The following is a 144,179-nucleotide window of genomic DNA, read 5'->3' as shown; positions in this document are numbered from 1 at the left end:
TAAATAGTCAATAGTGAAAAGGTTGACCAACCCCCAAGTAGAACTAACCTCACGCACAAACATACGTGGGGTCCATGACTACTGTGCCAAAACATACTTCATGTAGGGATCAGAATCACTTAGAATCATGGTTTTGAAAATCGGACTGGACCAGATGGTTGGACCGGTTGACCTAGGTCCGGTTTGGCAATCGGTTCTGTTTCACCCTAAAATCATTCCTGGGTAAAAAATTGTTGATTTGGTCAGTGAACTGTTGATCTAGGTGGTCAAACCGTCGACCAATCGACCTGAACAGTGGTTTTTGGTCATTTTTATTTTAATTATTTATATTTTAAAAATCAGAACGGGCCATCCATTCGAACCCAACGGTCGGACTGTTTGACCTAGGAATAGTCCCCAAAATGGTTCAATGTTTGGTCTGGTTTTTAAAACCCCGATTAGAATGTTTTAACCCGGATTCACATAGACGATTGGGCTAATTAATGCAGGTTAGTTTGGTAATTGATCCTGCATGGGATGGGATCCCGAATCTCTTATTATCGAAACATTAAATTTAGACCTGTTCATGGGTTGGGCCGGGTCACATAAAATGTTGGGCCTGGATTGTTTAAGAAAGCTCAAGCAACCAAGCCCGGTCTAGAAAATGGTTGGATCCAGTGCTTAGAGCCTGAGCCCTAGTCCGTGGGCCTAAAATTTTATCCAAGCCCAATTAAAAACCGGCCATGACGGCCCAACCCATCGAGATGCCCGGCCAATGGACAGGTCTAATCAAGTCTGAAATATTGAATATTGAACTTGAATCTGCTTTATTGTCATTAAATAAAGAAAATCCATGTTTCAAAAAATCAACCTAAAAACAAAGCAGTTTTTACATCCAGGTTACATGTCATGGTCCAACCATCCATTTGGCTAACAGTCGATCTCAAGCTTATGAATTTTTTACTCGATCCAAATTAAAGTTCAAATTTTTACTTCAAATCAAACTCGAGCTCGAGCCTCATACTTTATTGGCGAGCTGATCTCAAATAGCAAGATATCTCGAAACTACCCCTATATCAACCCACAAATCGTTGTTTGGTCGCACACTTCGTTGATTAACTCATTTGGGTCAGTGGTCCAAGTCAACGTTTTTTATTAGGCTCTGGTGGTAAATGGACCAGAAAAAGGTAGCCACTTCCTAGGTTTAATGGTTCAAATCGCCTGCATCAACAATGTTTTCTAAAACATCAATTAGAAAAATAACGATTTTTTTTTAACTCATCCCATTACGCGATTGTTAAATGAAATTGAAGTAAAATGAGCCATATAACATTAAAACTGGACTAAGCTAGTCTCAATCCAATTCAACCTTGATTTTTGCATCTTTGTTCAGTTCAACAGGCACCTAAATTGCATCCCTAGGGAGAGAGTGGCCAATTTCCTATCCACCACATTTAATATTAAGTAAATGGATGCAAATCTGAAATAACCGGACGGAATGTTTAGAACTTGAACCGGATTTCTGACTTTGGGAGCCCTTCAAAAAGCCTAAGCCCCTACTAGAGAAGCTTTATTTGCGCCTGTTGGGTCAATTGTCGAAGCAAACTGACTCAACGTCAACCATAAGTGGTGTCTTTATTTGTTAGCTCCATCTACATAAGTCGGGTTTGGAAAGAGTGGACCATTGACCAGAGGGAGATGACGTTAATGGAGGGTGGTTTTGGTAATTACACCCTTCCGTGTATTGACCACTACCCCGTTTGTTGGTTTGGCCGCTTAAGGGCCCAGAGACCAGAGTCCAGACACACTCACACACACAAATTGGGTGGGTGGGCCCAGAAATCCGTTACGTTGCATCAAAACGCATCACGCATGTGGAATGGAAGCCTCCACTCTCTCAGTTATCAAGTATCAACCATGTGGAATTGTGGGCTGTGGCTTAAAATAGATACCCATCTGACGTCATGGAAGTGCTCTCCCATGTAACTTGATGAGCCGTGCAGTATATTGATGGAGAAGCTAGTAGCTCCATGGTTTTACGTGTGGGGTGAGGCGTTACAAATTCAAGTCGGCAGGTCGTTATTGGAAGATAGAAAGGAGGTGGGGGAAAAGAAACAAACAATAGAAAGGTGTCGAGAGGTGACTAGTGAGTTTGTGAGTTGGGAGTTATGAGTGCTTCCCCCTCGTTGTCATTAAGTGGGAACTAAGTAAGGAGGGAGAAGAGAAGTGACTACTGAGGGATGGGGTCTTCAGTCTCCATGTAAAAAAGAAGAAAAATAAAAAGAGAGAGAAGCAAACAAAACAAATAAACCCATTCCTTCCCAATGCCGACTTATGACTCCAAATCCTAAAGGGACTCAATATTTTCTTCTCTCTTGAAAGCTCTAATAAATTCTACGTCATTGTCTCTCATTGATTCATTCTCTCTCCATTCATTCTCTAAGTGAGAGACTTGATTAACGATGGGTCATTCTGATTCCAGCTGTTTGATTGAGTGTAATCAGAATTTCATTCACGTTTCTGGTGCAATGGCCATTTCCCATTTGAGGGAATGGTCATTTCCTCTCTTTTTTTTGGAATAAAATCTCATTCCAGCTTATTTTAATCTCGATTTTGATTTCTATCTAAACCAAACAAATTATGAGAATAGACCATTTTGATTTTAATTCCAAAGAATTTTAATTTTTTTTATGACTATGAACCAAATGGACCCATGTTCTCGTTCTCCGTTGTTGTACTATTAAGTAGACCTGTTCATGGGTTGGACTTTCACTCTGTATTAACAGGTTTTTCTAAGGCTCAAGCCCGAGCCCGACCCAATCATCGGTGCATACAACTTGGGCCCAAGCCCAGCCGTCATAAAAAGTTCGAAGCCCGGGCCTGGGCCCGAGCCCAAAATTTAGCCCATACTGTTACTACTACTGAAACAGCTGAATAGAGAGAGAGAGATGTTACGAGGGGGTGGTCAATCCAGACTAGGGTCTGAATGCTGCCCCATTCAAGTCTACACCATTGGGACTAGCCAACCCAGCCTGAGCTAGCAAAAGTGATGTTACGAGGGGGCTCGGATCTGTTACCCACAAGAAGTTACAGCTGCGCATTGGAAATATCTGAAGATATTCCCAATACACGGTGGTGGTGCTCTATGGGTAAGGGATATGAGAATAACTTATGGGTAGCAAATACCGAGTGGTTCTAAGGGGTCCATATGATTTGACTCATAATTTGGGCCCATTTGGGTGGGTTGAAACTAATGTATTAAAAAATGACCCAGAAATGGAACCGTTCTGATGACCGGTTTCTGGATTGATGGTTTGATCGTCTGGTTCGAACGGATGGTTCATTCTGACAAACAAATTAAAAAAATAAAAAATGATTAAAAATATTGAAGGGGTCAATGGGTCGATGGTTTGATTGCCCAGATCAATGAATTGTCGATTTTTCAACGATTTTTGGCCAAAACCAGATTTAGAGTAAAACGGAACCAGTTGCCTGAACGATTTCCGGACTGAACGATTCAATCATCCGGATCAATGATGGTTTGAAAACCTTGGCTGAAACACACAAGCTTCGCCTTTCGGGGTAAGGGTTCCAATATGAACAGCCTATAAACTATATTTGAGACGAATCTAGAAATCCAAAACGACTGCCGGTCACTTCAAAGCAGCTGAAGCAGCTTAATTGAATCTTTAGTTGATTGCAACCGATAAAGTGCTAATAAGATCAAAATACCCTCTAAAATAACTAATAACCAGGGCTTCACTCTGCAACTTGAAACAAAGAGTGGAAGCCTTGGTTGCCAAGTCAAGCTGCTAGTAATTAATTACTACCTAACACAAGGATAGCTTAACAACCTTGATGACTTTTGTGGGGGCAATATATACATATATAAAGACCAGAAAGCTTTGCGTTTGAGATGATTCAAAGTATATTGCCAAGCTTGTCACTTAACCATACATGGACTCTCTTGTCTCCCTCTTTCTCCCCCTTTTTACCATGGAAGACACGCAGCAGCCCTATCTCCCCCCAACCCCACTTGTCTTTGTTTGCTTCTCCATAACCTTCATCCTTTCTTGCTTTCTCGCTTTTCGGCCTTTTTCTGTGTTTTTATTATTCTTTTGTGCAAAGCCTAGACCCCCCCCTTAACCTTTGATTCACGCCACAAACACCATGATTCTTCTCTATCTCACCCTCACTCACACTCAAACACTAGTAACTAGTGCCTCACATGTGACATGCGACTCGTGCACGGCAACCCATTTGAGATGTCTCTATACCTAGACCTTCCTTTTCTTTAAACATGGCGTTTGAGACCTAATGTCCAGATTGACGGTTTGATAATTCGACCGCCCTGGTTACGGGGTAAAACAGAAATGGTTACGGGTTTTTTTCAGTTCCAAAACGGCCCATCTCAGTGTGAAATCACCCCATTTCACATGAACCCAATTAGAGAAGATGAGAGGAAAGAACTGAGAGAACCTTCCCCTAGTATCCATGATTGTGACAGGTTTTGGTGGTGCTCCAGGTTTAGATGAGCAGAATCACGAAGTGGGTATAGTAATTGAAGGATGGGTGGTGTCCTATTTGCATGTGAACTGAACTTGTAGATCTTGTACCGGTTAGATGGTGACGAGGGTGTGGACATTAGAAACAATGAAACATCGCTCTTGTGCAAATCAATGTACACAGCCATCCAAAACAACTTACTCCCAGCTTTTATGTTCAAAGTGCATTTACTTGAGCTTTCGTCAGTCTCCTCGAACCCTAGATCCAGTTAGCCATGTGAGAATTCCATTTGACCCCTCACTTTCAGATCCCTTTATTTATTATTTATTTACTAATATTGATCATGGGTCCGTGGATTCCCACACTCAACTCCTTTGTGAGTTGTGACCCTCAAAAAATGATGTCATGATGACAAATTCAACGGTCAGGATCACTCCCAAGGGTCAACAATCTCTTTTCTTCAATAGAAGATTCTTTCTATATATATTCTCTAGGGCCACTGGTAGAATAGTCCCTCATTTCTTAACTTTAGTTGACTATTCATAGGCCATGGTTATCATCAGAACAACAAGGTAATTTCTTTTGGGAGGCTTTCTGGTCTTTCTGCTTGATATAGTCTTTAAATACGTTTTTAAAGATAAGACTTCAAAAACTCAATATTTCTTTTGATCATCTGAGCTGCTGAAAGATCTTTCTAAATAAATTTGGCAAACAACACCATAATTTGAATTCTTTCCATCCAGGAAAAGAATAGTTAAAGCTTAAAAAGCATGCCCACATGCCCAAGTTGCTGTGAGCTTCATCTCAATTGTTTAGGTTAATTAATCTAACAATGTTTGTTTTCACTGCATATCTTATGAAAGGTCAACACTAACGCCGTTATCACTTACAATAAGAAAATATGAGAGAAAAACAAATTGGGTGAAGTTTTTTTTAAGGAATTTGTGTTTAAGGCTTAGGCGTTTAGCCTTGCAGATTAAATGAAGTTAAGAGGGATTAACTTAATATGTCTGACTGGAGAGACCAATCAATTCACTAGAGAGAGACCTTTCCTCCTGGGTTCTGTGGTCTAATCACGCGGCTATCAGTGTTGTTTTGTGGGGACGACAGACATGGCGAATCCACTGAGAAAGGAACTACAGGTATCTGCCAAACTGGGTGATTTGGTATATTCATTCATGTGATGAACTCACATGGCTCCCCAGCTATCTTAAAGGTAGAGCAGGTTGGGTCTTGAGCTCTCTTCCAAGTAGACAGATCAGTAGAACAAATCAATTAGAGGCTTACAGAGTTTGTTGAAGGGTTTTTGATTGTCTTTGAAGCAAAGTAAAAGAGGGATTGTAGCCTGAAATTGAATATAAGGATTTTACGCCTGTACTGCCACGTGGACCCATGACCTCTACACGATTACATTTGACAAATGGGACCCTTTGGTCTAGCCACGTGTATGGCATCCTCGTACACATCAGCACCATAGACTAGGATAAAATAAAAAACATAAGATCATCTTGCCATGTAGCAAAACGCAATGGGGCTGAAGTAGAAGAATTCCCAAGTGATATTACCACCAAATTCTGACATTAACTAATCCTAAGTCTCAGATCCTAACACAAATAACACCTCACCTCAATCTATGGGAGGTAAAATTGCAATCCAATCACTGAGCAAATGTGAATGGGCCTTGAGCCCATATAGTCAATCATTCCGGACCCGCTTGGTTAGTGGGAATATGGGTTTGGAATCATTTTGATTTTAACTGTTTGGTTAGGCAAAATCCAAATCTCATTTCCATTTTATATAAAATGGTATTCTCTTATTTGAGGAAATGGTCATTCCTTCTTCCTCTTTTAAAAATGAAATCTCATTCCAACTGATTCCAATTTCCACAACTTTCAATTCTGATTCCAACTGTGAATGAAAAGGACCCTCCGATCTGAAAGCCCTAAACGAATGAACACATCAATTTACTGAGAACGACCCGTCATTTGGAATTGTGTCTGTTGTCCGTCTCAGTGGCACCAAATTAGTAGCATTGTTCATTCAAGGACAGGAGGACTGAGAAGGCTACAATGTAACTGAATTCCGGTCCATGTGGCAGACAAGGAGGCAAAGCCGGTCGAATGATTATTCGATCCTGTCGATTTTGAGCATTCCATAACTTACAGTCCGGAAGCTCATAAACAGCTTAGATCAGTTTTAATTTTGCATTTTGAAAGAAACAACTGAATCTGCACCAACATCGATCAGTGCTAAAGTTAAACGAATTGGAGCGAGAAATATGAGAACAACAATTCAGTAGTAATGCTGTGTTTTTGGTTACTTGCAAAATTAAGGCCCTATTTGATTCGTAGGAATAGAGGTCTGGAATCGAAATTAGATGAAGTATTCTGATTTCAATCGTTTGGTTGGGTGAAATCAAAATCTCATTTCCATTCTTATTGAAATGGCATTCCCCATTTGAGGGAATGGCCATTTTCTGCCTCTCTTGAGAACGAAATCTCATTTCTGTTGATTTTAATTCTCATTTCCATTCCTGTTGAACCAAACAGACTATAGAAATACGCTGTCTAATTCCGGTTGCGAACCAAACAGACCTTAAGTCTAAGTGAGAAAGGAAAAATTGTAAGAATTAATCGTGAAGACATTTAGTGAAATTCCATGCCAATTCATTTTCCTATTACTACCTTTTCTGCAGAAGAAACCAAACGCAATGACAACGACTGTTTAATATATAACAGCTGAAGTGGCTGAATTAAATGACTTATTGTTTTATCTTTTCCATAACAGTAATGACAATGACTGAAAGCCTGAAACTGAAACTGGGTTGAATGCTATGCCCGTTCAGCCACTTCAGCCGTTACCAGACATTCCCTATAAGTGTAAAATAATCGTGAAATATATTTTCCAATACAGAGCTCTTCAGCTCTTCCAATAGTGCTTGACTAAACTAATAATTATCAGATTGTTGGGGTGATCATGGCTAAGTAGCAAATTCATGTATTATAGTTTTTAAGGTAAGAGCACATTAATTATTAATTGATCTTGTTGAGATTAATGGTCTTACAGCCGTGTCTCTTATTTTATTTTCTCCGATGAGAATCCTGGTTACCATAATCTGTGTGTGGATTTTAGCAGTTTCTTGCTTGTTAGTTTAAATTCTCCACCGTACTCTTTCATTGATCTGGCTACGAATAAAGCTGATAACTCCTTTTCTTTTTCATTCTAAGAAACTGGACTGGACCAGATGGTCACACCAATTGATCCAAGAACCATTCAGACAATCGGTTCTACTTCACCTTTAAATTGTTTTTAGGCCAAAAACTGTTGACTTGATCAGTGACCTATTGATCTGGATGGTCGATTCACATGATGGTTTTGATTGTTTTTTATTTTAATTATTTTTAATTTTTTTAAAATCAAAATGGGCTTTGCATTCAAATTAGACGGTCAGACCATTTGACCCGGGAACTAATGGCCAAAATGGTTCCGTGTGCAGTCTGGTTTTTAAAACCTTGGATTTTTTAGTGGCTGAACCAAAAGGAGATGTTAATTTTACCAATGTTTTAAAACCGACCCAAGGTTGAACCATTTTTGGATAAGACTGTACCATGTACTATATTAACAAAATAATATGTAATTATATTCTACATATAATTTATTTATTTTAAATCATATTTTTTTATTTATATAAAAATGTTAAAATTGGGATTTGAGGCCTAAAAAGAGTTTTTTTTAGTATAAATAGTGGGGCAAAGCACCTTTTAGGATGCATACATTTGAAAGCGTTTTTACCAAAAGAAATTAAATAAATAAAAAGATTACCCAATTAGATATTTAAGTGCAAAGTTATGCCTTTGGACGTTTGCATATACATTTAGCGTGCAACTTGTACAAACCTCGTCGAATGGGTCAATGGTTCAACTGCCTAGGTGGGATGATTTTTAACCAGGTGAATGTTCTTTTACCAAACTCCAGGTTTTGGAGAAATGGGACCTAAAATCATGACTAGATGATAGTTCAAATGATTTAAACATTCGGGTCAATGGTAGATTGAAAAAAACACTGAAATTAACTATACATGAGGATTGATTTTGCTTGGTTGGTTCCACTGTAATGTGGGAGTAAATTCCCGTTTAATTACTTTTTATTTGAGCCTTTATTTTATCTTTATTGATTTGCACTACAGATGATATAGATGAATTAAAGAAAAACCCGAGGCTGCATTTGTTTTTGGTGTAAATAGAAATCGATGTAAAACTCCATAGGTTCGCATTTGTACGTGATGTAACCGTTTTTGGTCACGTACCATTTTTTGTGATGTATAAATTTTTTGGCTAAGTACCACGTTATTTGACCCGGTAGTGACGTGCCTTGGTGATGAGCTACTTGGTGGCGAACTCCCTGGGGGAGAACTGCTTGGTGACGAACTGCTTGGTGGCGAACTGCCCGGTGGTGAGCTCCTTGGTGGAGAGCTACTTGGTGACGAACTCCCTGGTGGCGAACTCCCTGGTGGCGAACTGCCTGGGGGCGAACTGCCTAGTGGCGAACTCCCTGGTGGCGAACTGCCTGGTGGTGAGCTGCCTGGTGGCAAACTACCTGGTGGCAAACTGCCTGGTGACGAACTGCTTTGTGACGAACTCCCTGGTGGCGAACTGCCTGGTGGCGAACTGCCTGATGGCGAGCTGCCTGGTGGCGAGCTGCCTGGTGGCGAGCAGCCTGGTGGCGAGCTGCCTGGTGGTAAACTGCCTAGTGGCGAACTGCCTGGTGGCGAGCTGCCTGGTGGCAAACTGCCTGGTGGCGAACTGCCTGGTGGCGAGCTGCCTGGTGGCGAACTGCCTGGTGGTGAACTCCCTGGTGGCGAACTGCCTGGTGGACTCGTCACTTGACTTGCTCCTAGGCGGCCTGCAACTCAAAGGATGGTGGAGCTCCCTGGTGCAGTGCAACCCGACTACCCTCTGCGTGAGGTGACTTTCTCTCCGTTGTAGGCAGTGGGAGTTGAGGGACCTATGAGAACTGAATCAGAGGACCCGGGGGTATTTTCCCGGTGGGGACGATGCCTAAGTTAGCATTCTGATTACAGAGGGCTTGGAGAGAAATGAGAGAGCTAGAGAGCGGGGGTTACCATCCTTTTTCCTCCCCTTTGGCTTTGGGGGTCGGAGTCCTTATATAGTGGTGCCCTCGCGGGTTAGGTGGGAGAAAAGCCTTCAAACAGTAAGACGTCATATCCCGTCAGAACCGGGGTACGGTGATGAACTCCTCGGGGTTGTCAGGCTAGCGCTTGTGTCAGGCGGCCAGGTTGTCAGGTCGGCGCCTATGTCAGTCGGCGGGTCGGTGTCCGGGCCAGGTTGCCAGGCCGGCGCCTGTGTCTGTCGGCGGGTCGGTGTCCGAGCCAGGTTGCCAGGTCAGCGCCTGTGTCCGGGCCAGGTTGTCAGGTCGGCGCCTGTGTCAGTCAGCGGGTCGGTGTCCGGGCCAGGTTGCCAAGCCGGCGCCTGTGTCCAGGTCAAGTCGGCGCCTGTGTCAGTCAGCGGGTCGGTGTCCGGGCCAGGTTGCCAGGTCGGCGCCTGTGGCAGGCTGATCTGGCCAGGTCGCGCAGGCCGCGCGGGCCGTGCTAGGCTGCGTGCAGGCCGCCCGTAGGCCGCGTGTAGGTCGCGCCAGGCCAGCCAGACTGGTGCCCGGGGGGGATACCAACTTAGTAAGTTTTTGCCTGGGTGTTTACCTAGTTGTTACGAAGTGCCACGTGTCACAATTTCACTGGAGGGCCAAATCTGCAGTGTAAATACAGAATGGTGTAAAACCCTATTCCCAAACCGTATTTTCACGCATTCGTTTTTAAGTGTGCGGTTTAAATGGATGTAAACCTTCCCATCGATTATTTCGTAACAGTCCACTAAAATTTTAAACCCATCAATTAAGTTTTCTATCAATGAATTTTCCACCGAAAACAAATGATGCCTGAAGCAAACTAAAATCCAAAGCGAAAATGAATTAGAACTTGCATTAATCTTGGAGTGTAAGGGGTGAATTGGAGGTGAAAGAGATGATGCAGAATTCATATCAGATTCGTCACGGGCAGTGATCTTTTCAAGTCTTTTAAGTTCTCACCCACTGTGTTTGCTTATTTAATACCTTCACGGTTCATGGATCACGGGTAAGTGGGGCAAGTGGCCCAACGGAGACCACATTGGCACCCTAAAGCAAGTTTAAAATATCGATACACCGGTAGGGACGTATCGGGCGATATCAATAGTCTTTTTAACCCTTTTTTTCTTTTTTTTTTTCAAAACCAGTTCAAGGGGCCGGTTTAAGGCTCCTCCACCCCTTGTAGGGGTGTATCGGGAAGCCACTAGAATAATACGTATCGGTCAATACGATCTGATATGTATCGATACTTTAAACCTTGCCCCACAGCATGTCCAAATTGTGTATTGGGTGCATCTTTCAATGACATGTATGGGAGATGTTTCCAATGCACGTTGAGATGCGCATCTGCTCAAAGAATTAATGTCACTCTAAGTATGACTTAATAATTCGGATGAGATAGAAATAAAATCATGCATACCGGGTTGGGCTACCTATCACAAGTGAACATACCAGTGTTCAATACAAATGGGATCCACAGTGAAACTAGCGTGTTCACTTGTGATAGGTAGCTCAGCCCGGTATGCATGATTTTGTCTCCAACTAATCTGGGCTCATGATTTCAAGAGGCATAATAATGATAATATCAAATGAATGATGGAGTCCCCTGCTCGACATGTGGACTTCACCTCTTTTTGTTTTTCAACTTTCTCCATTTATGTAAAAACACTCTTAATTGAGGTTGTGTTTGGTATCATTGCTACTTCTACCGGAAACGTTCTAGGTTGATCAATACAAATGTTTGAGAAATTGTCTTGTGACATCATATCAGATGACCACTTTCATTAAAAAAATATATAAACATTCTATTAAGTGTTGGAATTTATAGTAAAAACATCAAATTTGACGTTTCCACATCAACGATACAAAATGGTGATCAGATCAGCTGCCCATAGAATGCGCCTCATAGGCACAAATGGGATGGGTTGTGGGGTGCCTATGGGGTGCGTTCTGTGGGCAGCTGATCCCTTCCCTACCAAATGTTATATTAATAACCAAAATTGCAAATAGAAATGGCAATAGTACCAAACACAACTTCAATTTATTGGATTCCCTGTTTTTTGCAAAAACGCAAATACAATCACAACACTACATCATCATTTTAGTGCAAGGGGTGATCATATAAACACAAAGCACCCCTTGTATGGCCAGTTTGGTTCGTGGGATTAGGACCTGGATTCAAAATCAGAATTTGATTACCATTCCACTCTCATAAATCCATTTAAGAGAATAGCCCATTCCCTAGCTACTCTATTGAGAACGAAAATCTCATTCCAATTTATTCTAATTTCCATCTAAACCAAATAGGCAGCATAATAGGCCATTCTAATTCTGATTCTGACGGCAAAGTAAAATGAACCCTTCTTGATTGGTAGTATGGATGTGATACCCATTCTTCATGGCTAGCCGGTTAAGGTGGAATTTTTAAGGCCTCGTTCACTTTTCGGTAAGCTATTTATCCGGGTAAATGTACTTATTCAGGTAAGTCTTTTTTTATTTCCTAAGTAAATAAGGAAATGACCATTTTAGCCATAAAAATTCATTATTAAAAGGGACATTTTTGTCTCATTCAAGTGCTAGTGACTTCCTCCCAGGTGGGAAAGTTATTTATCCACCTAAGAGATGGGTACTTAGGAAAATAAACTTTCTTTGGTCCTCGCATAAATCTGAAAAAAAAACATGAGTTTTTCAATGAGCGAGAATAAAAATCCAATCGACCAACTTTCCCCCTCTCAAAATCCAAAAAAAGAACACCCCTCAATGTGAAACAAGCATAAATTCTAAAGAAAATTTTACACCATCCACATGAGCTAATGCATTGACTCGCGTTGCCTCTAATTTTGAAAATGATTTCTAATTGCTATCTTTTAAGACAGGACGATTTTTAGGTTTGGTGGTTCAGTCGAACTGATTGCCCAACTGTTAAAAACTGCCGACATGTTATCTTTAACTCTAGTGATAGTTAGAAGTTAGAACGTTTCAATCAGGTGGTTGAACCAGTTCCAAGAATGCCAAAGGAATCTTATTATTCATGAACATCATTTTTTCAAGAAATACACCATTTTAGTCTTAAGCCAGTAAGAAGTGAGGGCCCGTTTGGGACTTGGGAGAGCTGAGCTGAAGCTTTATCTCAGCTGGTTCGGCTGTTTTGAAGTGCTCTAGATAAGCTGTTCAAAGAGGCTGAAGTGAACAACCCCTTCAAAAGATGGAACGGATGATTTCGACTCTCTGGGTTTCTCACCAAACATAACTTATAGACTGTTTATGTAAGGCCCACCTCAGAAATCTAAAAACTGTTATGCTTCAACCCTCTCAAATGGGCAATGTATTTGGCAAAGTGACTGAATTGACTGAATTCAAAGAATTATTACTTTTTCTTTGGATAAATAGTTTTTTTTTTTTTTTTGTATTTGTATTTGGTGATACTCACCACTTAATAACCCCATCCCTAAAATCGGTGGTTTGAGAATTGAATCCACGTCAATATTGGAGCAAACCAGCTACTATACCAACAGAGTCACTCCTCTATTGGTGTCTTTAGGTAAATAGTTAAGTTAATAAGGTTGTCAGCTGGAGATAAATTAAATGATTATAATTTTTCTGAATATTTTATTTATTGAATTATTTTATTCATTAAAAGACAAGACGAAAGTCTTTCATTTGAGCTACTTCAACCACAATCAAATGGACCCTTAAGATACCGAAAATGCCATGTAATGCAGGCATGGTTCATTAACTGTAACATAGCTACTTATAAATAATTTATTAGTAAAAATCAAGATTTTACGGATATTATAATACAGCAATCGGTGTGTAAATTACGCAATGGATTGGTTCATAACCCACATTCAATCCAGGTGAGCCGGATATGGATGTGAAATAGCAGATCCATTTACAATCAAAGCATATCCTATCCTGGATCTACCTCATCCCAATCTGAAAACTTCCTAGCTAATATATCTGAATAAATAGGGAAAATGTTTTTGAAAATTTATGCAGTTAATTCACAGTTATGGCTATAAATGGTGTACAAAGCATCAGTTTTGATAAATTTGTTATGAGAATCAATGTTCATACTAATAATTAAGGTGGTATTTAATGTAAACTTTAGAGGAGAATCAGCAGCATTACTACTAAATTGACTGGGAGAAGTAATTCTTGCGAAATTCAAATGCTTCTGATACATACTCTCTGCTTTGTGTGTGTATAAGTGGCCACCGTATTAAGTGTCATAAAGTCATTATTTATTTTATTAATGACACAATATCTTAATTTGATTGGAGACCGATCTGAATTTGATGGGTATGATTTGATTGTATGGAGCAGAGTAATGGGAAGTTATGTTGTAAGCAAAGTTAAAAGTTTCGATATGTATCGGGCTGTATCGGTTGATATATATCGTATTGGGGTTTTTTGATATGTTTCTATTGTGAATATTTTGGGTCAGACCATGGTTTAATGGGTAGGTGGGCCATACATCGATCCCTCTAAATCAGATTGAAAAATTATTAAAAAAATGGAGAACAAGCCTCGATACAGGCCAATATGCCCCTATACCGACGTACCGGTTTGTATCAATATTTTGAACTTTGGTCGTAAGACTACTTATGATACAGTGTAAATCCAGTTATCTTGCATGGAACAGGAGTGTTGGGCAGTCAAGAAATAATATGTCCAGAAAAGAAATGTAGCAGGAATGTAAATGTTAAGATGGATCATCGGAAAACCCAAAAAGAATAGGATTAGAAATGAAGTTATCTATATGAGCCTAAGATTAATTCCGATAGGCGATAAAATGAGAGAGTAAACTAAAATGGTTTGGGCATGTGCATAGAAGACCACCAACTGCATGTCTGCATCAGTTAGATGAAGTGATTTGTTACACATCGAAAGGGCTAAAAGAGCTCGAGATAGATAAAGGACATGGGTAAAAACAATAAAAAATGATTTAAGTACAAATAATTTAATAGTGAATATGCCTTTCAATGGAACGAAATGACAAAACAGGATTCATGTAACTGACCCCATATAGATGGGATAAGGCATGAATGATAATAATTTGATTGTAGTCTTAAAAACAAATAAAAACTATGTAAATCAGATCCGACTCCAATCTCTTGACAACTAGTCACAAGGGATGCTGTTAGGATTTATCTCTCTTTCTTTCTTCTTTCTCTTCCTTCGTTTTTCGTGGGGGTGTGGGTCAGTTGGTGGGATGTACTAATGTGATAAGAAAGAAAATAAAAAAAAAAACATTGCAAAAACACAATTTTCTGGGTCACTCATGCCTCTTTAGATATGATAGCCAATTTCAGCCACATATTCAAAGAATGCGACCAATGAACACCAGTTAGCGGATATGTGACCCTCCAGACTTTGACATGCATTCACTTTCCATTATGGTTTTCAAAATCAGATTGGATTGGACCGGAAAAATTGGGAATTGGTCAGGTGACCAGTTCCGTTTTACCCTAGAACTGTTATTTCCCCAAAAATCATTGATTTGGTTAGCAAATTGTTGATTCGAGCGGTTGAACCATTCAATGGTTTGGCTGATTTTTATTTTTTATCGTTCAACTCAAGAACCAGACCCCTGACCGGTTTGTTGTTCGATTCGGTTTTAAAAACCTTGCTTCTCAGTGCAATTCAGCTCTATATTCATGTATCAGTCTTACCTTTCCTAGGTGATTCCCACATGTATAGTCTGTGTGGGAGGGAAAGGGCGGGCCCTGATTTCCAATCCAGCCCAGCCCAACTCTATTTTGGGTTGAGCCACTTGGGTTCAGGTTCATACTATGTTGACTTGATGAGGAATGATGAGACCAATTTCGCCATCCGTGATCCGTTATAGGGATGAAATCTTCCCACATGTATAGACTGTGAGACGGAGAGGGCAACGGACCCTGATTTCCAATCCAGCCCAGCCCAACTCTATTTCTGGGTTGGGCCACTAGAGTTCAGGTTCGTGTTATGTTGATGAATGATGAAACCAATCTATGCCATCCTTTAGACAGGTCCATATTAGCCATTTATTTGTTTTCCCACAGCCTTATTAGCCACGTGTCATCATATTTCATCCTGAAGGTGCCTCTACTGAAAATTTGAAATTTCATGGAATTGTAAAGAAAAAGCCGTATAATTTGAGAGGTGTTGCGTTAACAAACAACCTTCAGCCCTTTCAAACTACACTCTAAATATACTAAAAAAAAGTTTACCCTTTTAAAAAAAGCTTACACCAATCAACTGTTATAATGAAATAGGTGACCACTGACCACCAATCAGGTGGCATTAATCAAAATGCACAGGGGTGTTTTGATTGGTCAAAGCTTTTTTGGTACATGTTTTTCTTGTATTATAGATTTTTCCTTAATTTCTTTAAAAATAAATAAATAGAAAAAATCTATGATACCGGAAAGACATGGTATCAGAAGAGCTTTGACCAATTAAAGCACCCCATAAATTTTGATGAATACCACTTGATTGGTCACCCCCTTTAAAATACCAGTTGATTGGCTGTAAGTTTTTCCGATATCATATCTTTCTGGTATCAAAGTTGAACCCAAATAAATAGAAAGGAAAATCTATGATAACAGAGAGACACGGTACTATAACAGTTTTGATCAATCAAAGCACCCCATAAATCTTGATTAATATCACCTGATTGGTCACTCCCTTTAAGATACCAGTTGATTGACTGCAAGTTTTTTCGATATCATATCTTTCTGGTATCAAAGTTGAACCCACAAGTTAAATTCAGTTTGGGTCAAACTCTCCGAGGTAAAAACAGGCCCAAGTTGCACCCCTTGGGCCTCTTTATCTGGACTGGACCATAATTGTGGACTGTATTCAGGCTAATCTTCTTGGTTTTAATCTTCATCCCCAAGTCCTCAGCTGGCCCAACTACGTATGCAAGGGTCTTGAATTCTTACAGTTGCAAACCAACTGATAGTGGTTCAGTTGGTAAGGTCTCTCAGTGTCTGGCTGTTTATGGCGGAGACTTAGAGATCAAATCCTGCTTTACCAGGGTTGGATTCAGACTTGTTCACGGGCCGGGCTTTGGGCCTGACTTTACATTATATTGGGCTCGGGATTCAGGCTGAGCCCATTCAAAATTTGGCAAAAGAGCTATGGGTTAAAGGGTTAAAGGGCTATGGATAGGGATGAATCTGGGCTTTTGTCAAAATTTGAATGGACCTGATTTAAAGGCCTGAATCCAAATCAGTGTACAATTCTAACTCTGGCCAACACCAATTGCACCCATAGTTATGAGTATTGGGAGATCGGCTCCAGCCTATGAAAAAAAGAACCCTTACACTCGGGCCCCTCAAATTCTCAAACATAAGAGTAGATAAATAAAATACGGGAGAATAACTTCAACCAATCAGACCCTCTGGATGAATTTTGGTGAAATTCCATCTGTTAGTGTACACCCTAGAGGCCATTGGGTAACAGCTAAAGATGCTGAACTGACTGAAACTGAAGATGGTGGTACCAGTTAAAGAAGATGCTGAACTGACTGAAACTGAAGATGATGGTACCAGTTAAAGAAGATGCTGAACTGAAAAGCTTAATACTTTATCGTTTAGTGAATAAGTTTTTGAGAAGGCTGTGGGCTCCTTGACGACTGAAACTGAAGATGGTGGTGTAACAGTTAAAGATGCTGAACTGAAAATCTTAATTAATACTCTATCGTTTAGTGAATAAGTTTTGAAGTTGGCTGTGGCTCCTTGATGACTGAAACTGAAGATGAATAGATACATCACCTTAATCATCTTATCAACTAAAAAAAAGTAATAAGCGTTTCAGTTCAGCAACTTCAGCCTTACTCCTTAGTATATGTCATTAAGTGTTGGAGATCCGGACTGAACCACAACATGCACCTTCAAAATTAAAACAGGGTGAGGCAATAAGTAGAAAAACAAACTCAGATGGTGTGGCAACAGTACGAAGGATGGACCCACAACTCATTCTATGGCCTTGCAATAGATACAGAGCAATCTCATCCAAGAGAAAGAAATGGTAATAATCTTAACCGTCCGATCTTTATCTATTGGATGTTGTGGAGAAGAAGTCAACATCTCATAATTGCAGATGGTCAATTTAGGCATAGGCTTAGGGATGCATCATGGTCACACTATGAATGGAAGATGAGGGTCAACAGTTGTTTTAATTTGTATTCTTCTATTTATTTTATATTACTGGAAGCATGTGACAATGCAACTGTGCGAGAAGTCAAAAAGCAATTAAGCCGAGTGGTGTGGGATGACAGCCATATTTGCAGTAAGAACAAAAAGAAATTTCACAAGTCAATCGCTTCGAATAGCAAGATAGAATTAGTGAATTATTACTTTTGGACCAACCACCAGTCCACCACTGATGAAATGGATAAGCGACGAAAACCTGTAATGCATTTAGAGAGAGACAGATATGTTGATGAATTGTCAAATGAAAAAAAGGTAACGTTTCTTTTTCTTTTTTATGGCCCCAGTTTGGAAGGAGTACAAATACAAATATGTACAGTATAAATCTACATATTTTTTAAAATTGGATTAGATTGGACGGTCGGATCGGAAAAATTGAGAACCACTCAAGTGACAGGTGTTGTTTTTTCAAAAAATTGATTTTTTCTCAAAAACCGTTGATTTTGGTTAGCAAACCATTGACCCGGGTGATTAACCGTTCAAATAGTTTTGACCATTTTTTATTTTCTTTTAATTTTTTTTTTATTTCGAATGATTGGACCGTTTAACCCAGAAACCGGACCCCTGACTGATTTGTTCTCCGAGTCAGTCTTAAAAACCATGCAAATCTATAGAAAATATAAGGTTTTGTATTTGTACTCCTTCCAGATGGAACCTTATGAAAAAAAATGTAATGTTTCTATATGCTAACCTGGTCTCAAAGGGACCAACCTTGCTCGTGGGAGATAAAAAGAAAATTTTCAATTTTCCCATTTCAATTGTTAAGGGAGGAGGGAGTATGGTAGAAGAGTGAAATATCACCAACTGTGGTTCATCGGACGGGATTTAAGGACAAATATGAATAAAAATATGACTCAAAATAATGGCGAGCTTAGAGAAACCTCGTGGTTTTTGGTCATCTAAAGCTGCGTTTGTTTTTGGTGTAAATGTGAATTGACGTAAAATTCTGGTGGTTCGCATTTATCCATGTTATTTTCGGTGTAAATACGGATCAGTGTAAAATTTCACTCCCAGCCTATATTTTTATGCATTTGTTTTCAGTATACTTATTGACTGACTTTTTCATTGATTTTATTAATGTTTTTTTACATCGATTGTCATATTTAAAAATGTTCCAATGGTTCATAAAATTTTAAACCCATCCATGTTGAACTCCATCGATTGAATTTTATAATTTACATCGATGGATTTTACGTCGAAAACAAATAGCAGCCTAAAGGAGTTTTAGATGAGCTTGGTGGGAGCTATATCATAGTAAGAGAGGATTTCACCTATTATGTTATGAGTAGGGAACCCAAGCCCTGCTTGGATGTTCTTATAAATGCAAATCTCACCCTCCCTACGAGAGCATGCCCTCCCCTCAGAAATATGATTCACATCTTTGAGCCAATCGGTGAAGTACTCGATGGCTATGGCTAAGAACTTCTTTTATCCAACTACCGATGGAAAGGGTCCTAGTATGTATATTTTCTATTGTGCAAATTAGGGGTGTTAATGGACCGGTTTTGGATTGGACACCATCCAAACCAAAATTAATTTGGACGGATTAGACAGACCAACAAGACATTGAATTAGACCAGTCCAGACTTAATGGTCCAAAGTATTTATTAGATTGGATTGGACCTGGTCCATCCATAATGTATTTATATTGGATTGGGTTGGGTTGAACCAATATCTAAATTAATCGATGGCTATGGCTAAGAACTTCTTTTATCCAACTACCAATGGAAAGGGTCCTAGTATGTATATTTCTTATTGGGCAAATTAGGGGTGTCAATGGACCGATTTTGGATTGGACACCATCCAAACCAAAATCAATTTGGATGGATTAGACAGACCAACAAGACATTGAACTAGACCAGTCCAGACCTAATGGTCCAAAGTATTTATTAGATTGGATTGGACCTGGTCCATCTATAATGTATTTATATTGGATCGGGTTGGGTTGAACCAATATCTAAATTAATCTAAATTAAAACAAATTTGAACATATTGGACGGTCTAGACATTGAATTGGATCGGATTAGAGCAAATCCAGTCCAATTGACACCCCTCGGGAAAATGACAAAGGACTACTAATTAGGATATGTGAGTTCACCAGTTAGTAAGGTATATGTGCTTGATTGTCATTGACATCAATTATACATTCAGACGAGTTATGATACATCTTCCTTCATGTGGGCCAAAAATAACCTTACATTAGGGATTTGTGAGCTAGGGCTACCCCCGAAATGGTTGTTGCAGATCCCTTCATGGATTTCCCAAGGACATACTCGGCTTCCTCCAATCCAAGGCATTTGAGATAGGGAAAGGTCTACAACCTTTATGGAAGTTTTCTCGTTGATAGCATAGCGAGTAGCTTTGCAAACGATCTTCTTGCTTTCAATTTTGTCACCTACAATCTTATCATCACACAAAAAATCTAGGATTAGGTCCATCCAGCTTGGCTTGGTAGTGACTTAGAAAACTTTGTCCATCGGAACTTCTATGCTTAGATAAGCCAGTACCTCCACACAAATTGATCTCCCATGGTCCAGACTCACCCAAGCTCGCCAACCAAGCCCAAGCATTTATTAGTTGTGTACCCTAAAACCAATTATGTAACATTGTAAAGGGCAATCTTGCACTATTCATATTATGTTTAATAATATATTTGAGCATTTTTCATTCATGTTTACATGAATAGTCCATAGCTTATTTGTCAAGTAAACTTATTCCTAAGTGCGTTAAATATTTGATATTTGCTAGTCTGGATAGATTCACACATATTATGCTTGATTATAGGGTGATGAGTCTTAGTTCACTTGTGTAAAGATATTAAAGCAAATATGTGGGTGTCTTTCACTGAACACGAGGTGTCATGGATAGTCCTTAGACCTGAGGTGTCATGGATATCTTGTATATAAGGCAATACAGTTTGATAGTGCATATCCTTATGCCCTAACCAAGGAATTTAACTATGTACTTTGTCAGCTATAGTGTCTTATGCGTGGAGGCAAGTGAATTCACAACCACAAATCTATCACTCTACATGAGAAAAGAGAATGCCCTATGCGGCTGAAATTGGTGAGACTCAAAAAGTCCTTGGCGAAGGCAGTATGGTATATATGGAAATAGTTTTAGGTCTCACCATATGAGTTATCATCAGTTCAGTAGGACATATGACTGCTGGTAGGGTTTGAATTATTCTCCATGACCTTTTGCTCTTATGGGACATTGTTTGATAGAAGGATTTAATTGTCTGATAACTAGAGATGGAAAGGATCAAACTGCTAAATTCAAGTTTTTAGGATAATCACGGTATACTGGAGCCACTTGCAACCCTCTTTCTTTCTTTCTTTTTCTCTTAGATTTTGGTCTTCTTAGGAAACACTTACCTAAATAAGTAAACTCACTTGTGTTTGTTTAATTCTCAGCTAAATTATACAATGACGCTTTTATACATAAACACTTCTTGTTAAAATGGGAAAAATCATCTCCACATGTCTTGTCAACGTTTTCCCCATGTTAGAGAGTTATTTTCCCACACAATAAATGAGTATACCTATTTTTCTATGGGTCCCAAATGAACTTGAAAAACATAAATGGGAAAATGTCAATGGGAACCACAGTCCTATTGGCCAAGTCCCCCTCCCCTTCATAATTCGAAAAACGAAGAGGGACTTAGTTAGTTAGTCTGACGCATCTCAAGTAACAAAGAACCACCATGGTAGTGGTGAGCCAGGATTTTTTACAGTGGGGCCATACATTAACTTAAAGCTTCATAAATGTCAAAAAGTTTTTTTTTTTTTTTTACATTTTTAATCATCCAAGTTGTAGCTCATGGAAACCTTTGTGCCTAAGGGTGTCAATGGACCAGATTTGAACTGGACCCTGTACAGTCCAAAATCAATTTGGACGGATTGGATAGACCAATAAGACATATTAGATTGGACCAATCTAGTCCAAAATATTTTATTACATTGGATTGGACCTACTTCATCCATAATAAATTTATATTGGATTGGGTTGGATTAAGCCAATATCTAATCCATTGATATAAGATAAGAATATGTGTCGATGGACTAGGTTTGGGTTGCAACCAATCTATATTAAAACAAGTTTGAACAGTCCAAATATTGAATTGGACCGGTCCAAAATAGTCATTGGATTGGATTGGACCTGGTCCATTTGTAATGAACTCACATTGGATTGGATCAGATTGGACCAAGTCTAATCCAATTGATACCACTATTTGTGCCTATTTGGGGGGGTTTTTACAGCTTTTACACAATGACTTCTAGTATCTATGAGCTAAGAAACCCAAAAGTTGTGAAGCCCTATTTGGTAAAAATTGAAAAAGCCGAAAATAGGCTTACATTGGGCCAAAATTTGACTTTTTATTGAAAAGCTATCGTAAGTAGCTTCTCAAAAGCGGTTTTATCAACACAGCTCAATTACCGCAGAAGTTCTCTCAAACAGACTCTAAAATTCAATTAGTCTAAAATCCAAATAAGATGTCTAAATTGACTCCACACTCTCATATTTTCATTTAACTTTATCGGGGTCAATGAGGGAAAGTGGGCTGAAATGTCTTAAATAATACATGAAATTCATGTTTTTATGAATTTCAGAATTGACCCCACTAAAATATATGTAGTGTTGTCACTATACCATGGACCGGGGAAATAACATTAATCTGAGAACACCTTGATGTCACCCATTTTAGTTTTCTTAATATTTTAAATCTTACTATTGTATTTATGATATCACGGGTTGATTAGAATGATACAATTGAGCCATACCCATTAGCTAGAGGAAAAAGTGGTTTCATTTCTACATGGGTTTTTAAAATATGGCAGCGAATAAATACTAATTTATTGAAAGGGTAAATTGCTGAAATTTTTCCTGAAGTTTATGTTTGTTGTTGAAACTTCCTTTGAAGTTTAGTAATTGCAATTACTCCCTTTGAACTTTCTAGCATAGTTGCAAGTAGATCCCCTTTGTTGAAATCTTCTAAAAAAAGGCATGAAAATGTTTAAAATAACCATATAGTTACTTTTGACCAAAATGCTTACTTCTCCAAATTTTCTCTTCATATGAATGGCTAGCCCAAACTCTTCCAATCTCTTTTCTGAAATTGATTTATTTTCCAAATTTGCCTTTTATATCAATCACTCAAATATAAAGACGCAACTTTAAATTCTATAATTTTTGTTGTTTATAAAGTTTGTATTGTTAATTTTTTCTGTAGAAACCAACTTTAATACTAATTGTGTAAATATTTTGAACATTTTTGTGTCTTTTTTTAGAAGATTGTAATAGAGGGGGTCTACTTGCAACTGAGTCAAAAAGTTTATGGGAAGCAATTGCAATTACCAAGCTTCAGCAGGGAAGATTTCAGCAAGAAACTTTAGGAGAAATTTCAGCAATTTACACTTATTAAAAAAATACATTCAGTTAGCCATTAAGCAATCAATTACCATCTTGTAATGACAGTAGTTCTTTTTTACATTTTTTTGGGGTAAGATCTTGTAATCACAGTAGTCAAATTAACATGTGCTCCACTAGCTTCAGCTCCTATTTTAGGCTATGTTTGGTTTGAAGAAAAATGTGAGGAAAAGAAAGGAAAGGTACTTTCCTACTTTTTCCTTCCAACCAAACACAGCATTAAGGAAAAACAACCGCAAAAATGGGAGCTTCTGTATTGAACAAAAACACGAGATATTGTTGATACCTTTAAGCACTTATGTGTTGTAAACAACGTTTTAAAAAATGATCCAGAAATGGAATCATTCTGGCCACCAGTTTCTGGGTTAACGGTCTAATTGTCCGGTTTGAACAAACAGCTCATTATGACAAACAAATTAAAAAAATAATAATAATAATTAAAAATAAAAAATGGTCAACACCATTGAATGGGTCAACTGACCGACGGTTTGCTCGCCTGGGTCAATGGGTTATTAAAATTGTGTATATTGGTAAGGGGAAAAGTACTTATTAAAAATGCATATTATTGTTAAAAAAGAAGATACACCATTTCTTAAAATTGTGTATATTGGTGGATAATGTTTTCAAGTATAAATCTATATATGATGACAGAAAGGTATGACACTGTAGAAGTTATTACCAATCAAAATCACCCATGAGTTTTGACTAATACCACCTGATTGGTTTCCACTTCTATGATACCAGTTGATTTGCCATAATGTAAAGCTACCAAAAAAGCAGCTAATATAAGGCTTCTATGTAAGGATTATGTTAATCTTCCCATTTTGAGAATTGGTTAATCTTTGATGTATTTTTTTGTTTTTCTTTGAGAGGGTGATGTTGAGTGCTCTGTGTCCTGTGTTTGGGGCAAGGTGGGCTAAGTTCTCCCCTGTTAATTCTAATTTTTCTTTTGATATTGATTTCTCTACCTGGAGTAAAATTTGAAATTCCCAAAAAAAAAAGCCAATCAGCAAAATTGTGTTGTTTCTGCTGGTTTGGCAATTGTTAAACATATGGGTGCATCACCTTAGTCATACATGTCTGTTTATAAAAGATGATTTCATAAATGTTTTCTTGTTAACATTAGTCTCCATGATCATGGAGAATGGATCTGAATTTGTCATTTCTAACAACAAACAAAAGGAAAGGTAGTTGGGGCTTTGGGGAGAGGGAGAGGGCTGCCACACTGTCATTTCTAGTTCTTGCTTTTGACAATCCTAAGTATCCAGTCTAGTCCCAGTTTGACAACATTAATTGGGCTTGCAGTTGGATGTGAATGCAGATTTATTTGGGGCTTGAAGGGTATAGAGGATTAGAAAGCTTGTTGAGGTGAGATGTGCCGAGATGGGAGAGAGTGCAGGAGTGTATGAGAGTCGTACCTTTTCTCACTTTACCTATTTATAGGCTAGGTGGTCATTAAAGTTGCATTTGGAAACGATGCAATTGGAGTATAAATCCCGGTTTAAGATAAATTTGCACTCTGATTCATCTTTACTTGTGTTTAATAATATTACATTTTTTACATTGACAAATGACAGACCAATGTATATTTATACTGCTATTTCAACCTTAGATCAACACATACCCCTATCACCAAAAATTCTGATATGGAAACAGCAGAATAAAGATAATTCCCTAAAGACATACGATGCATCTTAATAATTAAAATGCAGAGTCATAATATAACAAGGATAAAACTATAAGAAAAACAAGGAGTGTTTAGGATTTTTTTGTTCTTGGTAAAAAATAGTTATAGGATTGGACGCCCATAAAAATTAATGAACATCAGTCAAACCTCATTAAATTTATGCTAGAACTATGTAACTCAGTTCTCACTATATATCTAATTATCTTAACTAAAAGCAGCAAGAAGCAGATAGTTACATATGGTAAGAATTTAAATACAAATATGTTCAGTGCAAATGCAAAGATATTGGGTTCACAAAAATGTAAACTTGGTTTGGTTTTGCATTGATAATTTGTATATTTTCACCGAACAAAAACATATTTGATTGTGATGGTACAAACAGCAACTTCAAGAATGGAATCTAGCTTTTGTACATCTACCAAGTGTGGATGTAAAAGTTTACTTCCAATGCACCCATTTTGAATCCAAGAATGTTAGAAAAAAATAAATTAACTTTTATTTTCAATACAAAAACAAAATATATTCTTATCAAATGCCTATAAAATTGAAGGAGTGCAAATTCACTTTAGTTCAACATTTGCATTTTTACCAAAGGGTTCCTTTGGTTCGTTGGAATAGGGCTCTGAAATCAGAATTCCAATTCTAGCCATTTAGTTGGGTGGAATGAGATTTTGATTCTCATTAATGGTGGAACGGCCTCCCTCTTGGGAATGAGATTCTCATTCCAACAGGCCAAAAAGGTTTAGTGGCTTAAACCCCCCAAACCCTATTTCTCTTTACCTGACGCCAATTCTCCTTAGGAGTCATGACTATCTTATGGAATCCAATTTTGACTCCTATTTAAACCAAACAAGCGGAAAGAATAGACAATTCCAATTCTGATTCTAGAAGATTTTGATTCCAATTGCAACTATGAATCAAATGGATCCTGCCTCAAAGACAATCTTGTCCATCCAATTCGGTGTAGTAGTTGGAAAAGGAATTAGCTGAACACATGATAGCTGTGTTTCAGGCTGTGGGACCAATCATAATGCCACATGCCAGCCATAAAGTGCATATGACCCACAACTTATGGCTGAGCTATCAAGTTCAGCTAATCCACTCTCTAAGTAATTGATCCTCCTTATAAATTTGCCCAATTATATTCAAAGTAATGATCACATTTTAGTTCAAATCAGCCCCCCACCAGATTGCCCCCACAATGTCCCACATCACATCCCTGCCGTGTATTGGGAACATATCTCGATGATGATATTAGAAATGTTCACAATGATGATGTCATCATTGGGAGATGTTCACAATGCACGGCGAGGATGTGCTGTGGGGGGCTGATTTGATCTCATCACATTTCATGCTATAACTTGACATACTTTCCCATTTTTTTGGACAGTAGGGTGGTGCCCAAGGGTAATGTTAGGCTTTCAAAGCATACAACCCCCTATTTTTAAGAGCTTGAATCTCCTACCCACATCCATGTCCACAGCACACTACAGCCACACATCAAGAATATCTCAATTGTTATTTATGAGAAGATGTTTCCCATACTAAAATCTCCTATCCATAAACTCTTCCCATATTTCTGCCCACAGCATGTCATCATCATCTGACCATGCAAACTGATGCAATCAAAGTAGCTTTGCCGTTGTCCCCACTTAACGGAGATCACATCAGCACCCCCACAGAGGGCTCTCCACATGCACATCTCAGTGTGTATTGCAAATATCTCCCGAAGTTATCGGTGAGAGATGTTTCCAATACACTGTTGAGATACAGATGTGAATTCATCTTAAGCTCGGTTTGGAAGGAGTAGAAATACAAATAATCAGAATGCAAATACATACAAAATAGTACAAAATACAAAATTAGCCTTAATGACTGCCATTGCTCCCTATCTTCTTATTGTTTTCATGCCCCATAGCGCAGGCATCTGTGAGGTTGGCAGCTTTTCTTTAATTAGCTGCTTTTCAGAATCATGTCTATATATAGCTTCATTGGTGTAGGTCGTCTTGTTCGCCTGATGTTGGGATTACCACAAGGAGGCCCTAAAGCTATGGAGATCAGATCTGCGCCCCACAATGTCCTACAGTACATCCCTAGTTCCCTATTGTGTATAGGAAATATTTCCCGGAGTACCATCATCAGAAAATGTTTTTAATACATGAAGGAGATGTGCTGTGAGACATTGTGGGGCGCAGATGTGAACTCAAAGCCATGTCTCCCCTTTGTCCAATTTAAGAATAAAGAAATCCCAGCTTTAATATATTTTTATGTTTAAGTATTGCCTTCCAGGCTAGAAAGTAGAAACCCCAGCTACCTTTCTAAGTTAACATTTTGTGTATTCAATATTGAGATATACATTTTATTAATTTAAATCACTTATTAATATAATTAATTAAGTAATAATCTAGTACTCATAAAAGCTGGATTATTGTCTAAAGAAAGTATATATATGCCACGTTATTAATTTCTTTGTAAATTCTAAAAGCCCGTTTATTTATTTATTAGATTCCTTTTTCTTTGATAAAGATGTGATCAAATTCAAATGAGGTTCGATTTAATCCAGTCCAGTCCCAATCTTAGGACCCTTGTAAATAATCTCTATTCCAATGAGAGATGATTTCCTTGGGCTCCCCTAAGCTTCTGAGGAGTTCTAATTGTTTATACTTCTACTCATTATACTTGTTCAATCATGATGTTCCATGTCAATAATTCCATTGACATAGGTAGGACTGTCAATGGACCGGATACTCATCCAATATGAGCTCCTTACAGACGAACCAGGTCCAATCCTCTAAATACTTTTTGGACCATTCTGGACTGGTCCAATTTAATGTTTGGACTGTCCAATTTGTTCAAATTGGTTTCTAATTTAAATTGGGTCCAATCCAAATTCGGTCTATTGACACCATACCCTTGTCTTCTGTTAGTGGGTTGAATATTGGTTTAATCCAACTCAGTCCAATATGAATCCATTACAGATGGACCAGGACCAGGTCCAATTTAATCTAATAAATACTTTGGACTATTAAGTTAAGACTGGTCCAGTTTCATATGTCCTATTGGTCCATCCAATCCATCCAAAACGAATATGATTCAAGCAGGGTCTAACCCAAACACTGTCCATTGACACTCCTAAACATAGGTTTCACATGACTTGTAAGAGGCTTGGAATGGAACAACATCTTGGTAAGGTCCTGAGCTGGTAATAGCAAAGACTCCGAGTCAAATTCCACCTTCACCAAGGTTTGGGAGGGGTAATGGTCTCATGGATTTAGGGGAAGTGCTATTATAATGGATGATTTGTAGGGTCAACCTACCCCACCAAAGATATGTACCGTCAAAAAAGAGGAGGGGGGCATCTGATTGTTCCCTTGTCATCAAAAGGTGTTTTTTTAACCCTTGTTTCATCACATTTTTTAATTGTGTACAATATTGGAATGAAAATTTTATGTCAATGTGATTTAGTGGATAAAATAGTCATGCAATAAAAGAGTTCCCGATTTTACCCATGTCATTCTTCCTTAATGTATCTTTCAGGCTACAAATCTCTTCCATGAAGAGCCCGGGTCTGCAGATCTGCTGCCAACAGAAACCGTCTTAACATGCTGACAGCAAGGCATTCACTCGTACATCAGAAACATTTCCTTAATAGTCTGTTTGGTTGTTGAGAAGGGATGGGATGGGAAAGGATGGGATGAGAAGGGAAAACTTATTTTCTCATTTTTGACATTCTGGTGTTTGACTACTGAGAAGAGAAAATTATTGTTCATCGTCTTCCTTCAAACTCAAACCAGTGGCATGGACAAGGTGAGTTCCAATCTCCCCCTCATTAGTAAAAGAAGAATGCCCAAAAAACAATTAACAAATAATAATATATTTATAAATTAATACTTCAGCAGCATGTAGGAAGGGTTTGTCACCTTCAAAGTTGCAAAGGATACAAGGGCGAAGCAAGATCTGGAGTTGTTCTCACTGCCTCCAATCTTCACCCCAACGAGAAAACATATAAAAATAAATTATGAAAAAAGTAAAAAGATAATTGGGACCTGGTTTAAAAATCTGAGGGAAGAGAAACATATCTCATGGGAAAAACTGATCCGAGGGAAGAAAACTCTTACCTTGAAGCGGGTTTGAACCCAGAAAAAGGCATAAACACTTTGGCATGTTTTAACGGGAAAACAATGTTTTTTAGCCGATGAACAACCATGTTCGTTCAAGGTTCTACAAGCACAAGTGTAGATCTGTAAAACATCTACCTCTATACCACCGAAAACAATGGATTTTAGCCGACGAACAACCATTTTTTTGGTGTGTCTGAAAGCGCCTCGTTAAACATTTCAGAACACCGGTTTAAACATTTATAATTTTTTCGATTCTCAAACAACTACTAACGCAGAAAGGCATGAGAACGGGTCGTATCCACAGGGAAGCGAGGGAAAAATTAATATACACTCAAATCCAAACAAGAAAACACAAGAGGGAAGTGCAGAAATATAAAAAATAATTAATTAAACTGAAAAAAATATAGAATTCGAATATTACTGAAAGTTAACATTGTAGAAACAAAAGTAAATTAACAAAAAGAAACGAAATAAAAATCTATAATCCAATCAGAGGTAGCAATCTCTGAATCTCTCATTTGACCCTCGAACTTCTCGAGCTAGGCCTTCCGTCTTACCTGGCCGAATTGCAGATCTTTAGAAAATAAAACGAAGATCAAATGGAATGAAAATAAATTGCGGAAAGTAAATAACGAAACTGAAAGTGAAAGAACAAAAGTTAAATCTAAGACTAATGGTTGAGATCCGAATCCAGAGGTGGCAGTAGTGGCTTTGGTGAACTACAAGTAGGAACCCCTCCTCTTGCCTGAGCGTCCTCCTCTTCCTCTACCCTTGAACTTCTCAAGATCAGCCTTCCTTCTTACTTGGGTGAATTGACCAACCCTTTCTCCAGGGCCCCCGGGGTCCTTTTTATAGAGAATGGTAGATATAATTGGGAATAAAGAGAAAGAGGGGGCCGGCAACTGGGTTTTAGCAAAGTTTGGGGCACCCCTAGGGTTTCTAATGAAGGGTTATGATGGTTTTGGGCTGATCCTAAGGCTGAAAAGAAAACAAGAGGGCGCCCAATATTATGTATGGCTGAGATTTGGGCGCCCGGAAGTGAATGGATGAGATGGAGGCTCCTAACGTGGGAAGATGAAGTGGAGGGCTAAGATCTAGTGGTTAGGGGCTGAATGGTGAGAATTAGCAGTTAGGTAGTGCTCTAGGGTTTAAAAACTACAAAAAAGAGTGCCCTAAAATGGATGGTGGAGATTAGAAGGAGTGGAGGGTGGAGATTAATCAGTTAGGGGCGGCTAGGGTTTGCTAAGAGTGAAAAGAATGGGTTAAAAGGCGCCCTAGGGTTTGCTAAAATGTGGGGAGCATGCTAATACAGTAGAAGGGGCGTCAAACTAGGTTTAGCAACTAGGAGGCGCTCTCATGCTTTTAATTTTTCACAAAAACACCCCCTCTCTCAATTGGACTTCACACCAGCTTCCCAAAATCTGCATTTTCGCCATGAAAATTTCCCAATTTTCCCCATAATTTGCACAAAGACCCTTAGAGGCCACAACATTGCATTTAACTGGAAAATGGCACATCTTGACTATTCTAAGGGCGAAAATAGCCCTGAATTGATGCCCTTAAGGCGACAAAATGCAGATTTATCACACCCCCAACTTAACCATTGCTAGTCCCTTAGCAATGTAGCCTTAAAATTACACTGAGCATAGAGATCCTTCCCACCTCAAGATCATTCTTGGCAGAATTTGTCAAGCATCCTGGTTCCAGCATTCTCAAACTCTGTATAGATTGGTATTGAACTTTAGGGATAAAATTATCTTACTTTGTATATTACAAAAACTTGGCTTAAAAATCTTATTTACCCTTCCATTTGCATACTGTTTTGATAAGTTGAGATTGATTATTGAAATCAGGTGGGTATTCTTCTTATCATTTTTTACAGTGGATTTCTACCCCTGAACTTGATTTGCACACTTATTTATTGTTGCCTTCCACCATTTTACGCGAATCTCGACACTTGCCTTAGGTGAAGAGACTCGGTTACTAAGTGTTAGGTAAGTGTCATTGGCATTCCTTTTTCCGTTTGATGTAAATCTCAATACTTGCCTTAGGTGAAGAGACCCGGTTACTAAGTCTATAGTGTTCATTGACCTTTTATTCTTTTTTTTTTGCAACATTGTTCAGGGCAGTCCACTATTTCTAACAATTTGAAGATTTTGTCTAATTTCTCCATCTTTCTTTTCTTATCTTGACAGGGGCAAACTTGGGAGTATTTTCAATTTCTAAACGATTTCAACAATATTCAAATAAGACCAATTTTTACTTCTATCACTTGCTACCAATTTCTATAAAATTCAATATTTTTTTATCAGTTTCCTCAACTTTTTCTGTTTGGGACTCTCTTTTAATGGAAAGAAATTTTAATTTTTCTAGTGAAATTTTAATTCTACATATTTAAAGGCTTAGCTTCTCATTTTTTTTTCAAAATTTCATTTTTCTCTCTCTCTTTCCTCACCCCCCAACTTAAATGCCATTGTCCCTAGTGGCACGACTAGAATGATGCAAAACAAGGATTTGGGCCAAAGGAAACAATGAATAAGGTTTTCCTGAGGGGTTCAAGATCTGCCACCTGGTCTTGAATCAAGAAAAGAAACAACAATTCTAACACTACAGAAAAAAATCAACTGAAAACTACATTGGGTTGCCTCCCAACCAGCGCTAAGTTTAACGTCTTCAGCCGAACACATTCACGTCATCTATACTCCCCAACTCACTTTTATCTTCCGACAGACAGGGTTCAGATTGGGCTAATCACGGGGTAGACAGAGCATCTAAAAGATCATCAACTATATCCACCTTGCACTCATCTTCCCCTAGGTTTAGATACTTAGCGGCACTAAAAATGTTTAATCGGACTTTCTGCTCCCCTAATGAAATGTCCATTTCTCCCGATTTACAGTTGATATTTGTATCGGCCGTTGCTAGAAACGGGCATCTAAAGATTATTGGGATGTGGTTCAGTTCCCCGATTAGGGTCATGTGTGGGATGATGAAATCCATTGGAAAGTGACAACCCTCTAGCCTGAAATGACGTCCTCAATAACACTTCGAGGAGTCTTGACTGACCAATCAGCGAGTTGCAGAATTATTGGGGTAGGTTTTAACTTGTTGATCCTGAACCTATCATAAATGGACGGAAGCATATTTATACTAACCCCAAGATCCAATAGAGCCCAATCGAAGGTGATTCCAGAGATGACACAACTTATGAGAGGATAACTAAGGTCTTTCATATTCTAGAGGAGTTGATTTAGGAGAGTTGCACTAACATCTGTCGAGAGCATTATTCTTTGTGGGGCTAATCATGGCTCCATTATTTGAGTACACATTTCTTTTAAAAACTTGGCATAGGTTGGGATATGTTGGACCGCGTCGAGGAGAGGGAAGTTAATATGGACTTCCCTGCTCTCCTCGTTGCGGGTCTCTTTCTTCTTTCGCAACGGCTCGGCTGTGAGTGCAGTTGGAAAGGGGACTACAGGTTGGTTCACTATGGGCTCTTCTTCTAAAGTTTCGTTAACTTCTTCTCCCACTCCTTAAGGTTTTAATAGCCTTGGTATTTACACATTGAGGGTTCTTAGGAGGTAGCTGAATTTGTTGTGGAGGAAAACCCAGTGGCTGATTTCTAGGAGTTGTAACCGGTTGACTCGGTACTTCTCTCCTCACCTTGAATTCGGCTAACTGTCCTATTTGGCTCTCTAATCTATCAATGGACTGCTACTGATTTAGGATCAGCTGCTGAAACTGCATGAATTGGTCATCTACTGTACGTGCTTGAGGAGGTTGTGGGTAAGCCTGATAAGGTTGGGCCGGTTGGTTCCTAGGATGCATCTGTTGGAATTGACTTTGCATTTGTGGCCTATGAAATTGGTGGGCCATTGAGTTAGATAGGTTGTATTGGGACTATGTAAAGGTTTAACATGATTGAGCCTGTTGAGTCCCTTGGTAATCATTGTACTCCCAGTGGGTCTGTGCTTCAGACCACTGAGAGTGCAATTCTGGCAGGGGTTTTCTTGGACTTGGTCCCTATAATTGAAATTGGGTTGATTTTCCCACCCAGGGTTATATGGACTAGAGAATGGGTTATTAGCCTTGGCTTGAAAAAATCTGTTGGCCACATGTCTTTGGTTTGGATGGACTGGTTGACATGGGCCCGTCGTAGGGCACTGGATAACATGATGGGCCGGGCTTGCACAGATGGAACATGATGGATAGGATGACAAGGTTGGGTATAGGCCACTTTGTTAACGACGTGCAAGGACTTGGTCAAATCTTTGGGCCATACCATTAATCTGGTCCAATTGTTGAAACGCATGGTTCCAATCTATTTGTGACTCAAGTTGGAAGTAATTTTCATTCCACAAACTCCAACCATTGAATTCATTTTATTTTAACCCCCTTCTTCCTCTTTTTTTTTGAAATTTAAATTTTGAATTTAATTTCAAATTTAGATCTTGAAATTTGAATTCTAAAATTTAAACTCAAATTTGATTTTTAATTTTTTTAATTTAAAATTTAAATTCAAATTCAAATTTGAATTTTGAATTTTGAATTTTTGAATTTTCTCTTTTTTTTTATTATTTTTTTAAAGGAAAACAAATCAACCACATGACCTAGGGTTTCCTAAGCTAGTGGTTCAACCAATGTGAATCCTTTTAGGTTCACTTGGAATTACACCACTTCCTTTGGGCCAGGTAAGAGGTGAGGATGTGGGAGGCTCCCCTTGCTCTCACAAGGACCTAATTAAGTAACCACAAAACCCGCTTAGGCTTAGCCGTTCAACCTCCTTCCTTAGACACCAACCGCCGGTTATGGAAAATAATTTCAAGCTTTCCTAAAATTCAACATGCCTTTGAACCAAATGTAAGGTTTCCCTAAAAGATCTTTCTATCCAAATTTTAAATTAGGGTTAGGGTGAACCGCACGTGAATGGTGGTGATTTTTGGGCCAGGGAATGGTGATGAAATCCCCACCTTATCTTATTTAGGTTGGATGCTCTTAAATGAATTAACGAAAAGACAAAATAAACACAACAAAAGGCAACTAACTACAATGCATAAACAATTATTTCTAAGATGCAATTCGACAATTAAACATAAAATAACAATGAAATGGATCAGGATAAAGCAAATAAAAAATTTGCTCCATGCTTCCCCGACAACGGCGCCAAAAACTTGGTGTGTCCGGAAGCGTGTCGTTAAACACTTTGGAACACCAGTTTAAACATTTATATATTTTTCGATTTTCAAACAACTACTAACATAGTAAAGGGATGAAAACGGGTTATATCCATAGGGAAGCAAGGGAAAAATTAATATACACTCAAATCCGGACAAGAGAACACAAGAGGGAAGTGCATAAATATAAAAATTAATTAATTAAACTGAGAAAAATATAGAATTCGAACATTACTAAAAGTTAAGTGTAGAAACAAAAATAAATAAAGAAATAAATTAACAAAAGAAACGAAATAAAAATCTATAATCCAATCAGAGGTAGTAGTCTCAGAATCTCTCCTTTGACCCTCGAACTTCTCGAGCTAGGCCTTCCGTCTTACTTGGCCGAATTGCAGATCTATAGAAAATAAAACGAATATCAAACAGAATGAAAATAAATTGCGGAAAGTAAATAACAAAACTGGAAGTGAAAGAACAAAAATTATATGTAAGACTAATGGTTGGGATCTGAATTCAGAGGTGGCAATAGTGGCTTTGGTGAATTGCAAATAGAAACCCCTCCTCTTGCCTGAGCATCCTCCTCTTCCTCTACCCTTGAACTTCTCAAGATCAGCCTTCCTTCTTACCTAGGTGAATTGACCAATCCTTTCTCCAGGGTCCCTGGGGTCCTTTTTATAGAGAAGGGTGAATATAATTGGGAATAGAGAGAAAGAAGGGGCGGCAGCTGGGTTTTAGTAAAGTTTGGGGCACCCCTAGGGTTTCTAATGGAGGGTTATGATGGTTTTGGGCTGATCCTAAGGCTGAAAAGAAAAGAAGAGGGCATCCAATATTATGTATGGCTGAGATTTGGGCGCCCAGAAGTGAATGGATGAGATGGAGGCTCCTAAGGTTGAAAGGTGGAGATTAGAAGAGGTGGGAAGTGCCCTAGAGTGGATGGCTGAGATAGAAAATGGAATGAAGGGCTAAGATCTAGTGGTTAGGGGCTGAATGGTGAGGATTAGCAGTTAGGTGGTGCCTTAGGGTTTAAAAACTATAAAAAGAGTGCCCTAAAATGGATGGTGGAGATTAGGAGTGGAGGGTAGACATTAATCAACTAGGAGCGGCTAGGGTTTGCTAAGAGTGAAAATAATGGGTTAAAAGGCGCCCTAGGGTTTGCTAAAATGTGGGGAGCATGCTAATACAATAGGAGGGGAGCCAAACTGGGTTTAGCAACTAGGAAGCGCCCTCCTACTTTCAGTTTTACACAAAAACACCCCCTCACTCAGTTGGACTTTACACCAACTTCCCAAAATCTACATTTCAACCATGAAAACTTCTCGGTTTTCCCTAGAATTTGCACAGAGGCCACAACATTGCATTTAACTGGGAAAATGGCACATCTTGACTATTCTTAGGCTGAAAATACCCCTGAATTGATGCCCATAAGGCATCAAAATGCAGAGTTATCAGTTTTCCCGACGGCATGAGGAGATTGATAATGCCAAAAACGTGAAGAATATAGTCACCTGTATTCTATTGTCATGGATCTGGTCTTATCTTGGCCGGATATCATCGAGAATACTACCGGAGACTTGATTGCTGTAGATGCAGGGAGATGGTGAGAGGACGACTACGGAGCTTCAGTTAAAAGTCTCGACATTTTTTTCTCACAATTTTCTTTCTCACCAGGGTCACACCATCCCACGGTTTCCCATCCCATCCCAGCAAACAAACACGTGAAAATAGGAATCTAATGAGAATATTCCCATTTTCCCATCCCAATCGCAGCAACCAAACGTACCATAATATTACATTCATGGAGTTCTTTTATTGTTTTACATGTGTTTAGCAATGGAATTATTTTCATTTTCATTAGCCAATTGTGCATGAGGACATCAAGATCATTTAACATTTTTTTGTTCATGAGATAGCAGAGAATGACTAATGATGCTATGCGAGGGGAGATAAAAAACATTCTTATAGTAACATACAGAGGTTAGTGAACTCTTCCAAAAATAGTAGATGTGGGGGTTATTAAAACTGGACCGGACAAGGAACCGTTAGGGGTCCAATTCTTGAGTCAAAAGGTCCAACCGCTTGGACCAAACAGAACAGATGGCCTGCTCTGACAAAAAAAGAAAAAAGAAAACGGCCAAAAAACCATTGTCTGGGTCGATGGTTCGATCGCCTGAATCAACAATTTGCTGACTAAATTAACAATTTTGGGCCAAAAAGCAATTTTTGGGTGAAATAGAACTGGTGACCTATTCCCTTTTTTGGTCCGACCATTCGGTCCGGTCCGATTTTGAAAAAAATTGGTAGATATAGTAAATTCTTCTTTAATTTGCCACATGTAGTAGTACTAGTTGTTGTAATAATTGTTGTTGTCGATCCTATCGAGTAAATACAGATTCTAATAAATGTACACGCTTTGCACATGACAAATCAGCCTTGTTTGTAATGTAGTTATTTCTTCAAGTAATAATTTCACCTTGAAAATCATGAGAGCAAGTGGACTGTGCACAAACTTTTTTTGTAAAAGAGATAACTTTATTTGCACCAACAGAAAGGATCAAGGAGGATACAGATTTTCAAAACATGGATGTTTAAATGGGCCGAACTGAGAAATAGTTGGTTTAGGGGTGTTCACGGTTCGGTTAATTGAAATATGGGCATTTTTTGGAAACTGAATTGGTGGTATCGGTTTTTTTATTTCTCTAAACTGAAACCGAACCAGTACCACCAATTAACTAGTCTGCCGGTTTCGATTGTTGACCAATTCGGTTCTTCGGTTTTTTATATTTATAATATATTATATAAATATATGTGTAATATTATATTATAAATAATAAATGATATATAATATTTTTATAAATATATAATATTTTTATAAATATATAATATATTTATAAATAGATTATTATAAATATAATATAAGTATGTTTATATATAATGAATATATATTTATATATAATATATAGAAAATATGTGACATATATTAAAAATATATATAAAATATTACATATAAATAAATATATATATATATTGGTCAGTTTGGTTAACCATCGATTTTTTGTAGGTTAACCAAAAATTGAACCGGCCCTTCGGTTTTTCAAAAAATCCAAACCGAAATTGAACCGATCGGCTCGATTAACCGCATTTTGTGGTTCGGTTTTCTCGGTTCAATTCGGTTTTTTGGTTTTTCATGGGCATCCCTAGGCAAAATTGCCGCCTTGGCTAGGTGGTGGGCCAGCTTGTTTGAGTGGCATCTAACTCTTTCCCCTTTAGCACTCAACACTAGTCCAGTGTTACTTCTAACGACACAACCTAAACTAGTCCAACCCAAAAGTACTTTTATAAAAGCACTTATACAGAAATACTTTTATAAAAGCACTTCTATGGAAGTATTTTTATGAAAGTACTTTTACGAAAATACTTTTTCATGCCAAAAGGGTATATTTTTGTAAGCACCTTTATGAAAGTATTTTTATCAAAATACTTTTTCAATGCCAAAAGGGTATATTTTTATAATTTTTAGATTTTCTTCATTTTAATATATTTTTAGAATTTTTTATATATTCTGTTTTTTTATATTTCATTCGGTTTGGATTGGATTCAATTCAGTTCATTTACATTTTAATAGATTGGATTGGATTGGATTTGATTTATATTGTATTTTGGCTGAATTGGGTCTAGTCCATTTGTAAGTAGACTCACATTAGACTGGATCGTATTGGACCATATCCAACTCAAAGAGCATCAAATTATCATCGAGGGTGACTCCAATTTGGTCATTTCGTATCTTTTGCAGAAGCTTGACCTCAATGAAGATTGAAGACCACTATCGCAAGCTTCTTGAAGATGTAGAAGATGTTCGAGAAAGGTATATCATATCATCATATGTATCGTGAGGAAAATCAGGCGACAGATTGACTGGTTCACGAGGCTCAAACAACTACTAGAGAGGAGTCGAGTCTGAATATAAACCACTTCCCTTGGTCCTTTTATTATCTCTGATCCAACATATCGAAAAAAAGGATGAGAAGCCCGGTCTACATCAGATCAGATAGTAAGATACATAGGGTAACCGTAGTATTGTTCAATTTTCAATAATAGATAAATATAAATTGTCTTTATTTCTTAAGGTTTGGCTCAAAAAAGGGTTTGAGATTGTCATTCTAGTTTGAGGAAAAGGAAAATCTTTCTTCCTCTTTGAAAGTGCAAATAAATAATTGGTTGTTTTGGTTTCGAAGACATTTGTAGCCTTATGATGGAGTCAGCCATTGTCAAGTTGTTGGGTGAGTCCAAGGTTCAAAATTTAGACATAATATGCCCTGTGGATTGTATCTTTTGGTTGTTTTTGGGAACCCATTTTTTTTTTTAAATAATATATATACATTTAAAATAAAACTTGAATAAAAACTAAAAACATAGGAGAATCGTTTAAATTATCGATACACCTCTATTGATATCATAGTTTTCAAAACCGGATCAGACGGTTGGACTGAAAAAACTGGAAACTAGTCAGGTGACTGATTCCGTTTTATCCCAAAATCGTTATTTTGCCAAAAACCGTTGGTTTGGTTAACAAACCACTGACCCGGGCGGTCGAACCGTTCAAACCATCCAACGTTTCGGCCTTTTTTTTTGTTGTTAGAATGGGCTCATTCAGTTCGACGACCCAGGAACTGGACCCCTGACTGATTCATTGACTGATTCGATTTTAAAAACCTTGATTGATACATAGAGGTGTATCAATACTTTGAACCTTGAGTGAGTCTTTGTTTCTATTTCTTCACTTCAGGTTAGCTTTAAATGTTAGGTGAAATTTGGGAGAAAATTTTAACATGGGTCTTTTGTTACAAGGGACAGATTCGTAGTCCCTTATGAGATTTTCAACCTTATTTGTGCCTAAAAATTTGTCAAACTTCTCTTTGAATTCATTTTAATTTCTTTAAAGATAAATATTAGGCTATGTTTGGTTACAGTTCGAATTTATTAGCACTAATACAACATGTGAGTGGAAATGAAGAAAATGTAATTTCCTGTTTAATTTTGTTTTGAATTTTACTGTTCTATTTCATAATCAAACAAAATAAACTAAAATTCGAAACAAAAAAAGATCATAATTTACAATCAAACCATTTGCATTTCCATAGTTTTGTACCAGTGCAAATTTATTTGCATTTCAACCAAACACAACATTAATGTAATTTTTCATTTGGATACAAAACGGTCAAGTCTCCTTCCCATGAGGCCATGAACGATACTTTTAGGTGTTTCTTTGTTAAACAGTCTAACTACTTACGAGCCATTGATTGTTTCTTATGACTCTTCCTACTAGTTTGAATCCATGGTGTTTTTTTTTTTTTGAATAGTTTAAGTATTTACAATTCAACTGCATCTCCTAGCTCAAATAACAAGGATGTATTGTTATTCTTCTATTAGGATCGTACAACCTTATGGATGAGAATAACAATAAAGTCTTACCTGAAGCCAGAGATCTGGATTAGGCCATGACAATTTGAACGGGGAGATCGCTTTAACCCCCGTTTCTCACACTTCTTGCTCGATGGGAGTGTTTTGTTGCCGCTTTAATAGTGAGTATAGGGTTGGTGACCTTCCCTTTTATAGCCATTTTGGTGAATGGTTACTGATGAATCATTTTTTTGTGCTAAGTATCTCGTCATTTGGTCTGCTTTCAAGTGGTCGATGACTCAAAGGCTGAAGTTAACTTCTGCTGGATGAGGACCTGGATGTCGAGCTGACCAGGCCGAGCTGGGGGCAGATTAGGTGCCGAGTTAACTAGGTCGAGCTGGGCAGGTTAGGTGTCGAACTAACTGGGCCGAGCTAGGCAGGTTAGGTGACGAGCTGATTGAGCCAAGCTAGGCAGGTTAGGTGACGAGCTGATTGAGCCAAGCTAGGCAGGTTAGGTGACGAGCTGACTAGAGTGTCGGGCTGCGTATTTGGTGCCAAGCTGACCAAAGGGCCAAGCTGCCTATTAGTTGCCGAGCTGACCAGAGTGTTGAGCTGTCTGGTGGCGAACTGGATTGATTGTTGGGTTTCGTAGTTCTTTAGAGACCTGTAAGGAATCAATGTCAGAGGACCTGGGGTGGCTAACCCGGCGAGGTCGCTCCAATGCTTAAGTCAGTACTCTCATAGTAGACTGCAAGCTAAAAATCACAAAGTATGAGAGCTAGAATATGCTTACTTTGCTCCCCCTATGCCATTGGGGTTGGTGCCTTTATATAGGCATTGTTTGGCGTGGGCTTCATGCACTGCATCCGAGATTTCTGAGAGGTCGCCTAAGTGGTCCGAGATTCCCGGAGGCAACCGCCATGCACGTTGACCACCCTCCGGATCGTTTGGCATGTGGGCCAACTTCCAAGGATCGTGGGAGCGTTAGGATATGCATGTCGAATTTGTCGCCGAGCACGTCTCGCAGGTCGCTAGGTCGGCGCCTGTGCCAGGCCGCCAGGTCGTGCCAGGGCCAAGCCGCCAGTTCGTGCCTGTGCCAGGCTGCCAGTTCGCGCCAGGGCCAGGCCGCTAGGTCGCGCCAGTGCCAGGGTGCCAGCTCGCGCCTGTGCTAGGCTGCTAGTTCGCACCTGGGCCATGTGTCACAATATCATTAGAGGGCCAAATCCGCCCTCATCATTTACCTTCCCATCAATGTGTCTATTCAAATCTTGGCTTTGAATGCTGAGTGAATGGCTGTCGTTATTGAACAACTCTTTGCGAGACCATTAAATAGAAGAAACGTTTCAAACGTTTCTTTTCTTTAATTCTAACATGTGCATCTTTTCTTGACTCAATTTGCACAGTCCCTTGCAGCTTAATTTGCACTGGAAATATATCCTCATGAGAAAAAACATATAAGTACGAAGATATTTCTAATGCATGGCTGTGAAAGGATATAAGTACAAAGATATTTCTAATGCACGATTGTGAAAGGCTATGAGAATGATGTTAACACGGTCTTGTGAGCACTAAATCCGATCTCAATTTAATTCATTTTGGTTTGTTTCAAATATTGAACTCTTTCAATAATCAGTCCCTTTTTTTTGGCAAATGCTACTCAGGTCTGATGTATAGCTAGCAACTCCTACTCCTTGGCAAGCAAAGGGGAAAAGGAATATAGATTGCTTATAAATTGTATCAAACCCTTTTACTTTATTTGTACTAGTACAATTTTATTCTTGTTTAATTTTGTTTTGGATTTTACTTTATTCTTTTTCATGTCTTAATTTACTTCATTTGTACTACATTCAAACAAAATAAGTTAAATTTTGAAATAAAAATAGGTCAAAATTTACACTCAAATAATTTGTACTGCCATGGTTTTGCATCAGTGCAAATTTATTTGCATTGCAACCAAACACAGCCTAAGGCTCAATTTGAAAATAGTACAAATACATACAAAATACAAAGTTTTGCACTATACATATTTGTATTTGTACTCCTTCCAAACCTAAAAAATATTTGCTTAATAAACTCTGCAACAAATGAGTAAGTGAAGATTTTCTAACAAATGATAAAATCACCTACAAAAAACACTCATCATAGGGATCAAATGATCTTTTAACCATTGGTGACTTGTAAGTCTCATAAGAAGCAAAATTGAATTTAAATATCCTAATTAGGCCATATTTGGGAGTGCTTGAGTTAAAAAATAAGTGCTTAAAAACAAGTACTTAGGTGGCGTTTGATAGCACTTTTTAGATGTCTGCGGTCTGAAAATGTTGCTTTTCAAACCTCATACCCATTTGGTGTCTCCTCTTAAAACTAATCTGAATTTTGTTTTTAGATATGAAAACCATATTGTGCGGGCTAGCTCTTAATGCGCTCATACGCGTTTCAGAGCTAGTGCATGGTCGAAATTACCCTTCAACTCTTTTTCGAAATGACATGCTTTACCCCTATGTAACACCAACCCAAAAAACCTAGGTCATTCATGTTTTCGCTCTCATGGACAGGAAAGAAGAATGCCGCTCGTGAATCCAAGCTCTAGGTAGGTTTTCATGGCCGTAGTTTATCACTTTGTTCTTTTTCTTTTCGACCTCTCTCTCTCTCTCACTCACTCACTATCTCTCTCCCTCCCCTAGACCTGTTCATGGGCCGGGTCGGGCCGGGCTTTCACTTGTCACTAATGAAAATATACTAGGCCCGAGCCCGAGCCCGAGCCCGGCCCGACCAACGGGCCTATAACTTGGGCCCGAGCCCGGCCCTAGTAAAAAGCCCGAAGCCCGAGCCCGAGCCTGAAGCCCGACCAAATTGAAAAAAAAAAAACAATTTTCCCTATTCAAATTAGAATTAAAATTTCAGATAAGTATTTTTTTTTCTATTTAAATGAACAATGGGCCTACAAGATGGTATTTTTCCCTTTCTTTTATATTTTACAACACAATTTTACATTCTTAAATCAAAAAAAATTATTCAAATAGACATAATCACATAATTTTAAATTTAATATTAGGTTGGGTCGGGCCGGGCTATTTTGACAAAACCCGAGCCCGGCTTGAATTTATTGCGGGCCGGGCTTTTTTGCCCGAATTTAAGCCCGCAGGCCTATAAAAATGTCCAAGCCCGTCCGGGGGTCGGGCCGGGCCGGGCCGGCCCGTCGGGCCACCCGGCCCATGAACAGGTCTACCCTCCCCTGTCTTCCCGCCATCGCCACTGCAACTTGTGTTATTTATAATTATTAATTATTTTTAGTAATTATTATTTATTTTATTGTTTTTATTAGTGTTATTTCAGTATTATTAGCAATTAAATAATTAATTAATTATTGATTATTTTAGTTTTTATTAAATTTTAATCATTTTAATATGTTTTATTACTGATTAATTATTTTTATTATTTTTTATTGTGTTATTTATAATTATTAATTATTTTTAGTAATTATTATCAATTATTATTTTTATTTGTGTTATTTCAATTTTATTAATAATTAAATAATTATTAATTTTAATTTTTTATTAAATTTTATCATTTTAATATTTTTTATTAGTGATTAATTATTTTTATTAATTTTTTGTATAATTTCAATATTATTTTGAATTTGATGAGTTATTTTATATGAAATAGTGCTAACTGCATTCACAATTACAAAATAGCATGTTCTAGGGGTAAAATAGTAAAAAAAAACAATTTCTGATGTTGTATAATTGATCCAACACAAACAGCATTATCTATTCAGATCATTTAAAAAGTAGAAAAGCATCTATGCATCTTTTTAGATTTCAAACACTTTTAATAAGTACTTATTTGCATTTGGCACACAACTTTTTCAAGTGCTTTATTTTTTAAAATAAGCACTTATTTTATATTGGGCGTTTGGTAGTCTTTTTCTCGAATAAGCATTTGTGACTATTTTGTCTTTCATTTTCCTTCAAATTTTCAAAATATACCCTTTGAAACCACTTTTATTAAATTACTTTTATAAAAACACTATAAAAGTACTTTTATGAAACACTTTTGTAAAAGTATTTTAATAATGGTGCTTTTGGTGAAAGTACTTTCATACAAGTACTTTTGTAAAAATGCTTTCATAAAAGTACTTTTACAAAAGTGCTTTTATAAAAGTGCTTGCTTTTGTAAAAGTGCTTCATAAATGTGTTTTTATAAAAGTGCTTTCATAAAAATACTTTTGCAAAGTTCAACCAGAGATAATTTTATTAGTGGTATTTTAAAATTCGACTAGGGATAGTTTTGGAAGAAAATAATTGAATAAGTGCTTATACAATATGCACTTAAAAAAAACTGAAAATTTGGGCTTAAAAAATGAGCCATTATTTTTAAAATAAACACTTATTTTTAAGCATTAGTAACACAAAAAAACAAAACATATCATTTTTTTTCTCTTAAATGGACATTATAGTAAAAAATGTTAACACTCACGTCTAAAAAAGTATTGATATGAAAACAATGGAAGGGTGCAAGGGGGTGTCTTAGCATACATAAATTATATCAGATGTCTTAGTAAATGCGTAAAACTATAGGGGTGTCTTAGTAAATGACCCTAAATAAATAGAATCAATGATAATCGAGTTTGGCTTTAGTCGGTGCAAGCCCATGTTCATACCGTTCGAAAAGCCTCTTGCAACCTTGCACTGGAAATGGAATAAAGCACACAAGTACAGAGATACTCTCAATACAAGGCTCTAAAGGATGTTCGAATGGGCTTTGCAGTTATTGAAGCCGAACTCATAACAGCCAATTATAAATGGAGAGCAAGGTTTTCAAAACTGAACCGGACCGGATGGTTGGATAAAAAAAACGTGACCAATTTCATTTTACACCAAAACTGTTTTTTGGTCAACAAACCATTGACCCAGGTGGTCAAACCATTGAATCGTCAACTTGGATAACCATTTTTGGCCGTTTTTTATTTTTTTTGTTAAAATAGGCCATCCATTCGGACCATTTGACCCAAGAACCAGACTCAGAATGGTTCGCTGTCGGATCCGGTTTTAAAAACCTTGGTGGAGACACATGATGCAACCCGTATCCTATTTTACAAAAATAAATAAACGATATAATCGGGTCAGTTTGGCCCAGTTCTGCTGGGTCTGCCCGATCCATTCCCCTTTATCATTAACTAACTTATATTTTCCTAAAACCCAACTTTACCCTTCAGCATTAACTAACTCATTGACGCCCACTCGTCCTTTTCGGTGGAGAGAGAGAGCTATCCACTCCACGAGATTATGCCACATCATCCACGGCCCCACCTAAAATTCTTGAGGTCAACATGTCAACCTTTCTCAGCAAATTGTACCATCCAATATCTGACTTCTAGACAATCGATGATGAAGGGTGCACTCCAGTAATCGGATGGTCGAGTGGACGCTTCGTTGGTGGGTCCCACTACCATGCAGTGCAGATACATCACACGTACAGCAAATAGCGTATCTCAGGTGGACAAAATTGTCCAAAAAACTAGAGAATAATACAAATATGCGATACCTTTTAGCGAAAAATAAAAAAAATGCATTCCCCATGATGCCCTCGCAGGTTCCTTTATTTACCATTTTTACCTAGATACTGGCAAAGCTCGAAAACAAAACAAAGTGTTTCTTTTTGTGTTTATTGCGTTGTGTTGTCTTCCCTTCCCCCGGTGTAAAGTGCGACTCCGCGCTCGTATTTGGCGGTAAAAATTAAAATATAAAAGAAGCAAAAAAAAAAAAAAAAAAAGAAGAAGCAAAAAAAGAAAAAAAAAACAGAAGAAGCAAAAAAAAAAAAAAAAGAAAAAACGAGGCTTTGGAGGGTGGGTGATATGTCGGCTGGTGCGAAACCAGGGGCTTGTCTCTGCTTCGGCTCTCTTTGCTGTTTCTCCGATCGCCCTGGTAATCCTTAATTTGATTGTAAGTCCTTGATTTTCATGAAGGTTTCAGCTTCGTTCTTCAATCGAAGAGTTTGTGTTTGAGGGGAATTTTCCATTTCTTATTGAAAATTTTGTTTGATTTATGGTTTTTGAGCGGCAGATCTCAGGAAGGGTGGATCTTGCTTGTTTTGGGTTTTGTTAGATTATTTGGGCGTTGAGCCCTAATTCGGGTGTTGGAATTGGAGATTGGAGATCCCTTTTGTTTTGAATGGCTAGGGTTCTTATTTCTGCCGACTCTGAATCTGGCTTTGTGTCCTAAGGTTTGAGAGAGAAGATTTTGGTGATTTTAGCTCGTTTGTGTATGTTTGGATTCCCAAGGAGTGGCTCGGGGCGGATTTTTGAGTGTTGGTGAGGCGAATTCTTGTGAATTTTGCTGATTTAGGTTGGATCCGGGATAGCCGTTCGAAGAAGGATCTTAGGGGGTTTAGGATTGTATTCGATGGCCTCTCCTCCATTGCAGGTGGAGGATCAGACGGATGAGGACTTCTTCGACAAGCTTGTTGACGATGAGTTTGCTGTTACGCAATCTGGGTCTGATTTTCCCGAGGGCGATGATTCCGATGACGTGAAAGCATTTTCGAATCTGAGCATTGCTGAGGTCGGTACTGTATCAGGTCCCATTGGCGAAGCTGACGCGTCTGCTAACAAAGAGGTGAAGCATTCCGAAGATGTCATTGTGCCATCAGCAGATGCACCCGAAAAGGAAGTTGTGGTTGCGGAGGAGAACGTTTCCCTCGTATCTTCCAATTCATTTTCTTTTGATAACGCGATCTACTCAATTGATACTGTTACAGGGGCGAATGTTGCCTCAGATTCCACAACAAGCGAGAGCGGTGTATCCAGGGATACAAGTATTAAAGAAGTCCAATGGAGTTCGTTTAACTCTGATTTGGCTCAGCATAGTGACAGTGGGTTTGGGTCATACTCAGATTTCTTTACTGAGTTTGGGGACAGCTCAGTTGCTCCATTGGAGAAGGCAGAGGATAATCCTAAGGCTGCTTCCAACACTATATCTAACATTGCAGGAAATGTGGATGCCAATATGACGACTTCTTTCAGTTCTCTGCAGCAACAAGAGGATCAAGTGTATAGATCAGCCACGGAACAGACTACAGGTGGACAGGATATGTATAATAGCCAATATTGGGAAAATCTCTACCCTGGATGGAGATATGACCCAAATAATGGGGAATGGCATCAAGTGGAGGGTTATGATGCAACAAGTATCAATACACAGGGGAGTCTTGAAGGCTTTGCTCAGTCAACAGGTAATGAACTTGTTTCAGACAAAAGATCAGAGGTTTCTTATTTGCAACAAACAACTCAGTCTGTTGCAGGAACCATTGCTGAGGCCTGTACAATAGGTACCGTCTCAAGCTGGAATCAGGCCTCACAAATGAGCACTGAGTACCCATCACATATGGTATTTGATCCTCAGTACCCTGGTTGGTACTATGATACAATTGCCCAGGAATGGCACATGTTAGAATCTTATACTGCAGCTGCTCAGCCAACAGACACAACTCATTACCAGCAAAACCAAAATGAGAATCCTTTGGCAGGTGATCTTCACCCTGAGAAAGACCAGAACCAGTATGGTGAGTATGGGCAAGTTGAAAACTATGGATCACAAGTCCTTAGTGGTCAAGACCAAGTTGGGGACTGGGCTGGGTCTACAAGTAATTATGCTCAGAAAAATACAAATATATTTCAATCTGGGGCTGTCACTAAGAGCGAGTCTGCATTTGGTTTTACTGATAACCAGCAATCTAAAAATCTTTATGGTTCAAGTGGTCATGTAAATAACTATGTGGATAAAAAATTGGGGTTTATGCCAACTGGAACAGTTTCTTCATATGAGCAGTCAACTCACAACTATGATGGAAGTAATGGGTTTACTGGGTTTCAGAGCTTTGTTCCATCTGACAACTTCTCCCATCAGTTTAAACAGATGGAAGCAGAGAAGGGCCAACAGATCAATTCCTCGCATGATTACTATGGCAACCAGAAATCAGGAAATCTTTCACAGCAGCATTTTCATGCAGGCAATCAGCTTTCCTATGCCGCCAAAGAAGGGAGGTCATCTGCAGGCCGTCCTCCTCATGCCCTTGTTACTTTTGGTTTTGGTGGAAAACTCATTGTCATGAAAAATAACAGCTCTTTTGTCACCAATTCAGCTTTTGCAAGCCAGGTTAGTCTCTGAGCTCATATATTAATCTTTCCTTAAAAATCAAACCTTAAAATGTTTGCATTTTCAATTCATAAACTATGTTTATTTTGAAATTTTCCGACACCAAAAGTCTCAAATGTATGTTCATTTGTGTGAAGGACTCTGTAGGAGATTCAATTTCTATTCACAACTTGATGGAAGTTGTCATGGACAAAATTGATACAAGCAGCATGGGATTTGGTGCTTGTGATTATTTCCGTAGTCTGTGCCAACAGTCTTTTCCTGGACCATTGGTTGGTGGGAATGTTGGAAGTAAAGAATTGAATAAATGGATTGATGAGAGAATTGCAAACTGTGAGACCCCCCACATAGACTACAGAAAAGGCGAGCTTTTGAGATTGCTTTTCTCTTTATTGAAAATAGCTTGCCAGCATTATGGAAAACTCCGATCTCCTTTTGGCACTGACCCAACTTTGAAGGTATTGTATTTTGAATTTCCTCTGCTTGTCTTAGTCTTGTCTCAGTCAAGGTCCTTCTGTTGTTATCATATGTTTTTACCATCTATAAAATTCTGTAACAATCTTTTGGATATCTTTTTATTTTCTGAGTATGAGGCTATCATTATTGGATTGTTTTATTTTATAACTCTCTTTTAGTTTATTATTGATTTTGGTGTTTTAATATGGAAACAGAAAAGTGTACCTATTGCATTATTTAATAATGTTCCCTGTTGAGCTTTTAGACTACTAAGTGCAACCGTATAGCGTTCTAGTTATGGTACTCTGCGTTCTAGTTATGGTACTCTGATGCTTGAGTTATGGTTGTCTTGCTTGATTATGAAGTTAAGATTGTTAGTGTTTGACTTGACCTGATAAGTATCAGATCCAATATCATTTTTGCTTTTCGGTTTTACCACTTAGGATGGATAGTAATAGGTTTAAGGTGCAATTGCAAAATACATTGAATTTCACATGACAAGCATTGATTGTACTCTCAAAGAAACGACTTGCTTTTTTCCCATTTCAAAACTTTTTTTTTTTCCATCCAAGGTCCCGACTCCCTGAAAATGTCAGAAAAATTTTTATTTGTGACCTTTTTTGATGTGTAAAAGCACAGAGGTGGTGATGTACCAGGGCATTTAGGATGGATGAGGAATATGCCTTGTGGCGTGATAGCAACCAAAAAATGTCTTGTGGTGGGAATAGAGCTGTAAATGGATTGGAACCAAATTGGGATAGATTCAGAATCAATTCAATTATCTGAATCTTATATCCAGATTTGATTCAAAATCCAATTGACTCTGTTGAGTTGGGCCGATTTCAAGTTATTGGGCCCAGTCTTTTATTTTTATTTTTAAGTTGTTAAGTTAGGAAGTTATTGGGCTTTTGGCCCATTAGTTTATGTTATTTAAGTTGTGACTGTTCAGCTACTTAAAGTAGCCGCCCTACTAAGGGCATTCTTGTAATCTGCCATTCTTTTATTTTTAAGTATATAATCAAAGAGGGGTTGGCGGCCAGATTATTCAATTCTGGCTTCATCCCATTCTCTTTTCTTCTTCTCTCTCTTTCTCTCTTGCTTGCTGAAACCTTTGAGTGTCTTCTACTTTTCTTCACAAAGTATACATCAGAATTTGTTATCAGCTATTTCTACTGATTCCTTGCACTGACTCTTTACTTTGAACTAAAAATATTAAAACATACATAGTAATAGAGTTTGTCAATTCAACTATTTATATAAGCTTTGAGATGAAACCATTTTTCAGAGTCTGAGAGATTAGGAGATGGAGGTGGCAGCTCGCTTGATATATGGTCATTGTGCTAGATTTGAGATGTCTTCAACACTTCGAGCTTGTGCAATTTCACTACTCTTGTGTTGGACTGCATACACCAACACAGGGGTATATCAATACTCAACTAAGCCTTGTCCCAACTATATGGGCTTGGTTACGTGAATCCTGTTATGCCATTCTGCTCTGTTCAGTATCATAGCCATTGTTAAATTTTGAGACCTTAAATTATTTCTCATCACTTCAACTTATGCAGCTATGCCCTTGTTGCCCTTCTTCAACATGCAAAAGATTACTTCTTCTCATTGGTGCTGTAGATGGTCTTCTCCACACATGGGAGTGTGTCAGTATAGTCTGAAGTTCAGTTGCTAAACTTAGATCTGAGATTAGGGTAATAACTTTTCTCTGAATCTTAGATGCCTAAACTCATATCTGAAATATAAAGATGGAAAAAAAATGAAAATAAATACTTGGAGCTCAAACTCAGATCTTCAAGTAATCAAGGAGTTGGTTTCAAATCCTTGAATGATTAGCCATTGGTGTTGATTACTCGATCTTTGTATCCACTATGGTGCCATTTCTCTTAAACAGGTTAAAGCATGATCTCCTAAGTCTAAGATTTTGTTCAAGCCATTAAAGAGTACTGTAGTTCTCATAATCCACTTAATAATATTTTTTTTTTATCAACAACACTTTCATTAATTCATCAGTAGAAAATTTACAAGTGGAAGACAAACACACTTATCTTCCAAGAGTCACAAAGAGCTTCAAGAAAGGAAAAAAGAAAAAGACACTAACGTTACAGCTTAGCCCAAAACAATGAATCCCTTTCTGCCCCTTGTTTAGCTAAACCGTCAGCTAGGGAATTAGCCGATCTTTTAATCCAACATGTCTTCACTTCCATCTCCCGCACCAGCCACTTGAATTTCCTCCTCTCATTATTGTACTTCCATAAATCATTTTGATCTTTAGTCAGCCACCCTATCACCACCTCTGAATCCCCTTCAATTATGAGTTTTTTGATGTTCAATTCCTTAGCTTTCCAGACTCCTTCCATAACTGCAAAGATCTCAGCTCTAAGGGAGTCACCCACTCCAATTGGGCTTGAGAACATAGCAGAGATGACCCCATTTTCATCCCTAAAAACACCCTCGATCCCCGATTGTCCCGGGTTTCCCCTACTACACCCATCAAAGTTTAATTTCAAGAATCCACTAGGTGGGGGGGTCCAAGCCACACTCATTACTGACTTGGTCTGCGTGCAATTTGCAATTTCACCCCACTTCCTCAACATGTCATCCACAGTGTAATCTGTGAATAGTTCCAAAGATTTCAGCCACTGTACCGCCCTAATATGTATGATAGCCCTCAGATCTGCTGCTCCTTTCTGAGTTTCTGAGAATATCCTGGAGTTTCTTTCTTCCCACAGTGTCCAACATACTACAACCCTTAGTCCTCTCCACATTGTCCTTCCCCTTTTTATCCGCCACCTGAAAAAGGAAGGGGAGAAAAGGCCCTGCAAATCTGATGGGGGATTCCAGCTGCATCCAAATAAGGAGAAAGCCCAATCCCAAATTGACCTCGCGAAGTGGCAAGACACCAGTAGGTGAAAACCAGTCTCCCCATCTGCTTTACACAGAACACACCACTGAGGTGACAAGCAAGTATTGGGTCTCTTCTTTTGGAGTAGATTACCAGTGTTGATTCTTTCCAGATAGGCTTCCCAACAAAAACTACCAACCCTAGGGGGTATAGATCTGCACCAAACCTCACCAACAGGGAAAGGGGGAAGGGTAGGACTGGTGGACTGACTTAAGATTTTGAAGAACGAAGCACAAGAGAAAATGCCATTGGGGGCAGGTGTCCAAATTCTAGAATCCGCCATAGCGGGGTCTAAGACAACGTTATCAAGAAGTGCAATAAGGCTTGAAATACTGTCGAAGTCTGAGTCCCTCAAATCCCTTCTTATACCCAAGTTCCACCCAATCCCAGAAGTGGAAGAGGACGGGGTGGTGAAAGACGAAATCGACTCATTTTTCAAATCAGAAAGAGCATACAAAGACGGAAACTGATCCTTTAGAGGGGCGCTCCCCACCCAGGTTTGTTCCCAAAATTTTATGGAGTTACCGGAATTCAAGTCATACCTGATATTAGGGAAGAAAATTGGTAGCAGGTCATGAATGGCTTTCCAAGGAGAATTGCTTGTGGTCCTAGCTCTGATTCTAGCGTCCCATCCATTGTGCTCCAGCCCATGTATACTTGCCACTATTCTAGCCCATAGGTTCTCCTTCTCCATAGGAAACCTCCACAACCACTTCCCCAATAGAGTCATATTCCTTCTCCTAATACTCCCAAGCCCCAAACCACCACACGACTTACTCCTACACACTATCTCCCAACTAACTCTATGATCCCTCTTTCCCTCTCCCAGCTCCCACAGGAAATTTCTCATTAGCTTATCTAAACTGTTAGCAATCTTCACTGGGATTTTAAACACTGACATGAAAAAGATGGGTAAGTTAGCAAGCGTGGCCTTAATTAGTGTAATTCTCCCACCAAGAGAGAGGTAGTTCTTTTTCCAGGATACCAGTCTTTTTTCAAACCTTTCCATCATCGGGTTTCAAAAACTCTCTCTCTTGGGATTATCACCTAATGGCAACCCTAAGTAGTTCAAAGGCCACCCCGAAACTTCACACCCCAGCACTTCAGCACTCTCCCTGATCTCTCCCTCCTCCAAATTCACCCCCACTACACAGCTTTTCCCAAGGTTAACCTTCAAATTGGACATTTGCTCAAACAGTTGTATCACTGACTTTAAATCCACTTAATAATTATTTAAAAGCTAAAAATGTTAAATAATACCTCAAAACAATTTTAAATATATCGAAGCTTAGACATGAGCGCAAATAGACAATCATATGCACAAGGAATCTCGAGGTGTGAGGAATGTGGCTTATATTTTCAAGAGAGAGCCTCAAGGCATTTTTCTCTAAACCTCACCTGGAAGCAAGCCTGAAATCCTTGTTTGCCTTTTAAAACATTTTTACTTGTTCAAAGAGAAGAAGCATGCATATACAATGGTGTGGAGCTAGGGGAAGAAAATGGTGAAGATCCAATTCTGGGTAGCTTTGCTTTGGTAAAAGACTAAAAGCATGGTATTGAAAGAACAAGGCCACTACAAGAGGATGATGACAATGTTCTGGAAAAGGAGAAGGGAGAAGGAAGTGAAGGGGAGGAAGAAAAGGATTTGGATTCAGAGAAAGAAGAAATTCCAATAGATGAGACTCATTTTATTGAAAAATCGATTGATGTGGTGAAGATTGTAAATACAGGAATAGAAGTGGGCAAGACGTTGGGTATTCTTGTCTTGGGGGTAGAAGATTATACAAGAAAGATAAGGGGTGGGGTGGCAAGTTATTTTCTGGGCATAGTTGTAAGAAAGGGGTGCTCTCAAGGGGAGAGATGGTTTTTTTATCCCTCAGTCCTTACTTGTATATTTACTCTTTGTATCATACTTTTTTCCTAATATTAATGAAAGTTAACAGTTATTGATAAAAAAACGATTATACTAGAAAGATGTTCGGAGAGTTAGGAAACAATTATCCAGTGCCTGTGCAGGAGGATATTGTGGATACTTTTGAGTGTCCTTTACTGTTTGATGACGCTCATGTGCAGATAGATCTGAAGAAGTTGATACCGTAAAAATTACAGAGGTGGATGTTATGCTTTTTGAGAAAAATTCTGTCATGGAACTGGAAAGAATCAATGAAGAGCCTGATATCTCGAAGATCAGGAAGGATACTCTAGCAGTTAAAAGGTTTAGGAAACAGGAAAAACATAATGATATCTTGGTCTCAAAAGTTTTTGCTAGGTTGAAGGGTGATCTTCTTGGGGTTGGACGAAACTAGATGTCAAAATTCAAGAGAACATCAAAGAAGTAACAGTTTTGGAGGGCTTAGTTGTGTCTTGTTGGGGTGTTTTTTTTCTTCATTGATGCTCTGGGTCAAAGTAGTGAGGATGGCATTCAAGGGTGGAATTGGGTTGAAGTTTTAAATGTTTTCTCAGTATGTGTATGGGCATGGTTGTTTGTTTTGTGGTGTGGGATTGATTGATTTCTGAGTTTTTCATGTCCTGGAGATTTGGTATTCGATTTCTCAGGTTTGTTCCTTTTGGCTACTCTCTCTCTCTCTTGTGACTTCTGGTCACTCCCCTTGTATCTTCTCCTTTTTATTTCATTACCAAAAAAGCTTCTAATATTGCAGATCAATGTCGTCAGACTTGGACCATAATGGATTGTCAGACCATTTGAACCAGAAACCAGAAGCCAAAATGTTTTTTTTTTTTTATAGATAACTGAAAGTATTTCATTAATATAAACAAGCATATACATAGGATTACAACTGGGGTCTGGGTACCCCTAAAAACAGATGGAGCAAACAATGACCAATACAGTCACTCCCTGCCCTTCCCTTGCCCACAGAAGCCAAAATGGTTTTTCAGTTGCCCAGTTCTTAGAAGTGTTGACCTGGTCAAATATATCCAAAATACATGTATTAATAGGTATTTTAAGCTCTAGTATTTATTATTTTATGCTTATTTTGATGTAAACTAGTTTTAAAAGATAACCTCTAATATTTATTGGAAAAATCTATGCTGCCAGAAAGACATGATACTAGAAGAGCTTTGACCAATCAAAACCCCCTTGGATTTTGAAAAATACCACCTGGTCAAATATATCTGAAATACATGTATTGATAAGTATTTTAACCTCTAAGGCTCTAATATTTATTATTTTATGCTTATTTTTATGCAAACTAGTTTTAAAAGATAATCTCTAATATTTATGAGAAAATCTATGCTGCCAAAAAGACATGATACCAGAAGAGCTTTGACCAATCAAAACCCCCTCGAATTTTGAAAAATACCACATGATTGGTTACCACCTTTATGATACTGGTTGATAGGTTACTGCACTTATTGTTTTTGTTTTGTATGGGGTGCTTCTCTTTTGAGTATGGAAAGGCCATACCCAGAACACATTCATCCACTTTCTGGACACCTGCAGAAAATATGTGATAAAGCTTAAGTTTGATGGTTGTAGTAGCGGCAATCTGGGTCTCTCAGGCACTAGAGGGACATTTAGGGATTACAATGGATGCTTACTGGCTATATATTCAAGACCATTAGGACAAGGAAACTCAATAAGTGTGAAGCTATCAGCAGCATTGCAAGGTCTGAGTTTAGGCTATTTAGCTGAAGCAAATCATTATAGAAACATATAAATGGAAGGGGATTCAAAAGTGGTGATAAGATGGCTCAATAATGAGGAGCTGATCCTTTGCCAATACAAGAACATCTTAAAGGAGTTGCTAAAACGATAAAGGGTTATAAATGTATGGATTCAAAGATCAACCAATGGTTTGGCTGGTACTCTCACTAAACAAGGGGCAAATCCTTAGCAGTTATTCTGGGGAAAAGTGGAATAATCATGTGACAGTAAGAGTGAAACACAATATAATAATACAGGTGGCACCCTAGCTACCTTAAAAAGGGATGCTTCGCATTTGTGTAAGTACACCATTTTATATTTAATAAATTACTGTTGTTCATAAAAAAGGGCCACTGCCTAATGTTCATCCTAAGCTATCTGGGTTCTTGAGAGGAAGAGACTGGATATGGACCTAACCTTCGGCATTTTTTTTACACAAAGTAGCCTCTCTTGGATGAAGTTGCTGGTGATATGTCCTTGGTGTGGTCTTGTTGTCTGCATTAGTTAGTCCCCAGATATCTCTAAGATCCTTCTATGCTTGGTTAGGTTATTCTGTAACTTTATATGATTTTCTGCTCATTCATACTCTTTGAAACCTCCCCAAGTATTCCTAAGAATGACCAATAATTCAGTAAATGCTACATGTAAGATGGTTGTCAGTTCGAGATGTCTTTGCTGTCGTGTTTTTGAGGAAAATTAGATCTAGTCACTGACTGATCTTTGCTTGTTCAGTCCCTTATCTTATCCTCCTCTGCAAGAATACTTTATTTTATTTTTAATTGGCTAAAGGTAAGGTAAAATATTTTGAATCAGGAATAATGATACAAGAGAGTTCCCCAAAAAATATCTTTTGGGTCGGGACACCAGAGATTCCAATCCATTACAAACTCCAGAAATTCCCAGAATACAGCCTAGCCCCCAGTTGGGTAACCTGATGCCCCTTAACAGCCAAGATCCAAGGTAGAAGTTTTCCAAAAGCAAATGCAATTAGATCTTCTGAGTCTTTGGAAGTGCTGCAGAAAATTCTTTCGTTTCTCTCTGTCCATAAAGAACTGATTACAGCAGCCAGAATGGTTCCCCAGACACTTCTTGCTAGCTTTGACAGCCCCTGCAGCTCCCAGCATTTCAGCAGCTCCTTCACAGTGCTTGGCAAAGCCCAGATAACACCCAGTGCTGAAAGGAAATGGTTCCAGATCTTTGTTGAGGCAGAGCAGTGGAGGAACAGGTGGTCACTGTCTTCCAGATTTTGATCACATAGCACACATGACAAATCTTGGATCTGCACACCTCTTTTTAACAGATGGGTTTTAGTTAAACATCTGTCTAAGGATGCAACCCAAACCAAAGCATTAACCTTTGAAGGGGCTATAGGATTCCAAACTTCAGCATCAGGGGAATCTTCTGGACTGTGGTTAGACAGATGCCTAACAAAAGATTTGATAGAAAATTGGCCATCTGGATTCCAACTCCAAGCCCAGCTATCCTCTATAAGTCGATCCAGGGGTTGAATGGTGATCAGCTCCAGAAGTTCAGTGAAGTTTTCAATTTCCCAATCTTGAAAGTTCCTTCTGAAAGAAGGGAACCGGATTACAGAGCTGCCATTAACCTCATAACACTCTGAGATGAAAGCATCTTGGGGATCTGCAATTTGGAATAGTTGTGGGAACTGATCTGAAAGAGGAGATTCCCCACACCATGGGTCCTTCCTAAAAAGGCAGCCTATCCCCTTTCCCCAGCCTGGGTCTCAATCCTCGGCTGAATACAGGAAGAATGTCCATGATTTTTTTCCAAACTGAACAGCCTAATGAGCTGAAAGAAGAACTAGTAATCCAATCCCCACTGTCTGTATTATATTTGGCTGCCATTAGAATCCTCCACCATCCATTCCTTTCCTTTCCAAACCTCCAGATCCATTTCCCAAGAAGAGCAGTATTGAAAATCCTTACTCTTCTGATACCCAATCCTCCTTTATCTTTCGGTAAGCACACCTGATCCCAGCTTACCAAATGAACTTTCTTTTTCTACTCCCACCCCCTCGACAGAAATTCCCTCTGCAATTTCTCAATTCTTTGGGCTATTTTCCCCGGGATAAGAAAGAGGGAAGGATAAAAAGCTGGGAGGTTAGTCGGAGAGCTTTTTTAGAAGTAATCCTGCCTCCCAGTGATAACTACTTAGCCTTCCAAGAAGCCAATTTCTTTTCCAATCGCTCCAGAACTGGCTCCCAAATCAAAGCCGAAGTACATTTAGCTCCTAAAGGGAGACCCAAGTACTTAGTTGGCAAGTGCCCCACTTGACAAGCTGGCCTTGCTGCTAACACTTCAATATTTTCCACCTTGCCCACCGGAAGCAATCTGCTTTTGCTCCAATTTACCTTTAAGCCTGACACTACCTCAAACCAACTGACCACCCCAGCCACAATCTCAATTTGATCCTCCTTTGCTTCCACAAAACATAAAGTGTCATCCGCAAGCTGTAAAACCTGTACCCTCACCCTCCCTGGAGTCACCTTAAAGCCTTTCCATAAACCCTCCCCCCACTAGCTTGATGAAAATAGTGAGGATTTCTGTTACACATATGAATAACAGGGGGAAAGAGGGCCACCCTGATGGAGTCCCGTAGAGCTTTTGAAGAAACCCACTGATTGACCATTAAACAGAATTGAAAACTTAGGTGAGGTAATGCAGACTTTTATCCAATTCCTCCATTTCTGACCATAGTTCATTCTCTCTAGAACAAAGTCCAAGCATCTCCAGTTAACATTGTCACAGGATTTTTCCAAATCAAGCTTACTGATCAAACCCGGAGAGCCCTTTCCTTAGAATCAATTACTTCATTTGCCACCAAAACACTCAACATTTGGCGCCCTGGCACAAAAGCAAACTGATTATGAGAAACCACATCAGCAGGAACCTTTTTCATCCTCTCAGCTAAAACTTTGGCTAGGATTTTGTAGAAGCTGTTCAGTAAGCTTATGGGCCTGAAATCCTTAATATTTGTTGCTCCTTCAATTTTCAGAATCAGGGAAATGAGTGTAGCATTCAGGCTCCTTTCCAGAGATGCATTTCTATTAAACTCTTGAAAAACCTGCATCATATCAGTCTTTATCACATCCCAACAGCTTCTATAAATAAATTGGTAAGCCCATCTGGACCTTGGGACTTCCCTATGTCCAAGTTTTTTTATTAATTGCCAAATTTCCTTTTCTGAGAAAGGAACCTCTAAAAAACTTTTCTGCATTTCAGAGATTCTTTTGAAGTTTAAACCCAATGGCAATGGTCTTCTTTTCCACTTTTCTTTAAACAAGCCTGAGAAGAAATCAATTACCAATTTCTTAACCCCCGTGTTTCTTCACTTAATCCCTCATGTTCTATCCTTTCAATTGTGTTTATTCTAGATCTTGCCTTTGCCATTTTATGAAAGAAACTGGAATTTTTACCCCCTGCCTTCAGCCATTTCACCTTAGCCCTTTGTCTCCAGTCTTCACTTCAACTAATCTCTATAAGCTAATTTATCCAAGAGCAATTTGGCAAGAATACTTTCTTATCAAGAGCTCTCTTATGGATTTTATTACATGATCTGTGATCTTATTTTGCATTTCTACTTTCTTTTTAATAGGAAAATGATAGCCCAGAATCAGCAGTGGCTAAGCTTTTTGCATCCGCTAAAAGAAATAATGCCCAATTAAGTGGGTATGGAGTCCATACTCACTGTTTACAGAACTTGCCTTCTGAAGGACAGATACGGGTAAGCCATGATTCTTATATGCACTTCCTTATATTATTTCCTATGGGAAACCTTCAGTTAATAATGTTGATCGCATATTCTAGGCAACTGCGGTTGAGGTACAGAATCTTCTTGTTTCTGGTAAAACAAAAGAGGCTCTCCAATGTGCACAAGAAGGTCAGTTGTGGGGACCTGCACTTGTTCTTGCAGCACAACTTGGCGACCAGGTTATATGCAACATATTTTACCTTTTCCTTTCCAGTCTTATGTTCAGAATGATTTGTCGGTAATTTATCTGGAGAATATGTGTAGTTTCTCGACCTCTTCTTTTGTCTATTTTAATCTTGTTTTGTTTCTTTTCTGAATTACTGCAGTCTTATGTTGATACTGTGAAAAAAATGGCACACCACCAGTTAGTAGCAGGATCGCCCTTACGGACATTATGCCTGCTAATTGCAGGCCAACCGGCCGATGTATTTTCCGCAGACAGTACAAGTGGTGTTCCACCTGGTGTTGGGCATATATCACAACAGCCTGCTCAGGTTTCTAATGTAGCCAGTTTCTACTGATTCACAGGCACTGTGTAGTTTCAATCATGTGCTATATGTATCATAATGGTTGTTGTGCAGGAAGAGGAAGTGCATTAGCCTTGTGTATATTCCTGATTATGCATTTTGCCCCTTGATCTAATTCTTATACTGATGCATTATAAAAATCATAAAAAATTCCTTGAACTATTGTCTTAAGTTAGCTCATCTAGTTTTTTTTTTTTTTGCATGGATAACAGATTGGATCCAATTGTATGCTAGATGACTGGGAAGAAAATTTGGCCATCATAACTGCGAACCGAACAAAAGGTGATGAGCTTGTAATTATTCATCTTGGAGATTGCCTGTGGAAAGAGAGAGGCGAGGTACATCTTGCAAATTGTTTACTCAGTTAAATTTACCTCCTAATGCAAAAGATGTCTTTGTCTTTTGTGTATAAATGTCCTCACAGAAGTTTTGGTACAGATTACTGCTGCACACATATGCTACTTGGTTGCTGAAGCAAACTTTGAGTCATATTCTGACAGTGCAAGATTGTGTCTTATTGGTGCGGACCACTGGAATTTCCCTCGAACCTATGCTAGTCCTGAGGCTATTCAGGTCTTGTATGCTCCTCTTTCACTCTCATATTGTTCCTACTATTTGAAAGCCAGGAACATTTTTCTTATTCATTCTGGAGTTCATCATTATTAAGTTCAATACTTCTAGTACTTATATCTGGAGATTAAGGATAATGTTTGAGGCTGTTACTTCCCTTAAGTAATTAGAAGATAAAGGAGGTGTTTTTAAGGAGTAGAGAGTTGGACACAATATTTCATAGTAACTGTTAAAATGAAGTTCATAGTAGATGAACATTGTATTACAATTGTGTATACATATATCTGAATAGACATAGTATTGTTCTTCGTGCAGCACATGATACCTTTCCCATTCTATCTTCAAGTTTGCTCTTTTGTTATGCTCCCTTCCTAGATCAGTTTATTGTATATAGACATTGTTTTGCAATCGTGCATGCATCTTTATCTCAAAATACATTGTATTGCCCTTCTAGCCATAGTTGTCAAGGTGTCTATAGGTGATCCTGGGTGACAGTAGGGCACAGTAAGAATTTTATAATATAAAAACTAAACTTTGGTTGGTTCTCTAGATTTATATATCAATCAGCATACATATTAACTGAAAAAATAGCAATGTTAGTCTAAAAGCTTTTTTACTCTTTTTGTATGGTTGTATATTAGTACTAGCTCATGGGCCAGATGCAATTGTTGAAATAGCTGAATTAATAGAAATCTATACTTTACCTATTTCAAAAAAAAAAAAAAAACTCTCAAAACATGGGAAGAAAATGTGCATTTTCATTGATGGAGAGGGCTACCGTTCAGTCTATGGCGTAAGCTAGTGTTGGAGAAAATAGCTGTTGCCCTGGGTGGAGTGCTCCTCTCATATAAGAAATTGGATTTGAAAGCCATTGGGTTGAGGATAGCAGGTGTGAAGTCAGAAGCCATCCCTCTCTCGTTCGAAATACTGGTCGTAGGTCTTTGGAGCAAGGTTTGGGTTGCGTCAGAATTGGAAGCGACACTATGAGTGGGAGGTCGGAGGTTGAAGATGATGGTGATGTGGCCGGTTGGGTGACATGTGGAGGTGAAAGAGAAACTACAAGCGTTTATAAGCAGGCAAGTGGAGGAGAAGATCATTGGGGAAGACAAAGAGTCAACGGCTTGGGCGCGTAGGTTTCAAAAAGGGGGGAATGTGAAGTGGGAGATTTCTCCTTTAGGCTCCGTTTGGTTTGTGGGATGGGGATGGGAAAAAGGGAATATTCCCAAAATATTCCTTTTTCTCTCATTTGTTTCAAGGGAAACAGGGGATGGGATGAGAAAAAAAGTGGGATGCGAGATCCCAAAGTTGTGTAATCGGGGTCACACCAAAACCGTGGACCCCAGTGGAAAAACTTGAGAAAACTCGAGTTTCATCTTCATCCTCATCGCTGCTGGTAATCGCCACCACCGCTGCTGGTAATCGCCTTTGCCCTTCTCGTTGCTGCCGCCACCACTGCCACCGCCGCTGTTGGTAATCGCCGCTACAGGCCAGCAAGAGAAGCTAGCTTCTTTGCAAACTCAAGGTTGCTCTTCTCTTCCTCGTAAAACCTAACATTCTCAAGGAGTAGAACACCTCCTTTTGGGATTGCAGCCACCGGCTTCTCTACTTCCTCACCGATACAATCATTGGCCATCTCACGATTCCAGTTTTGTGAGATTGCAGCCATCTCACCGGTACAGTCTAGGATTGTAGCCACCGGCTTCTGGGATTGCCCTTCTCATTGCTCCTTCTGGGATTGCATCCATCTCTTGACTTCCTCTGCCACCATGGTAAAACCCAGATCGGAGGAATTTACCGATTCCAGTTTCGCACGAGGTAACACTGTTGATGACGATCCTCACCAAGGCATTCACTGGAGATGAGGGTGGATTGAACCTCCAAGATCTTTGTTTTGTGTTGGGTAATTTTCCTACTATTTTCCATGTAAAACCAAACAATGAAAAGTTAAATTTTTACACTTTCCCATCCCATCCCATCTTTTCCCATCCCACCCAAATCTTCCCACAAACCAAACGAAGCCTTAAGGAAATACTAAATAAAGGAACAGGTGTAATGGGGGGGCGGGCCCACAAGGGAACGAGACAAAAGATTGGTTGACATCAGTCGAACCAGTGGGTCAACTCGGGCCCTACCAGTTTTGTAGGAAGGAAAGTAAAGCAATCACGTGAGCCGGTTGGATGAACCTCTGATAGAAAATTCTCAAGGTCTATCATCGTCTTCAACCCTATCGAGACCGTCTGAAACTTAGGAGGGAAGAAATCTGAAATGGAATCAGCGGCAAAGAATGGTTGTTGAGCACCCTAGGAAAAGAATTGATTTCCTGGAAGAAAGTGATTCCGATTGGAGTAGCTCAAAGGAGTTCGAGCTTTCGAGTTCGAATGTGAACTCCTGCGGTGAAAGTGAGCAAGAACAAGGAAGAAATGCAGTTCAGGAGTTAGAAGATCTTAACTTGGAAGCTTTTTTCAACCTCAGTCTTGGCATCCATGGTCCACAAGTACAGCCAAGTATACAACCTGTTTCAGTGCAAGTTCGATGAAGTAGAGTGGATGACATGCATCCAAGGGGGAAGGATTCAGACCAAAGTCAGAAACAACTACAAGGGATGACCATGATAATGAGAGAGTCGAGCCAAGAGACGAGCATAGATTCACCGAATAAGTTTTCAGATTCAGGCCAGTCCCACATGATTCAGCCAGACGGTGACCAACCTACAACACTCTTCTGTTCAGGTTTGAGGAATGTTGTTATTTGAGCCAATATTGAGTCCTACTTCCTCCCTAGGTTTACAAGGTAACCAAGGTAACTGTGTGAATTTGCTTTTGGTTACTAGTGATGTTAGTGATGTCTCTACTAATGCTATAGCAGGAAGCCATTGTCAAAGAGAGCCCAAGGTTGGTGAAGGTACACAAGATGGAGAGGCAAGAAGTGTAGCTTTAGGGGGGGGGGGTAGGAGAGAATGGTGTTTTAGGGGAAATAAAGAAGAAACTATTGGGAAAAGAGGGCAGAAGCAGGTGGAGCAGATGAGGTAGAGGTGTCGAGTCTAGGGGAGGGTGAATTTAACGAGGAAGTTCCATTGTCGAAATGGGCAAAGAGGATGGGCTTAAAAATATCCAAGTTGGGTTTGGATAAGACTCAAAAGAAGAATGAGGTTGATTGGGGAAGAATATGTAAGAGGAAGGGTAGAGAGGTGGAAAAACTTAGAGATGGGTGGGGAAAGAGGGGATGATAAAAAAAAAAGGGTGAAGGAAGGGGAGAAGGGTGGAAGGAAAGGTAGAAAGTAAAAAAGGTAAGGTAGGGGCTAAGCAATGTGGTGCCGAAATGAAGATTATAAGTTGGAATGTAAGAGGATTAGGGAGAGCAGCAAAAAGAAGGCTTATAAAAGAAGTATAAGGAGAGAAAAGCCAGATGTAGTGCTGCTACAAGAATTAAAGGCACAAAAGATTGATAGGAGGTGTGTAAGAAGTGCTTGGTGAGGTAGAGGCATTGGATGGACCATGGCTCCATCTTGTGGTGCATCAGGAGGGATAGCTACCCTATGGAATGAGGAGACAGTGGAATGTGTAGAGGATTTAATAGGAAGATTCTCAGTGTCTGTGAAATTGCGAAGTGTAAACGACAATTTTAGTTGGGTGCTAACAAATGTATATGTGCCTAACTCGTACAGGGAATGGAATGAGATGTGGGAAGAGTTGGCAGATGTGAGAGGACTATGGCAAGGCCCGTGGTGCTTGGGGGGTGATTTTAATGTGATAAGACATGTTGCTGAATCGAATAATCCAAGGCAAAGGTGACTACCAGCATGAGGAGATTCAATAGTTTTATAGAAACTTTTGAGTTAAAGAAAATTGGAATTGGACAAAGTAGGTACACTTGGACTAATTGCCAAGAGAATCTATTATGCTCAAAATTGGATGGATTTTTTGTTTCTCAAGACTGGGAGGAACATTGGATTAATTTGGTAGGTAGAATATTACCCAGAATCACCTCGGATCATTGGCCGATATGTCTTGAACAAGGGACAAAAGGAGAGGGTCTGAAGCCCTTTAGATTTGAGAACATGTGGCTTATAGTCCCAAAGTTTGTGCAAAAAATCAAGGAGTGGTGGGAGGAAGATGATCCTTAGGTGGGAAGGGCTTAGATTCCATAGGAAGCTTTGGAACCTAAAATTGAAAATCAAGGAGTGGAATCTTAATAAGTTTGGGAGATTAGAAGAGAGGAAGGTAAATTTGATAAGTAAAATTGAAGAAATAAATAAGGAGTCAGGGTCGGTGGAAGTAGGGGATAAGGAAGAGAGATTTGAGTTGAGAAGAGAGTTAGAAACTACACTCCTAAGAGAAGAAATGATGTGAAGCAAAAATCAAGTGTGCATTGGATCAAATAAGGGGACGGGAACACAAAATACTTTCACATGATTGTGAATGGAAGGAAAAGGAAGAATCTGATATCTCTATTAGAATTGGAGGATGACACAATAACTAATCAGGATGAAATTGCAAAGGCCTTGGTGAATCATTTTAAATCGATTTTTAGGAGTCCTCTATTAGGAAGATGGAAGTTAGAAGGATTAGATTGGCCAGTTTTAGAAGATACCATAAACAGGAACTTGGACAGAGAATTTGAGGTGGATGAGGTAAAGGAAGCAATTTTTTCTATGGGTCGCTCTAAAGCACCAGGGTTCAATGGATTCTCTATGGCTTTCTACCAAGACTGTTGGAAGTGGATTAAGGGCGATCTTATGCAAGTCTTTGAGGAATTTTATCACAGTGGGATTGTTAGCAGGGGGTAAATGCTACTTTTATCACGCTGGTTCCAAAGAATCTGGTGCTTTCCATCCCAAAGATTTCAGGCCAATCAGCTTGATAACAAGTTAGTACAAAATCCTAGCCAAGATTCTCTCTCTTCAGTTAAAAAAGGCCCTCCCGTCAATCATCTCTCAATTCCAAGGGGCTTTCGTCCAAGATAGACAAATTTCAGACCAAATACTCACAGCCAATGAATGTGTGAGGATTTCAAGAAATCTGGTAAGAAGGGCATTGTGTGCAAGTTGGATCTAGAGAAAACCTACGATTTTGTGGATTGGGAGTTCCTGATTGAAGCATTGAGACAATGCTGATTTGGAGTAAGATGGTGCAAATGGATTAAGGGTTGTCTAAAATCCTGCCACTTCTCAGTTCTAGTAAGTGGTGTAGTCAAGGACTTCTTTGGTGCCCAAAGAGGAGTGAGAGGATCCGCTTTCTCGCTTCCTTTTCACCATTCTAGCAAAGGTGCTTGGTAGACTGATTTCGAGGGTAGATAAGAGGGGTCTTTTAAAGGAGTGGAGAATAGGATGGGAGAGAGTGGCGTAACTCACCTACAATTTGTGGATGACATTATTATCTTTTGTGAGAGTGGAGGCGAGTTAAATGCAAGAAACCTAAAGATGCTCGTGAATCTATTTGAAAAAGTGACAAATATAGAGGTGAACCTCAATAAAAGTGTGGCGGCAAGGATCAAATGAGCTCAAGAGGAGATTAACTTGTGGATTGGGGAGCTAGGCTGCTTATGGAGTGACTGGCTGCCGAGGTATCTAGGTCTTCCTCTTGGGGCAAATCCTAGAAATCTAGAGTTTTGGAATCCGGTAGTGGAAAGGTTTGAAAGGAAGTTGACGGGGTGGAAGAGGAACTACATTTCTTTGGGGGGTAGGATTACTGTCATTAAGTCTACCTTAGCAAATCTTCCAGTGTATTACCTCTCAGTGTTCTGCATGCCTCAAGCTATTGGAAAGAAATTGGAGAGGATAATGAGGGATTTCTTGTGGGAAGTGGGTGATAAGAAGAGTTTGGAGGCTTGGGATTATTAGGGAGATCAAAGGAAAGGAATAAGGCTTTACTAGGGAAATGGTTATGGAGTTTTCCTTGCGAGACGGATAGGTTGTGACACAAAATTGTGGCTGGCGTATACTGGCTCTCAGAGAATGGTTGGGATGCTGGAGTATCTTGTAGGGCTTCTAGCGCATCACCATGGAAAGCGATTCACAAACTCCTTCCACTACTACTAAGTTATGTCAGGTTTGATCTCAATTCAGGTAACAAAATTAATTTTTGAGAAGATGTGTGGGCGGGTAACTCTCCTTTGGAGACACTGTTCCCCTCAATTTATGCCCTTTCCTCCCTTGAGAACAAACCGGTTGTTGATTTCTTAATCCCCTCTCCCTCCCAGTCTGGTTTTGCTTGGAATCTAGGGCTTCGTAGAAATGTGAAGGATTCTGAGATGGACTTGGTGTTTTCTCTCCTTCAGCTACTAGATGGGGTGTTTCTTGATACCTCCAAACAAGATACTAGGCTTTAGACTCCTCACCCCTCTGGAGCCTTCAGTTGTGCTTCCTTCTTTAAAACCTTGTCCACTCCTGCTCAACCTGTGGTTTTGCTTCCAGTCCAAGAAGTTTGGTGTCGCCCTATTCCCCCGAAAGTGAGTGCTTTTTGTTGGGAAGTCTACCATGGTGCAATTAACACCTGTGATCTGATGCAGAGGAAGAGGCCTGGCTGGTGCCTTTCACCTAATTGGTGTTGTTTATGCAAGTCAAATGGCAAAACTGTTTTTCATATTTTTGTCTCCTGTCCTGTTGTTGGTTGTATTTGGGACTGGTTTTTCTCTCTCTTTGGATGCAGGTGGGATACCCTGATGAGTTTGGAAAGGCTATTTGACGACTCCACTTTCAGATGGCCAAAAAGAAGAGGTAGAATGCTATGGGGATGCACCCTGGCAGCAGTGCTTTGGGTGATATGGGAGGTGAGAAATCTGAGAATTTTTTAAGAAAGGAAAAGATGCAAGGAAGTGCTGATAGAAGGGAACATGATAAAGGTGACTTTGTGGATAAAATCTGTGGGATTGTTCTCAGATTTTACTGTGGATGATATCTTAAGAGATTGGAGGACAGTAGCTTCCTCTTCATCAACTAAAAAGGACTTAAGAGAGTGGGATCCCCCTGATTCTAGCTTCCTCAAATTAAACTTTGATGGAAGTAGTTTTGGAAACCTAGGAATGTCTGGAATTGGAGGGGTGATAAGAAATGACAAAGGGACTGTGGTGGGGTTGTTCTCAGGCCCTATTGGAAGGGGAGACTCCACTACAGCTGAACTAAAGGCATGGTTTTTGGTATACAAAAGGCTATGGGAGTGAGAAAGCTGGTCGTGGAAGGCAATTCCAAAGTGGTCATAAGCTGGTTAAAGCAAAATGAAAAGATTCCCCGACTCTATAGAAATGAAATTAAGAAGTTTAAATGCTTTTCCAAGGACATGCAGTTGTAAATACAGTGGACTCCAAGAGCGGAAAATGGCTTTGCAGATCAGCTAGCAAAACAGGGGGTTAACAGGAAACATTGTTTCTGGGCTCAGTTGTAAGGCTAGAAAGTTAAAAGTAGATAGTTGGCAAACTCTAATTTCTAGTGGGTAGCTGAGGCTACTCATTTCTGTAATCTTTCTGAATTTTTTAATGAACAATCTTTGTAAGGTCACCAAGGGGCTTGAAGTTTAGAAGACTTAGGTTGTTCTGGTGGTCAAGGAATTAATTGGAGCTTTTGTGGACATCCTTCTGTATTTGTAGTTCCTTTTTCGAAAAGAGGGTTTCTTGTATATTTGCATATCTTGTTTGGGTACTTTCCTTTTGCTTGGGCTGCAAAATCCTGTTTGCTTATTTCTTTTATAAAACTTTCTTTGATTTTATTATCAAAAAATAGCTATAAACAAGGATTTTGTTTTTTTTTTTATCACTTTAAATTGTATTGGCATGGACCAGAGACCATGCTCCTTGGATATACACTTTAAATTGAGCTCACCACACTTAAACCAGTGAGTTGGGGCATCTGACCTGTTTTAAAGGATAATACCCTTCCTGTAGATGTCCTAACTCAATTCCTGAAAAAAAAACCAAGTATTTCGGGCATTCAAAATGTGCAGGGGTGGGGGTTTAGGAATGTATAGGTCTTGGTGTATCTCCCCTTTTTGTATAGCAGCTTGTTATACTTGTTTTGGTTTTTTTCATTGAAATTATACTTTACCTTCTCTCAAACATGAGAGCCTGTGCATTGGAAATATACAAAAAAACCTGACTAATCTCTCAAAAAAAGGTCCAGCTTGCAAAAAAGAAATAAGCTGGACACCATGAAAAGCTTTTTGTACACTCAACCAGGAACACAAAAAGCCTATAAGAAAGAAAGAAAATAGAGAAAATAGAGAGAGAATACTTGGGATCACTCACGGGGTGCCTAGAATCACACTAGGGTATGGGAATCACAAATTATAATTAACATAATCTCAAAAAAAAAAAAAAACTCAATAAACTTCATTGATCTTTGTGTAAAACACCCATACATATTTATAGATCATAGACTTCAGAATCCTAGGGCTCAAAAACTGTAGACTCATAACAACCCTAGTAGGACTCAAACTGAACTGCCATTATCCTTTTCAATTCAAAGAAAGACTTAATAACTCTTGAACTGCTTATTAAATGACTCTAAAACTTTAGACATAAACAAACTTTAACTAGACAAATCAGGCCCTATCATTGGAACCTGCAGAACAATTGTAACCAATTCAGCTCAGATCCCAATTACATCATTGTGCCATATCAGGACCTATTGTAAAGCCTTCTTACTTCTAGAAAACTCTTTAAGTGTGCTGATTGATTCCTATCAGTTATGCTTCCTGTCCTCTATGTGCATTGTTTTGTCAGATGCCAGTGAATATTTTGGGTGGGTACTTATTAAGAGAATATAACTTCTGATCTATTAAATTTGGACAGAGGACAGAACTATACGAGTATTCAAAGGTGCTTGGAAATTCACAGTCTGTTCTGCTACCATTTCAGCCATATAAGCTTATCTATGCCCATATGCTGGCTGAAGTGGGGAAAGTTTCAGATGCATTGAAGTAAGTAGATGTATTTTATCTCTTTCCTTCATGGTTTTTGCATTAATGCCATTAGTTCTCTTATCATTCTGTCTTGGCAGGTATTGCCAAGCAATATTGAAGTCATTGAAAACTGGCCGAGCTCCTGAAGTGGATAGTTGGAGACAATTAGTATCATCTCTTGAGGAGCGCATTAAAACCCATCAGCAGGTATCCTTCTTGAGTCAAGTTCAAACATACTAATGTCTTCACTCAGCCATTTGTATTGATTCAAGTGTATGTTACATACCCAGGGTGGATACGGCACAAACTTGGCTCCTGCAAAACTTGTGGGTAAATTGCTCCCTTTCATTGATAGATCCATTCATCGCATGATTGGGGCCCCACCACCACCAGCCCAGTCAACAAGCCAGAGCAGCTTTCAGAGTAATGAGCATGATAGCCACCCACTAGGTCCTAGAGTAGCCAACAGTCAGTCAACAATGGCCATGTCATCATTAATGCCCTCAGCATCAATGGAGCCTATAAGCGAATGGGCAGGTGATGGCAATAGAATGATAATGCATAATAGAAGCATTTCAGAGCCAGACTTTGGTAGAAGTCCAAGACAGGTTTGTTACTTGCAAATAAATGAAATCTTTGTTTCTGAGGGTGATTACATCATCAGGTATTTTTATGAACTTAAGTCTTGCTGATATTGTATAGGGTCAGGTCAATCAATCAAAGGAAGCAGCCGCCTCTGATGCACAAAGCAAAGCATCGGTCTCAGGTGCACCATCTCGCTTTGGACGTTTTGGATCACAGATCCTACAGAAGACCATGGGCTGGGTCTCAAGATCCCGCCCTGATCGACAGGTAATTTCTCAAATTACTACTTCTGTGATAACTTCTTTCTAAAGAAAATAAAATAAAGAAAATGAAGATTCTTTCGCTTCCAAAAAGCTATTTGGATGCCAGGAACTTTTTGATGAAGTAATACTAAGAACCGAGTATTACACAGGGTTGGCCTTTATTTTTGACCTATAGAGCCAATGACCAAAAAATAGTGTTATACAGAATTTTAAGAATTGATACATTTTTTTTTTCCTCTTGACAATTGAATGCAAATTGGATGTGTTTTCTCGAGCAAATCATACCACTTTCATTTTCCTACATTTCCTGTGCAACAAACTCTCCATGATATTTGTTGCTTAATTTTTTGAGTTTCTGCTGTCTTCCTTCTAAAGGCAAAATTGGGTGAAAAGAATAAATTCTATTATGATGAGAAGCTTAAGCGGTGGGTAGAGGAAGGCACTGAACCTCCATCTGAAGAAGCAGCTTTACCACCCCCACCACCAACTTCTGTCTTCCAGAATGGGATGTCAGATTACAACATAAGAGATGCATTCAAGAGTGAAAGCTTGCCAGCTGATGAAATGCCAGAAACCAAAAGCCCAACTCCCTTAGAACGGAGTCCAGGGATCCCACCCATCCCACCCAGCTCTAACCAATTTTCAGCTCGTGGGCGTATGGGTGTTCGATCAAGGTAAGGGCATTTGAAATTTCTTCTATCATTCTTCTTTGTTAATATACCCTTTCTTTTTCCACTTATGATTCTCATTCAGCCATTTTTAGAACTGAGGTAACCTTGCCAGGAATGGCACTCTGAACTATGTTTTCCTATATCGTATTTTGAGGCTTGCAATTAACGGGAACCTCTGGACTGTGATCTCTGCAGGTACGTTGACACCTTCAACAAGAGTGGTGCCTCCACAGCCAAATTCCAGTCACCATCTGTTCCAGCTGCAAAACCAGGTGGTGCAAGTGCCAAGTTTTTTATCCCCACTCCTGTAGCTTCAGGAGAACAGACAATAGATACAATAGACAAGAGCACACCAGAGGCTGTTATAGCTGAAGATGATCCTTCAACATCTGTTATTAATGATTCGTCAATCTCATCTTTACCATCATCATCTGGATTGTCCATGCAACGGTTCCCAAGCATGGGTAGCATTTCTCCTATGGTAAACAAGGGAATGGGGATGATGGGAAATGGAAATGGGTCCCTTTCTCAACTTTCACGGCGTACAGCATCCTGGAGTGGAAGCTTCAATGATACATTTAATGTGCCCAGGATGGCTGAAATAAAACCTCCAGGAGAGGCATTGAGAATGCCACGATCATCATTGGTGCCTAGTGATCCAACATCAATGCATCAGCCGGTGAATGGCAACAGTTTTGGAGATGATCTTCATGAAGTGGAACTGTGAGCCAGCATAAAAAACTTGTGATTCTCCAATTTTGCTTCTCATGACGACCATTGCATCAATCAGCACTTAACCCCCATCCTCTACCCCAAGAGCTAGGAGGCGGCAGTGGATTTTGATTCCCTGCAGGGAACATAAGTATGGAATTATGTTTGATCAAATGCACTTGCAACAGTTTCCTACTACGTCGGGGTTATAATGTTTCAGGAGGCCCTCCCTATGTATGGAGGGAGCTAGTGTCCTTTTTCCAAAGCAAAAGGACGTCTAGGCACTATTGTACAGTTCATTTGTTGATTTATTTGACAGAACTCCGATAATTGTTGAGGTAGTCCTCGAGGAAGATGGAAGAGAGTCTAAGAATAGCAACCCCCCTCCGATTTCTCGTGGAGTGAAAGAAAAATAAGATGTTCCTCCTGTCCTTTTGGTTTTGCATTTCTTTTTTTTCATATATATATATATATATGACAATGAAGTATGTTGATTAATAGAGGGAATTTAGACCATAGAAAGCCCAGAATTTGATTCTTCCAGTGGCCAGATGGCCCAGATCTTTGAAAACTGAATGCTATGGTGTTTCACTTTAGACACGTTAAAGCAAAACAAATGTGTCTATTGTTGGCGGAGTAATTGCAGTATAATTGGGACTCTCTCTCTCTCGACAGAGATCCATGTGATAGATTCTCCAGAATGGTCCATCATTCCATGAAATCCTTTCTTCTAAGAGGTTTGGGTGATATTTCTACTGCACTAAACAGATAATACAGGTCAAGTGGTAGTGTTCAACTATGGTTGGCCCGCTCAAATTTATCCTGAGATTCTCAACCCCCCCGCATTTCTGATTGTGCTCCTGTTACTGGTAAGACTTGCACATGTGCAAATAAAAATTTTAACTAATATTGTTTATTTATCTATTATTTTAATAATTGTTAGTCAAACTTTAATTTTTAAATATTTTATTATTCTTTTTAATTATTTTGTTAATTGTTAATTAGTTTATTAAATAGTTGAACATTCTTTTGTCTAAGGTTAAAATTGTCAATTGGATTTCAAAGTTTGGCATTCAAATTTTAATACGACATTCTTTGCATTTAGATATGAGCCCTAAGAAAAATTCACCAACTCCAGTACACCTTTTAATGTAATTCTAACAGTTTTAGATGCCAAACTTCAATACAAACAAACAGATCCCAAGTGGTGGGGATGGGAGCAAAATGCATATGCCTCCATAGTCAGAGACGCTGAGTGACCATCTCATCTCAGCTACTAGGTCATCGTTGTGTCCAAGGGATGATTGAGTATAGTAAATAACTAGACCATGTGTCTAATGTCATAAAATGTCAGCATATATGACAGGGACATCATATGTTTCAGTGTTTCTGTAGCTTGGTTTTCTGTAATTTGTCGAGTATCCGTTTTGCCAATTTTCTTGGGTGACTAAGTAAACACATAGCACATCTACTACCAAATTGATAGGAAGCGTAGATGCTATCATCGGAATGGATACAAAATCTATGTTTACCACTAATTAATTTATTTATTACTGAAAAATTTGAAAAAAATAAAGGATAAACCGATAAATCCCTTTAACTTCCCCCGAGTTTTCTGGAAAGACCTTAAAACCTCCCCTCAACTTTGAGCTGCCTTTAAACCTCTACGGCTCTACCAACTTTTGGGGATAAAGGGACTTAACCCTTCTGTTACTTCAATAGAATTTAAATTTTAAACAAAATGTTTGATGACTGATATACCCTTATACCTTTAACCAAAAAATATAAAATACCCTTAAATCTTTAACAAAAATGAAATACCCTTAAACCTCTATTTACCTTTTCGTTTTACATTCTTCTTTCTTATTTCTTATAAAACAAATATGGAGGCTCCTTAAGGACCCTAACACTTAAAATAACCAAAGGGTTTGTTTATTCTACCCAAAAATGGTTTGCTTATGCGGTAAAGAATATGAAAAACCAAAATATATTGGGAGAATGACGATTCAGCCCAGGGTTAGAATTTGTAGGCCCAAAGTACTGTTGTGGTAGGTGCCAGCTTAGAATTTGTGCCAATTCACTGGCAGGCTTTGGTGCATAGAGTGTGGGTTGTTGCCATTTGGAATGTTTATAGTTCTGCAGTAGAAATCAGAAATCTGCATTGAGCCTATCCGTACTTTTCCGAAATATATTTTACTTATATTTACAATTCAAATAAAAAGTTGGAGCTACGAAAATCTACTAACCTGATTGGAGGAATTAATATGGGCATAATAGACATTTATGTCCCCATCTACCTAAAAGCAACATAAGTGGTCTATAAGTCCCTTTATCTCCAGAAGTAAGAGGAGGTTTAAGGGCAGGTCAAAGCTCAGGGGAGTTTTTTCAGAAAACCTATGGAAGGTTTAAGGGATTTACCAAAATTAAAAACAATCAAAGAGGATGGCAACCAGCCTCCCCATACAACACAAGTTAAAAAAGCAAACTAGTCAGGGGCAGCCGGAATACAATTACAAGGTACTATTAACCTCCACTCATGTCTGTAGAGCCAACTTCATCATTTGACGATCCAGTTGAACAAGATGTTCCTCAGGCACGCTAATTATCTGCCCATCTAATACAATAATGATACACCCTTTTACATTACCTCTCTTAAGCTGCCATGGCGGTTGAGCCGCTGAGTGTAATTACGGATTGTCGTGCTTTCAGTTTGAAATTCTATGGCTATTTCGTTGTATTCTCATCGCTTAACAAAGTTGGAGGTTTCACACTCCTCTGATGACCTGGTCATCCACCCCGGACTTAATCCATTGATCCTTAGTGAGATGTAATCTGTCTGTTGACTATTGAATAAAAGTAGCCTATGGGCTTTCCAAAAAAAAAAAAGATACACCCCTGAACCTTCTCCATGCCTCATCTAGCCAATGACCACCTGAGTCACCCTCTACCTCCCCAGAAAATCCAAGAGTGCATACCAGTCGATAGAGATGACTTGACCCTCAGAATCATGTCCTACGTCCACCGATCCAGACTGGACAAAGGAGACGTAACTCTCTGTGATAGCAAAATACACCCATACCAGAATCCAGATGACCGAGGATTCCTTGATGCCCATCAATGTTCAACTTGATGTATATAGGGGAAACTAATTGGTGTCAGTCCATAGACACAATAGATACTGCAACCTGAATCCAACCCAGCGCTGGGCATAGAAGATGCCAATTGCTCAAAAGTTGAAAATTGATAATCCTTGAATGAGAAAATATAGTAAGTCAAAAGAAAAATATTCATGTTAAAATAGTAATAGGCTAAAAGCAATGTCTCGGATGACAAGCAAAAAAATGGTGTTAAATTTTCACCCTATATGGAACACCATATTCTATATACAACATCTGACCTTTCTAAAATTTATAGGAACCAAATAAATAAGCTCATCTACAAGAATTAAAGCAAATGAATGAGAAGCAGAGAGTTTTATAACTGGGTACATAATAATTATTTGAATGACTTGAAAGACCACATTGACTTCATCAAGTAAGAATGGGCATCAAAATTCTGCTGAGCCTGGTGTCCGTGGGAAAGGTATTGCATCCCTTATGTTCTCTATTCCAGTGACAAACTGCACAAGTCTTTCGAAGCCCAAACCAAAACCTGCATGAGGAACTGGGTACAAGCAAATGGTAAAAGACAATCAGTTGTATTACTCATAAATTTCAAACAAGACATACTGCACCTAGTTGGATATCTAGATTGCTTGAAACACCATAAATCATACAATGGCTTCAAAATTGTAGCATGAAACAATGTCTGATCTTCCTTGGCCATCTGACATTGATCAACTGTCAAAAATTAAGTATATATACAACATTTTAAAATTGTAGCATGAAACAACGGCTTCAAAATTTTCAATCAAAAATTAAGTATATATACAACATTTTAAAATTGATCAACTGACAAAAAAGAATTTATAAAGGTTGTGGACTGGGCAACTATGTCCTAAGTTAAAGTTTACCAACTCTACTTGGCCATCTGTCAATATAGCAGTCATTAAAGGTTGAGTTTGACTACTACAAAAAAGAAAGGGGCCAGACCCAAATTAAGATCTTACTCTGGAAAAATGGTTATCAACTTCAACATCCTCCCTTCCTGTAGACACTGCTCACGAAAAAGTCGATCAGCCTCCAAGACTATTACAGAAGCGGTTATCAATGCTGACACCCTTCCCTCCTGTGAATACTGCCTATAATTGTCCGACAGTTTATGCCCTCAGGTCCAATGGTGTTTATAATTGACTATTATTGTGAAAGTACAATTATTTCATGTGCCATGTGGTGTGTCTCTACTAAATTAACCCTTTTACTACATTTTAGGATTATGTTTGAAACATCATATTCAGTATGTAAGGGTAAATGTTCTCAACTAGACCTGTTCATGGGCCGGGCCGGGCCAGGCCGGGCTCGGGCCGGGCTTTCACTTGTCATTAAGGGAAATATGCTAGGCCCGAGCCTGAGCCCGGCCCGACCAACGGGCCTATAACTTGGGCCTGAGCCCGGCCCTGATAAAAAGCCCGAAGCCCGACCTAATAAAAAAAATTTCCCTATTCAAATTAGAATTAAAAATTCAGATAGTTTTTTTTTCCTATTTAAATGAACAATGGGCCTACAAGATGGTTTTTTTCCCCTTTCTTTTATATTTTAAAACACATTTTTACATTCTTAAATCAAAAAATTTATTCAAATGGACATAATCACATTACTCACTTTAAGTCTAATATTAGGTCGGGCCGGGCCGGGCTATTTTGACAAAACACGAGCCCGGCTAGAAGTTATTGCGGGCCGGGCTTTTTGGCCCGAATTTAAGCCCGCGAGCCTATAACCACGTTCAAGCCTGTCTGGGGGATGAACAAGTCTATTCTCAACCAGTGGATAGACTTGGGTTGACATTCACACACGTGATAGAGCAGACTGCCTCATCTGCTAAGGTTGTGACCTAAAGTGTGGGAATGGGTGGTTGCCCGAAACACTAAACCAGACTAAGTTTCAGATTATTCTTGGACTTTTGAATAGGTGGAATAGCTGGACCGTTGCTTGTGATCCCTGACTTGATAATGGTACTCAACCGGATACCTAGCAGACTTGCTTTTGATATGCCAATTAGAGAGATCCTTTTGGGGGTCAACATCTAGGTAAATTGGAGCAGCTATGAGGAATACCTAGGAAGTCATCATTGTGATAGGATCAGCTACTTTGTTAGACAAAGAGAATATCTATAAACATATCCTCTTCAGTGGATAGTCAAAACTGTCAACAGTGGACTTCAAAAAATGTTGAGATCTGTTTTGCAAAAGTGTGTTTGTCTATATATAGTCTATTTTGAAAAAGGAGTTCATAAATAATTCTTTCCCAGGATCCATTGATGAGAGGGTGTGACATTGGGTTATATGTCAAGGGAATAAGTCCTTCCCTTTGTCCCAGTGTTGGATATTAATGGCTGAGAGATCATATAGCAAATGTCTTATTAGGCCCAAAACCCTAATAGATATATAATTGGAATTGGAACATAGGACTTGGACTCATAGAGTGGTTGAGGCCCAAGTGTGTAGTATTATATACTGATGGGTTAAAATGTTTAAGCCCATTCACTGATGGACAATTCACTCTTTAATTAGAGTGAATTCGGCCCAAGTGTGTAGTATTATATACTGATGGGTTAAAATGTTTAGGCCCATTCACTAATGGACAATTCACTCTTTAATTAGAGTGAATTTGGCCCAGTGGTCCCAACTCACTTCAAGTGACTGAAAGGGCTCTATAGTGGTTTGATCCAAATTGGAATGTGGGTCCCACACCATACAAGAATACCTTCTCTCTTATCCCTTGAGAAATTATAAACCCATTAGAAGTGGTTCAAACAAGATTCCAAGTCTTCTAGTATCAGAAGGAAACTAACTAGCTTGTCTAGTCAAACTAGGACTGAATTAGAAGGTTATCTTAGACCAGCCATTACCCACTTCAATTGAGACTTTTCTAGGGTTTATTTGAGACTTACTAGGAGCCTTTAAAAGTTAGATGCTCGGATTGTAGAGAACAATATTCAGTCCAAAAACCTTAGGTGATACCTAAGACCAAACCTGCAATATTGTCCTTTCTTCACCATCTTGAACCACATTCAAGAAAGGATTTTGGGGGTTCTTCTACAGTAGAAATCCACCATTAACAGAGGTGATTTGGGCGACCAAACACTCCTGAAATCTCAAGGATCGAGTTGCTCAATACCCAAGGCTGTTTCAGTTTGATTCAATCACTAGAGAAGGAAGCTTGATTTCTTGGGCATGAACTCCACAACATTTCTTCAACTTGTGAGGACCATTCTATCAGGTAAAGTTCTAATCTTTCTTGTAGTTTTGGATCTAATGTGACCTAGTTCAAGTCCCAAAATCACTCAAGGAGAAAGCAAGTTTTCTCCCATGCGGTTTTGCTATTCTCCTGGCCGAACTCTTGGGTTCATGAACCCTAATTTGGAATTTTTTGAACAGAAAAATCCAACCCATGTGAGTGTCACAGCTTTCAATAATGTCAATCAGCCTCCAAGACTATCCATCAAAAAATCAGTCTCCAAGACCAGCTGGATTTAGACCTCTCATGTACTCAATGACAATGAGAGAAAATCTCCTTCCACCCACATTCTCTGAAGCATGCCGGACTTTCAAGTGGTTCTCATGAAAAGATTTGCTAGAGTGTTACAACTTTTGTCATTGTTGGGAAATATGGAAGGAAAGAAATTGGAAAAGCCAGATCCCTGAATTCTAGGATAAACATCTCATTCAGGTAGATTTTCAGATCAGTTAAATCTGTAGCCAGCACAGGAGGGTACTAAATCAGTTGACAGGACTTCCTAGAATGGAGCTGATTACAAGTGAAGTTTTCTTGAATTTCTTTTTTTTTCATTTTTTTTAGTTTGCATCTTGAATTTCTAGGGATCAGACATACTAAACATTGGGAGTGGTCCTTGGGATGTTGCGCATGTTGGGCTACGCAGTCGCAGGGTATAGTCTCAATACATTTTACTTGAACATACCCTATTCTTTTATCAGTATATTCATCACCAATCAAAATGTAACTCTTAGAGAAACCAATTTAATTTAAGCAAAAGAAAATCATGAATTTTCTTTTCAATACAAAATGCTACTGTATATTATTGTAGAGAACACTGATGTGGGCCCCACAGCTGTGGTCCCCACTGTGTTCGTAGGACAGTATGTGAAATTATTTGTTTCAGTCATGGTAGTGTCAGTTGGGGTCAGTTTGTTATTTCAGTTGTTATTTATTTCAGTTTTTATTTTTATTTGTCATGTAAGTACTAAGGGCAGATCTGTCCTTTTCTCTATGTACTGAACATAACCTATAAATACTAAGAGAGTGGCGGTGGCAGATGTGTTAGAATCTGTCCCTTCTTTCAAACCTTTGTGTTCTCCTGTTCCTCTTCTCTTTTTCTCCTTCCTCTCACTTTTCTTCTACTTTTCTTAACCTAAAATCTATTAGGGTTCAAGGCTGATTGCAGTCTTGATCTTCTACTTGGTATCAGAGCCTATCTAGGGCTTCTCATGTGTGTCTAGTCCAGCCGACCACATGAGAACCAGCTAGGGCTGGAAGCTTATGAAGCAGTATTCGTCGGCTGATTCTTGGAGATTACCAGGAGAGTTTCACAGCTGTTGAGGACTTGCCACGGCTTGCAGAGTGTTGGTAGTTAGGAAGAAGCAGCGAAGGCTAGGGTTCAGGCAACCCTGGAAGGCAACGAACAACATTCTGAGTAAGTTTTATTTAGTTTCCAGAGACTGCTATCAGTCGAGATAGGTTGGACCTATCTAGAAGGAGAGGCCGAACTGCTTTAGGGTTTTTCTCTCTAATCTAGGGTTTGACTGTTGGGCCGAACCCTCTTTATCTTCTTGGAAAGTGATTGTTTTAGGGTTTTCTCTCAGAGGTGATCAGTTTTAGGGTTTCACATTGACCCTACGACAGGTCCTAACTGTATGGACTGCTTGGAAAGTGCGGCTGAGCACTTATTTCAGACCTACGATTAAAACCCTAATTCTGCTCCAGCATCTCAGATTGCTCTCTAAGCTGGTTTCAGACCTATTTTTGGCTCTGAGCTCTTCTAGGGGATAAAAACCTGTACAGACTGCTTGGTACTGTGATTGCCGATTGATTTCAGATCAGATTTGTACTGATTTCATGCATATACTGTGATTGCCAATTGGTTTCAGATCAGACCTGCACTAGTTCATGCATATACCGTGATTACAGATTGGCTTCAGATCAGACCTGCATTGATTCTATACTGTTTTCTGATTGTGATCGACTATCCAAGTGCTGTTTTCTGGTGTAGTGACTCTAACAGTTTGTAGCTACTGATTCTTGACCAAAGATGGAGTTTAAAAATCAGGGAGAAAGTAGTTTTGGGAACAACAGTTATGGTAGTGTATTTGAAACTGGGTTTCAGATTACAACTGTGAGATTTGATGGGTCAAATTACTTGGAATGGGCCCAATCAGCCATGATGGCTATTGGGGGAAGGGAAAAACTGGGTTACCTCTTGGGAGATGTGAAAGAACATTCCAAGGAGGACCTAATGTACACCAAGTAGGTTCAAGAGAACTATTTGGTTATGGCATGGCTGTGTAATTCTATGCAGCCACATATCAGCCGAAATTACTTGTGGGCAAAGACAGCCAAGGAGATATGGGATGTTGTGAAAGAAACCTATTCCCAACCCCTTAATATTGCCAAAGCCTATGAATTGAAGTGTGAGGTGAACAGTCTTAAACAAGGAGAGAAGCTAGTTTATGTCTACCTCTCTACCTTGAAATCTTTGTGGCATGAGATTGACCATCCAAAGACCCTTGAGTGGGAGAGTCCCAAAGATGCACAGACTCACAGAAAGCAAGTCGAGGCAAATAGGGTGTTTGAGTTTCTGACTGGCCTAAATTCAGAATATGACATTGTGCGGCAACAGATACTGACCAGAGATAGTGTGACCCTCTCTCAAGCATACTCCCTGGTGCATAGTGAAGAGACCAGGAGGAAAGTCATGATGCAACCTCAGCCCCCTTCCCCAGCCCTGAAGCTGTTAAACCTAAGTCAGGGGGTGAAATCCAGAAAGGGACAGGAAGAAGGAAGATAAACGGGACCTGGTATGTGAACATTGCAAGAAACCCAAGCACACAAAAGATACTTGTTGGAAGCTACATCCTCATTTGGTCCCAGCAAAACTAAGAAATAAGAAGGGTAATGCTCATGTGGCTGTGAACACTGTTTCAGCATCCTGATCAGGCACAAAAGGCACATCCCTAGAGACTTTAGTCGCGGTTCGGGCTGCCCTCATACAGTTGGAAAAGGAAGTTGGGAATTCAGCTCAGCCATCTCAGTCACCATCAGCTCCTGCCACATCTGCATTTGCACATTCAGGTACTCGAGCCTCAGCTTACCATGTTTCAGCTCCAGGTAATACTGAACACTGTTGGGTAATAGATTAAGGTGCATCCGACCATATGACTAGCTTGCCATCATTGTTCACTTCTTATCACTTGTCCTCCGACAGAGATAGAGTATCCATTGCTAATGGCTCTCTTGTTCCCATTTCGGGCAAGGGTGACATCAAGTTATCAGATACTATCTCTTTATCTTCTGTCTTGCATGTTCCTAAGCTTGATACTAACCTGCTTTCAGTCAGTAGTATTACCAAACATATGAACTGTTCAGTAACCTTTTTCCCTGACCGATGTGTTTTTCAGGACTTGGAGACAAGGAGGTGATTGGGACTGGCTGTGAGACGAATGGGATCTATCTGCTTGGAGAGAGTTCTCATCGGGAAGAGCCAGTGGATAAGAAGTCCTTTGTTTCTCAGTTTGTGAGTCCGGTTATGCTTTGGCATAATCGATTAGGTCATTTGTCTTTCCGGTCCTTGCATAGTCTGTTTACTGCTTTATTTGAGTCTGTTGAGTTGTCAAAGTTGAGGTGTGAGAGTTGTGAGTTTGCCAAACATTGTAGAACTTCTTATTCCTTGAGTAATAAAAGGAGTAATTATTCTTTTGATATTGTGCATACTGATGTTTGGGGGCCATATCACATCTCTTCTATGGGTGGGTATAGATATTTTCTATTGTTTGTTGATGACCATACCCGGTTTTCTTGGGTCTATCTTATGCGTTCTCGGGATGAGGTTCCTGCTCTGACCCAAAACTTCCATCAGATGATTCTCACTCAGTTTGGGGCCAAAATCAAAGTTCTTATATCTGATAATGCAAAGGAATACTTTGCTAAGCCATTGACCTCCTACCTCCTTAGCCATGGAGTTATTCACCATAGCACTTGCCCTCACACCGCAACAGAACGGGGTTGCCGAAAGGAAGAATAGGCACATCTTGGTGGTGGCTAGAAGCATTATGTTTACCTCCAATGTACCTATTCGCTTCTGGGGTGATGCTATCCTCACGGCAGTATATCTCATTAATCGGGTTCCTTCCCGGGTTCTTGATATGAAAACCCCTTTTTCCCTTCTATACCCAGACGAGGAGTTGTTCACCGTTCCCCTTAAAACCTTTGGTTGTACCTATTTCGTTCAGCTTCTCGGGCCCCATCATTCCAAGTTTGAACCTAAGGCCTCCAAATGCATTTTCCTCGGTTATGCACAAACTCAAAAGGGTTATTGCTGCTATGATCCTGTTTCAGGGAAAATGTTTGTCTCCATGGATGTCACCTTCTTTGAGGAGACACCCTATTATCCTAGGGTTTCTCCTCAGGGGGAGCGCAGTGAGAGTGGGATTTTGAGTCTCTTTCCTCAGGGGGAAGGCAGTGAGAGTGGGATTTTGAGTCTCTTTCCTCAGGGGGAGCGCAGTGGGAGTGGGGTTGTTCCTTTACCTATTCCACTGGGTGATGAAGGTTGTAGTGGTGAGGGTGGTCAGAGGGATCAAGAGTTGAGAGTCTATCACAGGCGATGCAGGCAGGTTGATCCTAGTCATCGGCAGTCCAGGCCAGCTCCAGTTCCTTCTGTGACTCCAGATCCAGGTATTATAGTCCCAGAGCCCACTGAGACACCTTCCACTGTTGCCACTTCCCCTCCTGTGGATGACCTTGATCTCCCTATTGTCGTCCGCAAAGGGAAACGGCATTGCACCACATCTACGGCTCACTGCATTTCACAGTTTTTATCCTATGATCGCCTATCTCCCTCTTACCGGTCCTATCTCACTTCCATTGCCAATGCCCCTATTCCAAGAACAGTGCGACAAGCCTTATCAGTTCCAGAGTGGAAAGATGCAATGCAAGTCGAAATGGATGCCCTGTTGAAAAATAATACTTGGGCACTGGTTGACCTACCCAAAGGAAAGAAACCGGTTGGATATAGATGGGTATTCACTGTGAAGCATAATGTTGATGGCTCCATTGAAAGGTACAAAGTCCGGCTGGTTGCAAAGGGGTTCACACAGACTTATGGTATAGACTACTTGGAGACCTTTGCCCCAGTAGCCAAGATGACCACCATCCGAGTTCTGTTATCCCTTACAGCAAATCATTCTTGGCCCTTGTTCCAGATGGATGTTAAAAATGCTTTTCTGAATGGAGACTTACAGGAAGAGGTCTACATGCAGTTGCCTCCTTGATTCTATGATACAGAGACAGGTAAGAAGGTTTGCCAACTGAACAAGGCATTGTATGGTTTGAAGCAGTCACCTAGAGCCTGGTTTGATAGATTCAGATTAGCCCTTGGAAAGTTCGGTTATGTACAGGCCCAGTCAGATCATACACTGTCATTAAGAGGGTGGACTCCTCTTTAACCCTGCTTGCTGTATATGTGGATGATATTGTAGTGACAGGAAATGATAGTGGTGAGATTGAGTCCCTCAAACAGCTCCTTCATCAAGAGTTTGAGGTGAGGTGAAAGATCTTGGTACACTACGGTATTTTTTGGGTATTGAGGTTGCTAGATCTAAACAGGGGATCTTTATCTCTCAGAGAAAATATGTTTTAGATCTATTGGAAAAAACTGGAAAGTTAGGTGTTAAGCCTGCTGATACACCCATTGAACAAAATCACAAGATTTGTGCAAAGGGTGGGGAGCCTCTTGAAGACAAAGTTATGTTCCAACGGTTGGTTGGAAAGCTCCTATATCTCTGCCTCACTCGACAAGATATCAGTTATGCAGTTAGTGTTGTCAGCCAGTACATGCATTCCCCTAGAACTTCTCATCTCTTTGTAGCAGAGAGAATATTAGCATACTTGAAGAGATGCCCAAGTAGAGGTATACTGCTCAAGAACAATAATCACATGAAGGTGGAGGTCTATACATATGCCAATTGGGCTGGGAGTGCTGATGACAGGAGGTCTACCTCTGGATATTGTGCCATTGTGGGAGGTAACCTTGTCTCTTGGAGGAGTAAGAAGCAGAGTGTTGTTTCCCGCTCTAGTGCTGAAGCGGAATACAGGTCAATGGCTAACGGAGTGGCTGAGATCACTACTTGAAGAGTTGGGTATTGACTATGAGAAGCCCTTGATGCTGTATTGTGATAATCAGGCAGCTATTAATATAGCCCACAACCCAATGCAGCATGACAGAACTAAACATATTGAAGTTGATCGACATTTTGTGCGAGAGAGGGCCTCATCACAAGAAGTGTGTCTCCCGTATATCACATCTAATATGCAGCTCGCGGATATCCTCACCAAGGCTGTACCAAGGAAGAAGTTAGAGGCAGACCTATCCAAGTTGGGAATGATAAATGTCTACTCCCAACTTGAGGGGGAGTGTAGAGAACACTGATGTGGGCCCTACAGCTGTGGTCCCCACTGTGTTCGTAGGACAGTATGTGAAATTATTTGTTTCAGTCATGATAGTGTCAGTTGGGGTCAGTTTATTATTTCAGTTTTTATTTACTTTATTTGTCATGTAAGTACTAAGGGCAGATCTGTCCTTTTCTCTATGTACTAAATGTTGGTTCGGCTGTCTTAATTTGTATGTTTATCTTTGTTGGGTCTTAAGTCATTAGTTATTGGGCCTAATCTTATTTAGTGTTTATTTTGACTAGGTGTCCCATTACTAATCAAGGGCATTCTGGCCTATTTATGTAATATTATGTAATGTTCTTATATATAATAGATTAGGGCTGGCTGAGAATAATTCTGCCGCCCATCTCATATCTTCTTCTTCTTCTTCTTCTCCTCTCATTCGACAGCTTTATTTCAGCAAACATGGTATCAGAGCGCTAATCTTTCGACTGGTTACAGCAGCCGCCTCTTCTTCTACTCGCAGTTAACTCTCTCACTTCTTTTTTTTGGTTGCTGCAAAGAAACCCTAGGGTTGGTCATAGAACACAGCTGGACCTACATCTAGGGTTTCCCTTGGTTGTAGGGCCCAAGGGGAGTTAGACCCAGAGGCTGATGCCCTAATAGACGCAGTACAACAGACTGTAGCCATTCGGCTAAAGATAGATCTGTGTAGAACAGATCTAGGCGGAAGGACTAATCTCAGCAGTCCTAGAACTGTTCGTGGGTGAGGTTATAACCTGCGATAGCAGTGCTTAGCACACAGTAGAAGCCAACACAGCAAGTTGCAGGCTGCGACAGCAGTGATTAGAACACAGCAGAAGGTAGCACAATAGATTATAATCTGTGACAACAGTAATTAGGGCACAGTGTGCAGTGCAGTACTCGGTGTTTCAGCTCTGTGTCGGGTTCTCAGGACTGAGTTTACAGTGTAGCAAGTTCCGTAAGTGTGAAACAGTTCACTATATATTGTGTTTACAGTCTTGACATTTACGAGTAAGAGAAGATGTCTTCCATATCCAGGGAAGTGTCTTCTAGAGATGTTAGGGCTTGTGGGAGATCTCCTAATTTGGAGAATCCAAATCTGCACAGCCTACAGATCACAAGTGTGTTGTTGGATGAGTACAACTTCAGAGAATGGTCTGTCTCAGCCATGCTTTTCATCACATCCCGGAAACTCACTGATTACTTGGACGGGCAGAAGAAGGAAACCGAAGTGGGGAGTGCTGAATATGCAACTTGGCGCAAGGAGAATGCTACAGTTATGTCCTGGCTACTTGCCTCAATGACTCCAAGAGTAGCTAGGACTGTTCAACATTTCTCCACGGCTGCCAAGCTATGGGAAAAAGTTTCTAAAACCTATGGGCAGAAAAAGAATAATGCCAGAATTTACAGACTGAATCAAGACATTGCTGCCTTGAGGCAAGGAGATATGAGTGTTGCAACATATTTTGCTACACTAGAAGGACTATGGGAAGAGTTAGATCACCACCTTATTATTGATTGGGAGAATGCCAGAGACAAGGAAAAGCATGACAAACAAGTTGAAGAGGGTAGAGCATTTAAGTTTCTAGCTTACCTAGATCCTATATATGAGAGCATAAGGTCCCAAATTCTGGGAAGGGATGAGATGCCAGACTTACATCATGTTTACTACCTTGTGAGGAATGAAGAGGTGAGAAGAAAAGAGATGCAGGTTGATACTCAAACTAAACTAGCTGAACAGTCTGTGGAACATTCGGCCCTAATCTCTACAAATCAAAGGGGAAACAGGCACTCTGACAAGAGACATCTGAAGTGCACCCACTGTGGAGGGGAAAGACATGTGAAAGAGACCTGTTGGGTTCTCCATCCGCATCTGAAGCCAGCTGCATTGAGGAAAGATAAGAAGCATCAGAAGGGTCAATCTGCAAGTGTGAATCTGGCTACGGGTTAAAGTGATGATGGTTCAAAACACTCATCCACAGTTACTTCCTCTTCCATGGGACAGACTACTAATTGCCCTGGAACCGAGTCCTTGGGCTTTACTGCCGATGAGGTAGAGGTACTTAGCCGGGCTCTAGCCCGTCTAAGGACCAATTCTCTTCCATCCTCCTCCCTTGCCAGATCAAGTATTGTCTCTGCCTTTAGTGCATCTAGTACTATTGATCCTGCCTCTTGGATTATTGATTCTGGTGCAACTGACCACATGACACATGTCTTCTCTATTTTCTTCCTATCATTTAATGTCTGGCCAAGATAAAATGAGGGTTGCTGATGGTTCTCTCTCTACCATCTCTGGGAAAGGAGTGGTTGACCTAAGCAAGGACCTCTCACTCAAATCTGTCTTGCATGTTCCCAACTTTCTTCAAATCTCTTATCTGTTTCAAAGCTTACCAAAAATTTGAATTGTAGCATAACCTTTTTTCCTACTCATTGTGTCTTTCAGGACAGATTGACGAAGAGAACGATTGGGAGCGGTCATGAGTGTGGAGGTCTCTACTACCTTGATGCAGACATCAGTTCGGCCTTACAAACATCTGCTACTAGTAGTCAGTCCAATGTGGAGTCAATAGCTAGGTTACATCTGTGGCATGCTAGGCTAGGTCATTTATCGCTTTCATCATTGGAAGTGTTGTTTCTAGAATTATTCAAAGGTGTTTCAAGTCAAGAGTTAGTTTGTGAAGTCTGTCAACTATCAAAGCAATGTAGAACTATTTATTCAACTTCGAGTAATGACATTCAAGCTCCTTTTGACTTAGTTCACTTTGATGTTTGGGGCCCCTCTCCCATTATTTCTGTTGATGGCTTTCGATACTTTATCAGTTTTATTGATCACTATTCTCGATGCACATGGATCTACTTATTAAAAGCACGAGAAGAAGTACCGCGGGTAACCATGACATTTTGCAAAATGATTGAAACACAATTTGGCACGAAGATCAAACAATTCAGGTCAGATAGTGTTGCAAAATACTTTGAAAGGTCCTTGAATCTGTTTATGGAGGATGCTGGAATGATTCATCAGTCATCTTGTGCTAGTACCCCCCAACAGAATGGGATTATTGAACACAAGAATAGGCACCTATTGGAGACTGCTCGAGCCTTACTATTTCAGCACAAAGTTCCAAAAAACTATTGGTCTCAAGCAATCCTTACTGCATCATATCTGATAAATCGAATGCCATCCAAGGTATTGGGGATGAAAACCCCTTTCTCTGTTCTTTGCCCTCATCTTCCTGACTTTTCTCTTTCACCGAGAGTCTTTGGTTGTGTATGCTTTATACATGTCAAGGATCCGAAGAAGACCAAATTAGATCCTAGGGCTACAAAGGGAATCTTTTTGGGGTACTCCCCTACTCAGAAGGGATACAAGTGTTATGATCCAGTCACCAAGAAAAAATGTCACAAAGGATGTGGTATTCTTTGAGTCTCAATCCTATTTTCATTCTTCCCAGAATCCTCTTCAGGGGGAGACTAGTGGGATGGAAGAGGATTCTTCTGTTCCCCCATTCTTTGTGCCTCTCTCTACCTCAGGCCTTCCATCTTCTCCTCCTAATCCACCTAGTTGTGGTATCCCGGGTGAATCTAGTGAGGCTCCCATTGTACCAACTACTACTAGTGATGTTGCAAATATTACTGAAGACTCCAACAGGCTGCAAAGAGAAATCAGAATCACCTACAACAGAAGGAAGAAGGGCCCTCTAACTCATGACAGCAACTAATTGGACTCAGATCAACCTGTCTCAGAAACTCAAGGTAATCTTATCAGTTCCTCTGACTTGGATCTTCCTATTGCCCTTCGTAAGTCTACTCGTTCCTGTACTATCAGACACCCCATTGCTGATTTTGTGTCTTACTCACATTTGTCTCCTCGTTATTGTTCTTTTGTGTCTGCTCTCTCTTCTGTGTATGTTCCTACTAGGTATTCTGAGGTAGTATCTGACCCAAAATGGAAAGAGGCTATGGACGAAGAAATGAAGGCCTTAATGAAAGTAGGGACTTGGGAATTAGTGAATCTACCAGAAGGGAAAGGCACTGTTGGATGCAAGTGGGTGTTCACTGTGAAGCATAGGGAGGACGGGTCCATTGAAAGGTACAAGGCTAGACTGGTAGCAAAAGGGTTTACTCAAAAAGAAGGGATTGACTACAAAGAAACCTTTGCTTCGGTGGCAAAACTTAACACAATCCGAGTTCTATTATCATTAGCTGCAAATTTCTCATGGGAGCTACATCAGTTGGACGTAAAGAATGCTTTCTTGAATGGCGACCTACATGAAGAGGTGTTCATAGATCCTCCACCAGGTTATGGGTTTGGCAAGAAGGTATGTAGACTGAGAAAAGCCCTATACGGCCTTAAGCAGTCCCCTCGAGCTTGGTTTGAGAAGCTATGTGGGGCCATGAAGAAAGGGGGTTACACTCAAAGTGGGGCAGATCATACCCTATTCATAAGGAATAGAAATGGCAAACTTACAGCACTTATTGTCTATGTGGATGATATGGTAATTACAGGGGATGATCAAGAAGAGATTAAAAGACTAAAGGAGGTCTTGGCTGCTGAATTTGAGATCAAAGACCTGGGCCAACTGAGATACTTTCTTGGGATTGAAGTTGCAAGATCCAAAGAGGGCATCTATATATGTCAGCGGAAATACATCCTTGATCTTCTTCAAGAGACAGGCATGATGGGGTGTAGGCCAGTAGATACTCCAATAGAACAGAATCATGGTCTACAGGAGTCAGTAGGAGAGGACTACCTTGATAAGGAAAGATACCAAAAGCTAGTGGGAAAGTTGATTTACCTGTCCCTCACTCGTCCTGACATTGCTTATGTTGTACATGTTGTCAATCAGTTCATGCACACTCCTAAAATCCCTCACATGAAAGCTGTGGAAAGGATCCTCAGATATTTGAAGCCTTGCCCGGGGAAAGGGATTCTGTTCAGGAAAAACAGTAAAATTGAAGTTGAAGGATATACTAATGCAGATTGGGCTGGCTCTGTTGGGGACAGGAAGTCTACTTCTGGGTACTGCACCTTTGTTGGAGGAAATTTAGTTACATGGAGGAGTAAAAAACAGAATGTGGTTGCTAGATCTAGTGCAGAGGCCGAATATCGAGCTATGGCTCATGGTGTTGCTGAACTTTTATGGCTTAAAATCCTGCTTGGTGAACTTGGAATAAAGATTGAGTGTCCTCTCAGGTTGTACTGTGACAACAAGGCTGCCATCAACATTGCAAATAACCAGTGCAACATGATAGAACGAAACATATTGAGATAGACCGTCACTTTGTCAGAGAAAGAATCGTCTCAAGAGAACTCTGCATCCCTTATACTCCCTCCGAGATGCAGATTGCAGATGTTCTGACTAAAGGGCTAGCTACAATGAAATTCGTGGACTTACTTGGCAAGCTAAACATGATTGACATCCATGCTTAGCTTGAGGGGGAGTGTTGGTTCGGCTGTCTTAATTTGTATGTTTATCTTTGTTGGGTCTTAAGTCATTAGTTATTGGGCCTTAGTTACTGGGCCTAATCTTATTTAGTGTTTATTTTGACTAGGTGTCCCATCACTAATCAGGGGCATTCTAGTCTATTTATGTAACATTATGTAATGTTCTTATATATAATAGATTAAGGCTGGCTGAGAATAATTCTGCCGCCCATCTCATATCTTCTTCTTCTTCTTCTTCTCCTCCTCTCATTCGACAGCTCTATTTCAGCAAACACTAAACATAACCTATAAATACTAAGAGAGTGGCGGCGGCAGATGTGTTAGAATCTGTCCCTTTTTTCAAACCTTTGTGTTCTCCTGTTCCTCTTCTCTCTTTTCTCCTTCCTCTCACTTTTCTTAACCTAAAATCTATTAGGGTTCAAGGCTGATTGCAGTCTTGATCTTCTACTATTATAACAACTTATAAAAGAGGCACTAAACAGTCAGCAATATGAGAAGAGTTCTCAGTGTTAATGAGACAAAAAGACCCCTGACCTGAACCAAAGCGGCGAAGATCAAGGTACCACCAGTAGGTTTCCTTATTCAGCTTTAACTCATCCAAACGATCTTCTAGATATTCTAGGCGTTCTTCTCTTTGACTTCCACCAATAAGTTCACCAACCTGACAAACAAAGAACATTTTTTAAATAGAATGAAATAGAATCCAGCACAGATGATGGGACAAAAAGAACTTATAAGAAAGCAATACCAACCTGCAGGTGAGATCTTCACTCATTTAGTAGTATTGAGATGGAACAAAGTTTTGTGCAAATTCCATGCTTGTGTACCATCTTGAAAGGTATGACCCTTCTCTTTCTTTTCTATTGTCTCAGGTTCACTTTATAACTAGTAAATGTGCATCTAAACCATGAAATGTATTCTACTGGTTCAAACAATCTTCCTTTAAATTGAATGGGCTTCTAGTTAAGTCCTAGGACCATAAAGTGTCATTAATTCTATAAGCCACAATATATTGTGAAGGATCTTAAAACCCAACTCATATGCTGGCCATTCAAAAGATTAAACCATGTTTGAGGATGACACCATTAACATATATAAGTAAAATCACGGTAGTCAGGGCTCTAGGGGATTCTAGGGATAGTTCGCATTAAACCTGGCAATCAGGTCGGGTTGGGTTGGGTTTGCGTCAGGTCAAGGCATTTTGGTCCCTTTCGGGTTGGGTCAACAAAGGCTTGACCCTAAACCTAAAAATTCAGCTTAGGGTTGACCCATGGGTCAGATGGATCAATGGTTTAACTGCCACGTGTCATTTGGTCTTTAACCAAAACACTATTTTTTATCAAAAATACAAGTTTAATTGTCTAGTTCAAATGGTTTGAATGGTTCAACCATCCGAGTCAGCACCAGTTTGAAAGCATTGGTTAGAAAATAGGTGACCCGTGACCCAACCCGAATTCTTTTCAGGTTGGGTCAGGCCATTCCACCTACATCGGGTTGCTAGAGAGGGGACCCCTAACCCACTTTTTTGGGGTTGGGTTGATCCAGGTTCACAGGTTGGGACAACTTTTTGCCAAGTGTAGTCTGCATAGTTCATCCTCTTATCACCATGGCAGTTCCCTAGGTAAGGCATCACCCAACTTGATTGACTGGTGACTGTAACATATGCAAATAGACATATATCATATATTATCAACTTAATATGTAGATTAAATGAACTTTATTATACACAAGTACACAAAATGCACATAAATAGATGCACAGATAGCAATTCCCTTAACACCCCCCCCCAATGAGAAAAACCCTAGTCAGTAGAAAGATTGTAGAAAAAGCAAGTTCAAGTTTGTGCATTTGAACTGTAAATCTATGAAATGATCCTCAAAATAATTTCTCTTTTTTCTTTTTGTAGATTATAGAATTATTTAATGGTTATAGACCACAGGTCCACAGCTAAAATGGCAGATAAGTATAATAATATACAGATAAGAAATCCAGAGTTTACCCTAGGAACTAGCACATCCATGGCTGCAACAGTACTCCCATCATCATTTAGCCGCATATAAAACGCCTTAATCTCCTGGAGTTTTTTAATCAACAAAAATATATAAAAAGGTTAAAGATGTGCATGGGGTATATAAATCCAAGTAAGCACAAAAGCAGGAGAAAAAAAGAGAGGGAAGACATGCCTTTGGATAATCTGTTATAATTACAGGGCATCCAGCAAAAGCCTCTTCAGTAACATATCTTTCATGCTCGCTTTGCAAATCACAGCCCCACTTCACCTATCAAATTGGCAGCACCCACAGGAATGGAAAAGATAAGTATCATTAGTTCAAAGCCAGATTTATAAAAGCTGATATAGTTGAATATGTATCCTGCAGGTTTATTTTTCTTTTTTCTGATCAAAAACAAGATGATAGGAATTTACTAAAATCAAATATAAAAAGATAGTACAACTCTTAAGTTCCTTCAATGTAGAAAATAGGAACAAAGAGTAAAAGGCTACTATATGCTAATAAAATCATTGTACAAAGTGAAAAGGAAGCAAAGATCATGAATTCATCATCATAAACTCACGTTGAGGTGATAAACTATCTAACAACGAGGACTCATCACTCAGAGAACTGAATTTATATCACAGTTACAAAAGTTTCACAAAACTGAGTAGTGTACAGTACAGGGAATTCAAATTTCCTTTTAGCTTTCAGCAGGAGCTCAATAGCTTCTGTATATGCCAAGTGCACAAAGTTTTTCTCAGCCACATCCTGACAAAATGAATAAAAGATCATGTATGTGCATCTATATAAGTCCACCTAGGATTATGCAAAAGAGTTAAAAGGAAAAGAAGAAAGAAAGAAAGAAAGAAAGGGATAGAAGCATCAGGCAGGACAATTAGTCAAAACAGCCTTGCTTTTGTTGTTTAGCTCAATCAGAACCCATCCATATATAGCAGAAAGTGAAGAAGAAAAGTTAAAGTGAGAATTCATACACTCAATCGATCAATGATTCCTTTCTCAATCCAAGTATTAAAGAAATCCATGTCTTCTTTGCAGTTGTCTAGAACATGCCTTACCTGACATACAGGAAAGTACATAAAATCATCTATTGAAATATGAAGAGTCTTGGAGGTTGATAGAGATTTTGAGTTCAAAAACCTTTTTGCACATGCATACAGACACAAGTAGGGGTGTCAATTGGACTGGATTTGGTCCAATCCAATCCAGTCCAATGTGAGTCCATTACAAATTGACCAGGTCCAATCCAATCCAATGAATATTTTGGACCAGTCCAATTCAATGTCTGGACCATCCAATCTGTTCAAATTCGTTTTAATTTAGATTGGTTTCACTTGTCTAGTAAGACTGCAATATCCTAGTTGTAATGTAAAATAAACAAGAAAGAAAGTTGAGAAGAAGAGAAGAAGAAGAAGAGAAGAAGAGGAGAAGACAAAGAGAAGAAAGTCAAAAAAGAGTGGGTTATTACTAAGATTGTCGCCCACTCAGCTATTTATATTAATAGTTTAAACAGGGTAACGAACCAGAATTACCCCTACTGCTTACATAAGCTAAGAAATAATAGAAACAGAAAATAACTACCACTAAGTAACATAAATAGACAAACAGTAGTGGGGACCACATTATTGTTCTACATCTCTACACTCCCCCTCAAGTTGGGAATAGATATTAGTCATTCCCAACTTGCATAAGTCTGCCTCCAACTTTGTCTTTGAAACTGCCTTAGTGAAGATATCTGCAAGTTGCATGTTGGAGGTGATATATGGAAGATGCTGTGGATGCTTTTACAGCCGCTAACAGCAGCAGTGATGGACAGCAGCAGTAATGGGCAATTAATTCAGAGTTTAATGGACAGCAGCAGTAATGGGCGATTAACTCAGTGTTCTCATCTTATCTAATTCAGTGTACTCATCTTATCTAGCTAGATACAGTTCTATTTTATCTAGTAGGAAGTCTCATCTGTTCAGTGTTCTTATCTAAATTCAGTAGTATAGATCAGTAGGGAGTCCTCCTAATAGTGGGATTCTTATCTTCTTGTAATCTCCTGTTTAAAGGAGCTAATGATATTCAATAGAGGCATCGAAATTCTCAGTCAAGACAAAGTAGAGGAGAGTTGGTGATCTCTTGAACAAATCACCATTAAGGCACCAAGATAGGTTCCTCAAGAAAAGGGAGGAACAAGGGAAAACAGGAGGTTTTCCCTGTGGACCGACCCGTGACGAGATCTTATTCGCGGGCCTGTAACAATTTGGCATCAGAGTAAAGCGTCATGGGTGACCTTGAGCAGTTGACGACTAGGGTTCACGAACTAGAGCACAAGCTCGTGGAAAACAGCACGGAGGTGCGTGAGATCAAGGAAGACGTCCGAGAATTAAGGCGCATGATGGAGCTCTATTTTTCTAGCAAGGAGAGGAATCCAGAAGGGGCTGCAACCACAAACGGCCGCCGTCCAAACACGGCAGAATCGTCCGGTGAGCGGCAGGTCGTCGCCCAAGGAGTCGCGATCGTTCCCAAATACAGCAAGGCTGGAGTTCCCTTCCTATAATGGCGCGGGAGATCCGTTGGGATGGCTGTACAGATGTGAGCAGTTCTTTCGCAACCATCGGACAGAGGACAGAGACAAGGTAAGCTTAGTCGCATTCCACATGACGGAGGAGGCGCAGCTCTGGTTTTATAGATTAGAGCAGGAGGAACCCGGGCTCAGTTGGACCCAATTCAAATCCTACTGCCTTCTCAGATTTGGGCCCCCATTAGGCAAACTAATCAACCTCAAACAGACGGGAACGGTGGCTGAATATCAGTGTCAGTTTCAGACCCTCCTTGCAAGAGTATCATCGGTACGACCGGACCAGCAGGTCGACATGTTCATCGCGGGGTTAGCAGAAACTTTGAGGGTGGATGTGGAGATGCAAAATCCCCCCAATCTGGTTACTGCTATGAATTTGGCTCACGCTTTTGAACGCAAGCTGCAACTCAACCGCGGAAGTATCAGTATGGGAGGCCTCAAACAGCATGGGCACCCCCGAAACCACTCGGCATGGCCCCATCTTCTGCAGCCAGCTGGGAACAAAAACCACAGTCGAGCCACGATTCCATATCGGCATCCAGTTTGGGAAGCAGCGTGGTGGCACCCCCTATTAAGCACTTGTCCAGGGCTGAGATGGCAGAACGCAGGGCAAGGGGACAGTGTTTTAATTGTGATGAACTTTACTCAGCAGGGCACAAGTGAAAGAGACTTTTCTGCCTCCTGGTGGAACAAGAGGAAGATGAGGATGAACCCTCTTCATTGGAACCCGATCCAAGAGGAAAAAATCATTCCACCTATCCTGGATTCCTTTGACTGTGTTTCAAGACACCCATCCTGAATTCGAGCTTGAGGACAAGCTCTTAGTCCAGGAGGGGAGTAATGTTGGATGCTTTTACAGCCGCTAACAGCAGCAGTAATGGGCGATTAATTCAGAGTATAATGGACAGCAGTAGTAATGGGCGATTAACTCAGTGTTCTCATCTTATCTAATTCAGTGATCTCATCTTATCTAATTCAATGTACTCATCTTATCTAGCTAGATACAGTTCTATCTTATCTAGTAGGGAGTCTTATCTGTTCAGTGTTCTTATCTAAATTCAGTAGTATAGATCAGTAGGGAGTCCTCCTAAAAGTGGGATTTTTATCTTCTTGTAATCTCCTATTTAAAGGAGAATGCATATACTGGCTAAAACACTGGCTAGTATATGTGGTCAGTGCAGAAGGTGAAGAGCCCCTTGAAGATAAAGTTATGTTCCAATGGTTGGTTGGAAAACTTCTTTATCTTTGTCTCACATGACCACATATCTCTTATGTAGTCAGTGTTTTAGCCAGTATATGCATTCCCCTAAAACACTGACCACATATACTAGCAGTGATGTGATATGGTCTCCAAACATCAGTATGCACAATTTCAAAAGGAATACCACTTCTTTTATTACTCAAATGATAGATTGTTCTACAATGCTTTGCAAAAGATAAATGACCTAACCGATTATGCCAAAGCATAACCTGGCTCACAGACTGAGAAACAAAAGACCTCCCAACTTCACTATCTTCCCCATGTGAGTTCCCTCCAAGTAGGTAGATTCCATTCATCTCACGGCCAATCCCAACCACCTTCCTTGTCTCCAGATCCTAAAAAACACATCGAACAGGAGAAAAGGTCACTGAACAATTTTGGTTTTTAGTGATGTTGTTAACTGAAAGCAAGTTAGTACTAAGTTTAGAACATGTAAAATTAAGGACAAAGAGATGGCATTAAACAATTTAATGTCTCCCTTGCCAGAAATGGGAACAAGGGAGCCATCAGTAATAGACACTTTGTCTCTACCAAAGAATAAGTATTAAGTAGTAAACAATGAGGACAAGCCAGTCATATGGTCAGATGCACCTGAATCTATCACCCAACAAGGTTCAATGTTACCTGGGTTGAGGCATGATATGTTGAAGCCCGTATACCTGAATGAGCAAATGTTGAAGTGGGAGTAAGAAATGTTGTATCTAGTGGCTGAGATAAGGTTGCTGAATTGCCAACTTCACTCTCCAACTGAGTCAGAGCAGCCCAAACAGCTGCTAAGGTGTCTAGGGATGTGGTTCTTGTGCTAGATGAGGGTGCACCATCAGTAGTAACAGCCACATTGGCATTTCCCCTTTTGTTACTGAGCTTTGCTGGAACTAGATTTGGATATAACTTCCAACAGGTGTCTTTAGTATGCTTCGGTTTCTTGCAATGTTCACACACTAACTCCCTCTTATCTTCCTTCTTCATATCCCTCTCCTTGTCACCCCCAAACTGTTGGTTTCATTGCTGCTAAGGCTAATTCCAATGGTTGATGCTGCAACATAACATTTTTCCTACTTTCTTCACTGTGCACTAAAGAGTAGGCTTGCGACAAGGTCACACTTTCTCTGGTGAGGAGTTGTCTCACAATATAATATTCAGAATTCAGACCGGCTAGGAATTCAAAAACCCTATTGGTTTCAACTTGTTTTTCGTAAGTTTGTGCATCCTTCTGACTTTCCCACTCAATTGTCTCTAGGAGATCAATTTTATGCCACAAGGATTTCAAAGTGGAGAAGTAAATTGAGACTGGTTTCTCTCCTTGCTTAAGGTTGTTTACTTCACATTTCAGCTCATAGGCCCGTGGTTGGGAGTAGGTTTCTTTCATGATGTCTCAAATCTCCTTAACAATTTTCGCCCACAAGTAATTTCGACTAATGTGAGGCTGCATGGAGTTGCACAGCCAAGTCATAACCAAATAGTTCTCCTGAACCCATTTGGTATAGGTTGGGTCCTCCTTGGTTGGTTCCTTCACATCCCCCAACAGATAGCTCAGTTTTCCTCTGCCCCCAATAGTCATCATGGCTGACTGAACCCATTCCAAGTAATTTGATCCATCAAATTTGACAGTGGTAATCTGAAATGAGTTCTTAGTCATGTTACCAGAACCACCAGCCTCCAAACCACTTTCCCCTTAATTCTTAAACTCCATTCTTGCCATCTCTTCCAAGAGATTGATCAAAAAGAAACTCTTTTAGTGCTGAAACAGGTGTAATTGCACCTAGAACTTGCTAACAGCTGACCTAGAAGGATGAAATAGGATCGGCAATCACCTAGAAATATTGGAACAGGTCTAATAGTCTCCTAGAAACCAATATTACTCAGTCTGAAATACTGTAACAGATCTAACTATTATCCAGGAATTGACAACAGTCATAAATTTAGGGTTTAAAAACTGAGAACTGGGCGTAGGTCAAGAGAAAACCCTAAAAAAATCAGGAGAAAATAGAAAACTCCCAGCCGCACCTTCCAGATTATTCAAAACAGACTTTGGTTGAAGTCGATCTCAAAAACAAACACAAACTCACTCAGAGAAGTCTGGCCGCCACCTCCAAACCACAGTCTGAACCCTAATCTTGAACTTTCTTCCTTTCCTCTGATTCTTCCTGATCACTGGACACCCTCCAAGGCTCTACGATCCCTTGGGCATCTGCTGCACTCCCCCAGCAATCTCCAAGAACCAGCCAATTAACTTATCTCTGCTAAAACTTCTAACCCTAGGAAGTTCTCATGTAGTTGGCCTGATTAGACTCACATGAGAAGCCCTAGGTTGGCTCTGATACCAACTTGTCTAGTAAGACTGCAATCAATCCTAGCTGTAATGTAAAATAAACAAGAAAGAAAGTCGAGAAGAAGAGAAGAAGAAGAAGAGAAGAAGAAGAAGAGAAGGAGAAGACGAAGAGAAAAAAAGTCAAAAAAAGAGTGTGGGTCATTACTAAGATTGTCGCCCCACTCAGCTATTTATATTAATAGTTTAAACAGGGTAGAAAACCAGAATTACCCCTACTGCTTACATAAGCTAAGAAATAATAGAAACAGAAAATAACTACCAACTACCACTAAATAACATAAATAGACAAACAGTAGTGGGGACCACATTATTGTTCTGCATCTCTAAAGTTTCAACTCAAACCCGGTCCATTGACACCTATATTATTATCTTATATCAATGGACTAGATATTGGCTTAATCCAACCCAATCCAAATATAAACTTATTACGAACGGACCATGTCCAATCCAATCTAATAAATATTTTGGACCGGATTGGTCCAATCCAATATGTCTTGTTGGTCCATCCAATCTGCCCAAACCTGTCCATTGACACCCTTAACAACAAGCATGCATGGGAAGAGAGAGCTCATAATCACCAGCATAAATATTGGATGGACATAAGCTAAGAAATAATAGAAACAGAAAATAACTACCAACTACCACTAAATAACATAAATAGACAAACAGTAGTGGGGACCACATTATTGTTCTGCATCTCTAAAGTTTCAACTCAAACCCGGTCCATTGACACCTATATTATTATCTTATATCAATGGACTAGATATTGGCTTAATCCAACCCAATCCAAATATAAACTTATTACGAACGGACCATGTCCAATCCAATCTAATAAATATTTTGGACCGGATTGGTCCAATCCAATATGTCTTGTTGGTCCATCCAATCTGCCCAAACCTGTCCATTGACACCCTTAACAACAAGCATGCATGGGAAGAGAGAGCTCATAATCACCAGCATAAATATTGGATGGACAATATATGCAAAAAAGTGACCTACCACATACTTTAGATAGGCAGTTGCACATGCCATGTCATCACTCAAATCAGCAAAAGCAAGTTCTGGTTCAATCATCTTGAACAAGAAGAAACTTGTTAAAAATTCTGATCAGTTATGCCATGAACCAGGAAACTATCATCTCAAATAAGGGGAGGTGCAAACTTCAAAATAATTCAAACAAGAATGAGAAAAAGATACCCAGAATTCAGCTAAATGCCTAGAAGTGTTAGAATTCTCTGCTCGAAATGTTGGACCAAATGTGTACACCTGGCAACAGATAAGCTAATCAGGTCACAGAAAGATCAAAAGAGGATGACTAAGACAGTTGCCAAGGCGACAAGGCACCTGTGGAGGGTGACCTTGCCCAAGCACTTGGTTATTTTTGTACAAGGTGCCATATAATATTTTTATATTTTTTACTTTATGATAATTATAACATTACAATACACATAATTACACTAATCTATTCAATTTGGGGGCCAACAAGATAGTAGACATTGTCTTTGACCCTTGAAGACTTCAAACTGTACCAATGGGCAAGGAAAGGACTTGAAGATTTTATCCAATCAACAAACAAGAGCAACCAAGGTATGTTGATTTTCTACTTCTTCTGCCCCTTTCTTTTCTTCTTTATTGGGACAAAAATAGGGGATCACACCGTCTCCTTTTAATTTTCCAAGTTTTTCATTTCCTTTTTCTAAAACAACTTTTCTTTTTCTTATGAATAATATGTTTTCTAAGACAAAAACAAGGACTCAACCCTATATTTTCTGATTTAGCAAATAAACTATGTTTTCTATTATTTCTTTTTATGAAAATGTTGATTTTCTATGTTAGTACATTCCAATATGTGGTTATACTTATTTCATGAGGATTATTGGTAATTATTAGTGAAAGATGACTGCTGATTGCAGTGAAACCTAGGGAACTACCCTAGGATTTATATTTTTTTTGTATTTTAAAAAACTAATCACATAGGCAACAAGGCCCCCAGTCACCTAGCTTTTGACTTGGTGTCTTCAAAACTATGATGACTAAACAACATGTTGAGAATGACAATATGGATATGAGCATAGAAAGAGAATGCATACATCACAAAGAGCAGAAGCATATGTTTCAGCATTGAGTTGGCCCGAAACAGTCAAGAATGCTGGTTTCCCAAAAAAATCCTGCCATGATTAAAAAAAAATAGAGAGAGAGAGAGAAATACAATCATAATTAACAGCACTGCTTTAACTTCATAATCAGTTCTAAACATAATGACTGCTAAGTAAATTTAAATCAAGGGGTGGAGTAGGGGATAAAGACTTAAAATTAAGGCTGGTTTCAACATGAAACGAGCTGTGGCATTAAACAGAACGAAATGGCAAAACAGGATTCATGTAGCCAACCCCATATAGTTGGGATAAGGCTTGGATGATGATGATCAACATGAAAAGAACTTTAGTAACAAAAGATTCCTAAATGAGTGAGTTACAAGCAAGCATTACATCAAGAGGTGGCCATGATCAACATAGTATAATTGAAATTTTAGAACCAAGATAAACCAAGCAGTATCAAGTTGTGCAATACTCCCCCCCCCCTCCTGGCTCTTTGCATAGCTAGTAACATATACAATACCCCATTAATGTCCTGTACAGATGTCTTCAAAATTTCAGACTTGGTCATGATAAACACAGTAGAATTGAAATTTTAGAACCAAAATAAACCAAGCAGTATCAAGTTGTACAACACTCTCCCACCCCCCCACCCCCTTCCTGGCTCCTTGCATAGCTAGTGGTATATCCATACAATACCCTATTAATGTCCTGTACAGATGTCTTCAAATTTTCAGACTTGGGCCTCTGTAGTCTTACTTTCACTCAAGATGGTGTGGAGGAAAATCATGTGAAGATGCTTCAAAGCAAAGTAGCAGTGACATGGACACTCGGAAGAATGAAACGCAAGAACTTGTTATGATATTAAATTTGACCTGAGATGTTGATCAGCTAAAGCACTAATAATTTGACAGTGGATATGGCTTTAAATAGAACAGATTGGCAAAAGGGGATTCAAAAAATATGGAATAGGGAGGAGTTTTGGCACTTCACCATGGATGACACTGTGAGGTGCCAATCCTGCATGCTTTCCAAATCATCTGTCAAAAAATGTAATAACTTATTCTTGGTCCACTTCCTTGCAAGGAGCAGGGAGTGGTCACGTCTGCAAAGACATTAGCTATTTTGTAATGGACTGGGCAATGGTTCACAAGGGGTCAAGTGAGTGTTCAGATCTGGCTTTGATTCTATGTGGGAAGATAAAGGGAGACTTTAACAGTAAAGTCCACGTTTTATTTTTGGGTCTATGAATGTATTAAATACATTCCAGCCCTTACAGAGTCTCCATATCCAACTGGCTTCAAATAAATTGCTAGAGCGGTACAATGCTGGTTTCAAAAAATTCCACCTATGCCTGAAGTCCCAGGATTTCCAAAACGGCTCCATCAAAGTTCATTTTTATCACGCCATCAGTAGGTGGTCACCAACTCACCATTGTGCATGACACAACTCTTGAGGTAGAAGAAGAGACAACCCATTGTAACCCTCTAAGGATATCATCAAATGGGAAGGGGCAAACAGGTCCATAGCTTTTGTCCAAGGCACCGCTTTGATACCAATACTTTCAATTATAGCCTTACTGAGTGCCTACCCTTTAAATATTCTCACATCTCTCTCCCCCATATAGTCCAAAGGAACACTGCCCTGGTGCATCGCCACATGATCTTCCCTTTTCTTCTCAGTAAAGTAACAAAGGTTGAGTTGAACAAGCTAACCACATCTGTTAAGGGATTCCACCTGCATCCAAATAGAGATAAAACCAATCCCAAATACCAAAAGCAATTGGACGGGAGAATAGTATATAATAGCTTGTTGTATACATCATTTTAATACAAAATCTGTTTATGGTACCTATCAAAAAAAAATCTAGGTCCTTTAGGAGGTTGGGGTTTTGCCAGGAACCAGAATGGAGTAATCTTACAGGTGTATTCAGTGCCTATTGGTGATGGGACTCGATTAGAGCATAGCTAGCATCCATCATGGTTTTTGTGTAGTCTACATTCTTTGATTCACTTATGCAGTAATTGAGGGGGCCCTTGGGCGGTTGTCAAGTGAGCTAAGGTGGTGGGATGAGTAATATGAGAGTTATGAACAAGAGTATTTCAGACCTTAGCATAGAAAAAATATGAGAAGATCAGAGAGAGAAGATAAAAGAAATAAGAGGAAGGAGGGAGGGAGGATTGGACCTCACAAGATACCACAACAGAAAGAACCTTTTTCAAGAGAAAAGTCTTTCTCTTCCCCATTAGAAAAAATATTACAATATTACAATTCAGCCAAAAATCAGTGATTCCTGTTCACCCCTTGTTTTGCCAAAGTATCAGCCATAGCATTAATTGATCTTTGAACCCATGGCACTTGCACCTTGCATTCCTTGAATTAACCACTTAAGCTTCTTGATTTCATTCCTGTATGTCCAAAAGGCTTCCTCGTTCTTCAGCCAGCCCACAACCTCCTTAGAATCTCCTTCTATTACAAGCTTTTGAACACCCTTCTCATCTCTAGAGACTCCCCTTATGCTTGAAGGACCCAGGTTCACCATGCTACTTCCATTAAAATTTAATTTGAGGAAAACCTTCATACAGTGGTGCCCACAACTCAGCGATTTTTTTTTGTATCTTGAAGCGGCCACTAGCAAGTAAACTTTTCATTCATCATAAACTCTAACTACCCAACTGAAATATTCTCTTTATATAGATCTGAAATATCGGTCAGCTAGTCCTTACTTCAGATCAACATGACAGCTCACTGATGCTTCTAAATACTCTAAGAGACCTTCCAAGTTGATCTTTAGATTAAAAAAAAAAAACAATTATTAAGAAATGAGAGAAAAATATATTACAGCACTAGATAGGAAAAAAGGAAAAGAAAGAAAGACAAAAGAGAATCATTTTAGCCAAAAGAATTTGATAGGGAAGTATTTTCATAATGATATTTCATATTTATAAAATTATTATGGAAGTAGCCTTTTTCTTTTGTTCTTTTACATGGAATTTGATTCAATGTCAAAGCATTCACCCTGTTTCTGGACCACCAAGATTCTTGAGGGAGATTCCTAAAAAACACAATATTGAGGTAATAAACTAAATCAACAAACAAGCAGTTACTTGATGATGATAATTCAGTGTTTGCTGAAATATGAAGGGCAAATTTAAATGAGATTGTCTCCTTACCTGTGACCAGTCAATTAAACCATCATCAGTCTTTGGAATAGTATCAACTAGTGAATCAGAAGCATCCCGAGAGCTTGGAATCTTTCAATCAAGAAAACAAAAAAAAAAACATGCACACGCATTCTATTAACAAGTGCTCATATTTTCAGTAGGTATGATAAAACCATTCCTTACATCATCTTAAAAAAATGGAATAACTTAAATAGATTTTTGAGAAATGCGTGTAAAAGGTAACTCTAGAAGGGAAAACAAGCAAATCCTTGGCACAACTAAAATTATATCCAACTTTAAGGCAAGACATTATTCTTGAGAAAATGCAAATATCAGCTAAATCAATCTGAATATTAATTACAAATTGGACTTCAAAGAAAAGGCTTTTTTTCTTTGTCAAAGGGTCTACCCCCCCACCCCACAGCCTTTTTTTTTGGGGGGGGGGGGGAAACCAACAACCCACATCTCTTCCAACCATACACTTACTTTTGGACTAGTTGATCAATTGAACAAGGAAATCTAGGAAAAAGAACAAATAATGAAAGTAACTTTTTATTCAAATGTCTTGGTGAATACATTGTGCCAATAGTGTTTTTCATGTTCATGTTAGGACATTCTCTGGAAAGGACACACTGCACCTTATCCCAAGTGTAGTGTCAAATGGGCAAGGGTATAGTAGGATGGTCCCCAGAAGCGACCAGCCCAACAACACCCTATTTTGATATTAAATACGCAAGAGTTCCCGCATCCTTATAGACAGGGTGGATAAAAAGCTAATCCAAGAAACATGACTTAATGTAAGAACATTAACAAGGCTGGCATCTTATTATAATCATTACTATGGCTGCATCTTACTAATATGCATGTTAGTAAATTCTACTATACTCTCTCTCTCTCTCTCTCTTATGTGTGTTAGTAAATTCTACTATAGCAGCTCCACCATTGTATTTTCTCTTTTACTTGAGTAGAAATCTGCTGAATTAAAAAATATGAAAGAAAGTAGTTTCTTGAAGAGAGAAGGAAGAGAGAAGAAGAGAAGTTGAAAGAAAAGATAGCAATAATCTGGCCGCCCCCTTCACTTATTATTTATACTAAAATAATAGAACAGTACAAAGACAACTATGCCCTTATAGGGCGGCAAAACATAAAACAGCATATATAACACTCAAAAAACATAATAAAACTTGGACTCACATAACTACTGTGGTCCCCACCTCCTATCTAACAACTAACATAAAACATCTACTCAGAAAAACATCATAAAACTAATTAATCTTCAACACTCCCCCTCAAGTTGGGAGTAAATGTCACACATTCCCAACTTGCGTAGATCATGTTCAAGCTTGTTCCTTGCCACCCCTTTAGTGAGAACATCAGCCAGCTGCAACTCTGAAGAAATATAAGGCAAACAAACTTCTCTGGTTGTTACCCTTTCTCTTATAAAGTGTCAATCAACTTCAATGTGTTTTGTCCTATCATGGTGAATTGGATTGTGGGCAATATTGATTGCAGCCTGATTGTCACAGTATAACATCATAGGTTCCTCTACTTTCACCCCAATCTCACTCAAAAGAGATCTAACACAAAGAAGTTCTGAGACACCATGAGCCATGGATCTATACTCAGCCTCTGCACTTGACCTTGCCACAACCGCTTGCTTCTTACTCTTCCAGGAGATCAAGTTTCCACCTACAAAGGTACACACTCCTGATGTAGACCTCCTGTCATCTAAGCATCCTGCCCAGTCTACATCCATATAGGATTCTAGCTTCAGATTCTCATGATTTGAGAAAAGAATGCCTCTACCAGGGTGCGTTTTCAGATATGCAAGTATTCTCTCAATAGTTTCCCAGTGCTGAACCCGAGGTGCATGCATGTATTGACTCACAACACTGACAGCATAAGAAAAATCTGGTCGTGTCATACACAAATACAGCAGTCGGCCCACCATTCTTTGATATCTCCCCACATCCTTTACCAATTCACCATCCACACCATTAATTTTGTGATTTGGATCAATAGGAGTATCTGTTGATTTGGTCCCCAGCTTCCCAGTCTCTCACAGTAGGTCAAGTACATACTTTCTCTGTGAAATGAAGATCCCATGCTTGGATCTTGCAACTTCAATCCCTAAGAAGTATTTGAGCTCACCAAGATCTTTGATCTCAAATTCTTGCTGCAATGATATTTTGAGATCATCAATCTCCTCTAGATCATTTCCTATCACCACTATATCATCCACATACACAATCAGAATTGACACCAGAGCATCTCTCTTCTTCACAAAGAGGGTGTTATCAGACTGTGTCTGTGTGTATCCAAAACGGATGAGTGCCCCTCTGAACCTGTCAAACCAAGCCCTAGGTGACTGTTTCAGTCCATACAGAGATTTTCTGAGTCTGCACACCTTTCCTTTACCAACATTTTCATAAAAACCTCCAGGAATGTTCATATATACCTCCTCCTGTAAGTCACCATTGAGGAAAGCATTTTTAACATCAAGCTGGAACAAGGGCCATGAATAGGTGGCTGCTAGAGATAAAAAATACGAACTGATCTCATCTTAGCTACTGGTGCAAAGGTTTCCAGATAATCAACACCATAGGTCTGAGTATACCCTTTTGCTACCAACCTTGCCTTGTACCTCTCTATCTTGCCATCAGCCTTATACTTCACTGTGAATATGTTATGGTCACACCATCCGGCAGCGCACTGCGGTGCAGTCATAGGCAGCAGCACGCACAGCAGGCCACACAGCAGCAGGCACCGCCTGGCAGGGCCGCACAGCAGCACGCACCACGCACACGCCCGGCACCGCACGGCAGTGGCACCACGGCGCACAGCACGCACCGCCGGGCAGCAGCGCGCACTGCACAGCAGCACGCACCGCACACACGCCCGGCACCGCACGGAAGTGGCACCATGAGCCGCACACACGCACTGCCCGGCAGCAGCACTACGCGCACGCACCGCGCGGCAGCGGCACCATGAGCCGCGCGCACACACCCGGCAACAACAGCAGAGTGGGGCCCATACGACAGCTCATAGGGGTGGGCCCACCCTTATCTGGACACGTCAAGCCAACTCGCCGCCAGCTTATCTTATCCCTTATCCCTTATCTTATCTTATCCTTATCTTATTTTATCTTCTTAAGTAAGAGTTATGAGTTTTAGTTTGAGTAGGAAATTAGGAGTTTTAGTTTGAGTTGGATTACCGTAGCCTAGCCGAATCCAACAAGGAATTCTCTTCTGTAATCTCCTATTTAAGGAACTACGATTGAAATAAAGCATTCAGTTTCCCAGTCAAGAAAGAGAGTGAGGAGAGTTCGGGTGATCTCTTGGACAAATCACCCACGCGATTGCCACAACAGGGTCTGTACGCAAGGGCAAGGGCAAGGGCAAGGGCAAGGGCAAGGGCAAGGGCAAGGGCAAGGGAAGACAGGAGTCTCTTCCGGTGGACCGACACGTGACGAGATCCTACGCGCGGGACCATAACAGAATACTCATCGACATCGGACTGTCTCCTTGTCTAGGGGGAGATCAACTATTTCCCAAGTTTGGTTTTTGACAAAAGCATCCATCTCATCTTGCATGGTTGTATGGTTGTTTTCCACTCAGGTTTGAAGAGAGCCTCAGTAACATTCCTCAGTATAGACACAAAATCCAGGGAAGAAAGAAAAGCACGGTAGGAGGGTGATAAGGCACTGTAGGAAAGATGGTGTGAAATGCAATGGGCTGTACACTTTCTCTTCCCCTTACGAAGTGCAATGGGAAGATCAAGGTCAGTGGGATCAGCTGCAACAATAGTGTTGGGGACAGAAACACTATCATCAGAAGGACTGACAGAGAGTGGTGTGGGTCGAGGATGTGTGGAGTCAACCATCATCTGTCGGCGTTGATATTGTTGTGATGCTGCCCGTAGTGGCTCAGGTAATGAAACTGGAGGTGCAGGTGAACTGATGGTGCAGGTGGTGGCTGAACTGATGTATATGCTGGCTGAACTAATGAAGGCACCACAGAAACAGGAAGAGGAACAGATTGTGAGTTCTCCTCCCCAAAACTCTCCCCCTGAGGAGAACCATTCGAGAGGAAGAATGTGGATTCAAAAAAGGTAACATCCATAGTGACAAATCTGCTCCTTAACACTAGGTCATAACAGCAATACCCCTTTTGGTTCTAAGCATACCCAAGAAAAACACATTTCTTGGCCTTAGGATCCAATTTCTTGCGATGAGGGCCAAGAATGTGAACAAAAGAAACACAACCAAAAACCCTCAGAGGTATATGAAATATCTCTCCATCTGGAAAAATGAGGCTAAATAGCACCTTAAACCCCAAAGTCCGTGAAGGAACACGGTTAATCGCATATACGGCTGTAAGAACTGCATCTCCCTAGAACTATACAAGAACTGAAGCACACACCATAAGACTCCTTGCCACCTCCACAATGTGTCTGTTTTTCCTCTCAGCAACTCCATTCTGTTGTTGTGTATATGCACAGCTACTCTGATGAACTACACCATGTTCTAAGAGATACGTGGTTAGGTCCTTCTCAAAGTACTCTCTGGCATTATCTGATCTAAAAACCTTAGTTCTCACTCCAAATTGTGTGAGAACCATCTGGTGGAATTGTCGTACTAAGTTAGGAACCCCATCACGTGATCTCATCAAATATATCCAAGAATATCGTGTATAATCATCCACAAACAAGAGAAAGTAATGGAATCCTCCCATGGAAGGGATTTGATATGGTCCCCATACATCAGTGTGAACAATATTAAAAGCAGAAGTATTTCTTTTATTACATGGTTTAAAAGACTGTCTACAATGCTTTCCTAACTGACAATTCTCACACTCCAAAGTAGATAATTGAACAGACTCAAACAATTTTGGGAAAAGACATTTCAAAGAACTAAAAGAAAGATGTCCCAAGCGATTGTGCCAAAGCATAATCTGGTTTACTGACTCTGACCCACTACTACTGCTGCTGCTAACATGATGGCCCTGATGTCTCGGAATCTCATCCAGAAGGTAGACTCCATTCACCTCACGGCCACTCTCAATCATCTTCTTTGACTCCAGATCCTGCAAAACACAATTACCAGGAAGAAAGGTCATAGAACAATTCAATTTTTTTGTCAAAGAACTAACAGACAGTAGGTTGGTATGAAGTCTAGGGACATGTAAAACAGAGGACAGAGTTATATCATTGGTCACTCTAACTGTCCCCTTCCCAGCAATGGGCATATGTGAACCATCTGCTGTAGAGACTCTATCTCTACCAGAGCACAACTGATAAGAACTGAAAATGGTAGGGGCATTAGTCATATACTCAGATGCTCCTGAGTCTATAATCCGGGGAGGTCCCTCCTTACCAGAAGTGGATGTAAGATTCGCAGTTGCATATGAACTACCTATATGTGCAAAGGAAGTGGTGTAGTTGGCTCCTGCATTTTGCTGTCCATCTAGAAGGCTAGAACTGGGTGAACCTTTCTTACTCATAAGTTGTCCAAACCTCTCCAATTCTGTTCTCACTGCTACTATTGCAATGGATTCCCAATCAGTTTGGGAGAGAGGGGCTGAAGAGTCTCCTGTAGTGACTACATTTGCATTTCCCTTCTTGTTTCTTATCCGAGCAGGCATAAGATTTGGATGAAGCTTCCAACAAGTGTCCCTGGTATGCTTAGGCTTCTTGCAATAATCACACACCAAGTCCTTATCTTCCCTTCTAGTCTCACTACTCCCCCTGTCTCCATTCGGCTTAGGTTTTGTTGTACCAACCATAGTCGACTGGTCAATCCCAGGCTGTCTCAGCATTACATTCCTCCTACTCTCCTCTCCAGAGACAAAAGCATAGGCCTGAGAGAGTGTCACACCCTCCCTAGAAAGAATTTGTTGCCTAGCAATGTCAAATTCAGGGTTCAGCCCTGCCAAGAACTCAAAAACCCTATTCCTCTCTACTAGTTTGTGATAAGTTGCTGCATCATTTACACTTTCCCATACCACAGTTTTTAAGTGATCTATTTCCTGTCATAGGGTTTTCAGCATGAAGAAATACACAGCAAGAGGTTTTTCTCCCTGTTTCATACTTATCACCTGATTTCTTAATTGATAGGCTCTGGCTTCATTTTGCTTTTGAGAGTAGGTTTCAGTCACTCCATCCCAAATCTCCTTAGCCGTATTAGCCCATAGGAAATTTTTTGCAATATGAGGTAACATAGAATTACACAGCCAAGACATTACCATGTAATTCTCTTGCACCCATCGGGAAGAGTTTGTATCAGGTTTCTTCTCCTCCCCAGTGAGATACCCTAATTTTCCACCGGCACCAATAGCCATCTTAGCTGATTGTGCCCACTCCAAATAATTTGTACCATCAAGTTTTACTGTATTAATGATCCCAAACCCAAAAATATCACTACTACCTCCAACACCCAGTCCCACAATACCGATAGATTTCATCTCGGTACTCCAACTCTCCATTTTACTTCAAACTATTCAACGGTAAGAAAAAAATAGATTGAAGACCTATAAAAAATGATTTAATACCACACACACATAAACCAACCCTTCCAGAAGAAGAAAACCCTAGTTGGAGGGAAATCTCTCTCCTCCCCATGCCTCCCAACAGAGAGAAAAGTGAATCGATCACTCCGGGAGGCCTAGAAAATTTCAAAAACCAAACCGCCTCTTAAGAAAATCAAAAGAAAACTAACAGTACCTGGGCGCCCAAGATCATATCAAAAACAAAGAGTCCAACTTTTCTGGGACTCTTCCCCATACTCCAGTTCTTCCTGATTTTGATGTCGAATAGTAGATCACCTTCCTGATGTCTAGATCCCACAAAAAAATCCAAGAACTAGGCAATCTATAACAGATCGATCAGCCCTTTACTACTTCATGCAGTCGGCTGATCTAGGGCTGCATGAGAATGCTTCAAGAAACCCTAGTCGATGCTCTGATACCAAGTAGAAATCTACTGAATTAAAAAATATGAAAGAAGAGAGAAGGAGAAGAAGAGAATAAGAGAAGTTGAAAGAAAAGAGAGCAATAATCCGGCCGCCCCCTTCACTTATTATTTATACTAAAATAATAGAACAATACAAAGACAACTATGCCCTTATAGGGCGGCAAAACATAAAACAGCATACATAACACTCAAAAAACATAATAAAATTTGGACTCACATAACTACTATGGTCCCCACCTCCTATCTAACAACTAACATAAAACATCTACTCAGAAAAATATCATAAAACTAATTAATCTTCAACAACTTGCTCTCTATCTTAAATCTTTATCATATAAAATTATAGCCTTCTTTAAATGCTAATTTGTTATGAAATTGTTTCTATTAAATACTTATTTTATAACTACTATTTTAGAAAATATTTAAATTAATATATATTAAAATACTATTGTCATTTATACCTCATGATTTTCTATGTTCTAAAAGGAAATTTAATGTTCTTAATAAAGAGAGTTGTCATTTTTTCAATTAATAATATACATTCTTATCGGTATATAAAACAATGAAACCAACCTAATTTTAGCTTTTATTTTATAAATTTCTTATTGTCTAGGCAACACCTATGCCTAGATGACTAGGTGCCCCACTGCTATCCAAAATCACCAGATACCTTGGCAACTATCATCTAATGAGGTGTCCAAAGATATCAACTCTCCAATATTAGAACAAGAACCATGAGAAGCAATTGGTGGTTGAGCAATTTGTTAATGTATTTTGGTGCTTAAAAATCACATAAACCCCATATGTTAATTAAGAATAGGAACAAATCAATATTTTTTGAAGTTAGGAATGGTAGTGCAATACAGTGTCCTATCTCTGAGACCTTCATTGGATAGAAAAGTAGGAAAATGTAAACTTGCAAATGGGGATATTTCTCATGAAGTTTATGGTGCAAGATGGTGGCAAAAAATGCAGAAATAGATGATTCATGGTTTAAGTCTTATTATAATGCTAATATCTGCCACCACGTGGAACAATCTGACATTGAAGGCATTTGAGTAATCCCATTCCACCTAGAATGGAAGCTTTTTGAATGGCTGGTGACCCTAGACAGTATTCTTACTATGCATCACTTAAAAAGAAACATCTTTCATTTTACCAACTTATGTTACCTGTACATGAGAACAACAACAATGTGATAGATTTATTCATAACATGTAGCATGGAAACATTCTTGTGGGGATATTTCTTTACTTTGTTTAGAAGACAAATATGGCAGCTGCTGCAGCCTCATAACATGTAGCATGGAGACATTCTTGTGGGGATATTTCTTTATTTTGTTTAGAAGACAAAGATGGCAGCTGCTGCAGCCTCATGATATTTTCTCTTCTTGAACCAACTTTCTTAGGAATAGGAAAGCAAAAAATTTTAAAGTTCTGTTCCTTGTTAAGTTTATTGGGGAATTTGGAAAAAGAGAAATAGAAGAACCTTTGATGGAACATATAAGGATCAAAAGGGGTTATGTGTTGATGCAATCAATATGATTTTAGACTGGATTTTGGTGCAGCCAGAACTTATGAATGTTCAAAGATCTTTTGGTTCTTAACTTTTGGTCTACCTTGGATATAGTGACAGGCATTGAAGGCACATGAGTAAGTTTTGTAAGTTCACTTTTCGAATTTCCTTTTGACATAAGTAATCTGTTACAAGTTGTAAAGGATAGAAGAGCTAGGGGCAGACCAAAAAGAACATGGGTTGAGGTAGCAAGAAATGATTTAAGGGCTCATAATTTAACAGTGGATATGGCACTGAACAGAACAGAATGGTGAAACAGGATTCATGTGGCCAATCCCATATAGCTGGGAGTGTTGGATGATGATGAACGTGAAATGCAACTTAGTGATCAACAAAAACAGGTAGAGACCATGATATATTTCATTAAGAACAGAAAACCCATAAGGGGAAAATGTGCCATGCTATGCAATTTTTAATACAAAAGAACATACCAAAGTAGTCACGCAGAACTGTTCGCCAGCCCCTTCACAATCTGAAGCAGTTACAATTGGGCTTGAAATCCAGACAAACCCATTTTCTTGAAAGAACTTATGTGTAGCATAGGCCAAAGCATTCCTTACTCTTGAAACCTAAAACCAGCTTGCACAATACAAATGGACCACATTATTCACCTAAAGAAGACAGTGGAAGAATCTACTGCCATTCATTAAAAAAAGGAAAAAAAAACACTACATGGTATAGCAGGATAATCATACTGACGTAAAAGAACAAGCTCAAGATAACCATGTAATGAAGCCATGGGATTAATTCACTTATACAGGCATTATTCTTATTGGTTCTATATGTTTCTCTCTTGGATGAACCTAGGATTTTTTTATCAGACAATTTACAACAATAACAAATTCAGTTCCTCTGTTCTTCTGCTCTTGGTGAGTGAGAATTTCTACCTATCAATCTCTCTTGTTGAAAGCAACTTCCACTAAATTGTATAATTTTCTAACAAATATCTCAAGATACTAATAAGAAGAGAATTACAATGTAATTTAGTAAATAGAAAACAGAAGCATACAGCACCAAATGTATTTGTTCGAGGACGAAGATGCGCCTTGGTTCTCAAAAATTCTCTGCTTATCCTTTTCTTTTGAATAGGAAAAGAAGGGTCACTCTTCCCAACCTGTAAGAAGAATTATGAATATCATATTAGCAACATTCTTACCATGAGCAAAGTTAACCTCTATGGTCCATGGTGTTTGGACTGTAGGGAACTTGCTAGTAGCTGAAAAGAAAAAAAGGCAAAAGAAAATTAAAAAGCATACAAAAAAAAAAAGTCTTGAAATTGTAATACCAGGCTTACTCCCCCCCCCCCAAGGGCACATTCTTGAGGTTATTGTTTTATGATCCAACAACACATGGTGGTTTGGAGGATTCTAACCTGTCTATGTCAGATGCAATGTTTTTAAAATGTGGAGGCGTGACGCAAGGCGTTCCACTACCTAGAGGCGTGAGGCATAGTTCAGAACGCAAGGATGTAAGCCTCTCGAACACAAGGAGGTGTAAGCCTCCTTAAGAGGAGGGGGGTTAGGAGGAGGAGGAAGGGGGGACAAATTGGGCTGCAACGGAAAGGGGGTGAAGGGTCTGGGGGGTGATGAAAGGGATTATAGAACAAAAGAAGATTGGGCAGCATCTGAAGAATGGGGGATTTGGAACAAGTGCAGATGGATAAAGTACACCACTTGGATAAGTCTTTGTCCATTGATAAGGTTGCCCAGCATGAAGCTTAAGTGGACACATCTCTGGGTTTATTCTTCTTGAGTGGAGATGACCTTGCAGCAGCTACTTCTAAAAGATTGGAAAAAGAAGGTAATTTGTTGGAGAAAGCAACAACTTCTCAAATTACTCCAGAAAAAGAGGTGTTGGAGGATCTAAATGAGGAGATAAACAACTTCCTATGCTTGGATGGAGTGGAACCCAGTGTTGTTCAAGGAAGGGACTGCAGAAAGATCGAAAAAGACTTCCAAGTCTCAGGGGTTTTCTAAATCCAAAAGAGTCCAGACAAAGAATACTGGAGGCAGAGGACAATGGGGGGTAGAAACAAGAGTCACTTGAGGTCCATGGGTGATGTGGGCTGGTTCTGATTCATGCCATTTTGTTTGTGTTTAGTACCTTCCTTGTGATTAGGTAATGAGATTATTGTGTTTTGGGGTGTTATTTCAGTGGTTTGTATTTTTGCTTATTTGACCTCGTATGGAAAAAAAAAAAAATCCAATGGTCTTGGCTAGATATTACAAGACAAGAAGTGGTGTGAAGGAACCAGGTATATAAGTGGTCCTGCACTTAAATTGACAGGGGAGAGGGGAGAGTTGATGTAGCGGCATCATCCTGGTTTGACAAGCAAGACTAAACAGGAACTCGGATCATCCCCGAAGGAGAACTACCAGCAAGAATAACAAAATCCCATGACAATAGAAATTTCACAATTTTTGGATTTTCCTACTTCTGGTCAATTTTACTTTTTTAGAGTTGCTTTCTAGCTTATAGGTGTCATATGAGTATATCTTTTTGAACAAATGTCATAAGAGTATATCTAACGAGTCTAAAGAGTCTTTAGAATTTAGAATTTAGAAAATTTAAAGTCGCATGCTCATAACGCTTCTTTTGGCCTAAGGTTGAGGGATAACAGCTTGTCTATATGACTTGATTTTCATGTCATTAGATAGATTATTCAGTTACCTATCCAATGAGACCAAGATATTGTGAATCTAATGTTTTGTCAGAGTCATAACCATTACTATTGAGGTGTCAGTTAAATGACAGGATTTTGGTCTTTTACAATTTTTGTTTATCTTGGAGTTGCTTTTGGGTCATTTAGCCTTGTTAGGGTAACAAGTATATATTATTCCAGAGGCTAGGGGTGCAACTTTTCCGGGTTAGGGATGGGATTTAGTCAAAATTTCAATGGGCCCAACCCGAAGCCCGAGCCTGTAACAGTGTAAACTTTTAACTCGGGCCAACCCAACTTGCACCCCTATCCAGAGCCATTCAAGGAATTAGAATCCATATTTGACTATCCCTATGGACTTCATATGGGTTTGCCTTAGTCCTAGTGCAATTAGGAGTCATTTCCAGTCAGTTTCAAGGTTGAAATTAGAGTCTGCAAAGAGAGATTCATTGAGTCTATAAAACAGTCATTATAATTGGGATTTTACGAATTAATTTGATCAATAAAAGTTTGCAAGTAAAAAACCAACAAGTTATAAGTTGATATCTTCTTATGCATAGCAACCAACAATCGTCTACAATAATTAGCAATGGCATTCATCAAATAACTAAACTTCATATCAAAACATAGAAAATCATCATATTCATGAGAAGATAGACATTTAAATATATTAATCCCAATATTTCAAATATAACATTGCAATATGATAATAACAATAATTCAATAAGGCAACTACATTAAAAAATAAATCAACTTTTTCGTTAAACAAAGGAATATTACATGTAATTCCATACCAAATCACCCCTAAGTTCTAACATAATTTTTCTTCAAGCATTCTAAAGCATGTAGTATTTATGAAAGAAAAGGCACTAGCCATAAGCCAATGAACCATTCGATTCAGTCATTTCATCAACCTTAATCAGACAGCCCCTAAGATAATCTTTCTTTAATTAAAACATTCACATAGTCTGTTTACATGATCTTAATTTAGATTTAGAGTACAAAGTTCTGGAAAAGGAAAAAAAAAACTTTCAAGTATATAACGGAAATAGATGCAGAAAACATTAAGAGTTCAAAATTGTTAATAATTACTCAGTGCATCATATTCATTTCAATAGAATGAACCCAGCCAATTAAAATATGTTAGGTATGTTTTAAAGTGCCCACCTAGCATCTTTAGACATGCACCTAATGGGCTGAGAGAGCAAGCCCAGCACCTTTTCTTAAAATACTTGAGGCAATGCAATAAGGATACCCCCCAAGACCACCTAGGCATTGCCTTATAGTCATGTCAGACTTCTCAGACCCAAGCCCAGCCTGTACCCACAATATCATTGAGCAGTGCAGGGTTCAGATACCCCTGCTGCTGCTGTTATCAATTAAAAAAGCAAAATAGTAAAAACAAAAGAAAGGACCTATCATGTTTTTCAAGCAGTGGGGACAAGTAGATAGATGGAGAAAAAGGGAAAATGTGATGGAATTTGTATAGAAGATGCAATGCAACAGCACCTTTTAATAGAACAATACACCACAATATTGGAATATGACAATTAGTAAATTTTAATATACTCAAGGTATTAAGTACTCGTGAACATAATAGCCAGGATACCATAATAGAATCATAATATTCTCTAACCATGTTAAGTTTTAACCACTCCAAACCAATTGGAGATATTCAAAGGTTAAAATATTAACCCCAACCTACAAAGTCATATTATGAAGGCATACATTACCATGAGAAAACTACTACTTACATTTTAGACCCTTGCATAACATAATCCAATATGTGCAAAACCGATCAGGGACAAAAAAAAAAGCATGTGCACAACATGCAAAGCAAGTATGAACTATGAAATTATAATCATCTCTTTCCGGCATAATCTCTGATATGCAACAGACATTAACAATTTCTATGTAAGGTTGTACCAGTATAGCCAATATATCGGCAAAAAGGAAAACAATAAATGTATGATACAATTATGTTGATTTCCTGCCCAAGAAGAAAAAGCAATAGGTTCCTCACAGTGATGACTTTAGTGACCCTCAATTCCACTTTCTGCCCTGAACCTTGACTTTCTACAATGGCACCCTCCACCCATACAGATGCACCAGTTGAAATGGAGCCAGATTCCACCTGATAAGAATCTCAAGCATTGGCAAATTATTACCGTGTCATATATTTTCAGGGTAATCACCATGTACTCAAATGGGAAATTCATATTTATGTTAATGTAAAATTTTGCCTCTCTAGGGTGTCCCAGGGATTTGAGGATTATAGCTTCCTGGTTTAAGGCACCAGTTCTAAGTCATTATTAACAATTTTTTTGAAAAATCTAAGTCATTATTAACATTACACAGTTAATCCAGCATTAACATATAAGAAAGATAATATATATAAATAGAGATAAATGGAGAACAAACAGTATTTAACCTCTCTTTAAAACCCCTTCTTATGGGTAAAAGCAAACTCAGTATTAACATAAATAAAATAAAGGAGGGAGAATATCCAATATCTAAAAAGTACAAGCTGCTTAGTGGATTGGGTCTCTACTAAACTACTTCTTGCAAGACAAATGAGAAATTGGACATGTCATCTTATTCTGATTCAACAGTGGTAGTTTCTGGGCAAGAGAAAAGGAAAGAAAGTAATGCATGGGTGGAAAAGGATGCTCAGGTTTGTCATTACTTAGTTTGCAGCAGAAGTTCAGGAGGTGTTTCTGATGGAGATCACATTGAGACTGATGCACCCCACAGGTTTCGCTTTTACACTTACATTAGGTCAAACGACATTAGTTTAGGACTTATTTTGCTTAATGTAGGATTTGGATTCATTTCTAAAGTTCCTTTTTTTTGTTGTCATTGGGTTCATTTGTAATGTTTCTTTTTAGTAGGGGTTTACTTGTAATTTTCAATTTTAAGTTTCTAATAGAGTCTAACATTATGTATTAGGGTTATGTCATGTTTTTGAGAAATAGAAATTTTATAATCCGTCTTCTTCAATTTGTCCTCTCTCCTCTCCACTGCTCATCTTCTTCCTCTTGTTTCTTCCTCCTTCCTTCTAACAGGGGTGCTACATCGGTTTGGTATCAGAGCCTTGCTCTGACCCACACTTCCTCCTCTCTCTCTCTCTCTCTCTCTCTCTCTCTCTCTCACCGCTAGGGCTGCACATGGATCGATACGGACCGAATGGTTCAGTTTTATATAATTTTGTCAACTAAACCAAAAGTGTTGGGCTCCTTTTTATGCAAACTGAAACCAACCAATTGGCATCAAAACCGAAACTCTCGGTTTGATATGATCGTTGATCGGTTTAATCGGTTTTAATTAAACTGAATGCAAATTCCGATAAAAAATAGTATGAAGCAGCTAAACTGATTAAAAAGACCCATGTATGATCCACTATAAATACATATTTTCGCTACATGTCACCGACAACAAAGCAATTATTTATTAGAGTTAGACTTTTGTGTTTTTTTACTTAGCAAATGATACAAGTGCATAGAACTATTAACTTTCAAGGGTAAGATATTAAATCCCAACCACACATCTCCCATGTATTAGCATGCATGCCAGGTATGACATCAGATCCCACTCAGGCCCATGAAGTTTGTGACTCATATTTTCATTTGTTGCCATGAAAGCATGATTCATTTTTTACTTTTTTTAGGTTCACCTTTTTAGAGTTTAACTTTTTGTGAGATAGACTAAGTCAATTAGTGCCTGAAAGACTGGAGAGTAGAAAAAACAGGCCAGCACCTGACTCAACAAAGAATAGAAAAAACATTAACATGGGAAAACACTTTTAATGTACATATCGATTCGGGTCAGTTTTACTTCGGGTTACAAAGGTGTTACCCTCAACTGAACCGAGTCATCGGGTTGTAACATTTTTAAACCAAAACCGACCGACTATCTCGGGTTAAATCAGTCTGATTTGATCAGTTTGGTCGGTTTTTAACATTCCGTGAACAGCCCTACTAACCGCCTCTTTCTCTCCCACTGTCCCCTCTTTGTTTCTTCTCCTCTTTCTTCTTTTCCTTCCTCTTCTCTTTTCTTCTTTCTTTCTCTCTTTATTTTCCTTTCCCTTTCCTGTTGCTACAGCTGAAAAATTACAGTCAGCATTGCCTCTGTCCCCTTCATTGTTTTTCACTTTCTTTCCCTTCTCTTCTCTTTATCCTCTTAGTCTCTTCCCTGTTTTTCTGTTCCATGCCAATCATCCAATCTTATAGCCTGAACCAGTCACTAATTCAAACTAAAAAACATGGTGTAGCGGCAGATGAAACAACCGCTTCTTGAGTTAGAAACACAACTGCAACAGCGTTCGGAAGTTGTTGTCTTCATTTCCTGCAACTAAATTAAGCAACATCAAGAGTAGGGGTGTCCATGAAAAACCAAAAAAACCGAAGCGAACCGAGAAAACCAAACCGCAAAATGTGGTTAACCGAACCGGTCGGTTCGGTTTCGGTTTGGAAATTTTTGAAAAACTGAAGGACCGGTTCGGTTTTCAGTTAACCTATAAAAAAACCGACGGTTAACCGAACCGACCGGTATATATATTTATATGTATATTTTATATATATTTTTAATATATGTCACATATTTTCTATGTATTTTATATAAATGCATATTCATTATATATAAATATATACTTATATTATATTTATAATGATCTATTTACAAATATATTATATATTTTTAAAGAATTTATAATATATTATATATCATTTATTATTTATAATATAATATTATACATATATTATAAATATAAAAAACCGAAAAACCGAAGAATCGAACCGGTCAAAAACCGAAACCAGCGGACCAGTTAACCGGTGGTACCAGTTCGGTTTCGGTTTGGCAAAATGAAAAAACCAGTACCACCAGTTCGGTTTACAAAAAGGGGCCATGGTTCGATTAACCGAACCATGGACACCCCTAATCAAGAGGCCTTCATCATGGAAACTACTACTCACCCACAACATACAGAACATCACAAAGAAGTAATGTTTGTTGAATAAATACCTAAGAATCCTTTCTACAGCCTCCATATGTGGTACCTTGGGGGAATGCATGAACTGGCTTAGAACCCCAACAGCATAAGCAATGTCCAGGCATGTCATAGACAAATAAAGCAATCTTCCCACTAGTCTTTGAAACCGTTGCCCATCTTTTGGTGGTTCTCCATCACAATCACCCAGTTTATGCTCAACAACCATAGGGGTATTTGTTGGTTTTGCACCTAGTTTGCATGTGTCTAGTAAAAGATCAAGGGTGTACTTCCTCTAAGAGATGAAGATATCCTTTTTTGAGTGAGCAACTTCAATCCCAAGAAAGTACTTTAGGGGACCCATATCTTTCACCCCAAATTGGGAAGCTAAGAACTCCTTTAGCTTTTGTATCTCAGAGCCCCAGTTCCCTGTACTGATGATGTCATCCACCTACACTATCAACACTACAACCTGCTCCTAGCACCTCTTAACAAAGAGATTGTGATCAGACTAAAATTGTTTGAACCCAACTTGTTGAACTACCACATAAAACCTACTCAACCATGCTCTGGGTTGAGTAGAGAGACTTTCTCAACTTGCACACCTTACTTTCACTCCCTTTGGCATGGAAACCAAGTGGTTAAGCCATGTACACTTCCTCTTCCAAATCACCATTCAAGAAGGCATTTTTTACATCAAGTTGGTGCAACTCCCAGTCAAGATTTGCAGCCAATGATATAAGGACCGGAACCAAATACATCTTTGCCACTAGAGCAAATGTCAAATCATAACACCGTAGACTTGAGTATACCCCTTTGCTACCAACCTTGCTTTGTACCTTTCTATTGTCCCATCTACCTTGTGTTTCACTATAAACACCCACTTACACCCCACTTGGTCTTTCCCTTATAGAGGGCATTAATTTTCTCCTTCATAGCATTTGTCCATTCAGGGTAAGTCAAAGCCTCTACCACATTTTTTGGTATGGGAATACTATCAACGGCTAACAAAAAGGCACAATAAGAGGGAAAAATATATGGTCATGGGACACATCGTGGGTAATAGGGTGTTTGGTAGTGCATGACCCGATTCCTTTTCTTTGGGCAATAGGAATGTCAAGATCATCTACAACTAAAATGGGAAGAGTGCCTGGCTCAGTTGGACTTGCCTCCCAAGAGTCTGACAGTGTCGGTTGCTCGGTATCCAATAGCTCCACATCTTTAGAACAATGTTGATCTCTATGTCACTTATGCAGGAAGACACAAAAAAGAGAAACCTGACGGACCTGCTTCTCCTCCATACTACTCTCCCCTTGAGGAGAAGCTAGATAGAATGGTTCAGAATCAAAAAAAGGAAAATAGAGACAAAATACTTACAACCAATGGGATCAAAACACCGGTAACCTTTTTGAGAGGAGGGGTACCCAAGGAAGATACATGAAATAGACCAAGGGTCCAACTTACCATGGTAAGGAGACAAATCATGAGCAAAGGCACAACATTCAAACACTCTCATAGGGATGGAAAATAAAAGTGACTGAGGGAACGATAACCTGATGAGAGGTCTTTATAGTTCAATACTCTAGAGGGCATACGTTTTTTTTTATAAATGATGATAATTTTATTAGATCATAAATAGGTTTAAGATTGAAAGTTTATACAACCCTCGAAGAGGCATGAGTTGCAGCCTCCCCCAACAAAATATATGGAAAATAAAAAACAACATAAATCACAATTGAGCCCAGAAAAGGTCTTCCTGTTTGCCCCTTGCTTGGCTATGTAGCAACAAGTATAACATCTATCCAAAATCGTTTTGGTACATTCATATGTAACATCATCCCTCATGCTACTTTAAGAAGGTGTTTGTTCTTTCTTTTTGCAACACCGCCTTTTGGAGGTGTTTTTGCACATGAACTCCGATGAATCGATCCATGGGTCATGGCAAGCAAAAAATTCATTGAGATCACCATGGAAATATTCTTTTGCACTATATGATTTGAAGATTTGGATCTCAACATGAAACTATGTGAACACCATGATCTGGAAGTCCCTTATAATTTTTGGAACTTTGTCTCTAGTACGCATGGGAGATACCCATGTATAGCAGGAAAAGTCATCAATCAATGTGATAAAATACTTATAACCGCCCCCTCATGTTATAGTAGCAAGTCCCCATATATTAGAATATACAATGTGAAAAGGGAAATTTGATCTTTTATTACTTGAATAAAAATTTGCTCTACATTGTTTGCTCAATTGACACGTTTGACATTAGAAATTTAACATTAAACATAAGTTAAATAGAAAGGGAAATACCTTTAAAGACCAATTCCCTTCCTTGTTTTCACTCTCCCGGTATAAGGGCAAAGTTGTGTCCAATTTTCTAGTTCCTTCTCAGTCTAATTTTGGGTTTGATTGGGATCTAGGGCTTAGAAGAGGCTTAAGCGATGTAGAGGTTGAAAATGTCACGAGTCTGGTTTAGATCTTAGATCAGGTGGTATTGGATCCCTCTGAGAGGGATAAGAGACTGTGGACCCTAACTCCCTATGGGACCTTCTCTTGTGCCTACCCCTTCAAGTCCCTATTGCCTTCATCCAGCTTATTTGCACAAAACTTTCCAATTAAGGATGTTTGGGGTGAGTCGGTTCCTCCAAGGATTGGAGCCTTTTGTTGGGAAGCCATCCTCGAAAGATGTAATACTTGTGACGTACTCCAAAGAAAAAGACCTTTTTTGGTGCTTGTCTCCAAATTGGTGCATTCTTTGCAAGGCTAATGGTGAAAGTTCCTACCACTTATTAGTTTCTTGCCCCTTTGCTAATGATCTTTGGGAATGGTTTCTTTCCTCTTTTGGTTGCAGGTGGACCCCACTACCAAACATTCAAAGTTTGTTTAGCCCCTCGTTCTTTGGTTGGCCAAACGAAAGGGGAAGGATAATGTGGAGATGTGTGAGGGCTGCTATTTGTTGGACTCTTTGGAAGAAAAGGAACACCGGAATTTTTTTAAAGTTGAAAGAAGTAAAGAAAGCCTTATTGAAGTAGTAACAGTGAGGGTGGTACACTGGCTGAAATCCTTGGACCTGTTTGTTGATATTTCTACGGATATGTTGCTGAACAGCTAGCTGGAGGTGGAAAATTCTGCTCCTGCCCACTCTTTAGTTTGTCTTGAGTGGTCACCACCAAGATGTGGACTTCTAAAGCTAAACTTTGATGGAAGTAGTGAGGGAAATCCAGGTCCATCAGGTGTAGGTGGGGTTTTCAAAGATGAGGATGGAAAGGTGCTCATTTTGTATTCAGGTCCCATTGGGGTTGGAGACTCTCTTATAGTTGAGGAGTGAGTTGGGGAGTAGCAAGTTCCCATAGTGTGGAAACTCTGAGAGGCTCATCATCAGGTTTCCACACTATAGTCTAGTAGTAGTCTAACTCCTTCCATACTGAAGTAAGGGCTGAACAGTACGCTGACAAACTACGATCACCCTGTTTGCAGGTCAAGGACTCGAATTGTAACTAATAAATCTTAGCATAGTGTCTTTGGTCAGAATATGGTTGCTTTAGCTTGTTCCCATATTTCACTACCAGCCTCTACCCACATAAACTACTTCCTCACAACATCAGATTCAATGGCTACAAGAAGCCAAGACATCACCATATTGTTCTCCTAGTCCCACCTATCATGTTCAGTTGTCCCACTCTTAAATTTTTTTTTTTATCAATACACTCTTGGATTCTTTTTTTTTTATCAATAACACTTTCATTAATTCATCAATATAAAATTTACAAGTGGAAGACAAACACACTTATCTTCCAATAGTCACAAAGAGCATCAAGAAAGGAAAAAAGAAAAAGACAAAGACACTAATGTTACAGCTTAGCCCAAAACAATGAATCCCTTTCTGCCCCTTGTTTAGCTAAACCGTCAGCTAGGGAATTAGCTGATCTTTTAATCCAACATGTCTTAACTTCCATCTCCCGCACCAGCCACTTGAATTTCCTCTTCTCATTATTATACTTCCATAAATCATTTTGATCTTTAGTCAGCCACCCTATCACCACCTTTGAATCCCCTTCAATTATGAGTTTCTTGATGTTCAATTCCTTAGCTTTCTAGACTCCTTCAATAGCTGCACAGATCTCAGCTCTAAGAGAGTCACCCACTCCAATTGGGCCTGAGAACATAGCAGAGATGACCCCATTTTCATCCCTAAAAACACCCCCGATCCCCGATTGTCCCAGGTTTCCCCTACTACATCCATCAAAGTTTAATTTCAAGAATCCACTAGGTGGGGGGGACCAAGCCACACTCATTACTGACTTGGTCTGCGTGCAGTTTGCAATTTCACCCCACTTCCTCAACATGTCATCCACAGTGTAATCTGTGAATATTTCCAAAGATTTCAGCCACTGTACCGCCCTAATATGTATGATAGCCCTCAGATCTGCTACTCCTCTCTGAGTTTCTAAGAATATCCTGGAGTTTCTTTCTTCCCACAGTGTCCAACATATTGCAGCCCTTAGTCCTCTCCGCATTGTCCTTCCCATTTTTAACCGCCACCTGAAAAAGGAAGGGGAGAAAAGGCCCTGCATGTCTGATGGGGGATTCCAGCTACATCCAAATGAGGAGAAAGCCCAATCCCAAAATGACCTCGCGAAGTGGCAAGACACCATTAGGTGAAAACCAGTATCCCCATCAGCTTTACACAGAACACACCACTGAGGTGACAAACAAGTACTGAGTCTCTTCTTTTGGAGTTGATCACCAGTGTTGATTCTTTCCAGATAGGCTTCCCAACAAAAACTACCAACCCTAGGAGGTATAGCTCTGCACCAAACCTCACCAATAGGGAAAGGGGAAAAGGTAGGACTGGTGGACTGACTTAAGACTTTGAAGAACGATGCACAAGAGAAAATGCCATTGGGAGTAGGTGTCCAAATTCTAGAATCCGCCCTAGTGGGGTCTAAGACAACGTTATCAATAAGAAGGGATTTGAGGGACTCATACTTCTTGGATTCTTTTACCTTCTCATTTATGTATCCAGCCTTTTCCCTAGTTGTAACATAAAGTTTTACACCTTTAGACCACTCCAAGTAATTTAGGCCATTTAAAGGGGTAATTGGCATAGAGAATATCATACTGTCAGCTCCTATACTAGTTGTCCCATAGGATGATGTAACCCCATATGAGGCAGAATCATCGGTTGCCATTAAGACAAGTTCTACAAACACCAAAAGGAAAGACTGATGCACAAAAATTTCCCCACCCTATTTCTACCACTCATAACCACAGGTAGGGCATGAAAACAGGTCAATCTGCATTCTAGAATATTAGAAAAAACTGTTGAAACTTCACTAACAGCAACTAACCAGCCCAAAAAATTGAACTCTGATCACCATTAGATCACACACCACAGTTTCCGAAGCAAAACTGCACATACCTGTTACAAGGGGAGTCACACAATCCCTTTACAGTACCTGTACAAAGGTACACACCAAAAAAAACTACCTTTCACAGCATTGGCCGTCACCAAAAAGGGTCTCCTTGGTGTTTCGACCAAGGGAGAAAACAAAAAAAAGTAGTAGTTGAAGAGTCTGACCAGTCCGATCAGGTATTTTCCTCTTCACAGTCCAAAAATACAGGAATTCTGGGTGAGGAGTGATTAGGAGAGAAAGGCATGTTCCTATAGTCCAGAATCTTGCTCTGGTACCATGTTTTCTTCCTGAAAAATGAGAAGAGGAAGAGAAGAGAGGATAAGAGAGAAGAGAATAGAAGAAAAGAAGAATGTTTGGGAGCCAAAAATCTGGGCTGGCGGCGACCAGTTTTCTATTTATAATGATATGATAAAAGAATAAGGAGGAATTACAAAAATACCCTTGGCAGCACACTCTAATAAAAATCAACTAAAAGGAATAGCTAAAAACATGCTGACAGCATACTAAGTAACAGCAAATTAACAGTAATCTAACAACAATAGGCAACCAAATACATCATCAAGCACAATGGGTAATCTACCCTTGTGAAACCAGATAAACCATTCAAGAAAGATAGATCCAAAAAGAAAGTGTTCCCCATTGGCCCACCAAAAAAGAAAACCTTTGCACATTCTGACTCTGGAGAATTTGTTTATAACAATTCAGCCAACCAATCAATTGGCAAAACATCTTTTGAGTTGTCCATGGCTTTACCCCTCATATACCTATTGACCTTGTTCCCTTACCTTCTGATGCCCGTACTTCTGCTTCTGCTGATTCTTGTGCCCAACATATTCGTGATTTGTATGCCAATATAAGACAAAAAATTGCTTCAAGTAATGAGAACTATATAGACTTGTTGTAAATGCACACCACAGAAATCAAGAGTTCAAAGAAGGAGATTATGTCATGGCTCGTGTGGGTCCTAAGCGTTACCCAAAGCACTTCTTCAAAAAGTTATATGCCCAAGGCAATGGCCCATTTCGCATCATCCAAAAGATAGGACCTAATGCATATGAACTTGACTTACCTTCAATAATGGGAATTAGTTCAACTTTCAATGTGGAAGATTTGTTTGATCAAAAAAAAATGTGGAAGAGACTTAAGCCTTGGACTAGGTACACTTGGATCCTTGGGCCATGGGTCATGTCCACATAGACTTAAGCCTTGGGACTATGGAGGCCCATATTAACTTTTAGAGCCCATTATTTATCTCTTAAATCTTGTATGCCTAGACAATTACCTTAGTGTTCGGGTCAATAGGAGTTCCAACTAACTTGGACCATAGTGACCATGTTTCCTCCAACAAATAAAGTACATAATTCTGCTGTGAGAGAGATGTTCCCCACATAGACCTTACCACCTCAATCCCCAAGAAGTACTTTAGTTGTCCCAAGTCCTTGGAATTTGTGCTATATAAACTATTTCAATTCATCAATTCCTCAAGTATCACCTTCTATAATAATGATGTTGTTAACATATATTGCAAGAATAATCTTGCCAAATGAAGTATCCCTGCTAAGACTAAATGATCAACGTTGGGTGAAGACCATGGAGATATTCAGGGTGCATTAGGTATAGGGAACCTAATAAAGAGAAACAAGGCCCTACTGGGGAAATGGTTGTGGAGATTCCCTTGTGAGGGTTGTGGCACAGGGTCATTAAAAGCTTACATGGTGAAGCAGATAACGGCTAGGATGCAAAATTAGCCCCTAATGCAGCTCCATCATCTCCCTGGAAGGCAATCTTTGAGGTATATCCAACTTCTCTTCAATTTATCAAGTTTGATGTTGGTTGTGGCAACAAAGTTTTATTCTGGGAAGACCTTTGGGTTGGGGATGTGCCTCTTATGTTCAATTTCCCAGACCTCTACTCTTTATCAAACTATGAAAAACAAATCTGTTGCTAGGTTTGGTGTGCTTTCAGAATCAGGGACCTCTTGAGGTTTTGGTTTTAGAAGAGGGTTGAGGGAAAATGAGTGCGAGTCTCTAGTGCTGTTGATTTCAACACTTGAGAGGGTCTACTTGGACCAATCTATAGCTGATTGTAGAGTGTGGTCTCCAACTTCTGATGGTTTATTTTCCTGTGCATCTTTCTTTGGTTTGCTCATTCATATTAATCCTATGGGGGTGAACTTCCCAGTGAGAGAAATTCAGACTAAACCGATCCCTCCAAAAGTACAAGCTTTTTGTTGGGAAGTGTTCCTAGGGAAGGTAAACACTTGTGATGTGCTACAGAAAAGGAGGCCAAACAATTGCCTCTCCTCATGTGTGTGTCCTTGTTTGGGATGTGGTGAAACTCTAACCCACTTACTATTATCCTGCTCTTTTGTTTCTGGTATTTGGAATGTTGTTTGTTCTCTCTTTGGATGCAGATGGGCTCCCCCACAGGATGTGGTAAGTCTATTCGGCCCCTCTTTCCTGTGTCAATAGAAGAAAAGGGGAAAACGCATATGGAAAGCAGTGAGAGCAGCTACAGTATGGACTATATGGGAGCAAAGAAACCTAAGAATCTTTTCAGGAAAAAGCAAAACAAAGAGGAAGTTATTGAAGCCATAAAAATCGAAACTGCACATTGGGTGAAGACCATGGAGATATTCAGAAACTACTCCACGAATGAGATACTAAGAAATTGGGCTGAAATAGCACAAACAGATGTACCCAAAGTTCTTGTAAGCATGGAATGGAAGCCACCAGCATAGAACAAACTAAAACAGAATTTTGATGTGAGTTCTCTTGGCAACCCTGGAAGGGCAGGCATTGGGGGTGTGTTTAGAAATTATCTGGGTCTGTTGGTGGCACTCTACTCTGGACCAATAGGTTATGGTGACTCAATACAGGCTGAATCTCTAGCCCTACTTCAAGGTCTAAAGATGACTGAGCAGATAGGAACAACAGACTTAGAAATTGAAGGAGACTCTCTATTGGTCATCTCTTGGGCCAAAAACATCACATCAGCACCTTGGAAGCTCAAGTTTATTTTCAGAGAAATTGACACACTTGCAAGGAAGTTCAACTATCAGTTTGGTTGGGTTAAAAGGGATGCAAATGGGATGGCAGATACCCTAGCAAAACAAGGGGCAAATAGATCTTCATTGTATTGGGCAGAATTGTAACTGATTGCTGGAGATTGCAATTTATTCGTATGCAATCTTTAGCTATTGTATCTTAATCCCTTTGTTATTAATGAAAGATTTTTACTGATAAAGACTAAATGATCAACGTTGCACGAATGTAATCCAAACTCCTGTAGACAATATTGAACCTAGCCAATCACGTGATGATTGTTTAAAACCATAAATCATCTTCCTTAACCTGCACACCTTTCCTACCTCCCACTGAGTAACATACCCAAGAGGTTGCTCCATATAAACCTCTTATCAAAGCTCAAAATGAAAAATAAATAAATAAAAATAAGCCATTTTGATGTCAAGCTGAAACAAAGACCAATCATATTGAGCAGCTAAGGAAACATTACCATAGAGAACCCGTTTTGGCAACTGGAGAGAAAGTCTTAATATAGTCAACCCCATACTCTGAGTGTATCCCTTTGCTACTAATCATGCTTTATACTATCAACACTACCATCAACGCGATGTTTAACAGTACAAACCCATCTACACCCTATTGCTTATTTGGTAGGAGGCAAGGAGGTGAACACCCAAATGTGGTTAAACTCAAGAGCATGAAATTCTTCATCCATCGCCTTCTTCTAGTCAGGTGAGGCAAGGGCTTCCTTGACAACGGGGAACAAAAACAAAAGAAAGAAGATATGCAAACCGCTGGTAGGAAGGAGACAAATGAGTAAAAGATACATAATGGGAAATAGGATGATCAGGACAAGTACACTTACCTTTTTGAAGAGAAATGAGCAAGTCTATATCAAGTGGATCTATCAATAGTAAAACTGGTGATTGCTCGACAAAAGTTGGAGCTAGAAAAGAAAATTCCCGCTGTCCCTTAGTGTAGACTCTGTGAACGAGTGCTTGCATAGAAGCCTCAACAATGGGAACTGGTGGATCTGTCAAAGGCAAGGAAAACTATACGATAGGAAGAGATAGAGGAAGCGGTAACTACTATAGAGAAAAACGAATTCTCAAAAATGAAAACATTAGGAAGAACAAAAAAACCAATGAAGGAAAGGGCTACAATGTTTATAACCTTTTTGGTTCTGAGAATATCATAGAAACACACGATTAAGATCATCAGGATCAATCTTATCCAACCCAAGACCAAGTCTATGAACAAAACATACACAACAAAAAATACAAGGATGAAGAAGAAATGGAGGTATATGATTTATGAGGAAACAAAACGTAAGAACAGTGTCATTCTTATAAACTTTAAGAATGGACATCTGAATTTAAGGGTGGTCGAGCCGTATCAAGTAAGTGTCTATTCTCCCATTTAGCCACAACATTTTGTTGGGTACAAGCAAAAAGACTAATGGATAATTCCATGGAAACGCCAAACTAATTTTGAATTTCAGCATAGAAAGAAAAATATCAAACAATTCTAAACACATTTTCATTAAATAAATCCATTTCATTTTTGAATGATAATCGATAAATGAAACAAAATATTTCAATACATTATAACACTTGACCTGACTAGGAACCCAAACATTAGAATAAAGAAGTACAAAAGAACCCCAATCATCACTAAATGTAACAAAAATATTTGAATCCCTTGGAACAAATGACACTCGATTATGTTTACTAAGTTGACACAATTCACATTGCAACTTTGTAATAGACGCCAAACTAGGAACAAGTTGCTTAAGAACGGGAAGAGACGGATGGCCCAATTGACAATGCCACTGAAGAGGTTTAAGTGTTGTATGTAAGGCTTTATGCGAATCACCACTATCCAAATAGTATAGTCCTCTAGCTTCATGCCCGCCACCAATCATCTTCCCCATCTTGAGATCCTAGAACACACAATAAGAGGAATAGAATGAGATAGAGAAATTAAGAGTTTTTGTTAATTTACTTACAAACATGAGACTGAAGGGAAACTTTGAAACATATAACATAGAAGGTCAAATCTGACTAACTTTTACATTACCAATACCTAAAACGGAGGAAGTAGCGCTATTAGCTAATTTAATAGATTGGGAGGTAGAAAGAGGGACAAGGAAACAAAAAAGTCTATAGACCCAGTCATGTGGTTTGAGGCTCTAGACTCTATAACCCAAGACTTGAAAGATGCAAGACATGCTACACCTGATTTAGCAAGAATAGCAATGTTACCAAAAAAAGAAAACATGTGAAGTTTTACATGATCATCACTTGTGATGGATATCAATTCCTCCTTCCCAATACTCGAAGCAAAAGGGTCATCACCAATAGTACCACGATGCTCTCCAACTGAAGCATGATTGGCTCATGTAGAAAATGGGCCATGTAAATCATAGCAGAAATTCATCATGTCCTTGATGCCTATAATGGCTATACTTGTGCATTGCACACATCCACCCCCACCTCTGGCTCCACGTCCAACAGCCCTCATAGCCCCTCTACCACAAATTCCTCTACCAACATCATCCCCTCTAGTAGCAAGCTTAGGCAGACCTCTCTAACATGAGTGTGTTCTCATTATGTGGATTGGAATCTCTTCTGATGCAAGAAAACCTTTCTAAGAGGGATAGAATGACTCTACCCAAAATTTGAGCACACACTAGCTCAAACTCAGTTCTCAACCCAAACTCTTTTACACTCTTATCCTCAAACTCTTTTACACTCTTATCCTCAAACTCTTTTACACTCTTATCGCCTTGTTGAAGAGTAAAATATTCCTGATATAACTGGTAAATCCTTGTCACATTGTCCTGTCCTGAATAAAGTTGTTTGTAAGATCCCAGAACTCCTTGGTAGTGTTCAAAAACATAAGGTTAACACTAATGTGATTCTCCATACTTTTTTTTATCAGTGTGATTCTCCATACCATTCCAAAGCCACGTCGTAATCAGTTTTCTTTCACCCAATCATTATATCCAACAATTCCACTTTTTGGCTTATCCTCCTTAATATATTTTAATTTACCATTGGCAATAAAAAACACCTCAACTGACTTCAACCACGGTACATAGTTAAGACCATTAAGCTTAACAAAGGTCATTTGAACAGCCATATAATCTTGTTGTAACACCACAGCAGATTTAACCTCACCATTTGATGAAGCCATAATGCTGAAAACTCTCTGATTGCAAACCAAGGACAAAACTACCACTCAACAGTTACTAATACCACACTACCAAAGGCTGACAACACACTGTAATAAACCACCAGATCATCACAAACCAAGTGGGAATTCATTCGGCCAACCTTTTAAATATGTTGTCCCTCTTCAAGTTGCTGAAAGGAGGCTTCTTAGCAACCTACCGAAAAACAATCTTTGATCCCTTCCTTCGATTCTCCAATGAATGAGAAACTTCTCTCGATGCAAGGGGCTATTAGGCGATCAAGAGGAACCCAGGCCAATCACAGGTGCTCTGATACCATGTGATCTACCTTAAAAACAAGAGAAAATAGAAAGAAAAATAGAGAAACAGGTGTAGATGAAAACTAAACAGAAAGTAGAAGAGAAGAGAAAAAAGAAAAAAGAAAAAAGAAGAGAAGAGAAAAATCAAAAAAAAAAAGAGAAAAGAAAATAGGGCTGTGGCAAAGAGAGATCCAAAAATAACTCCCTCTAACTGCCACCCTTCTTCTATTAATGTTATATTGCTGAGTACAACGACAGAACTCCCCCAGCTTAAGTAACCAAGCAAGAGAGAAGCAAAAAGCTTAACCAAAAAGACTCTTATACCCTGCTGCCAATACACATATATATAACTAATAACCTCTTACAATCTTTAAGGGAAAAAAAATGTATTGCCGCTGATGAAGAGGAGGTGGTTGATTATAAGGTGCAGCACTAGGTAACTCGTTACCCAAGTGATGGATTTCAAGGTGCTAGTGACCAATCTTTAGGTCTGTTCTTCTTGGGGAGATGCACTGTTGAATAAACATTCCGGATATTGGAAGAAGAAGAAGAAGAAGGAGATAAAAGGGATATAGGAGGTCATGGCAAATCAAAGTGGTTAGAAGGCTGAGCTCATGTTTAGTAGCAGGGAACCGGTCCTGGTTTGCAAGGAAGTGCATAATATATTTGCTAGAGATGTGGCAGTGTCAATCAAAACAAGGTTCATGGATAATTGAAAGAGTTTATGTGATATATCAGGTTCTAACTCTGTCATTGACAAGGTCTATATTTAGTTTGAATGAACTTGAAGTTCCGAAGCCCACTGCTCCTTTTTATTTAATGTATTTTCTTTATGCTATCAGAAGAAAATTAGTGAGGTTGTAATAGAGATGCAAGACTTGCTAGTGAAACTCTGTTGAATAATCCTCCCTCCCTGCATTTGTTCCAATCTGGAAAATTAATAACTACTATGTTTACAAGTCAAGCCTTTACTCATGAACCTGCTGACACCAGCAAAACTCTAGAAGAGAGGATGAAATTTTACCTGTTAAAATTGTGTATACTTTAGCAGTTTTATTGCTGGCCCTGAATAAACATTTACCAATAACCATTCCCTATCTAGTAATGTGCAAGTTGACTATTGAGGTTTTATATGATCGGTTGGCTTCATAGGATTCAAATAATCCAATCTCCATGACCACAAAGATTTAACTCATTCAAAGGACCATTAAACAACATTAGCTACATGTTGATCATGGTGATTCAGTGACAGCAGAATTGTTGGCCTTACTCCAAGGTGTAAAGCTTGCAAAGCAGTTTGGGTTCCAACAGGAGGTGGAAGGGGACTCTCAGGTGGTCATTTCATGGACAAGAAGTAACACTCAAACCCCTTGGATTATATAGACACACCTTTTGGGAGATTGAAAGTATAACAAGGGAGCTAACTGTCAACTTTAAATGAATGAGGAGAACTGCTAATGGGATGGCAGATACTCTAGCTAATCAAGGGGATTTTATACATCAATTGCTTTGGCCAAAATTGTAATTTTTTATCAGCAACACAGAAAAGATTTCACTAATAAGAAAATTCAAGGTTACAACAAGAAGTTGTGGGAAAAAAAAACAGCTTTAGAAAGCTGCCACAATCCAAATTTACAATTGAGCCCAAAACAGATGTTTTCTTTGTACCCCTTGCTTAGCTAAGCTGTCTACCGAGCTGTTGGCAGTTCTCCTCACCCATCTCACTCGGATTGACATGTCCTTAGCCATTTAAATCTCCTCAAATGCCATGTCACCCTGTCCCCCTTCAGCAGACATTTTACCACAGTTTTCAAGTCTCCCCCAATGATCAGTTTATTAATACCCAACTCTTTTGCCTTTTCAACCCCATATACAGCAGCCAAAAAACTCTGACCTTGCCACATCACATTGTTCCACATGACTGGAGTATAAAGCAACGTTATTTCGACCTTCATCCCTAATGGCCCCCCTATGCCTGAGGGGCCCAGAACCCCCATTAAAGTTCAGCTTGTTCCAGCCATCTATTGGGGGTGACCACGTCTCAACAGATTTCTGTCTTGTAGATGAAGAGGCAGCAATAACACCCCAAGCCGTGAAAAAAAAGTCTTCAACCTTAAAATCTAAAAACAGCTTCATGCTTTTTGCCCAGTGTGAGACTCTCAAAGTTATTGTTTCTACCAAGGCTTCCTTGTTTCTTTCTCATTATTCAAATATTCTTACATTTCTTTCCTCCTAAATAGTCTGTAGTGCTGCCCTAGTACACCCCCACGAGATCCTACCCCTCCTTTTAGTGCAGCTGATGCCAATAGGGCTAAACAATCCATCCAACTGTCAGGAGAAGACCACCTGCAACCAAAGAGGGAAGCAAACCAATTCCAAATAAAGCTAACAAAAGGACAAAAGATTAGAAGATGAAATGCAGTCTCACCATTCAACTTACACAGGACAAACCAGTTAGGGGACAAACACCAATTTGGTCTTTTTCTTTGAAGTAGATCATAGGTATTAATACAACCATGAAACATTTCCTAACAGAAGGCACTGATTTTAGGGGGAACGGGAGAATACCAAATTTCCTTAACTACGAAGGAAGGAGAAGAGGAGGTGACCACCAAGGAATGTAAGAAGGATTTACAAGAAAACAGCCCATCAGAATTAGGGCCCCAAACCCTAGAATCCGATCCACCTTCTCCCAAGAACACTGAATTAGCATGCCTAACAACTCAGACACACTAGGAAGTTCATATTCTCTAAGGTTCATGTCAAAGCCAAAATTCCAGTTCAGCCCTGAAGGATGAGGGGGCTGACTTGGAAATTTAGAAATAGGCCTACCCTTGAACTTGGAAAGATCAAAAATAAAAGGGAATCTCTTACCTAGAGGGGTATCCCCAATCCACACATCCTCCCAAAATCTAATTTTCTAACCAGAAGCCAAGACATACCTGATATGATTTAGAAAGGTAGGAAGAATTTCATGAATGGTCTTCCAGGGGCAGCCAAGGTAGCTCTACGGAGACATCCAGCATCCCATCCATTGCTTGACATGCCATGAATTCTTGCAACAACCTTGTGTCATAATTTCTCATTTTCATTGGGAAATCTCCACAACCATTTGTTGAGCAAAGCCTGAATCTTCAACTTAACATTACCAATTCCCAATCCCCCCTTATGCCTTCAATTTCACCACCCTTTCCCATCTAACCAAATGATCCTTCTTTTTTTCCCAGCTCCCAAAGAAAATCCCTCATGATTTTTTCAATTTTCCTCACTATCTCTTGTAGCATCCTAAACACTAACACCTATTACAGTGGAAGATTTGCAAATGTAGACTTAATAAGAGTTATTCTACCCCCATTGAGATGTAGTTCCTTTTCCACCCAGCTAAGCACTTCTCAACCCTTTCCACCACTAGAGACCAAAAACTAGCAGTGTTTTTTTTCCACTTTGATGTACCCTTAAAATTTTCCTTTTGCTGGTCAATTTTTAATAGGAAAAAATAAATAAAAAGGAGATAGACTGTGATACAACTCACATTTTCAATCGCTAAGTCAATTTATTTCAAAAGAGACGTACGAATGTCGAGATGGTTACCTGATCATAACCTTCAGCATCTGAGTTTATCACGCATTGCATGTTGGAAAGGCATGAGCCATCATTGACCTAAATGATCAAAATCCACAAAGCAAGTAATGATTAAAACTTAAAACTTAAAAGTAAAATCAGATACGGATTAAATCGAAAATATAAAACATAAACCAACTAACGCCACCCACTATATATCCACTCTCCGGTTACAAACACCCGATACCATGCTACGGAAGCAAAAAGGCCATATTACTCACTGAAAAACACGCTACTTTGTCAATATCAATAAGGTTTCCCAGAAATAAAGAACGGATTTTGATAATATGAGAAGAGACTCCCAATAATTACGAAATAACAGTAATGTCCAAACGACTGAACAAGATGATGGTTTCAACCTCCATAAATGTAATGCTGCGTTGCACACGAAGTGTTCGAACCCAACCCTTTACAACAAGCGTCTGCCCCACTCGATCCAATCCTTCATCAGGCCCTCCCTTTATGTCAGCAATCCTCAACCGTTTTCTAAACTCCCGAACCTTTTGGCCAGTTCCCACATCCGGCTTCTCGAGAAACTCCTTCTTTGCCTTTTCGACTGCTTCCTCGGAGGAGATAGCTCCAACAATTGCACTGGAGAAACACCTCCTGTTGAACGCCGGAGAATCGCGCCGGAGATGGCGAACGCCAGGGTAACAGTGAAGAAATGGCGGGAAAGTAGGAGCTTTGTTAGTTAGGGTTCTGAATCCCGTTAGGACATTTCTGCCGGTGGTTATGTTATTGAGAAAGGAGATGAAACGAGCGGCTGACTGAGGTCTAAGTCGAGCAGAAGAAGCTGGAGACAGAGCAACTGCCATTTCCTCCTATCCTGTAAACCTGTACAGCCGTTTAGTCACTCGTGACCACTACTCCCAGTCCTGGTTCAGCTCGATATCCCTTTGTCTTTGAGCCTGCCTTTGAGAAAAGTAGGTAAATATCCCGTGAATATGGTCTATTCAATTAGGTAGTGCCGCTAATTTCATCAATCCGCTATGATTGCACCAAATGTCCAGTTGATTTGATATAGTTGTACAGGTTTAGGGTTTCCTTTTATCTAACATACCCTCTATGCACTTTTTAATCAACACCTCGTACTACCAAAAGGTTAGTGACAATAACACGGGCTCAGCTTGGAAGGAGTATATAATGCATTTTTGGTTCATACAAATGTAATGTTGGATTAGTTTTGTATTGATAGATTTATTTTCTTATCAAACAAGTTTTAGTTGTAATGAAGCAAACATGAATTCTAATAAAACAATATACATTTTTAACAAAAGCCAATTTCGAATGCAAATTTACTTATTTTTTTAATCAAAAATTATATATTGTTTTTTTATGTAAACATGTCTTAGAAATTGTGTTTTTTATCATTGTCGATGCACAAATGTATTTTTGCCAAACACTAACAAAACTGAACTGGAGTATATATTTACACTAAGATGGCATTTACACTTTATTTGTAATGTTTCCAAAAAATATGCAAAATGTTGGATCCATGCATAAATGCATTATGGTTCAAGTTTGGACTCGTATGGTTTAAACAAAAATAAATAAATAAATAAACAAAATACATAAATCATCGACATAGGATGGTAATATATCAAATTTTACTTTGATTAAAAAATAAAAACATTATTTCGATTTTTATGAAGCAACATTTTACTCCCATTTACCATTGAAGTAACAAAGAAATTGATTTGCTTCCGTCCTCCACGACTCAACACCGGAAAGGTGATAATTGATACTTCTAATAACACATTTCATGTCATCGATGACCTCTAATCGACGTGTTTCTTCTTCAACAAACCCCTTAGAAATTGACAAGTTCAATTTAAATATGTTTCACCACTCCTAATGCGGTGTGTTTCTTCTTCTTCTTCATCAAACCCCTTAGACATCAATGGCTTCAAATTTACCACTTGTAGTGCAAATCGATGTATTTCTTCTCCAACAAACCCCTAAAACATCAATGGCTTGTGATCTTAGAAGATTTCGACACAACTCATCGGTCATTGTGATGCTTATTCCTCAACAAAACCCCAGGGCATCAGCAGCTTCTAATTGTAGGAGATTCCAACTAATACAATAGTCAATCTTCCAATTTGCAACCCATATCTACTCAATTGATGTGTTTCTTCTCCATCATAAACACCAAAGGCATCAATAACTCCTAATCTCAAGAGATCTACTTGAGTTTCTTTTATTTGTGTAATACGACACTTTTGATATTTATTTGGTTTAGATATATGTGTCACAAATGCTGTTTTGTTTTTATTTTTTATTTGTTGTTACAAAATCACATACCTTGTCAGAAGCAGTTAAGGACCCTACATTTTGTCATTTCATTTGCCAACCATAGTATCTATCTATTCAATTTGGATTTGCATCATTCAATCTCCAAACGCCAAAAAAAAGTGCATGCATTTATTTACTCTCTTGTGCCAAATGAGATGAGAACAAACTATAAATGTAAAAGCAAACTGCTTTGCATTTTAGGAACCTAGTAAATGTGAATTTACAATTTGCAAATTTGTATTTACGTCACTTCAAACGAAACCTTAACATTATGTTCGGTTTGAAGGAAAATAGAGGGAAAGGAAGGGAAAAGTAAGGAAACCTTTACAAACCTTGTATAGGTTATCCTGCTTTTTCCTTCTTTTTCCCTATCTTTTACTTCAAACCAAACATAGTCTCTGTGTTTTGTATTATTTTGTATAGTTGTATCTATTTGCATTGCACATATTTGTATTTGTACTCTTTTCAAACTAAGTCTTAAATTTCATTTGTTATAAATACTCCATCTGTGAAGATAAATGTTGATGGGGTTGGGTATGCATTCAGTTAGGTATTACCATTAGAGATGAAGGCGGGTGCTTCTTATTTAGAAGAGTTGCTACAACAAAATGCTTATAGGCTTTAGCAAAGGAATTTGCCTTGTTCAAGCTTTGGACTCAAATCATGTTTGCATTGAGAATGATTCTCAATTTATTTTTGTATAGTTGAAGTCACCTTGGAGTATCAGATCAACTATTCTATATTGCAAATATTTGTTGTTGCAATTTCACTCCCATGAGCTCCCCTATGCATTTCGAACTTGTAATCAAGCAACACATACACTTGTTCAGTATGTTGTATCTCTATCTTACTTGATTTCTTGCAAGATTTTAAAAAGCTAAAGGTGGAGGCGAGGCGGTTGGGTCTCATAGGGGTGAGGCGTAAGCTTAAGGGAGTTTTAAAGTGTAAGCCTTAAGCAAAAAGGAAAAGAAAAAACATAAAATTAATAAATTATATGTATTGTTTGATATATTAAAAATTGATTCATGGTTCAAATTATCGGTATGCCCCAATATGCTAAAAGGGGTGTGTTGAGTACACACCTTGAATCATGCACTTTTTTTCTTCGCAAAGTTAGTTTTATGTTATTTAATTATTAAAAAAAAAAGAGTTTTAGTACACCCCAAATATACAATAAGACACAATATGGTATACAACGATATGAGGCATATCGTTTCAATACTTTGAAGGGTGAACCTTGCATGGGTTAGAATCTTACTAGGGGTGCAACTTAGGTGGGCCCAACCCGAGCCCAAACCGGTCCAACCAAAATTTTACATAGAGTGGGCTTGGATTTTTTGTCTTCGGGCTGGGCCGGGACTTAGCCCTTAGGTAGTTAGGTTGCCTGATCCCAACCCAACTATACACATTTATACATCCATATGTAAATTTTGCATACATATCTACATACATACTTAAATATATGTATACATATTTGCATAAACATCCATGTATATATGCATAATTTTAGAGTGGGTTTATTGACCAACCTGAGCTCGAACCCAACCCAAGTGCATCATATTACAATGTGTGTCAGTCTCAAGTTGGGAAAATCGGCCTTGACCACGGACTCGGTTTGGGCTTGTGCCTTAAGCACAAATTTGAGGGTCTGGCCCTACCTGTCCGACTTACATTCCTAAATCTTACCACGGTGTTTTTTCCCTACAATCTAAACACTAAAATAACAAATATATAAGTCAAACTTTTTTCAATTCAGGGATATGGGCCAATCGTGTTTCTAACTCTACCCTCATTGTTCGAAAATTGACTAAGTGTACCCTTACTGTTTCTGACAATTGACTAAGTGTACCCCTAACTGTTAAATATGGACAGAAAAGGTAAAAATGCCCGTTATAACCCTATGTGAAATTACATTATTATCCATGTTTTTATCTTAACTCAATCCCTCCCAGTTAGGTTGCCATCGCCATCGTCACCGACAACAGTCACTAACGCAGAGGTCTGACGAAAGCTTATTCCAACCAACGACGAATGACGCTGGAACCATCACGAACTTTCGTCGGAGGTCAGTGAGTTTTCTTCGTTCAAAGTCGTTTCTTCCTCTGTATCTCATATCTCTCTCTGAAATGTCCCAGATCTACAGATGGGTGTGACGGAGGAAGAAGAAAGTAGGAGAAATCTTATCATTTTTTAAAGTCACAAGTCCCATATCTACAGATCTGGGAGGGGGATAGAGGAAGAAGAAAATAGGGATATCAACTCCAGCCGACGACGAACGACACTGGAACCATGGACTTCCGCCGAAGGTCGGTGATTGGACGCGATCTGATTTTCTAGGAGTTCCGCATCCATGGGGGCACCCGGCTAGAAATTGAACATCTCAGACAACATCCCGCCCGTCTCATAGCTCGATATCCCATCGGACTCTTCCGCTTTTATGCCCATTAAAGGCGGCAGTGGTTCGAACCCTTGCACCCTTAATTTATCCCTCCAGCTTTGCTAGGCGATATGTTGCGCTTGTTGTGCCATCGTCGATCTATCGAAACCATTTGAAAAACCAAAGATCCCCTGATGGAAGCTTTGAAACATAGAATTGGGAGGTGATTCTTCAAGTTAACACAAGAGAGGCGTTGGCGGTGGTGTTACTACTCCCATATCAGTGTGTTCTTCATCATCTCTTTCTTCTTCGCCCCACCAGTACCGCTTTCTCCGTTCTCTTTGGGGGGGAGGGGGAACGGAGGAAGAAGAAAATAGGGAGATCAACTCCGACCAACGACGAACGGCATTGGAACCACCACGACAGTAGCCATGGCTACCACCTTGGGCTCTTCTTTACTATATTCCTTAGATTTCTTCTTCTTGTTGGTGTTATTATTGTTGATTCCTTCAACCAATGAAGTCTCTTGTATTTTCGATTTCGCTATTCAAACTTGCCAGAAATCTCACCAGAACCTGCAACTTCACTAGCATTTTCTGGCAAGATCTCATAGAAGCTCTTTGGATTGTAGGGGTTGTCGGTCCAAAGGAAAGGGATGAGGGTAATATTGGGTTTTAAAATTTTTAAAAGTCACATAGTGTCACGTGTATACAAATTTTAACAGAGGCTAGTGGTAGGGGTAGAGCTAGTCAATTGTTAGAAACATTAAGGGTACATAGTCAAATTTGAAACAGCAAGGGTAGAGTTAGTCAATTAGCTAAACCACAAGGGTAGTTTAAGAAATTTACCCTATAAACAATAAAGCAAATTATTTTTTTCTTAAACAACCATATGCATTGATCTATTCAATACATTAATAAATACGAAAAAAAATGCATCATTTTATTGTCTTAAATTTATGTTTTAATTAAGGCAATGCCTTGAAAATTTGAAGGCCAAAGGCCTAGGCCTTGTTGGTGGAGTCTATGGTTATTGAGACCATGCCTTTTTCTTAGCCTCGCCTCAAAAGCCTTTTTTCTGGCAATCAACGGTGACCTATGAGATGTAATCTCTAGTGCTGAATTCTTTTTAGCCTCAAGGTTTAAAATTAAAAACCGATATAGGATACGCATGGAAATGGGATGTTTCATCTTTTTTCATACGTATTGGACCCATATCGGGGGGTGTATCAGGGCGTATCAACGAAAAAGATATGACAAAAAACTTAAAAAAAGGGGGGGGGAGCAAGCTTCTTTCCCTGAAATAAGCATTCTTTCACCCCCAAATGACTCTTCCAAGAGTGCTAGATTTGCAATAAACAAGTGTGAATCATTATTTTTTTTTAAGATTTTTCAAATTTTGAAAAATATGGCAAAAATAGGTAAATTTTTTCAATCTTTTATAATATATTGTGATTGCTTTTTTATTTATTGAATGTTTGAATTTATGTTGATCTACATTTCTTACATTCAAAATCACCATTTTTTTTCACTATCAATGGATTTATGGAAATTTCATGAAAATATTTGGGGAAAATATAAATTAACAAAAATTTGAAAATATAAGTTTTTTATCTCTCTATAAAGATTAAATATGTTTTAGATCGATGGATTTATTTATCATATCAATAGAGCAATTGAAATTTAGTCTTTATTCTTTTTTTTTAGAATTAAAAAAATAAATAGTAATTAAGTATATTTTATCATTTGATCATAACAATTGAATATATTATAATTTTATGGATGATCTATCATATCCATAGACCAATTGAAATTTATTCTTTAATAATTAATTTTTTTATAATTGAAAATAAATAAATAATTAATTATATTTTGTCATTTGATCACAATGATTGAATATATTATAATTCTATGGATGATCTATCATATCCACAATTGAAATTTCTTCTTTAATAACTATTTTTTGAATATATTCTACAGTATTTATTTATTTTTTATAATTTTTGGAAATGAATAATAAATAATAATTATTAATTATATTTTCACATAGAAGTTGTGCCATTGCATGTTTTATGGTTGGATAGGAGAGTTGGGGTCTTATATTCTACAATTAGCTATAATATATTTCTTCATAAAACCATTAAAATGTATTAATTTAATGTATATACACCTCATTGAGGTCTTATATTTAGTGTTGTTGATGTATTTTTGTGATTTATTAAAGCATTTATAGTGTTTCCAAGCATATCTATGTGTGTCTTAATCTTTCTCTAATACGCATGCGTATCCAAAGCGTATCTTGATACGTTTCTTAAAATTGCCTTTTCGATACATTTGACGTTTCTAATACTTTGAACTTTGTTTAGCCTTTGGTGGTTTCAATGAAGGGGGGGGGAGTAGACCAATTGAACTTTCACGTGCGATAAATATCCCCTTGCATTAGTTTAGCCTTTTTTTTTAATTACTAAACTATCCTTTTTTCTTATTTATTTTAACCATTTATAATTTGTCTATTTTTCTATTGTAATATTGAGTTGTACCGTGATAGCAATTTGACAACAACTATAGTGTCTATCTTATATGTTCATATAAATAAGAAAAGCTCACATAGCTACAAATAAACAATGGAGACTACAAGAACAAGAAAGTGATTGTATGGAAGAAATGCCATGTTATTCATAACTTCGTTGTTTGGAATATCGTAGCCTATATCGTCACCTTTTATCTTTCAATGTAATATAATGCCATTAATTATTTTGACTCTTGAAGTAGAAGTAATCTTTTAAAAACCAATACATAAATGGAATTGCTTTGATCACTGGTTTCTAGGTTAGCAGTTCAATTGTTCAGTGATTTGACCTTTATAGTATAAATTGATATGTTAGGGTTTTTTCTCTATTATTTTATGAGAAATGAAAGAGCTAGAGTTAAAGTGGTCATTGCCCGAGAAAATAATAAAGATATGAAGGAAAGAAAAAGGTCTTGATGATGGAAAAAAAATAATGAAAGAAATAAGTGAATGAACAAATGAAATAAATAAAAAAGAATAAGACTTTCACCTGTGATAGTGACGACGATGACAACTTCTTTTTCTTATCTCATATCTCTCACCCCTCTCTATGATTCCATATTTGAGGTTGTGTACCAGTTCTTCCCCCATATCTCAATCTCCTTTTCCTTCTATGTTATATTAAAGTTATATATATATATATATATATATATATGTTTTGTTAAACCGGTACCCGTGTCAAATAGTTTTGAGGTTCAATCATATGGACCAATGGTTTTTTTATCATTTCAACATTAAAAAAAATGGTATAGTCTATAAATAAACATAGACACACGATTGATTCATGGGTCAAACGGTTTGACCATTCGGTCTGGCCTGATTTTTTAAACGGTTAGTAGAAGTCCCAAAGTGGAAACTCTTCGTATCATTTTCACCATTACCATACTCAACTCAATTAGAACTCATAAGTCACTCCATCTATTATTTTTCCAAATCCCTTTTGAGAATGTAATGTCTCTACCTCAGACTAAGGCAACCTTTATTGGCGAGGCAAGAGAGTAAATGAATAGGTTGTTACTAGGAAATTGGGAAATGCTCTTGAGGTAAAAACAGTTTTACAAGCAACCAAGAATCCTCAAGTCGTGATTAGAGAAGACTTCGTATCCACTGGAACTGAAGTTAGGAGTTTGAATGTTTGTGTTCTTTGTTGCATGCTATGATCTTGCATTTGAAAATAACCATTACTTCCTAGACCTTTATCAGCAGTGGTTTAAATAAATATGAAAGAAAAAAAAAAGTCAAATTACATTAGAAAACCAATCAAATTATACCACATTTGTACCTTTGCCCCAAACTCCTATAATTAGCTATGAGCGTGGCTAAATGCAATGACACAATCCTCTTCAGTACAAATCATTTCACATCTATATCTTTGTCCTTTCACATATAAATGAAATTAGAACTAAAATATTGTGCCAAAGAATTTTCTTGTGAATACTCAACAAAAGGCCATGACATACGTAATTGCCATTAACCAATGGTAGTCCAAAATACTATGAGAATGTTGCAACTTCTCAACAAAAATATTTGTGGCATTTATATATTACTATTAAGTGTGCACATGCTCTCCATGTGATAATTTTTTATGATGATGATAGCAAATATATTTGCCCAGATGTTTTATGCATTTTTTATATATTTTTTAATAACTTTGTGTGTTTTCATCTTTATAATTTTTATTATTATATAATTATAACATCAAAGGTTTACACATTTGACCTAAAAGGTTTAATTTTCATTTTTTGGTTGGTTTTAAATTTGCATTTTATTTCTATCATCTATAAGATTGATTACTCTTCGTGACACCTGTTTTTTTTAATATACGATTCAATGAAATACTGGAGTTAATACATTAAATTATATTTTGTGCCCCCACAATTAGAGAGAAACCAAGTACAAAAATAAAGGTATTATAGTCAATAATATGATTCACTGAATGTTAATGGAATTTGAATGAGGAGTGTCAGCACTCGATTTTTGCTCGGTTTTTTGTGTGAACCCCTAACTCACCCTTGAACCGATCAAACTGTTACAACTCTACCAAAACCCAAAGAATCAAAAGAACCCAAATCTACAAAAATTCACTGATTGATCTCACTTGATACCCTTGAAGCCCAAATTGCTCCTTCTTCTAAATTTCTAAAATATGCTTCGCCCAAATTCCCAAAATACCCATTCATCCAAAATTACCCAAATCCCCTTCATTTTCTATACAAATATTTAACAACTGTATAAGCATTTTTATGGCATTTATTACCCAACTTCATCTATTTTAATTAATATATTATATTTATTAAACGAGTTCTTTTTTTTACAAAATATTGAAATAAATTGTATTTTGAAATTATTGTTGAAAAAATGAAAGTTGAATTAAAAAAATATTAGGAACATATTTCTCTTGTATATTCCTTAGATGTAATATTAGATCGTATGGTTAAATTAAGATGTGTAGAAATGATATTTAATTCATGTAATGAAAACATACAAATAGATATTAATATATGTAAATAAAAAAGGTTAAACTACAAAAAATATCATTTGATATATATAGGAAGTACCACATCAAGTAAATGTAAGATGTGGTTTTTAATAAACAAAGAAACTTTTTCTTCACCTTAGTTCATCTTTCAACGAGCTTAATATTTGTTTGCAAATTATATTTTTTAAAGGAAATAGATAATTTTGATATTTTTT

At 39.0% G+C, this 144,179-nt stretch overlaps 2 protein-coding genes across 9 annotated transcripts; one reads left to right on the top strand and one right to left on the bottom strand.

The window, feature by feature from the left end:
• The first annotated feature begins 45,419 nt into the window (after window positions 1-45,419).
• Window positions 45,420-71,356, top strand: LOC104598519 (protein transport protein SEC16B homolog). Of its 2 annotated transcripts, XM_010260627.3 has the most exons (14): window positions 45,444-45,579; window positions 45,700-47,790; window positions 47,928-48,248; window positions 58,440-58,568; window positions 58,652-58,774; window positions 58,922-59,089; window positions 59,335-59,460; window positions 59,561-59,695; window positions 68,474-68,601; window positions 68,682-68,790; window positions 68,874-69,191; window positions 69,286-69,435; window positions 69,807-70,105; window positions 70,298-71,356. In XM_010260627.3, the coding sequence occupies exons 2-14, from the start codon at window positions 46,039-46,041 to the stop codon at window positions 70,827-70,829; spliced, it is 4,290 nt and encodes a 1,429-aa protein (XP_010258929.1). In that variant the 5' UTR covers window positions 45,444-45,579; window positions 45,700-46,038; the 3' UTR covers window positions 70,830-71,356. The 2 variants fall into 2 exon arrangements, with proteins under 2 accessions (XP_010258928.1, XP_010258929.1); XM_010260626.3 differs by having other exon boundaries at window positions 45,420-47,790.
• A 2,692-nt stretch (window positions 71,357-74,048) lies between these two features.
• On the bottom strand, window positions 74,049-135,246 carry NS1 (Class II aminoacyl-tRNA and biotin synthetases superfamily protein). 7 transcript variants are annotated; one of them, XM_010260629.3, is made up of 16 exons: window positions 134,605-135,237; window positions 134,216-134,284; window positions 115,720-115,830; window positions 112,047-112,151; window positions 111,469-111,606; window positions 102,503-102,583; window positions 99,324-99,401; window positions 98,431-98,499; window positions 98,233-98,307; window positions 92,049-92,132; window positions 91,738-91,824; window positions 91,246-91,341; window positions 91,062-91,136; window positions 89,597-89,723; window positions 74,589-74,652; window positions 74,049-74,476 (listed from the first exon to the last, which is right to left on the bottom strand). In XM_010260629.3, the coding sequence occupies exons 1-16, from the start codon at window positions 135,058-135,060 to the stop codon at window positions 74,344-74,346; spliced, it is 1,848 nt and encodes a 615-aa protein (XP_010258931.1). In that variant the 5' UTR covers window positions 135,061-135,237; the 3' UTR covers window positions 74,049-74,343. The 7 variants fall into 7 exon arrangements, with proteins under 7 accessions (XP_010258931.1, XP_088745535.1, XP_010258933.1 ...); XM_088889409.1 differs by lacking the exon at window positions 115,720-115,830 and having other exon boundaries at window positions 134,605-135,246; XM_010260631.3 differs by lacking the exon at window positions 91,738-91,824 and having other exon boundaries at window positions 134,605-135,243.
• Window positions 135,247-144,179: the final 8,933 nt, after the last annotated feature.

The sequence above is a fragment of the Nelumbo nucifera genome, chromosome 6, assembly GCF_055504915.1.
Source record: "Nelumbo nucifera cultivar China Antique chromosome 6, China Antique-T2T, whole genome shotgun sequence".
Classification (NCBI taxonomy): domain Eukaryota; kingdom Viridiplantae; phylum Streptophyta; class Magnoliopsida; order Proteales; family Nelumbonaceae; genus Nelumbo; species Nelumbo nucifera.
Note: the sequence above shows the minus strand (reverse complement) of the source record. Positions and strands in the feature narration are given on the sequence as shown.

What these genes read in the sequence shown, in the direction of transcription:
- LOC104598519 (XM_010260626.3), top strand. Translation starts at nt 46,039, where the DNA reads ATGGCCTCTCCTCCATTGCAGGTGGAGGATCAGACGGATGAGGACTTC. An exon ending in CTAGTCCTGAGGCTATTCAG is followed by an intron (nt 59,696 to 68,473) that starts GTCTTGTATGCT and finishes AAATTTGGACAG; the next exon opens with AGGACAGAACTATACGAGTA. An exon ending in TTGGTAGAAGTCCAAGACAG is followed by an intron (nt 69,192 to 69,285) that starts GTTTGTTACTTG and finishes GATATTGTATAG; the next exon opens with GGTCAGGTCAATCAATCAAA.
- NS1 (XM_010260629.3), bottom strand. Translation starts at nt 135,060, where the DNA reads ATGGCAGTTGCTCTGTCTCCAGCTTCTTCTGCTCGACTTAGACCTCAG. An exon ending in CTGCCTATCTAAAGTATGTG is followed by an intron (nt 92,133 to 98,232) that starts GTAGGTCACTTT and finishes CCTGTATGTCAG; the next exon opens with GTAAGGCATGTTCTAGACAA. An exon ending in TCTTCGCCGCTTTGGTTCAG is followed by an intron (nt 74,653 to 89,596) that starts GTCAGGGGTCTT and finishes AATTTTTGACAG; the next exon opens with TTGATCAATGTCAGATGGCC.